The 140,802-nt window shown below is 49.2% G+C and overlaps 5 protein-coding genes and 1 pseudogene across 13 annotated transcripts in view; 2 read left to right on the top strand and 4 right to left on the bottom strand.

Moving 5' to 3' along the window:
- The window catches only part of TEKT1 (tektin 1), a 16,716-nt gene extending 14,311 nt beyond the window's left edge, over positions 1-2,405 (bottom strand). The window contains exons 1-2 of one of the 2 annotated variants that reach the window (XM_061175678.1): positions 1,901-2,405; positions 458-664 (exon numbers count right to left, since the gene is read on the bottom strand). In XM_061175678.1, the coding sequence (XP_061031661.1) occupies positions 458-647 (190 nt within the window). In that variant the 5' untranslated portion in view covers positions 648-664; positions 1,901-2,405. The remainder of the gene's footprint in view (positions 1-457; positions 665-1,900) is intronic. The other variant, XM_061175679.1, reaches the window with a different exon arrangement.
- Positions 2,406-26,654: 24,249 nt separating this feature from the next.
- Positions 26,655-46,151, bottom strand: SMTNL2 (smoothelin like 2). 2 transcript variants are annotated; one of them, XM_061175119.1, is made up of 8 exons: positions 46,073-46,151; positions 38,175-38,265; positions 37,419-37,655; positions 36,677-36,752; positions 35,617-35,796; positions 34,445-34,562; positions 33,983-34,134; positions 26,655-27,610 (listed from the first exon to the last, which is right to left on the bottom strand). In XM_061175119.1, the coding sequence occupies exons 2-8, from the start codon at positions 38,227-38,229 to the stop codon at positions 27,484-27,486; spliced, it is 945 nt and encodes a 314-aa protein (XP_061031102.1). In that variant the 5' UTR covers positions 38,230-38,265; positions 46,073-46,151; the 3' UTR covers positions 26,655-27,483. The 2 variants fall into 2 exon arrangements, with proteins under 2 accessions (XP_061031102.1, XP_061031101.1); XM_061175118.1 differs by having other exon boundaries at positions 45,664-46,144.
- Positions 46,152-46,312: 161 nt separating this feature from the next.
- On the bottom strand, positions 46,313-87,385 carry FBXO39 (F-box protein 39). Of its 3 annotated transcripts, XR_009698223.1 has the most exons (6): positions 87,301-87,385; positions 82,032-83,099; positions 80,939-81,115; positions 48,109-48,299; positions 46,711-46,753; positions 46,313-46,574 (listed from the first exon to the last, which is right to left on the bottom strand). XR_009698223.1 is itself a non-coding variant. In XM_061175027.1 (4 exons), the coding sequence occupies exons 2-4, from the start codon at positions 83,055-83,057 to the stop codon at positions 79,025-79,027; spliced, it is 1,245 nt and encodes a 414-aa protein (XP_061031010.1). In that variant the 5' UTR covers positions 83,058-83,099; positions 87,301-87,385; the 3' UTR covers positions 79,002-79,024. The 3 variants fall into 3 exon arrangements, 2 of the variants coding, with proteins under 2 accessions (XP_061031010.1, XP_061031009.1); XM_061175027.1 differs by lacking the exons at positions 46,313-46,574; positions 46,711-46,753; positions 48,109-48,299 and adding an exon at positions 79,002-79,066; XM_061175026.1 differs by lacking the exons at positions 46,313-46,574; positions 46,711-46,753; positions 48,109-48,299 and adding an exon at positions 80,259-80,594.
- Positions 68,057-68,552, top strand: LOC133080369 (proteasome maturation protein-like; annotated as a pseudogene).
- XAF1 (XIAP associated factor 1) lies at positions 83,038-97,641 on the bottom strand. Of its 5 annotated transcripts, none has more exons than XM_061175031.1 (8): positions 97,572-97,641; positions 94,986-95,121; positions 94,391-94,447; positions 93,835-94,030; positions 92,586-92,671; positions 89,592-89,933; positions 87,763-87,835; positions 83,038-83,099 (listed from the first exon to the last, which is right to left on the bottom strand). In XM_061175031.1, the coding sequence occupies exons 1-7, from the start codon at positions 97,601-97,603 to the stop codon at positions 87,779-87,781; spliced, it is 906 nt and encodes a 301-aa protein (XP_061031014.1). In that variant the 5' UTR covers positions 97,604-97,641; the 3' UTR covers positions 83,038-83,099; positions 87,763-87,778. The 5 variants fall into 5 exon arrangements, with proteins under 5 accessions (XP_061031014.1, XP_061031012.1, XP_061031011.1 ...); XM_061175029.1 differs by lacking the exon at positions 83,038-83,099 and adding an exon at positions 87,309-87,405; XM_061175028.1 differs by lacking the exon at positions 83,038-83,099 and adding an exon at positions 87,448-87,649.
- Positions 97,642-113,213: 15,572 nt separating this feature from the next.
- On the top strand, positions 113,214-136,454 carry SLC13A5 (solute carrier family 13 member 5). The gene is made up of 12 exons (XM_061175025.1): positions 113,214-113,330; positions 118,586-118,714; positions 119,007-119,143; positions 121,460-121,647; positions 122,641-122,806; positions 124,291-124,413; positions 127,671-127,886; positions 128,731-128,831; positions 129,888-130,006; positions 131,811-131,972; positions 135,015-135,152; positions 136,329-136,454. Exons 1-12 carry the CDS (start codon positions 113,229-113,231, stop codon positions 136,452-136,454), a joined length of 1,707 nt encoding a protein of 568 aa, XP_061031008.1. The 5' UTR covers positions 113,214-113,228.
- Positions 136,455-140,802: the final 4,348 nt, after the last annotated feature.

The following is a 140,802-nucleotide window of genomic DNA, read 5'->3' as shown; positions in this document are numbered from 1 at the left end:
CTCAAATGTTCCTCTTTAGGAGGTCTTTCCCAATTCTCCAGGGCAGACTCCACCCTCACTTCTGTACCCCTTCCCCCAGCTCCTATCTAGTTATATGTTGATTATTCATTTTTCTATCTTTCTCCTCCTCAATCCAGGAGCCCCTCAAAAACTGAGGCTCTGATCATCCTCTGTGATATTCCCAGGGCTTTGTCCATAGATGCTCTTAGATGCTCAACAGATATGTATCGAATCAGTAAAAGAATGTCTGATGAATGGCTGAAAATCAGACTGGGTTACCATGTCTCTACCTTAGGGCAGTGAACTTAAAGACTGAGCCCAGAGAATACACGTTTCTCCCTAATATTTCAAGATAATACATTGCCATTCCTGAACATGAAATGCAAATGACAGTATCGCCATACCTCAACAGTATCATCCAAACATGTTCACAAATATACCAAATGTGTTATCTTACCTAGTTTCTTGTTCACATCGCTTTGAGATTTTCTTGTGGTCTTTTCAATTTCATTCACAAGCCTCTGGCTTTCTGCCACCAGGCGTTCGGACCGGGACCTTTGGGCCTCTGCTCTGTGGTATTGGTTCTTGTTAGCAATGTGCCACTCTGAGGGCAAGAACTTGGGTGGATGTTGTAGTAGTTTGGCCATTTGAGGTTTCTAAAGTCCTGATCAAAAGGAGAATTTTTTTTTTAGATTCACTGAAAGCAAGTTGTCCTTTTTTTAATGTCAGTTTTTATTCAAGTGTGACATTCATACCAAAAGGTACATAAATCATAATCTGTACACAAAATGAAAACCTCTGTACAGCCAGCACCCAGATCAAGAAATAAGCATTACCAGCACCTCACGCCTCTTTCTGACCACTATTCTTCACCCACACAGTAACCACTATTCCAACTTTTAACACTATAAATTAGTTTTGGTATTTTTGAACTTAATATAAATGGAATCACTATGTACTCTTTTATATCTGACTTTTTTTTGCTCACATTATGCTTGTAAGATTTATCAGTATTGTTCATATACTTGTAGTTTGTTCATTTTCATTCCTGTGTAGTATACCATTGTATGATTATACCAAAATTTGTCTCTCTTTTCTACTGTTTATGGGTATTTGGGCTTCCAGTTTGGCACTATTATGAGAATGCTATGAATATTCTCATTTAGAGACAATGTGTTTTTTGGTGAACATATGCATGCATTTTTATAACGCATTAGAATTGCTGGGTCATAAGGCAGTGTTCAGTTTTAGTAGGTATTGCCAAACAGATGAACCCAGACATGTTTTCTTAAAAAGAACAACTGTGACATCTGTAAACTGACAACTGGGTATTGAGCCTGTTCAGCAGATGAAAGAAACAAAACCTTCCCAGGACAAAGAAAAGGAGAGAACAAGAAGAGGAACACATGAGGAGGCAGCAGGCAGAGACCAGCAGTAGCAGAAAGACCAACATTTCACCACCTCATCTGCACACAGCTCTGACTGTGAGAACTGCCGTCCTCAGACAAGGCTAAAAACTGCCCCCACCCACATCCTCACCCAAAATATATATCTGAGCGCCTGCTCTTAAAGGCTTCTGGATCTCTGAAGTCCTTCAAACATACAAGGAGGGACCCGGAGTCAGATCTTGACCAGGCTGAGCCCCAGGCCACCCGGCTCCCTCTGACAACATGGGGTCTCCTAATCCAGTCCCTCCTATGGCTTCGGCCAAGTGTGAGTGTGGGGCTCAAAAATTAACCCAAGATTTCTAGATAAGTCTGAGTAGCTCCCAGAGAAATCGAAATTAGGGCTGAGGTCGAAACTAAACCTAAATTCGGGCTGATACCAATGGGCACAAGGCATTGGGTAGGTCTGTGTGCTGCAGTTAAGGGTTGGTAGTGTAGGGCAGGGGCTTACTTACCCTCAGCGCCACAAAGAACTACTACACAACTTCGGGATGGGAGCCTTCTTACCCCAACCGGAGCTCCGGGTTCTTGCAGAACTGGGCTGTAAACAGCGCAGTCTCCACGGCAACCGGAGACGCGTCACCAGGGCAAAAGGGGCGGGGTCTGCCGCGAAGCTGCTTTTTCCCCAGAAGGCTCTGCGCAGGCGCGAGTTCTGTGTTTTCCCCCAGCGCCGGGGACACAGGGATGTGGCTTGGGAGCGCTCAGGCCAGATGCTCGGCCATCTCAACCTACCACGAAGACGCGGGACACCAAGCTGGGGGTCAGGAGACCTGCGACTGGCGTTGGTCCTGCTGCGGGCTGGGCCACCTCGGGCCGCACTGCTCTCACTGGGTCTCGGACTCTCCAGGTGTACAGCGATGTTGGGCTGGACCTTCAGGCCCTCGCAGCCGCAGGCCGTCCCGGGACCACTAAGCCACAAGCCCGGCCCTGCATGGAGTTAGCCGCAAGAGATTCCTGGGGTTGCCCCGGCCGCGAGTAATTAATAGGAGGAGGTAGGAGGAGGGGCCGGGTCTCGCACCCTGGGCCCGCCCCTCAGCTTCCGGCCGGGGCGGTGGCCGAACCCAGGGCTAGGAGTAAGGAGTAGTTTCTCCATCTAGGAAATGAGTGGATTGGAGCTCCCAAACTAAGAGTACAGTGCTCGGAATATGTTCTTTATGGCTGTAGTGCTGGTAAAAAAAAAAAGCACTTCCGCACAGCCTGGAACACAGAAAATGGGTATTCAAATCTCCCGCCCTATGTCAAACTTGCAGCTCCACCTTTCACACCCCCCAATCGAAGGCAACCTCCCTCTAAGAACAACCAATCAGAGGAGGCTTTGCCTCGTGGAGCCCGACCCCCTAACATCTCGCGATTCCTTTGTTAGCGTCCTGAGGGCCCACGAGGCGTCATGAATATGAAACAGGCCGCATGTCCAGTGGCGTCTGGAGGAGCTCGTGTTGCATATTCATATTCCCCGTCCCTCAGAGAAGGGGCTATTTAAGGATCGAAGTGGCCTCGCCTGCCACCCGCACACCAGCGGGAGAGTCGCCAGTCTTGGCTACCAATGGGTATTCAGGGCGTGGAGCCTGGGTTTCCCACTCAGGGAAGGCGAGCCGGCGGGAATGGACCGGAGTCCCTGCCCCAGCACTGCATTCCAAGGACACCTGAAGAAGGTGGTCTGGCTCCTGAGCGTGCGGGGCAGCTGGGCCTCAGGGGAGGTGCTCGCTGGTGGGCGTCCTCTCCTACTTAGGCGAGAAGAAGGGGCGGCGTCCTGATGGAGCGAGCCAACCCTGAATGACCCCTGTGGTTTCCTTTGGAGGCCCCGACCCTGGCGTCCCCGCACCTCAGGTTACAGAAGGGGAAATTTCTTGGACCTGTTGGGAACATGATACAATTGGCCAAAGTACATGAAATTAGCTATATGAATTATGATCATAGGTCACCATTGTATTTTGCATCTGTATACAAATTTAATCCTCTCCCCCTTCCCCACGGCATGGAGAGGGATAGAAAAACCTTGAGACCCTCACCGAAGAACTAATGCTTGTAGTTGAGTCCAGCCAGCTGGACTCTCTTCTGCTGGTTCTGCCCTCTGAAAGGCCTAAACTTGGATGCTGTTGCATCTCTTGATATACTTAAAAAAAAAAAAAAGCACCCTGCAACTATTTATTCTGGAGTTTAAGTGTAATTGCAAGTATTTGAAAATATTTTCAAAAGTAAAACCTTATTTTGCACCCACACAGGCCAGCAAAGGAATGAATCCAATAGAGGAAGTATCGAACAGCTTATTATCAATAATAACTCAGTGTGTATCTGGCATCAGTATATGGGTAGAGAATAATATTAGAATGTAAAGCAGATATGCAGCTCAAAGCTTAGAATTTGCTAAATTAAGAAGTGTACAACCAAAGCTTATATTCAAAGTAGGAATACTCAGGCAAAGTGCATTGAAGTTTTAAGTGGTTTTGAGATTTTTGTTGGTTGGAATAAAACTACGTTTCCCAAACTGCGTTGTTTCCTGCAGAGGTGGTGTAGGTCTGTTTCCCCAACCCACCTCTTACTGGGTGAGAGGCCTGAGTGGGCAACTCTGAGTGCAGGTGTGCGGAGGAGGCCTTCAGCAAAACACCCCAGGTCACTGTGTCCACTGGGAGATGGAAAATACAGGAGAAAAATTAAGCCCGAGAGGACAGACTCAGGAGATTTAATATTTGTCAAGTGGAACTTCCAGAGGGGGAAAAATAGAGAATAGATGATGAAGGAAAGAGAGAGAGAGAAAATGTCCTTGAGTTAAAGACTCAAGTCTTTATTTATTTATCTTAATCAATTAAAAATTTACACAATTTTGAAAGGTTACCTTCCATCTACATTTTGTTGTTACAAAATATTGGCTATATTCCCTGTGTTATGCAATATATCCTTGAGCCCATTTTACACCGAATAGTTTGTGCCTTCCACTCCTCCACCCCTATATTGCACCCCCACCCCACTGGTAACCACTAGTTAGTTCTCTGTGAGTCTGTTTCCTTTTTGCTATATTCACTAGTTTGTTGTATTTTTTTAGATTCTACATGTAAGTGATGTCATACAGAATTTAAGACTCAAGTCTTTAGATTGAAAGACCCACCTGAAATAATTATTTCTCTCACACACACACATACATACACATTATATGTGCATCTATTCTGTATCTATATACATTCTATTCTGGTGAAATTTCTTTATTCAAAGAGTAAGGAAGAAAGGAATGAATAGGTATACAGCTTTTTGTCTATAACAAGGGTTGCTAGAAATGATGCTAGAATAACGTCTTCAAAATTCTAGAGGAAATGATTTCAAATCTGAAATTCTATAACCAGTCAAAACACCTCATGTATGAGAGCAAAATAAAGATATATTTGGACAGCTCTAAAAGTTGAATTTACACTCTTTTGGGAAAAAAAAAAATGATGAGAGCAAAAGTGAAAAATCCAGAAAGAGGAAGATACTGACCATAACAAATAGAGGAACCATAAAGAAAAGAAACCTCAGTATAATAGCTGTGTAACTGGAAAGCGATCAGTTCAAACTATACCTGAAAGTCAGAAGAGTGCTTGAAGAACGTAAGATGAATCACACAAACCATGTGATTCATAATCCAGAAGTATAACTGGGTGCTCTTGCTGAGTTGAAATTATATGTCTCTTCTAATCGAGAAAGACAAATAGAAATTCTGAGAAAACTGAAAAGTTGTACGAGAAAGTTGTAACTATGAAGAAACAAAATTTGATGTGCTTTTTGTCTGAGTAATATATGAAATGTAAGAGATGGTGGCAAGTGTCATTACCCCCTTCATGAAGGCATGACTGATCCCCCCAGCTGAACTCATTCACTTTCTGATCCAATAGAGATTTATTGATCATTCTCTGATCTCATTCCTGAATTCACTAACTCATTCACTGATTTGTTCAAATATTTACTGAACATCTACTAAGTATTGGGCCTGTGCTAGGCACTGAGGATAAAAGATGACGAGAGACACAGCCCCTGACTTTTTATGGAGTTTACAATCTAGCTCTTTTTTATTCTGACTCAAATGACACCATATACCTTGTAAATTAGTTATTTTTACATCTTATCTTTTCCTGGATCGAAGAGTTGAGGCCTTACTTATCTTTGCAAAGTAACCTGCAGAAAACTTTGCCACAGTGAGAGTTCCATAGTTTATTAATATAATATCATAACGTATTATGATATATTATTAATAACTATTATATCTATCAAAGTTACAAATGCATATGCTAGTTGACATGGGAATTCAATTGCACATCTAGGGATGTATCCTACACATGCATCTGCGCCTGTACAAAATGTGGAAAATATGTAAAAATTTATTCATTGCAACATTACTTTTAATAGAAAAAAATTGTTTTAATAACCTAAATCTCCATTGAGACTGATGAAATAAACTCTGAAAGAGTCATAGAGTGGGATACTTTGCAGCTGTAAAATATACAATTAAGAATATTTAGGGAATTCCCTGGTGGTCCAGTGGTTAGAACTCGATGTTTTCACTTCGGTGGCCCGGGTTCAGTCCCTGGTTGGGGAACTAAGATCCTGCAAGCTGCACACGGTGCAGCCAAAAAAAAGAAAAAAGAATATTTGTATATATCTTTTTATGGAATAACCGCCAAGCTAAAAAAAGCTAAGAGGGACTTCCCTGGTGGCACAGTGGCTGAGAATCCGCCTGCCAATGCAGGGGACATGGGTTCAAGCCCTGGTCTGGGAAGATCCCACATGCCGAGGAGCAGCTACACCCGTGCGCCACAACTACTGAGCCCGCGCGCCTAGAGCCTGTGCTCCGCGACAAGAGAAGCCACTGCAGTGAGAAGCTGGTGCACCGCAACGAAGAGTAGCCCCCGCTCACCACAACTAGAGAAAGCCCACGCGCAGTAACAAAGACCCAACGCAGCCAAACATAAATAAATAAAATAAATAAAATTCTATTTTAAAAAAAGCTATGAAAAAAAAGTAAGGTTTACAACAGTGTATTCTGCCATTGTTATGACAGAAAAAGATAAAATGTAACTGTTTTTGTACACATAGAATTTCTCTAGAAAGATACATAAGAAACTGGTGGCCTCTGGGAAGGAATCTACATGGCTGGGGGTTTGGAGGGGAAAGGAGATTTCACTGAGTACTTTTCAACCATTTGAAACGTGTACCACTTGAGAGATATAGTATCTCTTTAAAAAAAATACAACTTGAAAAATGCAACAGTTCTTTGTAATAATAAATTACATAAGTAAATGCATGACACAAATAGCGCAGCCAAGAGAAGAGCAGGTGTAGAAGAAGTGGGGGCAGCATTAAATTGTCATCTTGAAACCGAAAGAATTCTGGAGGAAGCTCATGGAAGCAGCATGGTGTAGCGGAAAACACAGGTAGCCACGAGCCTGAAGACTGGCTTCCAGCCTGGTTCCTACCTACCACTTACCAGCGTCAGTGTTCTTATCCACATTAATAATACCTGTCCTGGAAAACCGTATGGAGGTTTCTCAAAAATTAGAACTACCATGAGATCCAGCAATCCCATTCCTGGGCATATATCTGAAAAAAACAAAAACACTAATTCAAAAAGATACATGCACCCCGATGTCCATAGCAGCATTATTTACAATGGTCAAGATATGGAAGCCACCTAAGAGTCCATCAACAGATGAATGGATAAAGGAGATGTGGTACATATATACAATGCCATACTACTCAGTCATAAAAAAGAATGAAATTTTGCCATTTGCAGCAACGTGGATGGATGTGGAGGGCATTATGCTAAGCGAAATAAGTCAGACAGAGAAAGACAAATACTGTATGATATCACTTATGTGTGGAATCTAAAAAATACAACCAACTAGTGAATATAACAAAACAGCAGCAGACTCACAGATACAGAGAAGAAACTAGTGATTACCCATGGGGAGAGGGAAGGGGGGAGGGGAAATATAGGGGTGGAGGAGTGGGAGGTACAAACTACTAGGTATAAAATAAGCTACAAGGATATACTGAACAACACGAGGAATATAGCCAATACTTTACAACAACTGTAAATGGAGTATAACCTTTAAAAATTGTGAACCACTATATTGTAATATATAACATTGTATAGCAACTATATTTCAATTAAAAAAATACCTGTTTCGTTTGGCTTACGACAGTCATAGGAGAGTATTTTATGTACGTAAAAATGCTACCAAAACATCAGCTATTATTAACTTCTTGTTTAACTTTCCTACAGTGCTACCATGACCCTTGAACTGACCTATGACCCTAGCTGGAGGACTAGGTCTAAATCTTACTCTGCCCAGAGTGCCTAGCCTCACTGTACATATAGTGTGTGCCCAGTAAATGTATAGTGAATGAATGTGCTCTAGTCAGTTGAGCTGTCCAGCCATTATAAGAGTGAGCAGCATTGACATAAGAATGCAGTTCTCGGGCTTCCCTGGTGGCGCAGTGGTTGAGAATCTGCCTGCCAATGCAGGGGACACGGGTTCGAGCCCTGGTCTGGCAGGATCCCACATGCCCCGGAGCAACTAAGCCCGTGAGCCACAACTACTGAGCCTGCGCGTCTGGAGCCTGTGCTCCGCAACGGGAGAGGCCGCGACAGTGAGAGGCCCGCGCACGGCGATGAAGAGTGGCCCCCGCTGGCCGCAACTGGAGAAAGCCCTCGCACAGAAACGAAGACTCAACACAGCCAAAAATAAATAAATAAATTTATTAAAGAATGCAGTTCTCTTAAGTGGAAGGGAGATGTCTGAGAACACCCTGTTGCCTAAATTAATATCAGGAAACAAGCTACTCAGTAAAAGAAATCAATGTGCTAGCTCCGATTTATGTTATCCGATCACTGCTTGCTTACCTCTTGTTAAGTACCATTTTATTCTATATAGGAAAAGCTATGGAAAACAGATTCTCTTTTTATGCTTGCTTTTGTTCTCCTACCAAGAGTCAATTTAATTATAAAGATTTGAAAAAGATTATTATACATTTATGGATCCCAATAATCAAAAAGCTAAAATACTTCAAGACCTTAGAAAGCATACAATTTGAGTGTAATTTAAAGAAATTGCCCCTCATGATTACCTATTTGGGGCTTATGAAAATCAGCAAAGGATGCTATTGCATTGTTCTTTGTCCCATACTCCTCTTATTTTGATGTACGTTTCAGACAGCTTAGATACATCTTAAGAGTTCTATTCCTTCAAACTTTTAAAGTATTCAGTGTATACAGTACTAGAGTTTCTACTCACCTTGATTCCATTTTGCATGAAAGAACTTTGGGAAGCAATTTTGGTAGTTTTTAAGCCTATAGGTTTACTTTTGAATTTTTGAGTTATCCTTTAAGAGAATCTGATTCTTGGAATTGCAAGGAACTTGAACGATTATCTGGTCCAATCTGATGCTGAAATATCCTCTATAGCAGATATAGAGGATGCCAAATCGTTGTCCAGTGCTTGAACTCTCCCAGTGATGGGGAACTCATCACCTTTCAAGGCAGTCCTTCTTTGGATGCAGCTGTTCAATTTTCCCAACACCATTTATTGAAGAGACTGCTCTTTCCCCATTGTATATTCTTGGCTCCTTTGTCATATGTGTGAGTTTACTTCTTGGCTCTCTTCTTTCCACTGATCTATGTCTCTGTTTTTATGCCAATACCACATACTGTTTAATTACTATAGCTTTGTAATATAGTTTGAAATCAGGGAATGTGATACCTCCAGCTTTATTCTTCTTTCTCAAGATTGCTTTAGCTATTTGGGAGCTTTTATGGTTCCATAAAAGTTTTTGGATTGTTTGTTGTATTTCTGTGAAAAAATGCCTTTGGAATTTTGATAGGGATTGCACTGAATCTGTATATTGCTTTGGGTAGCATGGACATTTTAACAATATTAATTCTTCCAACCCATGAGCATGGAATATCTTTTCATTTATTTGTGTCTTCTTCAATTTCTTTCATTAATGTCTTGTAGTTTTCAATATACACATCCTTCACCTCCTTGGTTAAATTTATTTCTAGGTATTTTATTCTTTTTGATGCAATTGTAAATGGGACTATTTTCTTAATTTCTCTTTCTGATAGTTCATTATTAGTGTATAATAATATAAGGAATACAACAAGTTTTTGTGTATTGATTTTGTATACAACTTAATAATGTTCTGTAATGACTATTTCTTTTTTCAGTTTTAATATCTTTTATCGAAGTATAGTTGATTTATAGTGTTAATTTCTGCTGTACAGCAAAGTGACTCAGTTATACATATATATATACATTCTTTTCTAATATTCTTTTCCATTATGGTTTGTCATAGGATATTGAATATAGTTCTCTGTGCTATACAGTAGGACCTTGTTGTTCATTCTATATATAAAAGCTTCCATCTGCTAACCCCAAACTCCCCCTCCATCCCTCCCTCAAACCCTTCCTCCTTGGCAACCACCAGTCTGTTCTCTATGTATAATGACTATTTCCTAATGTTCTATTTAAAAGTACAGTTCAGAACGTGAAACATATGTTTATTGTTTATAAATACCTATCTACTAGCATTTATGTGGGCCAAGCAAAATCTGATTGAGCCAAACCCTGGAAAATGTAATTATACTTATTCTTTTACTATATTGTGATGGCTTTGTGCTCCAGATAATTTTAATGGTATCTGCTATTGAATCTTGGCAGACACCATTGAGTATTTCTCAGAATGTGGGCAACTCTCCAATAATCTGCATCAGAACCCCTCAGGAATGCTTGTTAAAGTATGGATTCTCAGTCCCCAGCACAAACCTGCTGGATCAGAACTTAAGTTTAAGAAATGCTGCACCTTTGTGGGGCCTGCTGTGTCCTACCAGTGGTCTTCCCTTGGGTTTCACTTTTCCACAGGAAACAGAACATAAACCTCAAATTGTCTTTGCACTTGGACCAGTTCCCTTTGTTGATCTGATACAAGAATAGCTTTTTGTGCTGTAACAGTGAGCTTGTTGAATAGACCCCTTGTATTTTAGGGAAGGAAATTTAGTGCTTCATTGCTCACCATCCCTACTGGCCCTGGTAACTCTAAGGATAAACTAGCTTGGGTTTCACCCTGGAGGATTAACATTTCATAGAGCACACAAAGCCCCATGAAAGTCAAGATGAGGCAGAGCAAAGTGTGCACTGGCTTCTTTGTGTGGTTGGTTTCTTGTCTTTAGCCATTTGTCAGGCACAGCAGCTGAAGGTGCTGAATCGGATGAGGTAGTAAATTCAAGAGTCAAACCAGCTGCCAGATGCTTCCTGGAGGCTCCCTGGAGGGTGCAGCAAAGGCTGCTAACCCACCTCCTGCCCTTTTCACAATTATCTCCACACCCTGGGATTGTAGGAAAGAAAAAAATGTTTCCTCTACTCTCTTATATTCAGTATCTGGGTACGTGCAAATCAAACTGACAAAGTTTAGCAGAAGAAAAGGCATACGATTTTTATTGATGTTAATATTGTTGTGTGCACAGGAGCGTCACAATAAAAGAAGTGAGAACTCAAAGAAGCAGCTAGACTTGAGGATTATATGCCATTTTAACAAAGGGCAATAAATTGTGAAGAAGTGACTAGACAAAAGTAAGGAAATTTGGGCTTCTAAGGGTGATAAATTCTGGGAAAGTGACTAGGGAACATATGGGGAAACTAATGGAAAATAAGGGTTATTTAAGTAAGGTCTGTTTATGCAGCTTCATCTCAATGTGACCCCAGTCTCTGGTGATAAGAGTTAGTTTCTTCTTCCTGGTACAGAGGGACACCTTCCTCCAAGGAAAATTTATGCCCTACTCTTAGGCAGATAAAGGGAGGGCAGAGAACTTTTCCTGCATCTGTTGTTTCTCAATTACCTTCAGCTCCAAATAATCCTTATGCCAATGTGGCATATTTGAGGGTGGCATATTCTGATCCCCTTCAGGATCATCAGCACATCCAGCTGGGGAGAAGTCGGACAGAAACTGGCACAAAAGGATGATTTCAGGCAGTTTCTTTGAGTTCTAACTGCGTCCCCTGTGCAGAACAATTGGCCTGGGCCCTGTGAGGCCTGCTGTCCCTGCTCCACCAGAATTACTGTGGACTAATTTGAGAGCAGCCCTCTGAACTCAGAGGAACCATAAGAGTGAAATTGATGTGCCCACCAGGCAGAACAGCTCTGCAGGAAGGTAGATTCTTAGATGGAGAAAACCAAGCCTCATAGTTCAAAGGATTGAAAATTAAATCATAAGTAATTTTTTTTAAAGTTTTGTAAAATATGTGGATAAGCCATATCTTCAAATGAGCCTAATACTATTAATAATAAATAATAAATGGGATATACACTACTGTATATAAAATAAACAACAGGACCTACTGTATAGCACAGGGAACTATATTCAATATCTTATAATAACCTATAGTGGAAAAAATCTGAAAAAGAATACATATATATGTATATATATATATAAAACTGAATCACTTTGCTGTGCACCTGAAACATTGTAAATCAACTATATTTCAACAAAAAAAAAGAAAAAAGAAAAAAATCTTTGCAACCTAAGACAAGGAAATCATTATGTTCCACTAGAGGGCAGTGTGGCAACAATCTAGAAACTAGTTTATAAAATAGGCTCGTGAGAACAGAGGGAGCTTGTTATTCGTTTATAAATTTATCATGGGAACTGCTTTGAAAAGAAACAAAAATCAAATACCACTTTCAGCACAGGGGGTTCGTCTAGATGACACGAAACCTACTCAAGTAGTTTTTTTTTTTAAGTCAGAATGACATTAAAAACAAAATGCAAGTTGACTGACTTGAGCAAAACGGAATTGCTTTCATTAGTTGCTATGTTGTTCTGTTGCTATGTTGTTTAGTAGAAGCTATAAACATAATCAAGGAGATCACATTTCCTCTGCCTCAGCCATTTGAAAACCTTCAAACCCCCAAGAGTCCTCATCTCCAGTTGTGCTCGAAGCAACAAAGTTTGCCCGAGGGTTTAAATTGGGCATGATAATAAGAGTTATATCTAGCTTTTTTTGAACGCTGAGTTCAGGCTGGGAGATTCGCATGGGTTATCTCTTTAATCCCCACAGCAGTGCTATGAGTTAGGTCCTATTATTACCATCTCCACTGGAGAGATGAGGAGACTAAGCCCATGGAAGATTGAGTGCTTGCCCATGGGACACTGCTAATCAGTGGCAGAGCTGGGCTTCAAACTTAGGCAGGTTGAATCTAGATGCCTTGTTTGAGCTACTTCTAGGCCATTAATGGCAAAGACAGAACTAGAACCCAGGTCTCTTTGTTACAAATTAAAGGCTGACTTTCATGTTGAAAAAGATGTATATGAGCAGGAATAGGAAGAAGAAAACTTTAAAAGGGGACTGAGGAGAAACACAAAGTGTCTGTGTTTGCAAAGAGATGGGTTCATGCCAAAAAACAAGAACATTTTGGGCTGAGCTGGGATGCCCCATATATGCCGATTACTCACAGCCAGAGTGGCCAAGACCAGAGGGATTTCCCCACTGCCTCCTCAAAATCCAGAGCCCCGAGACCCATGGGCTGGTGGACCTCCCAGGAGAAGCTCACAGAAGACATGGCCAAGACCAGAGGCATTTCCCCACTGCCTCCTCAAAATCCAGAGCCCTGAGACCCATGGGCTGGTGGATCTCCCAGGAGAAGCTCACAGAAGACCACTCTTGCTTCAGGGCACAGAAGAGGAGAATTGGAAGTTCACCTAAATCCTCAGAGCCCTTAGTCAAGTACATTCCAAATTATAAGAATAATTATACTTTAGTACTCAAATGCCAGGCACTGTACATTTTACTTGTCTTAGTTCACTGACTCTTCATAACAGCTCTAGGAGGTGAGTCCACCACCTGGGAATTTGATGGGTTGGCCCCTCATGGAAGGCACGTGTGGATTATGAGCGAGAATGCACATCCTGCACACAAATTGAGTATTTAAACCGCCCTCTCTTATCTTTGAGCAATACAGCCAATTCTGTTATTAGAATGCAACCCGCTTCTTAGGAAGCATGGCAGATGGCTTACTTCCCACTTCCCAAACCTCCCTAAAATGGCAGCAAAGGAATAAAAATATATACACATAAGCCTATAAGGGAGAAAATGGGAGAAGAGACAACATGGATAAGAGAGTTCCACAAACAGTTGGAAAGATGGGGAGGATGGTAGCTGATTTGGTGGAACTGGGGATCACTACCTGGGCCTCTGCAGACAAGGAGACCAACAAGCAGAAGGGGTTGGCCTTGTGGAACTCTATGTTCTGGGGACTTGGAGGCACAGGATCTACAGAAGGTGGGAACGAGGCATGGCACTAAAATCAGGGGGGCTAAAGGGCCTGTATAGGGGGTGGTTAGACCTCCTTCCCCCTTCTGCTTTTGAAAATAAGCAGGCATCACAGGCAGGCTTACCCCAGCCCTCTCCACACCCGCATCGTGCCGCTCTCACCCTCACTGCTAGAAGATTTGATAAAAGTTCTCTCTGGATAACTCAATGGCTCCAGAGAAAAGAACTCTCTTGTCTGACATTTTAGACTCCCGCCCCCATTAAAAAGCTGGTTTGCTGCCCAATCACCTTGTAGTAAGTCCTTCCCATTGACAAGCCCACCCACTCCCTCACAGCCTCTGTTCATCTTTTTAGCGAATCAGGCTTGGACAGAATGAGCAGTCCAGGACCACCCAATATTTAAGGAAAGCTTCCAACTTGAAAGATAGAGACCCAAACAAACAGGAAGAAGGAATCTGGAGGAAAGAAAGCTGATGGGAGCAGGAAAAAAATGCGAAAATAAAAGTCCTTTCATTAATTCTTTCAGAGAAGTAAAATAAGATGTTATAGACATTAAATGAGTTGGATGTTATTTTTAAAAGGATTAATGAGAAAACAAGAATGAGATTTTGGGGAATTCCCTGGCAGTCCAGTGGTTAGGACTCCGTGCTCTCACTGCTGAGGGCCCAGGTTCAATCCCTGGTCACGGAACTAAGATACCATAAGCTGTGCAACAAGGCCAAAAAAAAAAAAAAAGAGAGAGATTTTGGAAATATTTTAAAAGGAGAGTAAGAATAAAATACTTAAAAGAGGGACTTCCCTGGTGGCGCAGTGGTTAAGAATCCGCCTGCCAATGCAGAGGACACAGGTTCGAGCCCTTGCCTGGGAAGATCCCACATGCCCCGGGGCAACTAAGCCCATGCACCACAACTACTGAGCCTGCGTGCCACAACTGCTGAAGCCCGCGTGCCTAGAGCCCGTGCTCCGCACTAAGAGAAGCCACCGCAATGAGAAACCCATGCACCACAACGAAGAGTAGCCCCCGCTCGCCACAACTAGAGAAAGCCCGCACACAGCAACGAAGGCCCAATGCAGCCAAAAATAAATAATAAATAAATAAATAAATTTATTAAAAAAAAATACTTAAAAGAAAGTTCAGGAGATAAAGTAGAACAAAAAGACAAAGAGATTTAAAAATAATAATAATAATTGAGGAAAGATAAGAATGAGGACCATTCTAGGAAGTCCAGTTTCCAACTAATAGGAAGGAATTCAAGAGAGAACAGGGGAAAAGAGAAATGGAAGGAAGGAAATTCTAGCAAAAGCAATACAATTTCCCAGAACTGAAGGACATGAGTCTCCAGATTGAAAGGCCCCACTAAGTGTCTGACACAATGAATACAGATGCATCAAGATTCATCAGCACAAATTTCAGAAGACCCTGAATAGAGAAAAGATTTTCAAAGCTTCCAGAAAGGAAAAAGAAAAACATACAGAAGATCCAGAAGGGCATTAGACTTCTAAATAGCCACAGAGAAGTTAGAAAATAATGGAGCAAAGCCTTCAAACTTCTGCGTGAGAATGATTTTCAGCCTCAAATACTTGTAACCAGATGATCAGTGACATATGAAAGTGGAATAAAACATTTCAAACATGAAAGGACTTAAATTTTACCTCACACGTGTATCTTCTCTGAAACAGCTACTGCAGGATATACACCAACCAAATGAGAAAGGAAACTAAGAAAGAAGATGTGGAACTAGGATTCTTGGGATTCAATACAGGAGGACAGTGAAAGGAGATGCCAGGATGACAGTGGCTAGAGAGCAACCAGTCCAGAGGGGACCAGCAGGGAGGCACTCAAGGAATAAAAGAAAATGACATGTTTGAGGACATAGAAAATAATATCCAGAAATACTGAAGCACTTGGGGGAAAAATAAGCAATTGGTGTATAGAATGCTAAGCAAATAGAAAACAAAAAGTAATTACTAGTTCCAGGAAATAAATGAAAAGAATGACTTGTGTAAAGGGCCTAAGGTAGAAGTGAGCATTTGAAGACTAGCAAAAAGAATGGGGCCGGAGCAGAATTAGGGAGGGGAGAAGACTAGGGGATGATGTCAGAGAGATAATAAGGACCAGGATGTGAAAGGTCTATAGACCATCATGGGGACTCTGGCTTTTACTCTGAGTGAGATGGGAGGGTTTTGTGCTGAGGAATAATATGATCTGACTCACATGTTAGCAGATAATTCTGCCTGATGTGTTAAGAATAAACTGTAGCAGGCAGAAAGGTAGAAGCAAGATGCTACTGCAGTTAGAAGGCTATTGCCATGATCCAGGTAAAAGACAACCATGATGACCCAAGAGGATGATGGTGGCTTGGACCAGGGTGTCAGCATTGGAGGTGGTAAGAAGTGAGGGGACTCTGGGTTGACTTTGAAGGCAGAGCCAGAATATTTCTTGACATAATAGATGTGAGGTGTGAAAGAAAGAGAGAAGTCAAAAGTGGCTCCAAGATTTTTGGTCTGAGCAACTGGAAAGATGAAGTTACAGTCAAATGAGACGGGGAGACTGAAGTTGGAGCAATGATCCTGTTATCCATTGCTGAACCAACCCAGACTTAGTGGCATAAAACAACAACCATCATTTATTATCATTAGCTGGGCTCAGCTGGGCATGTCTCACTTGCTGGTTGGGGCTAGGGTTACTAGAAGATCAGAGTAGCTGGAGGATGGACCAATTGGGGCTCCTCAGACATCCATCTCTCTCTCTCTGTCTCTCTCTCCATGGTCTCTCCACATAATCTCTCCAGCATGGTGGCTTCAGAAGAGCTAGACTTCTTACATGGTCGCCCAGAGCTCCACAGGGTATGTCCCAAGACAGAGAGGGAAGCCACATCACCTTTAATGACCCAGCATCAGAGGCAACACAGCACCCCTTCAGCCACCTGCTATTCCTTAGAATCAAGTCACATATCAAGTAGGCAGGGGATCCGTTTCCCCTCTTGGTAGAAGGAAAGTCAAAGGGTTTGTGAACATGTTTTAAAACCACCACAGCAGGTTTGGGGAAGAAGATAATTCAGTTAGGGAACATTCTGAGTTGAACACTATTTGCATAGTCGTGACAAAATAAACACCGACCATTGCTTTAGCCAAAAATTGTGATGTGACCACATTGGGGGGGACTGATGGGGAGAAAGTGATGGGGTCACAGTGTGGGAGGGGCACCTTATCATCCCCCGTTGTGGGAAGTCAATGGATGTATACAAAGGGAAAATCGAGAGAGAGGAGTGAAACAATGTCCATTAGAAATACAGGGATAGGGGAGTTCCCTGGTGGCCTTGTGGTTAGGATTCTGGACTTTCACTGCCATGGCCTGGATTTGATCCCTGGTCAGGGAACTTAGATCCTGCAAGCTGCGTGGCATGGCAAAAAAAACAAAAACAAAAACAAAAAAACAGGGATAAATACAAAGGGAAATATATAGAAGAAGGAACCCCAAGATGGGGTGAGGCTGTGGGAACGGAAGGGGGCTAGTGTTTTTCAGTATGTCTTTTAGTACCATTTGACTTTTTAACCTATGAACATGTACTACTTTGATAAAACAGTTTTTTAAAGGATGTAAATTTTGTTTCACTAAAATTGATTTTTTTTTTTTTTTGGCCGCTCTGCGAGGCATGCAGAACTTCCCCGACCAGGGATCGAACCCATGCCCGCTTCAGTGGGAGCACAGAGTCTTAACCACTGGACCACCAGGGAAGTCCTAAAATTGAGTTTTTATTTTATTTTATTTTATTTTTTTGATTTTTTTAAATGTATAGGAAAAATACCCAATCCATAATGCAAGGGCAGTTTTAGAAAATATCCCAACCCAGCCACCTTTCCACTCTGCCTTCTCCTTCATGTCTCTGGCCTGAAAGAGCGCTGAGACCAACCCGGGGCTCCATTCCTGTCCTCACTGTCCCAACAAGGACCACCGCAGCTTCCCAGATCCTGGATCATCTCACTAATCCCCCTTCCCACCCCTTCCACGCCAGTAGGGCAGGGCTGATGCCCATTTGACAGAAGAGAAAAGTAATGGCTTGGTGAGTTCACCTAGTCATTAAAAGACAGAGTAGAGACTTGAAGCCAGGTCTTCTGGTGTTATGGTCCTTCAGGTGTTATGGTCTCTCCACGCTAAACATGGTGGTTGCCATCACCGAGGGTTCTCCTGGCAGCATGAGATGGGGGTTAGAGAGAGAGAGAGGGAACGTTCTTGGAAGGAAAGTGCATTATTTTTCCTGAATAAAAACACACCTGTCATGAAATCCACCTCCCCAAAAGATATTTGATACAGTGACTGTGATGGCCCCTGGCTGAAAATACTCCATTTCCCCTTAGTCACCTTCCTTGGGTCAGCGTAAGCCTGCCGGATAAAGTAACAGAAAGAAACAAACAGATCTCCTTTGGGATGAAATTCCTATGCCCAGAGGAAGACTGTGGCGAGGGTGCAGGGGACACAGTTCAGGGCAGAACCTTGGGTTTTCCTCTGTGGAATTGGTCCCTCTGGGGGGGTGGGGGGGTGGGCCTGGTGTGCTGGAGCCCAGCCCTGCCCTGGGGAGCAGAGGGAAAGTCACCAGAGGGAGGCAAGACCGTTGTAAATCAGTTACTCCTTCAAAGACTGAGGACTGCCAGCAGGGCTGACTAACTAACCCCTGATCTGTGTTTAGCTATGCACAGAACCTGCTCTAGTTACATCAAAGCCTTTATTAGCAGGATAAAGTGGCCTGGTGTCCCCCAAACTTGCCAATGTGCAATGCGATGGTAACCATGACAGTGGAGTGGTGTCAATAGGTGGGCAGGTGACCCGTCCCAGTCAGGTCAACAGAGCCCGCTGAGCACCTAGTATGTGCAAACTCTGTCGGAGGCCAGGATGGCAGTGGGAACGGATGGGCACACAGCTCTGCCTCTGTCCCCAGGGGCTCAGGGGACAAACTGAGTGGCTCAGGATACTTCAGTGTCATCGGTAGGAGTTTGCTCTGTGATTCTGCCATGTGCCATGTGGTTAATGCCATTTGCTTAACTATGCTAGGACTGATCTGATTCTGTACTCTGTTGCGGGCAGCGTTTTAGTCATTGGAAGGTGCCACCCTGTGGGTCCTTCTGGGGGTCCCAGAGCCAGGGGAGGGGCTGTGGTATGCTTTCCCCTCCCCGGCTTTGCTTTCTAACCGAGCACAGCAGATGGCCCGAAGTGTTCTCAACCCTTCTCTGTTCTAACCGAACTGGATTTTCTTTCTTTCCAGTCTCGTGATAATGACTGAAGGGAAGGTGGTCCTCGTGGTGGAAAACCCGGAACGCTAATCACCATCCCTCATCCAAGGCAGTGACGCTGAACTCTGGGGGCCGAAATCTGAACCTCTGAACCGATGGTGGTTCCAGTCAAGCTTGGAGAAGCTCAGTTACAGCTTGTTACCTTCAGCTTCATGTATCAGTATCAGCTCAATAAACAAATGCCTAACTCTGCTCCTCCCATGGGCGTTTGAGAGTCTCTGGCGATTGGAATTGAAGCAACATTGGATTAGAATGTCCGACTGGAAGGAGAGGTAGCGGCACCTGATTAATTCTGAAAGGAGGCACTTAACCTTCAGAAACTTGGGCGTGGTCCCTGGGGCCCAGAACAACTGATTCATTTGGCCTGTTCCTCCTGTGCTCGCCCAGCTCAGAGTAACCTGCCCACCTGGCAGCACTGCCCATCCGTTCAGAAAGTACTCGTGGAGCACCTCCTGTGTGTCAGGCTCTCGTTAGACCATGGGCACCCAGTAGGGAGCCGGGCCCACTCTCAGCCCTCCTGGCACTTGCGATCTAGTGATAAAACAAGAGTGGTGGGTGATAGGACAAAGTGAGTTTATGGTGCTCTGGGGACAGAGGTGGTGGAGGGCTGTCAATGAAGGCCTCCCGGAGGAAGTGATATTTAGACTGAGCTCTGAGCATGAAGTAGGAGAGATTCAGGTGAACAGGGCAGAGGGAACAGTGAGGGACAAAGATAAAGGTGAGAGTTGGAGCCAGGTTGGTGGTCTTCAATGCCCTGTTAAGGAATTGCTTATCCTAGGGTTGACGGGAATCCATCCAATGGAGGTGGTGATGCAATCAGATTTGCATTGGAAGATCACTCTGGTGGCTGAGGGTAGAGAATGGGTTAGAGAAGGCCAAGAATGGAGGCCTGGAAGCCAGTTCTAGGAGGTAATTGTTCTAATCCAAGTGAGAAGTGGTATGCGTTACATAAGGTTACCAGGCAGAGTGGATGGAGGAAACTGGGATCAAGAGATAAGAACCCCAACGTTCACAGCAGCACTATTTACAATAGCCAAGATATGGAAGCAACTCCATCGACAGATGAATGGATCAAGCAGATGTGGTATCGGGTTTCCCTGGTGGCGCAGTGGTTAAGAATATGCCTGCCAATGCAGGGGACACAGGTTCGAGCCCTGGTCCGGGAAGATCCCGCACATCCTGGAGCAACTAAGCCCGTGTGCCACAACTACTGAGCCTGCGCTCTAGAGCCCACGAGCCACAACTACTGAAGCCTGTGCGCCTAGAGCCCGTGCTCCGCAACAAGATAAGCCACCGCAATGAGAAGCCGTGCACCGCAACCGAGAGTAGCTGCCACTCGCTGCAACTAGAGAAAGCCTGCGCGCAGCAACGAAGACTCAACGCAGCCATAAATAAATAAATAAATAAATTTTAAAAAATGAAAAGAAGATGTGGTATCTATATACAAGGGAATACTGCTCAGCTGTAAAAAGAACGAAATTTTGCCATCTGCTGTAACAGGGATGGACTTGGAGGGTGTTATGTTAAGTGAAATAAGTCAGAGAAAGACAAATACTGTTCACTATCACTTATATGTGGAATCTAAAAAATACAACAAACTAGTGAATATAACAAAAAAGAAGCAGACTCACAGACGTAGAGAACAAACTAGTGGTTACCAGTGGGGAGAGGGAAGGGGGAGGGGCAATTTAGGGGTAGGGGATTAAGAGGTACAAACTATTAGATGTAAAATAAGCTGCAAGGGCATATTACATAATACGGGGAATATAGCCAATATTTTGTAATTAACTGTAAATGGAAAGTAACCTTTCAAAATTGTATTAAAAACATAACATTTTAAAACATTTTTTAAAAAACATTTTTAATAAAATAAAAATTTAAAGAAAGAGATACAGAAATCTTCCTCATATAAAGAGTTCTTAAAAAATCAAGGGGGGAAAAGAAAAGGGACAAAAGACACGAACAGAGAGTTCATAGAAAAAGATATACAAATAGCCCATAAGTATAAAAATATTCTCATCTTCACTCTTAAGTGAAATACAAATTGAAATTATACTGATACCATCTGTCACCCGTGAGACTGACAAAAGTTCCAAAGTCTGACAGCACTCACTTGGGGAAAAAGTGAGCTGGGGAAGAAACAGGTACTCATGGTGGGAGTGTAAAATCCACCCGTAGGGAGGGGAATTTGATAATATCTAACAAAGTAGGTATTTACCTGTTAACCCAGCAACCTCATTTCTGGGATTTAACCCTGAAGACACACCGCCACAAATATAAAGCAGCACATACACAAGGCTGCTCACTGCTTGTAACAGCAAAACATCAGAAGGACCTAGATGCCCTTACACAGGAGACTGGCTGAAGAAAATGCCAACTACCCACACAATGGAGGACCATGCAGCCATCTTTTAAAGATAAGGACGATCTCTATGAAACGATTTCACTTGCTAATGAAAATAAAAAAAGGAAGGTACATAGCAAGTATTGGCTACGCTATCTTTTATGTAAGAAAGAAAGGAAAATAAAAACATAGCTATGTATTTGCTTATCATTGTGGATGGAAGGGAGGGAGGCAAGGGGAAAAAAAGAAGGAAAGAAAGACACAAAGGGAGGATGAATCAGAGAGTAAAGGAGTGAGTAGGAATGGATGGGGGAACGTGAATGGGAGGATACCTTTTCATACAGTTTTGATTTTTAAACTAGGGAAAGAATTTGCACATTCAAAAAATAAACTAAACTCATGGAAACAAACCCTCAATCGAATGCAAACAGAAACAGATGAACCTAACTATATATCAAATTCATAACATGACTTCAAAGAGAAAACAAATATTGCAAGCAGCTTTTGAGGGCAGTATCTGTGCACCCTAAGAGGATTTATTCGGGGGGTGAGGGGGGGACGGCTGCCAAGAAATCCTGAACTTTACTTAGTGGATTCATTATTGGCCTTGGCATCAGTTTTTAAATTATGGAATTCTTGTCTGTGTATTACAGTACAGAAGACAGTTGTAATACATCGAAATTGTCGGGAATCAGGATTGTTGGAGAAAAAGAAATATAAGCATGGAATAGAGGAGGGTACAGATGAATCCTGTGGTCTCGGATTTGCTGGTATGCTTGGAGGCATTTATACATAAAATTTCTTAGCTCTGTTCATTGAAAGGGCCTAGAAGCAAGACACCCAGTAGCAATGAACATACCTAGTTCCCGGATCTTGACTGATAAATACGACTCCCCACTAAAAGAGACCAGGATGCCTTGCTGCTGATTCCAGGATTACGGCAAAGAAAATAAAAGGTCAGCTTGGAACACCTTGTGCCACAAGGCAAGGAAGTGCTCAGAGGCTGATGGGGACACGTCAAAAGGACACAAGAGCTGTCTTCTCCCCCTGTACAAACTGGACAGTTTGAGTATCAAAAATAATAATGACAGGGATTTCAACACATTGCATTTTTTAAAAAAGAATCATAAGTCCATAGTAATACTCAAAAAAAATGAGATATGAAGAGGGAATGGCCTTCTTTACAGAGGAGTGTCAGCTATTAAATATAGAAGAAATGATGGAACTTAAAAATCACCCCTTTCAAGAAACTTATGGTTACCAAAGGGGAAAGCAGGGTGGCAGGGCTGGGCAGGATAAATTAGGAGTTTGTGATTAACAGAGACACACTACTATATATAAAATAGACAACCAACAAGGACCTACTGTACAGCACAGGGAACTATATTTAATATCTTATAATAACCTATAATGGAAAAGAATCTGAAAAAGAATATGTATGCATAACTGAATCACTTTGGTGTACACCTGAAACTAACACAACATTGTAAATCAACTATACTTCAATTAAAAAAAAAATCACCCATTTCAACTCCCAGTCTAATCACAGATTCAGGCAAAGATCCTGTTGATAATTCTAAAGGTGTTGGGGAGAAGGATACTTACATGGTCTCAAGAGCGTCACCCACAGATTTCTAACTAGTTACACGGGGAGAGAGTGCAATGGAGAGGTCTGCTGGACACCCTTCCCCACACCATCAACCCTCCCATGGCCAACAGGGGGCTAACGCGCACCATGTGCTCCTGATGTGATGCTATGGAAACATCCATCACCTGGGCTGTATTCGTGCCAAACATGTTTCACGTGAATCTACTCAGGAGGAAGCAAACGACAGCAGAGTGGGGAACAGTCTACAAGGCAACCAGCCTGGGCTCTTCAAAAGAGTTAAGTGAAAAACAGGCAGTAAACAAAAAGTGGAGGGAGGGTTCTAGATTAAAAGCAATTAAAGAGACACAACCACCAAATGCAGTGTGTGAACTCTGATTGGATCCTGGATTGTTGACAATATTTAACAGCCTAACAGGCATGTGGAAACAATTAGGGAAATTTGAATGTACACTGTATACAAGTAAATGTTCCATTTCTTAGGTGTGCTAGTATAGCGTGCTCATGTAGGAGAACTTATTCTCGGGAGACATCTGCTAAAAAAGTATTCAGGGCCGAGTGTCATGATGTCTGCACCTTACTTCCAAATGGCTCAGAAAAATGGAGACAGGACACAAACATGGCAGCATGTTATCAAGACAAAAGAATACACGATGTTCATTGAACTCTTCTTTCAATTTTTCTGTAAATTTGAGGATTATCAGAATAAAACCTTGGGGAAAACTAGTAGCTCTGATGCTTCAGGACACTCAATAGAAATCATGAGGCTCTGCTAGCAAGCGTTTTGCAAATGCCTGGTGTACAACACACAAAAGGAAACAGGTGAATTGCTTTGGCAGTCGGTCCGTGATGCCCAGGGACAAGGTGGCTTTCAGGTCCCTGGCATAGACATTGGGTAGCGATCATGCTGCCGTTTGCTGACGCAGTAAACACCGGAGAAGGAGCCAGTTGTGGAGGGAAAAGGAAGGAAAAAACATTCCATCTGGACATTCAGGCTCCCAAAGCCCACGCCAGTCCTGGGTTATGAACCCCTGATGTAGAAGACAGGGCACAGAGCATGACACAGCACAGGGGAGCGATGGATGGAGGGAAAGGAGGCCATGGTGGAGACTGGGAAGAAACAGCCTGACAGGTGGGGGGAACCTGAGAGTGTGGGTGAGGTCACGGATGCCAGGAAGAGGGGTCTAATAACGCACATACCACCGAGATATCAAACACGCTAAGGACACTTGTAACTGTGAGTGATGAAAAATTTGGTTTGTAAAAAGTATAGATTTTTGCCCCTTGCCTATGTGACAGCACTGGATCAACTCAAGGGACCAGGGTGGAGAGTCAAGATGCACCGAAACACTGGCATGTCTCGGGTGTCACCACCCATACTGTCTTGCCCTACTGATTCGGGGCCTCCATCAGCTCTTTATCACACCCAGTTGGACAGTCTCCCTCCTGTACAGGCTGCCTGGATACCCCAGAGAGCACAGCATTCTTGCTCCATCCTTCCCAGGTGTTTTTCGGTTTGTTTGGTGCTTTCTAGGGAAGAGGCAGGCCTAGGCATTTTTAAGGTGCTCTTTCAAAGTCCGATGAGGGCTGTTTGATGTCAAATCAAGTCCAAGAACCAAGAGATAAGAGATCAAAGGCTTTAAAAGCAAGCCCAAACCAAATCTCAAAAGCGAGACAGATAAGACGGAAAATAATCCTACCGAGAACATTCATCATTCAGCAGAAGGGGATGATGGGTGGATGTGAAAGCGTAGCTCAGAGAGGGAAACAAAGGGGAATCAAGTTGGCCGTCTCAACAGGCATAATCGAGTCATCAGAACGAGTTGGTGACCTGTCACTAAGTTCGAGAAACCCAATTCAGAGTTGCTTCCGCTGGGTTGCACAAATGTCCCACCTAAAACTGACCAACTTACTCAGCATTTTTAGTGCGCCATCCAATCGCCTGGAGTCACATAGACCTGGGATGGTAGAAAAGAAAATATCCTCTCATACATGTCTCCTCCAGTTACAGAGCACTGACCGCTGCAGCAGGGAAAGCTGAGAACTTTTCATCATTGAACACGTTTGCGAAATTCGTTGGCCTTCACAGACTGTTCCCCGAACACCTGGCCTGAACGTTCTCCTCTAACCAGCATGTACAAGATCATATTCAGAAAGTGCTTATGAGCTCTCGCTTGGCTAGAAAAATCTCCATCAGCTGTCAGAGAAGCTAAAACCCATCTTGGCTCTGGCGAAACATTCCCTTCAGGGAAACGCACAAGCCAATTTGGTCACTTAACAAGTTTTAACAAAATCCAGGTGAAGGGATCTATCTGGGAAAGCAGGAGAATCTTATTGAATACAAGCAGCTCTGAGAAATAATTCCTCTCGGGAGGTGTTGTGGGGATGGGGAATAAACACGTGAGACCATCTGTACCATGGTAGAAGGCGACTCTACGTCCAATTTCACAAATGGGAACTTTCCGTGCAACCCTGATCTAAAACGATGGTTTCCAAATGTCTTGAGATTGGACCCCCCCTACTTGCCCCACACCTTGGAACCCTCAGGCTTTGTCTTGGAGATAATCAAGTTTAAAACCCCTTAAAGCTTATGAGCCCTCATTTGCCCCTCCCCCCAAACCACAGACGAGAACATTACAGAACCTACTTTAAAGATATCTAGCCTGTATTACTCTGAATGTGAGACATGAGGGACACCATGCCTCAATTTAAGAGAAATTGTTCATTACGCCGGCAGGATCTGCTCTATTTTATGTGCAGAGGTGCAAGACCACGTCTGCAATTCAGGAGAGTTCCGCTTAACATGTGCAAGGACTCAGTAATGTATAGGCATGCTTTTTATAGAGCCCCTGTGTTCTTGGATTGGCTTTAGGTTTGAAACCCTAAACTTCAGTAAGAAAAAAAACCAGGTGCAGTGTCTTTGCTAGTAATAGGGCTCACCTTCCCGAGCCTCCATGAGACAAGAGCTGGGAAGGGAGTGGTTCCCACCGTGGAAGAATCCAAAGGATGGGACAAGACTGCAGCCTGAACAAACAAATCTGCTGAGACTACCAATCACCCACCTGGCAAGCTCTGCCGTGTTCCTCCTGACACCCCCGAAGAGCTCTATCCCAACACAAGGGACCACAGGTGACTCTGAGAAGGCACAGATGCTGGTTGTTAGAACCCACTGCATGAGCTAAAGACATATATTAACTCCTTAAAGGGAAGTTCTCCAAGTTCATGGCTAAAACCCAACCTGATTAGAAAATGCTTCTTGAATAAGAATAAGCTAATGGCTGCGGCTTTATAGAATCTAAAGATGTTCTACTAAAACCCTAACAGCTTTTTTTGTACCACCAAACAGCTGTGAAAATAAACCAGTGCCCCTCGATGGGCTCCCCCACGTGCGGGACCACCCCACTGCTGATCACAGATCTGTCAGTCAACTTCCAGGGGACAGAACTGCAAGGGGGGACTTTCTGTCCATGCTCCTTCCATGACACGGAGACGGGTGACTGACAGGCAAATGCAAAAAGAGCAAATGTGATTTTCAACTTTCTGGGTGGTGATTCTGGTACAGAAACAGTTAAGGGGGGAGGGCGGGATGTAAGCAGATTTTCATTTGGAATGGATGAGAAATCTCTTATTCCCAGGCACCCCATCTCCCAAACAGAAATAACAAATCCCAAGCGAAGTGCGACACATCTTTTTATGTACAAACGGTCAGCGGTACAGATGGAGTTACTTTTTATAAATATCTGCAGCAAATCCCTTAAAAAAAGCTGTGAATAAAAACCACCTCGCAACACCAAAGGCCTGTCCTTCCCTAAAAGTGTTAACTTCCCGAGGGCCTATTCTTAGCCAAACACGTGTGGAGCCCTCCTGGGAAGGACAGGACCACTTTGGGACCAGGCGAGAGCCCTCCCATTTCCCCAGAGAGCCGAGGTGACTTGCAGGTCATCTGCTGCCCAGGACCTGGGAGTGATTAAACAGTTTCTTCCCAAGACTTCAGTCTTCTTTGTCAAGCTGCTGATTAAGCGTCTCTATATTTCCTGGCAGTGGCCCAGAGCGAGGGAGGAAAGGAAGCTACAATAGTGTGAGGAAGTAGAAAACTCTGGGTATTTTGATTAAAAAACACTTGGTAGTCAATGCAACCCTGTAAAGCCAATGGATCCAGTTCAGCAGAGGGAACACTGTGATTCAGCCTTCCAGAATCTACAGACAAGCATTATTATTATTATTATTATTTTAAGGAAGGTAATTACTTAGCACCAATTTCTCTCTCTCTGGTAAGCCTTCCTTTTCCTTGGAGCCCTTGGCTGTGATCAGTGCGGTCAGAACGCAGCTCAGCGGTACTTTCCCATCAGTAACGCAGCCGGGCAGGTTGGGGAGCGCGGTTACGCGGCACAGAACAAACAGCTCTCTCACAGCAGAATGCAACTCTGCTCGGGGGGCATCCTGACTCCGGGACACAGGCGGCCCCACCGACTCCTTCGGGGGTTGGCTCTCCAGCCCCGAGGGGCTTCACTCAAAGCGACGCAGGTGGTTGTACAGAGACTGGACGTAAGTGAAGACGCACATGGGGTCCGGCTTGCGGCCCATCACCATCATGTCCTCCACCTCAATGAGGCGCTCACAGTTGGCCAGATTCCTGAAACACAGAAGCCCCATCAGAACGCCGGCCCCAGCCATCAGCCATCGTCGCTGCCCCAGAACAGAGCTTGGCCCGGAGCTGGAGGCTCCCAAGTGCTCCCCAACTGGGAATTCACAACACCCCAGAAGAGCCTTTGCGGTTACTTTCTCTAAGGCAGTGTTTCCCAGACTCCCACATCCAGGAACTGCCCTTACGACTCGTGTTTTTACATAACTGGACTTACTTTAAATTTTCAGTGAAATTCAACTTCACTTTAAGGTTTCACTAAATTAAGTTCTGTTAAAAAATTCAATTTTATTAATTCAGTCAAACTTATATTAATCGAAAAGGTTAGTTTTATTAATAAAAATTTAGCTCCAAAATTAAATTTCACTAAAAAAATGATCAATGTGTTATCAGCAGTATATGGAGAATCAGCACGGACTATAAAAATAAATGTAAACTGAATAAAGTAAATAAATAAATTCACCCATATGCTTCCTAAAAGTGTCTTTAACTCTTTTTTTTTAACCATAACCCACAGTTAGAGGTGTTTCATCGTGATTCATTCAGCAAGCACATACATTTATGTGGAAATAAAGTTTCACAAAGATATTGACCTTTTCTACTACTCATATTTTCTCTAGATTTCATCTTTATTTCTCTCACCACCTTTTTTTTTGTTTGTTTTTTGGTTTTGTTTGTTTTAATGCTGGTCGTGAGCCACTAAAAATTGATTTTATTATCTACTCAAGGGTCACAACAACTCAAAGTTTTAAAAGTTGCTTCAGATCATCTTGTGAGCCTCCCCTCAACCTCGCCCTGGGCCCGCCTCATGCTCTGGGAAATACTGGTTTAACTTCTGGCCCACTGGTGTAGATGCGTGTGGAAACTGGGGCCTTTCACTGGGCTGCAAAAAAAGCTGTTCCCTCTGCCATTCCCAGCTGGGAGGGGGACTGAAGGTCCCGGCTTCAAGGTCTCATGGAGGTGGGAAGATGAGCATCCACCTGGGAGGTAACAGCAGGAACCCTCTGCCAAGCCCAGCAAAGCCCCGCCCTGTGCCGTGTCATCAGGCCGAACCCAAAAGGCCCAAAGCAACTGCACTCGGTCCAATCAGCTTCAACAGCTGTGTACACTCTTGTAGTTCCAGGGTCTCCGGTCTTTTTGCCCCCATATCCATAAGTCCGTGAGTGACATTGTTCACATCCCAGCTGTATCCTTGCTAGCTATATGATTTGAGCAAGACACTTAACTTCTCAGGGCCTCAGTTTCCCCGACTGGATAATAGCCACTTCACAGGGAGGTGGGAGGATTAATGAGCTAATCACACAACCAGCAGGAACGGTGTCTGGCACATCGGAAGAGCTCAGTAAACGTTAGGAATGCTCACTGTTGCTGTCTGTATTATCATGGTTTGCTCCAAGCAGCAGAGTGGGTCATCAGGGAAAAGAGGCCTGAATGGGAACTCTAAAGAGCTGGGTTCAGATCCTGGCTCTGCCCAGAGCTTCACCCTTCCGTGCCATTTCCTCGGTGGAAAATCAGCCCCCGACCTCCGCTCCCCCTCCCGGTGGGCTTGTTCTTGTTGGGAGGTGGTGCCTTGTACCCCAAGCACTTTCTACCAGTCCCTGCCGGCTCCTGGGCCTGCGTGCTCCAAAGACAAGCACTGTAACGTCAGCACGGGGCCCATCCTGTGGTGCTGGCCTGACGCCGGGCCTCCTATCAGAAACCGAAAGTCAGGGCGAAACGGAGACACCGGTCCTGGATCCTGTCGGCGGCTCCCCCTCAGTCTGGAGCGGGCAGCTTGCAAGGGAAGCCGAGGGCTTCGCAGGGTGGCGAGTGGTTCTGGCCCGATGAACGGGCACCCTGGCTGCCCAGGATGGGCCGGGGCGGGGCTCGGTGTCAGGGGAGTGGACGCTGTGACGAGGATATGCACGCAGAGGTGCTTCGTTGATAGTCAAGGACTGAAAATCTGAGTTCCTGGGGAGGCTGTGGACCTGAGTTCACCTCCTTGAGCTATCAGGTGGCCTCTGATGCCCTTCTCCCTACCTGCAGCGCAGGGAGAGCTCCTCCTGCCCTCCCAGAGCTGCAGACAGAGAATGCCAGGTGTGTGCCCAGGTATCACCACTGATAGCAGTGGCCTCAGTAGTCAGTCCCCCAGGAGACGTGGGCACCATTAGAACCCTAAACCTCAGCCTTGGAAGAGAACTGAAATCCCACCCTCCAAACACCCCCCTCAGAGGCACCAACCACCTGGTGAAGGCCCTGCCTCGGCCATGCTCCCCTCCAGGTGCAGGGAAGGGGCCCTAATTTCCTCTAAGCACCGTTCCAATCCCTCTGCAGGCGGCCCTGGCCAGGAGGAAGTTTTCCCTCACGTTTCTTACGCTATTTTGCCTCTTGGTACTTTCTACCTATTGGCCTCACAAGGCTATTCTCAGTCTAATTGTTTTTTCCCCACAAAAGAGCCCTTCACATGTTGGAAAAGAATCTTAATATCCATGTCTTTCCCTGAAACTAAACATGTCTGGTTCCTTCACTGTGCCCCCAGTGGGTACCTGGGGGCTCTCCTCTGAGCGGGTTCTGGTTTCTCTCTAGAATTGCTGGCATGTTCCAAGTGTTGTCCAACTTGGGCTGACCCCCTTCTTCATTCTAGAGGCTGCACTGACCCTCCCACTAATGACACCCCTGCCCCTGCCCAGGGTGGCATTCAGGATGGGCGCTAAGGTCTGACCCTGGTATCGCCCTCTACCCCGCAGACAGGAAGCTATGGGCAAGGTGCTGGCTTCCCCAGAAACCAGGGACTGAGCCACATCCATCTGGTCCCCACCCCACCCCAACCAGCCGTGACAGTAATGATAAGATTTCTAGAAGCTATGGACACAGCTCCTGAGACAGGCAGTGAGTAAAGGAAAATGATGATGAACATTGACTTTTATAAAAACATTTCAGCCTCAAAATATTAGAGGCCCCAATTGCCTTTTAAATGAAAACAAAACTGTTTTTGTGAAAACACAAACTTGTTTTAAATAGTTCAAACAGCATGGAATAATAATCCAAAGGAGAAAGTACAGGTCATTTCAAATGTCACTGCGCAGCAAGAACCAGAGCTATCATTTGCCTACTACCAATTTTAGATGAATCAGCCCCACCTTGTTTGGGGTTAAAAAAGGGTTAGAGGATTTTCTCCTACTACTATCCTATTGTGATCTTCTGTCACTACAGGGCTAGCCTGTCAGGCAGGTGGAGGAGGTGCCTGAGGGGTTATTTTTATTTGTTTAAGCCTTCTCTAAATGCAGCCTGGGATGCCAGGGCTCGGACTACAGCCTCCTATCTGGTTTTAGAGACACATGGGCACTACAAATAGCCTGGAAGCTCCTTCAGCTGGGCTGTAACCTGAGAGTAGGACACATTCCCGGAAGGGCAAGCGGGATCCTCAGCTACACGGCCGGCCCCGGGCCTACACCGCACTCTCCATCTCAGCAGAGACGGGTGCAGAGGGTCAAGCACCCACGACAGGAGCTGGTCCTCCCGCTTTCCAAGCCCCGAACACCTGTCGGACAAGGGGAGCTCACTGCGTTGTCAACACCGCATCACTCACACAGATTAGGCCCCGGGGAATCTTTGGGGAGGAAAATTATCAGGGGGAGGGGCATCACAAACCCCTCTTGCTCCCCAGGTTCTGGATGCGTCTCTGTGCTTTTAAGGCCCCTTGCTCGCCGAAGGGTCTGGAAACTTCTCCTTCCTGACGTGCAGGGACCCTGTCCATGGCTGCTTTTCCTTTCCGAAGGTTGTGCCTTCATCAGAGCCCAGGCTCCCGTCACCCTACACCGCCCACCGCAAACTGCCTTTCTCAGCAATGTCCTGCTTGCCTGCGTGGCCCCTGATGGCTTTCCCCCGGCCCCGCGTGTCTGCTTGGCTTTTGCTGGCAAAACTAAGGAGTGTCTGTTAAGACACTGGTAGCCAGTATCCTCAAGTAGGTGTCCTTGTGCTTTCTTTCCAGCTTTTCTAACCAGCTTATTGTCCAAGAAACTAGGTGAGCCCAGCTGCCATCCTCCCAGGAGGCCTCGGGCAGGCAGGCCCCCCACGTACCTGTGAGCTGAGTTCCCGGACGACTCAGGAGGGGAGGCACCTTCCTCCCCCTCAGGCCGGCTGTGGGCGCCCCTCCCGGCCCTCTCTCGAGTCAGCAGAAAAGCCAGAACTCATCTCAGGGGCCCGAAGGCCACCCTCCCCTCCCCTCCCCAGCCAGCTGGGAGCAGGCTCAGGTGGCCAGAAGGCGGGGCCCAGTTTTCACCGCGTTGTTTGCTCTGGGTGGGAGGGAGGCACAGCCTGGAGCAGGCTCCCACACCCCAACCCCAATGTGGGAACAGAACATCTGGTTGGAGTCTGGAGGCTCTCTGAGCTCACACCTCGTGCTGGGAAAGCACAGCCACGAATGGCTCTGGCTCTGGCCGCCAAGGGAAGTTACGCTCCCTGCGAGCTGGGGTGCAGGACCACCATCCTGGGGCCCGGGGCACCCCTCTCCCTGCCACAGCCCAGCCTGGTCCAGGGCTGAGGGTGACCAAGGCAGCCGGGGCTTGAGCGGGCACCGCCAGGCCCACTGGACTCGATGGAGAAAAACTGTCAGACAAGCGTGGCCTCACCCAGCGGGGGTGGGTCTTGGGTACCCACATCAGAGCCCGGGCCCTGTACACTCTGACCATCTGCTTTTCGACAGTCACCCTTTCTGGGCTTCCAAGCAGCTGGGCCTCCTCCTGGGGAGGCGCCCCCTCCTCAACATTGAGCCGTTAAACTTGGCGCTACTTCAGCATCGTCTGGATTCGGTTGTGTAACACACTCTGTCCAAAGCTGTTTCTGCAATTAGGATGACAGCTAATCCTAAGCAGCCAGGAAAGAGACGGCTTCCAAAGTATACAAGGAGTTCTTATGACCCCACGGGGGCGAGAGGCCACGCAGGTCATCCGAGACAACACAACAGGGGCAACACCGGCACGCCAACAAGTCAGGGTCTCCCTTCTGCCCCTAGAGCGAGACCCGCAGTACCGGGCACGGGGCTGTAACCTGTGAGATCCAACTCCTTCCCCGGCCGGGCTTGGGGCCAGGCGTGGGGCGGAACAGACCGGGGGGAGGGCAGGCCAGGCTTCAGGGAGGGCTCTTCCAACTCCACCAGCACGTGAGAGCACCTCCCGGACGTGGGCACCGGGGTCGCAGACAAGACACAAGGGGGGCCAGGCACACACGGGTGGCCAGAGGCTCACTCCACCAGGCACAAAGGCGGGCGGGCAGGAGAGAGCGATAAATGTTCCCTCCAGGAAACTCAGCCCTGGGGAGGTCTTCCTGCCCTCTGACCTTCCTCCCCCTAATTCCATGAAGCCCAGCATCAGGCAGCCCTCAGCACCCTCATCTCTGCCCTGTGCCCGCCCTGGAGTGGGGGCGCGGACTCGATGGACCGCAGCAATAGCTCCCCTGCCCTCCGCCTTCCGTGTTCAGCCCACAGGAGGCCCTGGCGTGAGGGCAGGAGGTGGGGGAGGGCAGAGGGTTTACTCCCTCAGCTCACTTCCTGCCGGGTCACTGTGAGCTGGTCGCACCCACTGCCCCAAAGTACAGCTCCTATCAGCCAGCCCTCTCCACAGAGCTGTTCTCCCAGGCCCAAGGATACCCCACGGCGCCTGGCTCCTCACTCACTCCTGCCCACATGTTTGCAAGGAATCCCTTTGTTAAACCCTCCTGCCTACTCGGTTTGAAGGCACCCTCACCAGAGCCCTCTTTGCCACTCTCCTGAGGCACTGCGGGTAGCCCTCAGCCTATAACCAAATGCCAAGCTCCCTGAGCACCTCCTGAACCCAGAATCACCCCTCACCCAATCTTCTCCCTATGAGCAGGTCTTAAGAAGGTAGGCAATTTCATATCAAACGCTTTTACGACAGTTAGGGAAGCAAAATGTACCTACTGGAGAAGCCTAAAATGTCCCCCAGGCAGATATTATTCAGTTTCCTGCTGATCAGCCGCTGGGCTCTCCCAAGCAACTGTATCTCTCACCAGCCTGGAGAGGACAGGCTCAGTGCTCCGGGGGACCCTGTCCCACTGCCCCTTGCACCTTGTCTGTGGCTGGTCTGGCAGACCGCACACCAGAGGCCGGGTACCAGCCAAGAGGGCAGGTGCACGAGAAGAGGAGAGAGCCTGGCTCTACCACTGAGTGCCGGGTGGCCCGGGGAAAATCCCCCCTTCCTGGCCATAGTCTCTCCATCCGTACGGGAGGCGACAGACTGGGTGGCCTCAAGGCTCTCAGCTCTGCGGACAGCTGCCCCCGTCCTGCCGGCCCCTGTGCCGGACGCAGGGCAGAACTGGGCTTGGGGACTGGGAGGGGCCGGCAGCCAGGGGACCCGCCATACTCACTCGGCCATGGTGAAGGCCAGTTGGAAGTTCTGCCGCCGCTGCGCGGGGCTCAGGGCGCTATAGTCGAAGGCATCGGGGAAGAAGGAGTGCACCAGGGCGCAGAAGGCCATCCCGTCACTCCAGCTGGAGGAGAAGTTCTGCAGGTCCACGTGCTGCGAGGCCAACGCAGGGAGGTAAGGGGGAGTACAGCGCCGGCCTCAGCTCCTCCACCTGATTCGACCCCCCAAGCAGGTCCTCCCAGCCCCTCCCCAGGCCCACCATCCACCCAGCTCAGCAACAAGCCGTGCCTGCTGGGCTCCACCTGCAGCGGCTGGGGACCAATCGGGAGTGTACAGTTTCTCCAGCTCCTACCCCTCCGCCCCAGACTGGGGCTCCTGTCCCGGGCAGGGGAACAAGAGTGGGAGGGGGGGCGGTGCCCACTCCCACCTCTGGCCGGGGTCCCAGCGGTCGGGCCGGGCTCACCTGGTAGCCGAGCGTCTTGTTGCGGCACCACTCGAGCAGAATCTGCTTGATGCTGCTGGCGCTGGCCACGCCGAAGCTCTGCGAGCGCTTCAGCTTCGCCCGGGTCTCGCCCTTCCCCCTGCAGAGAGAGGGCAGGCCTGCTGGGGGGCTGGGGGGCTGCCCCCCGGCTGCCATCTACTCCGAGAACGTGCCCCACCTGCTCACCCAGGCAGCATGCAACCCTCCAACCCCACACCCATGTCCAGGCATGAGCCCCCCATCCCAGGGCACAGCCTCCCTTGATGGAGTTTGGCACGACCAGACCCCCTTCCAGCCTCCAGGTCCCCTGTTTACCTCCCACGTGGGCAATCCTGGGGCAGAGGACCTGAGGCCGCACGGCCCGTGCCCCTGCCGTCTGTCTGGAGCACACTCCCTGCTTCCCTTCATCCCACCCCTCCTCTGGGCCTCCCTCTGGGGCCGCCCTCTTTCCTACCCTGGAGCGATGGTTTCTTCCTCTGGGCCCCAAGGACACTCCTTAATGGCCAAGATCAGGTTGTCTGGATCAGCGGGACACTTCCTGGGTGTCCCTTCTGACTCACTAGAGTCAGAGCCTTGGGAGCGGGACTGGGGGTGGTCATCATCAAATACGCCTGGGCCGCACCCCACAAGCAACAGGCATCAATACCACCAGCGGACAGGAGGGCTGGATAAATGTGTGCAGAGGTGGATCCCATCTCTAATGGGAGCGGGGGTTGGGGCGTGATAGGGGGCTGGTCTCGCTGTGTCACCTCCAGCTCCTGCTGGGCATCGCAGTGACCGCCCTCTGGCCTCTCCAGTCACGCACTGAAACCAACTTCTACAGTTGGGTGAGGAATGTGGGTGTGAGGGCAGCCGGGGCCCCTCCAGGACTGGGGGAAGGGGGCCTAGGCTCTCCCCAGGCCTTGCCTGGCTCCCTGCCCCCTCCTCTCCTCCCCACAGCTGGGGCCACCTATCCCTCAGCCCACTCCGTAGCCGGCCCTGACCTTGTGTCTTGCCCAAGAGGTCACATCTTGGTCACATCTTGGGGAACTGCCCCCAGGGGAACAGGACAGGGCCAGCTTTGCCGTGCTGTGCCTGCCTGACCCTAGTCTGGGCCCAGGCCTACTCTGGGGGCCCCGACTGGTCTGGGGGGCGGGGGGTGAGAGCATCCGTACTTGCCAGCTGTATCCTGCTCCCATTTCTCAAATAACGCCTTCCGGGCCTGCGCCCCCGAGGTGCGGGGCAGCGTCTGCGACCTCACCAGCTCCCGGCGATGCTCCCCCTGCCGATGGGCCTGAGTCGTGGCTGGTGGCTGCGGGGATGGGAGAGACTGGGGTGGCGTCACCAGAGGTGGGCTGAGGAGAGAACCACGGAGTCAGGAACAAAGACCCGCCCATCACTAGCTCACCTGAGCCCCGGGCCCCCCACCCCACTGAGTGTAGAATGAGGCAGCAACCGGGGTACAGGCAGGGAGGAAGCACCACTTGCTCTAGTCCCCAACCGGTTCTGCAGCTTTTCCAAACTGAGCTGCTGTCCGAGGCAGGCCTGGCCGGCAGTGGGCCCCTCGGCAGGTGTCCGTGCCTGGGCTGAGCGGGGGGCACCCTCCTCGCAGGAGGTGTACGCAGAACCGGCCCCACCAGGACCAGGCCCCCTCCTCACCACCACGAAAAAAGATCCCCTTTGTTTCTCCGCTGCAACAGTTTGCCAGAAAGTCACAATTCTCCTTTTATTACTAAAAGGGGGGACAAAAGCCAAGCCAGCCTCTTTCCCCAGCTCCGATCACAATCCAGTGGGCCTGGGGGAGCATGGGGACAACCACAGGCCAGGAGGCAGCAGACCTGCCCCAGCCTAGAGACCTCCTCAGCCGCGGGCGGAAAGCAGGATGCGTGGAGAGGAAAGTGGGAGATCGTCCCACGCTCCATCCTCCTGTGGGGACTGAGACACCCCCTCCAATCTTTGCACAGACTTGCTTTCAAGGGTGCTAAGAGAAACCAGCCCGAGGCCCTATTTCTCCAAACAAAACCCTCCACCTAGCCCCGCAGCCTCATGTCCTCTGCTCAAACCCCACCCAGTGACGCTGCTCTCCCTTGGAACCAAGCCCAGGAGGGTGCCTGGTCCTGGGTCAGCACGGGGAGCTCCCTTCAGGGGCCCGGGCAGCCTGGGTTCAAGGCAAAGTCCAGATGCTGCCTGGGGAGGGCTGACCTCCCCCCACTGGGGACTGGGGCCCCGACTCACCTGTCGTTGCTCCTGCTGGCCGTCACTGCCCTGTGGCCAGAGCTGGACAAAGACCGTGGGAGAGAAGAATTCTTCTCTTCGGGACAAAGCAAGGGAGAGAAATAACAAAGCCTGGCCTCGGGGAGGGTCACCACTGCCAGCCTCCCTTCCTCTGACCTGGCCCTGTGCCGTTTACCCAGTGTCACTCAGGGCAGGGGCGGGACCCCTGGGCTAAGCTGGCCCTGCCTCGGCCAACAGTTGAGGAGAAAGGATGCTGGGAACATAGAGCAATGACATAAAAGAGGTCTTTTAAAGTGTCCCCCGCCCCCAGCCCCGCTTTTGAGAGCACAGAGCCCAGGGCCTCTTGTGCTGCGTATCCAGCAAACACTTTGTTCCCGAGCCCTCATTCTGGAAACCCACACAGTCCAACCCCAGGACACACCACTGAGGCCTGACCCCAGGCCCAAGACAGGCCCCGGGGACCACGCCAAAGTGTGCAGGGTAAGAGGCCACCTTCTAACCACAGCCTCGACCTGCAGTAAAAGCCACAGTCATCTCCCGTGGGGGACGATGCTACTCAGCATCTCTGGGGGGAGGAGTCGGGAAAGATGAGCCCCATTTGACGGAGCAGATGAGCTAGGGAAGGGGGTCGCAGTGACAGCAGAGGGGGGCTGGGGCTTGCCCAGGTTTTCTGAGTCTCTTGCCAACCGCCCCCAGTCCCTGCCCTCCTTCCCAGTTTGAGGCCATGCCCTCCTGCTCCTACCACTGGGACTGGGAGTCCAGGGTGTGGTGGCCTCACTGGGGCTGAGGCCCCCCAGGACGGCGGCAGACGTGGGCGAGAGCGCTGCAGCTGACGTCTCCCCAGAGAACCTCTCGGAGACTCGCGTGACAGCCGTGACTGGCTGGTGAGGCAGCCGCAAGGAGAGGCTCGCAGGGCGAGGCTTGGGGGGCTCTGGTGCCGGGATGGTTTGGGTGGTCTCAGGGGGTCCATCACCTGGACCTGGAACATGGGACCAGCAGGGTTGGGGGTGTCAGCCGTGGCATCCACAGGGGTCTCAGACCCTCCCAGAAGGACTCCAGTCTCTGCGAACCCTCCTCCCACCTCCTCCAGGAAGGCCTCCCTGACCACTCCAGCCTCCCTGACCTCCCCCTGCTGGGGACATCTCGCTGCTCCAACCAGAGCTGGCGTCTGCTCCAACTTTCCCTCATAGACAGTTCAATAAATAGTCGCCTATCAGTCCACTTTCTACCCTGTTCAGTGCTTGGACGATTCCTCAGCCCCTGCTTGCATTCCTCCAGGAACACGGAAGCTCACCACCTTCCGAGATCTCTCATTTTCTTCTGTGTTTACAAAGTTCTACTTCACACTGAATGAGGCTGCTCTCCTGGCAGCCTCTCCACCCACTGGGGTTTAGGCTCAAGTCCTCCATCCCTGACAAGGGGTGGCCTGGCACAGAGGCGTGGCTGAGGCCCTGACCCCAAAGCTACCCAGCCCGCTCTCCTCTGCCGTCAGCCCTACCTGCCCCAGGCTGGTGCCCGTTCTCGACGATGCACGAGTTTGAGGTCCTTCTCATCTCCGACTCGCCGGCCTCGTCATGGTGATCCACGCTCTACAGAAAGACAAACACCACCGAGGCCTAGTCAGCCGGGGCCAGCTGCCCGCACCCCCAACGACCCCCCTGGTTCTGACAGGGCAAACAACACTCAATTTTGAGAGAGACAGCCTCAGGAAGGTACAGTGATGGGCCAAGGTCACACAGGACTCAGTCTCACCAGCTGAGCCCCTAGGATCCTGGAGGCAAACACCTCCACGGGGCTCATCCCAGACCCCCAAAATGCTAGGGACAAATGTCAAGACTGGGAGTTCTGAAAGTGTGTGCAAGGCGCCCTACCCCTTCCCCCAGGCTGGACCAGATGCCTGGGGTCCGGAGAGCCTGGACCTTGCTCATCCCGGTGGCTGCCTGTGTGGGAGCAGCCCAAACCCAGCGACATAAGGTCCTTCCGGGCCAACAATGGGCCCAGGAGCCCTCACGCTGCAGGGTCACAAGATTTGCCTGGATGTCCAGAGTACAGAGGCCTGATTGGCTCCATGGGGCCCCTCCATCCCCTATGGGCTACAGCAGTGGGGGGTGTCATGCAGAGAGAGAGCCAAAACCAAGAGCCAGCAGGGAACCTGGCATCTTGGCTGTGTCGCCAGCCACCAGGTGACCCAGGTCAGGTTGTGCCCCCTCTGGGTCGGTTTCCCTGTTGGAGATGAGGGAGTAGGTTATGCAAAGCCTCTGCCATTTCAGCGTCTGCCAAGCGTCAGGTCCTTTTTCTGGGCATGCCACTTAAACCAACTTGCTTCTGTCCCCCCAGGAAGGTGCCACCACACCCATTTTACAGATGGGACCTGAGGGCTGAGAGAGGGGATGTGTGCAGTCCAAGGTTACACAGTGAGAAACAGCTGAGATTTGTGGCCAGGAGGGATGTTCTCCTCAACCTTGGCTCTGCCCTTCTCACAGTGAGGAAGGTTGGAGGGCTCGGAGCATCTGTGAGGCTGGTAGGGTCTGCCCTGCAAGAGGAGAACACAGGCAGACCCCGATCCGGGGCTCTACTAAGAGCCCATGATGAGTGGCTTGAGAGGTGGCCGTACCTCTCCTTAGACGCCTCCAGACTACCTAGCCCCCTTGTCTACCAGGTTCCCAGAATGACAAAGGCCCATCCTTGGCCCCCGACGGCTCAGCTATCACTGCAACCAGTGCAAGAGGTGTCCACCCCGCCAAGGGGGTGATCAGTCTGGTGGGGGAGCCAGGACTGTGAGATGAGATCAAGCCAGCATGAGGGTGTGTACCTGAGACAGACTTCATCCAGCCCAGTGGGTCAGCAAGAGCCTCCCAGAGGCAGGGGTAGCTGAGAGCCAGTCTAGAGTAAGCTAGGTGGACCAGGAGTGGAAGCGACTAGTATCTGCCAAAGCAGATAGACAGCAAGGCACAAAGCATTCTGATCTGGTGGCTGGAGAAGCACCATGCAGCCCAAGGTGCCAGCCTGGAGCACTTGGACTTGACTCCTTGGACAAGAAGAAACTGAAGGTCGTCAGCTGTGTTTTAGGAACATCCTTCAGAAGCCAGTGACATAGTGCCATGGAAGGGGGCGACCAGATGGCCAGTCACCTCACTAGTCCCACATGGGGACCTGGGGAGGAGAGATGGGGCAGTGAAAAAGGACTCAAAGGTTTGGGGAGAGTACGTGGATGTGGAGGGACGGGGCAGTCACACCTCTTCCAAGTCTGGGCTTTGGGCCCAGCTGACTTGACTATGGCGGTGGGGGGGATCGGTGGGAAAATAAGAACTTCAGTTTGGGACATGGTGAGTGTAAGGTGTCCTTGGGGCATCAGGGGGTTGAGGTCAGGAGGTAGCTGGATATTTGAGTCTGATGTTTAAGAGGAAGGACGGACAAACGATGGACAAACAGGGGTCTCACATCTGGAGCACAGCAGAGGAAGAGCAGGCTCAGGGCCGATGGGGCCTGCGATGGGCACCACATCTGGGGGCAGAAGAGGCACCTGCAGAAGAGAATAAGAAGCAGCAGCCAGAGGGGGGAGGAAGAAAACCAGAAGAACGTGGAGAAAGGCAGGTGGAAGTGTGTCAAGAAGGCTGGCGTGTCAGTGGCTCCAAAGGTGGCCTCAGGTCAAGGAGAAGAAGGTCAAGACAAGATCTAAAAAGGTCCTTTGGGTTTAGCAAAAAAAGAGGTTCTTATTGACAGTTTAGGAGCTGCATCAGAGGTGGGGGTGGGTGCAGGAGACAGCCTCGGGGAGAGATGGAGACACGGTACCTGCAGCCATGAGGGGCGGGGGAAGGGGCTCCTCCAGGTGGATGAGGTAGGACAATGTTTATAGGCTGCGAGAAAGGCTCCAGCCGGGTGATGGGACCCTCTGTGGCGTGGGGACCCTGGGGAGGTGGAAGAGGACAGGACTCGAGCCTGGGGAGAGCCTGGGCTTGGAGAGGAGGTGACTCCTCCAACTTCTGATTCAGGAGGATGGAGCGGGACGGGCCGGCCCCACTCGCAGGAACACTGGAGAAGAGGGGGCAACTCCTGACACCCCAGAGTGGGGAGGGCACCCCTAGCGCCTAACCTGAAGCCAGCTCGGCAGAGGGAGGAGAAGCAGCCAGTCCATCCTGAACCCAGCCCCCACCCATCACCAGGGCGCTCAGCTCTGGGGGCTTCACGTCCCGCCCACTCACTCTACTCTGGTCCAACAGGTTCCGCAGGTCTAGGCGGAGGTCTGGAGGGCCCGGCCACTGGTGAAACCATTTTCCCAGGAATGTGGGTCTCTCTGGGGGGCCCCCCACAGACACCTGCCCCCCCCCGCCCCCCGCACACTGCAGGCCCCGTACCCACCCCATGATGCCCCAGGGGGACCAGACGCCACAATCGGGCAGGAAGTAGGTCCTGGACCAGCTGGATTCCTGCCAAGGGGTCTCCGGCAAAGCAGGAGGGAAAGGGGATGGGGCTGACTCACACTGGCAGGCCGGACTCCCCTCACTACCCCATCCCCGAGACTGGGACCCACTGCTCGTTCAACTCATCCAGAGACCACCCTCCAACCCCTCATACGAGCCTGGCGGGTGGGGGTCATCCCTAACCTCACCCCGTGACCAAAGGCAGCAGCAAAGTCAAGGTTTGGGTCTCCTACCCCAACCCAGGGCTCTATCCACAAAGCGTTCATGCTTTCCAGGAGCAGGAAGGACAACTCAAGACAAATTTGTGAGGCCGGGCCCTAGCCATCTTAGCCAGGTGAGGGGGAGAGCGGGGTAACTGCTCCAGCAGGATCTGAGTCCCTGAGCCCACCCACAGGGCCCCCAGCATGCATGCTCCCCCAGTGGTCTTCCTTCGGTGGGGGCAGCCTGATTCAGCCACAGGGAAGGGAAGGGGGGCGGTTCTGTGTGCTGGGGTCAGAGTAGAAGTCACTGGAGAGCCCTGGGGATGAGACAGGTCCTGGGGAGCTGGCTCTCACACTCCCAAGATCTGGGCTTTGTTTGAAGAAGGGGGAGGCTCCCTGTGAGAAAGCCCAGGCCTGGGAATGTTAGGGGGGAGAGGCAGGGGGTGAGTCTGATTTCAGGGACCCTCTCCCTGGGGAAGTGTTTAAACACTGTTGTGAGGCCAGGAATAATAGTTCAGGCATTCTTGGGGCTGCCTGACCCCACGTGGGCTCATGCGCCTGGGCAGGGGAGCACGTCTGCGTGCCTAGCACAGCCCACATGCGGCCAGAGCCCCCATTCTGAGCCCCTAACACGGCTGCTCCGTCCTCCTCCTCCTCCTCCCTCACACCACAGTTTTAAAGACTCAATTCAAACTTCTCCCCAAAGCATTTAGCTCTCTTATCACACAGTGTGTCTGGGAAAGGAAGGCAGATAAGGCAAGTCTGGTTTCTTTCACATCGGACCTCGATGCTGCTCCTGGCTGTCGCTCCCGAGGGGCTCCACTGCCTCTGACGTGGGGACCTGGTGGCTCCAGCTCAGCTGAGGACATTTCCAGGGACCAACTCTGGCACAGCCTCCTGGGCCAAACCTGGCCTCAGGCTACCCTCCACTAGCCAGACCACAGCTGCGGCTCCGTGGACACTCTTACGAACCGATCGGGTTGATGTCACTGTTATAACTACGCAGCCCACTCGGCACAGGGGCCAAACAGGGATGGGCCAATCCCCCTTGGATGCAAGGAAACTGAGGTCCAGCTGGGAGATGTCCCCAAGGCCTCATAACAAATGTGCCCAAAGCAGCTCCTATTTGCTGCAGGGTCTCAGGCTTCCTACAGGGAGTACTCCTGATTATTCCCACCCTACTGCCCTGCCCTCTCCCTCCTCCCAGAGCCTCCCTGGCTACTCACTACCTAGCAAGGTCAAGGTTTGTGCACTCAGAACTGGATTACTAGATCAACCCTGCATTGAGTTCAGGGCATAAGTATATGCTGAATATGACCCACCTCCAACCCCTGCAGTCCCTGGTTTGAAATAGCAGGAAGCAAAAGGGTCTCAACCAAGGGTCTCTAAATTTCATTGCCTGTTACAGAGGGGCAGTGGAACACCAGCCTCTGCACTGCCTGACGACTGCCACCACTGGCTCTCGTGCGCGGGTGAGACCCTCCTACCCAGACCACCCTGCCCACCCCCCGGTCCCCAGCAACACACACATGGGAATATGGGAGTCTGAGAGGCCAGACAGCCCCGGCGCCCAGCTGAGACTCTTTCCAGTCTCACCCCGGAGCCCCGATTCCTTGTTCACGACCAAGTGTCCGCTCACAAGCTGCCGGTAACAGCCCATGAGCAAGAACGTGTGGATGGGGCTTCCCTGGTGGCGCAGTGGTTGAGAATCTGCCTGCCAATGCAGGGGACGCGGGTTTGAGCCCTGGTCTGGGAAGATCCCACATGCCGCGGAGCAACTAGGCCCGTGAGCCACAATTACTGAGCCTGCACGTCTGGAGCCTGTGCTCCGCAACAAGAGAGGCCGCGACAATGAGAGGCTCGCGCACCGCGATTAAGAATGGGCCCCCACTTGCCACAACTAGAGAAAGCCCTCGCACAGAAACGAAGACCCAACACAGCCAAAAATTTAAAAATAAATAAAATAAAAATTAAAAAAAAAAAAAAAAGAACGTGTGGATGACTCTGCACAGCACCCCTCCCCGCCAGAAACTGGCTCGGAGCCCGGGTGGGCGAGAGAGAGGTGGGTTGCAAGAGAAGTGGGGACCAGCGCCTCTGGTCGGGCAGGGAGAAGCCGCCTCAGGCCCAGGGAGCCTCTGATCCCACTGGAGACCTCGACCATCCTCTACCCACAGTGCTCAACTCTGCTGGCTGTTCCACCTCCCTTCAGGCTCTTTTGAAGTCCAGAACCTACTCCTCAACGGTGTCTCCATCCCTCAACGAGGGGCAGCATCCCTGCTGACCCCCAACCTCTTCTTCCAGAAGGACTTCCCTCTCTCCATGTCTAAGAATGGGCTTTCCAGGGCCTCCCAGCTCCCTGGCCTCTGCCCAGGGCTCTGGCCTCACCCTCTCCTTCTGCACGGCTGCCCTGAAGACCTCACCCATTCTAGGGCTTCAACCACCAGTTCTGTCCTGATGTCCCCCTGACCTCTGGCGTCGACCAGATCTGTGACTCCGCCTGCTCTGGGACACCTTCTCCTGGATGTCCCACAGCCTCACACCCTCAGCACAACCCAAATGGAACCCAGCATCTCCACCAGACGTGTGACTCAGGAGTTCCCCAGCAGGGCTCCCCAAGCTCTGGCCGCCCTCTCCTTGGACCACCACATTTAAGTTATCCTGTCTCCAGCCACCCTCCAACCTGCCATCCATCCATGAGGGACCTTGTTGGATACAAGGAGGACCCTGTCCCTCCCCTGCCCGGTGCCCCTCGCCCACCAGCCCCATAGCCAAGAGGACTAGCCCACCCCACGTGACTAACGGCCATTCCCCACTGAGAAAACTTAGATGACTGGAGAGATTCCTCTCACATATTTGCGTGAATTCATGTACCTATTTACATGACTCTGAAAGCATTTTTCGAAAACTTGGACAGCTGCTTCCACGAGCAGACAAGGAGCAAATGTGTGTTAAAATAAAATCTCAGAAACAGCCGATGACACAGTTTATTAGGTACGTGTGAGCTCACAATGGTGATCTTATACCATGGTCAAACAGTGGTCACGCTTACAGGACAGAATTAAGTGTATCCATTTCTAGGCACTTCACACGGAGCACCGGGAGACCCAGGAGCTCTGCCACCAGCATGTTTAAGAACCTCTCACCCCACCCCCCAAGGCAAAGCCCAACTCCCCGGGCCAGCATCCAGGGGCCTTCACAATTCCTCCCTCTACTCTCATACCCACCAGGCTCGCCTCCGGCCGGTGAGTCCTTTCAGCCTCTCTGAGGCGGCAGGCACAGCCCCACACACCGCCCCCTCCACGAGCAGCAGCAGGTCCTTGGCCTCCAGCACAAAGCCAGCCTGAGACACCCACCAGGACGGGACAATCGTGTTTGGGGCAGAACATCTGCTCTGGCTGCCCGCAATGTTGGTACTGCTCGGTCTGGGGCCATCGCCCACCCTGGCTGGGACCTCCAGGGGCAGGGGCTAATCTGATCCCCCTCCTCCTGGCCCCTGGAGGTGCAGCCCAGCCCACACAAGAGATCTGAAGGCGTGATGGACTGAACCAAGGAGGGACTGCAGGTGCACATTACCCAGACCCTGGCACCCCAACCCCGGAGCACACGCCTGGCAGGGTGGAAAATCCCACCTATGGGCCACTGCACACACCATGGGAACCTTCTCACCCGCCGCTCCAGGCGGCCCCAGGCTCAGGGGAGTGACTGGTCCACACCGGCCTCCGCCCCACACCCAGCCGTGTGGGCCTCTGGCCCGTCACTGACCCCGGAAATCTAGACTGCTCACGACTGGTTCCCCCTGGCCCCCACCGCCACCCCTTCTCTCCCTTCAAGGTAAGGATTTACCCCCTGCGAGTTCCCAAACGCCGCTGCCCGGCTGCGCCCCAACAGACGGCGTCCTCCTGCCCCAACACACACCCGGGCTTGAGTTCTCAGTCTGGGTTAATCAATAACCTGGACCGTCAGGCCTCAGTGAAGCGGCATCGCAGGGGGCGCGTCAGTGGAGGTGTGGGAGTGGGGGTGGGGTGGGTTGCTGACCACCCCAACACGCCGGCCGGGCCCCGGGCGGTGTTAAACAGCGCCCAAGCCCTTAGTGCCACAGGACAGCGGAGAGAGGGGGACAGAACTCGGGGCGAACAGGGCCCGGATGCAACGAAGGGAGGGGGGCCAAGACAGGTGCAGCGAGCAGGCTAAGCCGGTGCTTCGCCGGATGGTGGCCGGACCCCCACGACGGAGTCGCAGCGGCGGGTGGCAGAGCAGCGCCCAGTCCCGCAGGCGCACGCACTCGGAACCTATAGGCGCGGCGGGGGTCGCGGAGCCCTCCTCCCCCGGCGCACGCGCACAGGCGCCGGCGCTCCCCGAGGCTCACCTGGCCTCGGCCGGACAGCGAGAAGGTGGCGTGGCTGGCAAAGCGCGCGGTGCCCAGACGGGGCGCGCGGTCCGGGACGCCAGGCGCGGGCGGAGGGCTGGGCGTGCCGGGCGCGGGGGCCAGCCCGGTCTTCAAGCCCAGCGCCTCCACCTGGCGCGTCAAGCGCTCGAGCTGCGCCTGCAGCCGCTGGTTGTCGCGCTGCAGCTCGGTCACCGTGCGCGCCAGCGGCCCGGCCAGGTGCAGCGCCTCGGCCACGCGCTGCTCCACGCCGCGCTGCAGCCCCTGCATGTCCTCGTGCAGCGCGCGCACCGCGCCCTCCAGCGCCGCCTCGTAGCGGCCCAGCGCCTCGCGCACCGTGCGCGCCTCCTCGGCGTCGGGGGCCGGCTCCATGGCGGGGCAGAGCGCTTACGTGTGAGGGAGATCAGGCCTGTCCGGGCGAGCAGTCGACCTCCGCAGCTCCGGGCAGCAACTGGACGCCCGCGGCCGGGTTCGCCCGAGGGTTGGTGGGAGGGGCGGGCAGGGGGCGGGGCGGGCAGGGGGCGGGGCGGGCCCCGCGAGCCGGGGGACTGGGCGCCGCGAGGGGGCGGGGCCGAGGGGGCGGGGCCAGGCGGCTCGGGGGGACAGCCCCTGTCCCGTCGACCCGAGGGATGCAGTGAAGTGGGGGAGGGGGGTTTCCCCGGTGGCGCCGGAGGAGAAGAGCTCACTCCGCCTCTCCTCTTCCGCGGTGCGGAGCTGCACAGGGAGTGCGGAGGCCGAGCCCCCCTTGACCCTGGAGGAGCGGCGTGTGGCCTGGGGGAGGGGCTGCGGGCCACCTGAAGAAGGCCTCGATCCCCAAGTGGACTTTACCTCGGAGACCGCGGACGTGGGTTATGCGTTCCCTCGGGGCTCTCACTCGCAGGGCCCAGGTCCTACTGGGGGTAGGGACCCCCTCACTGCTCAGGGAGACCTGAGAGCCGCAGCAGTAATTCCCAGAACCCCGACCCTCACCCTGTGCCCGTCACTGCCCACTCTACGCCGTGCACACGGCCCTCACAAACACATACTCACCTGTGGGATCTTTGCCTGGAATTTCTTGCACCTGTTATAAGACCTAAGGGAGAAGGAGACAGGTGGTGAGGTCCCTCCCTGACTCTGCAATTATGTGCTCTCCCCTCCCAGACCCACTCTGTGTAGCAAGATCTTTGCATCCTTATTGCCGGTGGTCATAGGGTCTCGGGGCTCACTGAGGGGCCCCTGCTAGGGGATCCATGAGTGACTGAGGTTAGAGACAGAGGAGAGCGTGCTTAGGGCCCAATCTCCAAATCCTAGGATCGGCGACCTTGGGATTAATCACCCCCCTCCCTCCATCAGAGCCTTGGTCCCTGGCCTCTATCCACAGGCCGGGGCTCCCACCTCGACTCCCTCTCAACACTCCTTTCATGCCTGAACCCAGATATTCCTCCCTTCCATACCCCCCACCCCTCAACCGTCCCAAGAAAGGGAGGAGTGAAAACAGCTGTTGCTTCAGAATTGTAGGATGATGGACAAAGATGCTGTACGTTCCCACATATATTGTAAAATTGATTTAAAATAAAAATGGGAACACCCCATCCTTCTTTGTGCAAAAAAAATCTTTCCTGATTAGCCTTCTCCTTCCCAGGCATGGCCCACCTGGAGGAGGCCCGGTGGCTGGGCAGGCACAGCCAGATGACTGGGGAACGAGAGGTCTGAAAGGCTTGTTCCCATCACATTAGGCTTCCAAAGATGTTTGCAGCCACAGACCTCCTGGGCTGGCCTGCTCTGCCGCAAAGGAACTGGATCAGCCTAACAGATGCTGAACGCTGGTCCCCCCTTTCCCCCCTCCACCGTGGGGACAGGAAGGAACGCTGGGTTACCTAATCCAAGGAGCCTTCCAGCAATTATTTCATGAGAAAGTCAAGTGCCAAAAGGCGTTCATGGTGTGTGTGTGTGTGTGTGTGTGTGTGTGTGTGTGTGTGTGTGTGTGTGTGTGTTCCAAGTAGCTGTGTGGACAGGGTGAGCCAAATTGCTCCCTGCATTCTTTCTCGGGGTAGAATCTTTGATAGAGACTAGGAGAGAGGCGGCTGCTGCAGCTTCTGCCCCAGGTAACACTCAGAGCCCCTCCAGGTCTGAGCCCGGGAGCCTGGAGTTCAGAGACCCAGCTCTCAGCCAGAAAAGCCCAGCCTCTTCGTTTGCAGGACCTGAGGAAGGACCAGGTGGGGAGGTCTGGGAGGGGCTGGACAGCTTGGTCCCTGGCCCTACAGTGGATGTGCATTTGGGCCTGTGCCTGGACCGGCAGCATAGGTGAGGGTGGTTGGGGGGGCAGGGGTCCAGCCTTCTCTCCCAGCCTCCAGGAGAAGGAAGGCTGGCCAGGTCTCTAGAGTGGGAACCCTAATGGGTGATAGAATCTAGAGACTGGCTGCCCAGGATCCATCCACACTCTCCCACCTCAGCCGGGTTATCTCCTGATCCACTGTGACAACATCTGGGTGGGGCTGCTTGGGGGCTGGGCAGGTCTCCATCTGCGGCTGCAGTAGGAACTCTGTCAAGGGCAGAGATGGGGCTCACGGTGGGTTCTGGGCAGACAGTACGAGAAGCAAACCATCTCCCTTGGCTCCTCTCCCTCGGCAGTAAGACCACTGAGTCAGTCAGAAAGAGAAAAACAAAAACAAATATCGTATATTAACGCATGTATGTGGAACCTAGAAAAATGGTACAGATGAACCGGTTTGCAGGGCAGAAGTTGAGACACAGATGTAGAGAACAAACGTATGGACACCAAGGGGGGAAAACCACGGTGGGGTGGGGATGGTGGTGTGCTGAATTGGGCGATTGGGATTGACATGTATACACTGATGTGTATAAAATTGATGACTGATTAAAAAAAAAAAAAAAAAAAGACCACTGAGTCAGTAGCTGGAGGTGAGCCTAGGAGAGGAGAGATGAACCAGGAGTGGGAGGAAGAGGGGCAGAGGGTCAGGGCGAGAAGAAGGGAGGGAGGAGAGGGTGATTCTGGGGTGGGGAGGGGGGCACTGAAGACCAGCACCACCCAAGAGCTGGCTCCTTGCCAGTTCGGCTCGGAGGCTGATGCTCACCCCAGGCCCCAGGGGCTCCTCTCCGCTGCCCCCTCAAGGCCCCTCCTCTCACCCTCCCCGGTTCAGCTCCTGCCCAGTACCAGACTCCCTCCACATTCACCAGCCCTGATGTCAGCAGGCTAGCAAGGACGACCCCCTGCCAAGTCCTGGGGTCTCTGGCACCTGCCCTTCCAGCTCCCCCTCCCCTGGTTCCAACCCGTCCACTGTCTGCTGGTCCCTTGATCTGCTCTGGTGCTGGGCTGGGGGCAGGATTCAGGACAAGCCTTCCTGTGTCCCCTGCCAGTCACCTCCTGAAATCAAATCCCAGCCAAGCCAAAACCATGAAGTCAGGGACCTAAGATGGGGAAATTGAGGCCCCAGGAGGGACAGGGACAGGCCCCAGGTCACACAGCAAGGTATGCAAAGACAGGACTGGAACCCAGGGCCCTGGCTCTGCTCCCAGCACCCTTGGGGGCAAGAGTCAAATCCGGCCAAGTCTGGGCAGCTCCTTCAGCTCCCAGGTCACCCAGAGGCTCCAATCCCCTGGAATTGCTCCTCGGAGCTCTCCAGAACCACCCTCATGGCCCTCTGGCAGGAGCCCCTGAGGACCATCCCTCCTCCCATCCCTCCTGCCTCCCCTCCTGCCTCCTCCGCTTCTCCTCCCCAGTGACCTTCCTGAGTGACTGTGCTTTCACTCATCCCTTAACTGTGGTCCCCAGGGCTCTGAGCTGGGCCTGTCCCCCTTTCACCCGCAGACCCTTTCTGGGTGGTGTCACCGCCCACACACACCCATACTGATGACTCCCACTCCTCCACCTCCAATCCAGCCCCTCTCCATATACCCACCCGCCTCCAGCCCTCAGCCCTGAAGGTCCCAGCCGCTCCTCAGACTCCTGAGGTTCTGAGAACACACATAGGGCTTACGGGGAGGGGAAAGGACTTAAGAAGTGGGCTGGTGCAGTCCTCTGCAGTCCTGGGCCCACCTACCTGGGACCGCCCCTTACCCTCTGCACCCTGGTCCCCGTGCATGGGCGAGGTACGTACACACGCTTGCGTGCACGTGTTGGAGCCCATCCTCAGAGAGCAGGGGCTGTCTCTGCTGTGCATCCATTCCCACAGCTGGAGAGGCAACTGGCTTTAGAAAGTACTCCATAAACACTGTGTGATTGAATGCCTGGGAAAGGGGACTCATTGGAGGGCCAGTGGAACCAACAGGACTAACGGAGATGGATGGACTCAGTAAGATGGGTCACAGAGAGGATGCATTAGAGGGGGCTCACAGGTACTACACAGGGCCTGTCTCCAAGGTCACATCAGCCTTTGCACTGTGTCAAAGGCAGCTGCCGACCTCACTGGTCACCTCACCCCCCCAAGCCCCTCTGCCAGGAAGGGCTCAGGTTGGAAAGTCATGGGGCATTCCAGACCCATCATCTGTCAGACCCCGATTGGCCCTGCCATGGCCTCCATGTAGCCCTCAGCCTGCTGGGACGGGCTAATGGGCCTGGCAGTCTGGCTTTGTAACTGGGAAGGTGTGTGAAGGCAGCCACACCACACTCCTCAGGGTGCCCAGCTGCAGGCACCCTCAGGGTCCCCAGCTGCAGGCACCCACAGGGAGGAGGCTAACAAGGACTCAACGGAGAAATACACTCCAGGACTGGACCCCTCCCTCCTGGCAAACATACCATCCCCGGCTCCTCCTCCCAAATCCTGAAATCCAGCCTCTGCCCTGGAAACCATTGCCTTGTTATGAGATCCATAGGGGTGTGGACACAGGGCTTGCGTTTATCTTTTCCTGACGGGTTGCTGGGTTCAGGAGCCAAGTGGAGTGCTAAGCAGGGAAGCAGGAGCGTGGTAGAGGCTGTGCAGGAGCCCAGGGTGGGCCAGTCTTGGGGCCCCCGGGCCTCATCTCCAGCCAGGACCCAGGAGAGGGGCACAGAGGCTCTGCCCCCTGCCCCACAGCTCTGCCTGCCTGAATCGGAGCCACTGGGGCTGATCCTGGAAACTGAGGCCCCTGGGAGGGAGGACAGAAGAGACCTCTCCCCCCTGGGTCACTCCAACTCCCCTCTTTCGAACCCTCCTTTAAACCCCATCCCAGGGACACGCTGCCGGACACACGTGTAAATTTGTAATGTTCCTCTTTCTCCCATGTATCTGAGGATGCGTCTGTGCACGTATCAGGCTTGCGTGTACAATACCTGTGTGGGTGTGCTGGTGTAGAGGGAAGATGTGGAAGGTACAGAGTCTACAGTACCTGCACACTCGCCTGCACATGTATGTGGCGTGGGCACATTTTCAAGCACCCGTGGTTCTAGGAGGGATTTGTACGCGTTTGCTCATAAGTGGTGAATGTGTTTCTAGACACACATGTATGCATGCCTGCGGTACATGTGTCAACACAGGATGCGCGCATGCCTGTATGTGTAGGTCGAGTGTCTACATATGCTCACGTATATCAGATGTTTGTGTGTATATCGTGTGAGTTTGATCACCCATGTCACGTGCCCCATTTCTGGCCGCTTCTTTAACCAGACCTGGAAGTCTGTCTCTAGAAGGTATGGATCCTGGGTGCTCTGCAGAGACTTGCATATAAGATTCTAAGGGTGGTCTTGATGGGGGAAGGGGGTAAAAGGGTGGAGCTTCCCGCCCTCCTGGACCAACACGGGGCCCTCTTGGTCCCAGCGGAGGAGCATCTCCCACGGGTCTCTGTTGAGATCCAGGCTACACAGAGAGAAAAGAAACAACAGCACACAAGCCTGGGTGGAGGCGCCTGCCTCTTCCGGGCAAAAGCAGGGGCTGCAGAGGGTGTGGGGTGGAGACAGCTGCTTCCAGCCCAGATAAGGCTGTGGGCTCACATTTTCCATTTCCAGGAGCCTCCCCCTCAGGGCCCGGAAAGGTCTCCGCTGACTCACCCCAGCTCCCTGCCCCCACCCTGGGATCTGCAGCGCCAAGAGGGGAAACCGAGGTCCTGGAAGAGCTGGCACTGCACCATAGCTTGTCCTGCGCCACCAGGGACTGGGGAAGTGGTCCGTGGGGCAGGACAGGCCCAGCCTGGGGCCCGTCACAGCTAATATCCTGCCCCTTGAGCCTCTGAAAAGCCACCCAGGAAGGAGGAGGGGTCTCTCCTGTCCCCTTAGAACAACAGTCCCTGCCTGTGCGCACTCTGTGCTCGGCCAGCCTGGCTGCCCCGGCCCAGAGGACCCTGAGACCCAGAGGGGCGAGCAGTCGTTGTCAGGGACAGGACTGGGCCTCGAACTCTGGGCTTTTTCTCCCTTCTCCCCGCGTCTCCACAACCGCCCACCCAAAGCCTGCCCCCTCCCCCCCTGCCTGGCCCGCTCCCCCTCCCCCTCCCCCTCCCCGGGCTATTTATAGGGCCTGGCTCAGTGGCCTCCAGGAGAAGGGGAGCCAGAGCTCCACGGCTAGAGCTCACTGGGCCTTCCCCAGGCGGGGCAGGGTCCGCTTTCAGCCCAGCAAAAGGCCATGTCACTCAGAGTGAACAGGGGCGCTGGGGAGGCCAGGCCACGGCAGGAGGTGGGGCTAGGACCCGGGCCAGGGCCCCTCTGGAGTCCTTTGCAGTCCACAGACAAGCTGGGCTTCTTCAGAAGTGTCCTGGAGACTCCTTGGGGCTGGGGCGGATAAGGGAGGTGTACAAGGGCACGAGCCCATCCTTGGGAAGGCCTGGAGTGCGGAGGCCAACACGAGGGCCCACCAGGCTGCCACCTCCCTTGGAAGCCCCCAGAGTCTCCTTTCTCTAACAAAACTGTCCCTCTGACCCATGGATCTGCTCCACCAACAAGTGAATGGCTTAGGGTGCCATTCAAGGCCCTTCCAGCAAAATGCACAAACTCTCACATTTCTGCCATTGTGGCTGCACTGGTCCCGCTGCCTGAAGCATCCTTTCCACTTGTCATCCTGTCTGACAACCTCCCCGCTCCTTCTTTAGACCTTCAGAGCCCAGTTTAAACGCCACCTCCTCTGGGAAGCCATCCCTGATGAAGCCTGCAGCACTCCCCGTCTCCCCTCCCCGCCCCACCCTGCCCACTGGAATACATCCCTCCTCTCCCGCCCTGGCTCCCTCCTCCAATGTGTGGCTTGTGTCTCTCTTGAGCAGTGATCTCAGTTTGGGGCTCCTGAAAGGGCAGCGCCCCACCTCACTCAGCCCTCTGCCCCATCGCCCAGCCCGCAGCTCCACAGCCAAGGCCTGTTGAATGAGTGAGTGACAGGGAGGGCCACTGGATGCATGAGCGCAGGAACTAGTGATTGAACAGCAAATGGAGATGGAGAGAACCAGCGGGGAAGGAAAGCAGGAAAGATCCCTTCTGTGTCTCCTGAGCCCTGGAGGGACTGCCTGGTGTCCCAGTGGGCAGGAAGGTGACAGGGACAGCCCAGGCCAGGTCTCAGTGACACTGCTCGGCCCTGGGCAGCAGCCAGCTCGGTCACTCTCATTCTTTCCAGATCAAAGTTCCCCCAGGGAACAGCCTGGAACCTGACACTGGCCCGGGGCGGGGGGTTGCGCCAGCTGGCGCTGTTCAGGAGGAGGACACTGAGAGGCAGGGCATTTGTCCCCAGCTCCACAGACGCCAGGTCAGCAGCCCAGGGAGGAGGCTGGAAACGCTTCCGCACACCTACTCCAGCCCCAGCCCCACTCTCGGATGAAGGGCCACACCAGTAGGTCGGGAACCCCTGGCTCTAGGCCCTTCTGTTCCAGAATCCCCAAGGACCCCAAGCCCCTCAGGGCCTCAGGGGCTCGGCTCCCTGTACTGCCACCCTTCCACACACATCAGTTCTGACTCATCCCCACCCCATCTCCCAGCAGCTCCCATCTCAGACACCCTCCAGGTGTATGTTTCTCTGTCTCCCAGCATCTGCGTCTGTTTCTGTCTTTGCACCTTTCTGTCTAGACTCTCCGTATTTCTGTGTTTCTCTGTATTTTTTGTTCTTCCCTCAGTCCTTACTCCTGTGTTTTTTTCCATCTCTCTGTTCCTTGGACATGAAGTGGAACTATGGAGTGGTGTGTTAGCCCTTCGGTCTGCAGTGAACAGATTTTTCCTGCTGCTGGGACTGGGCTGGGGGAGGATGGGAGAGAACAGAACCCAGTGCCCCTGCTGCAGCTAGGCCTCCCTGGTACCCTCAGCTGCTGTGTCTGAGCCAGACCTAGGTCAGCCCCATGGCCACATGAGCAGACAGAGAAGAAGTGGGCAGAGCTGGTCTGGGGCGGGAGGCCCGTGTCAGTGGGCCAGATCCCTGAGTCTGCCACTCCTCTGTCCTTCTTCCTCATTCCACGCCTAGCTGTGGAAAGTCATACCACAGCCAGAGTTTGACTTCATAGTCCCCACTCCCATGTGCAAGCTGGTGTTACACACACACACACAGCATAGGGGAGTGGCTCAGAGCACAGGACTCTGCATCTCAGTCATGGCTCACTCATCTTTGGACCTCAGTTTTCTTATCTGTAAAATGGGGATTATAATAATAGTATCTGTGTCCTGGGATTGTTAATAAGCATTAAATTAATTCATGTCTGTAAGGCCCTTACAAACAAACGCCCTATGTCTGGCACATAGTAAGCACCCTATCTATCTGTCTGTCTACCTATCTGTTACATAAAATTAATAAAATTAATAAATATGCATGCATGCTTCAAACTTGACTCTCAATAAAAATTACATGTTGCTTTCACCTTTATCCTGTTGCCCCAGGCTGAGCCAGACCCTGGTCACCAGCAGGTCCAAACAATCTTGATGTGAGTAGTTGTTAATTCAAGTACAGGAAAAACATACAGCTCTGGGTGTGTGCATTTCTACAGATCTGCTTGTGGAACCACATGTCATTAACAGCAGCTGTATGACACGTGGAGAAGTCGCACTGCTTCTGGTTGAAGATGGTTGAAACCATCTCCTTCTGCTCCAGACGCGTAGACGTGAGATTGTTAAAAATTAATGAGGGGGACGTGTCTGTAGACAAGAAACGGAGACTACTCGGTAAAAGAAAGAAGACAGGAGGCCGCAGGGAGAGAAGGGGCTGAAGCTGGCAGTGCCCAGGGGCTGGGAAGAGAGCAGGGCTGAACTTGTAGGGTGTGGGCCATGGTGTAAACGCTAAGCCAGGCTGGGACCTGAGCCTGGCTGGTGTCAGGATCTGTGGTGACAGTTGTGATGATAAACCAGAGCAGCTCTGTCCACCCTTCAAGGTCGTGGCAAAAACCAAAGCCACATACCTGTGGTTGGGCCCTCAGCAGAGCCACTAGGCTTAAAGGGACTGTCCCAGAAATGTGTCATCCACATGAGGTTGGAGGCCCACAGCGGACACTTCTGAGAAAACCCTGGTCTGGAGCACAGCCAGATACAGACCAAGCTGAGGCCACTAGCAGATGGCCTTGGGTTTTGCAGAATCTCCAGATAACCTCACAACCAAGAATCACAGAGCACTGAGGAAGCCAACAAACTTGGCAAATGGAAGAACTGATAGCTGAGAAAACAAAGTTTTAGAGCAATTTGAAAAGCCTTTAAAGTAGGTATCTTTAAGGTCCTCAAAGAAACCAAAGGAACAGCAACCACAAAACAACAAAAGGAGGTCGTGAAATAAGAGTAGGACAGATGACAGAATCCATTACAAACATGGGAAATTAAAATTACAGATAATAAAAAACTGAAAAGGTGAGCTGAATATCTTAACTGAATAGAGCTGGAGAGAGACATAATGAATTAGAAGTTCGAGTTGAGGAAATCTCCAAGAACATATGACTAAGAGATCGAGAGATGGAAAATATGAAAGAAAAAAATTAGACATGAGGAGAATAGAAACAGATGTATCTAGAACAGATATATAGAAAGAGTGATGGAGAGAATTGCTAAAGAGGTCATGGCTGAGGATTTTCCAGAAATGAAAAAAAAAATCCATAAATCCTTAGACTGGGAAAAATCTTAGCACATCCTAAGCACGGTGAACAAAAAACAAAAAATCTATACTAGTTTCACATTTTAGTAAAACTTCAGAACATCAAGGATCAAGACAAAAAAATCCTAGTACCAGAGAACAAGGAATAAGAATACGACATCAGAGTCTTCATCAACTAGAAGCCAGAAGACGATAAAATATTTTCAAAGGAGTAAAGGATAACAAAGCTGAACCTAGAGTTGTGAACACGGCAATACTATCATTTAAGAGTAATGGCAGATTAAGTACATTTTCAGACATCACTTAAAAGGAAAAATGAACTTGGAAAGAAGCAGTGGGTTGGAATAAGAAAGAGTGAGCAAATAAATCAGCTAAATATATTGGCAAATCTAAATAACTATCATTAATGTTATTATGTTTAGTTCCTGGTCCTAAAATTTCAGATCACAAGAACATGGGAGTTGGAAGGGAAGAGTATGGAGAGCAGTCGTGAGTATCATGTATCCCAAATGAACTTATTTACAAAACAGAAATAGACCCACAGACACAGAAAACAAACTTATGGTTACCAAAGGGGAAAGGTGGGGGAGGGATAAATTAGGAGGTTGGGATTAACATATACATGCTACTATACATAAAATAGATAACCAACAAGGACCTACTATATAGCACAGGGAACCATACTCAATATTTTGTAATAAGCTATAAGGGAAAATAATCTGAAAATTTATATATATACACAACTGAATCACTTTGCCGTGCACCTGAAACTAACACAACATTGTAAATAAACAATACTTCAATTAAAAAAAAAAAAGATTTCCATGTATCAGATGCTGCTGGTGTCCTAACTCACATCCTCCCTGCCTCTCCTCTGATTTCAGCTAAAGCTGCAACCAACTCTTCCTGGGGGGCTCTGGATGACAGGCTCAGTTTTTGCTCCAGGACTTCTGGAGTTAACGCCTCCAGAGGCGGCCCTCAACCAGGGGGCATGGGAGCTGACGGATAAATGCCTCTCCCACTAGCTCTTCACGTGGACAATTTTGAGAGGCTTTCTAAAGCCTCCTCAGAAGGTCCCGACTGGAACTGAGCCCAAATTGCCCACAGCAGAGACCTCAGTATCACACTCATAGTGGTTTTTTCTCCATCCCTTACTCTCCCGGTCTCTCTCTCCAGCTTCCTGCCATGAGTTCCAGATCAACCTTCTAATGCAAGAGTCCTTATCACAAGTTTTGCTTTCAATAGGACTCTGAGCTAAGACACTAAGGTTCTTGTCTTCTTCAGAAGGATCATAGAGATGCAGATTGCTTTTTTACTGAGATAGTTTACATCCATTAAGTAAATTTTGCAGATGTAAAGTCAGTGGTTTTTCATATATCCACAAAGGTGTGCAACCATCACTGCTATCTAATTCCAAAACATTTTCACCACTCCAAGCAGAAATCCTGTACCCACTAGCAGCCATTCCCCAATTCCACCACTAACCTACTTTCTGTCTCTATGGATTTGCCCATTCTGTACATTTCATATACATGGAATCATATAACACGTGGTCTTATGTGACTGGCTTCTTCCATTTGGCATGTTTCCAAGGTTCAACCATGAAACATGCATTGTGGTCCTTCATTCCTTTTCACGGCTGAATGATATTCCATTGCATGGCAGAGCAAAATATGGAGGACAGGATGAAGCTGCAAGATAGTTTAATAATCAGGAAGAAGTAACACAAACATGTCATTTAGAAATACAGGAGTAAATATTTTACTTTATTTTTTACACCAAATTCACTCAAATTCATTAACAGACATTTAAAATGCGAAACTATCAAAATTATAGAGATAAACATAGAAAATCTACATGACCTTGGGTTTGGTCTGTAGATCATGAGCTTTGAGTTTTAACACACAACACAAAAAGCCAATCCACAAAAGAAAAAAGTAATACTGTGGACTTTATAAAATGAAAGATTTCTACTGTGTAGGAGTAAATATTTTAAAAATCAACTCCAGAAGAAATAAGAAAGTGATTGCCAAAAAAAAACACCCCGTAACCCTACAAACATCTTTTTCTAAACAAACATTGAAGGAAATGACCTCATTCTTTATGTGCATGTATAACTAATGGAAATAAAAACTAAAATTAGGGCTTCCCTAGTGGCGCAGTGGTTGAGAGTCTGCCTGCCAATGCAGGGGACACGGGTTCGAGCCCTGGTCTGGGAAGATCCCGCATGCCGCGGAGCAGCTGGGCCCGTGAGCCACGGTTGCTGAGCCTGCGCATCTGGAGCCTGTGCTCCGCAGTGGGAGAGGCCGCGATGGTGAGAGGCCCGCGCAGCGCGATGAAGAGTGGTCCCCGCTTGCCACACTAGAGAAAGCCCTCGCACAGAAACTAAGACCCAACACAGCAATCAATCAATCAATAAATAAGAACGTGAATTTCTTTAAAAAAAAAAAAAAAAACAACAAAAAAAACAAAACTAAAATTAGAAAAAAAAAAGGAAAACAACATGATAAATAGAAGATACAAAATAAGATGTCAAAATAAGTCCAAATATACCCATCACAATGCATTTAAGTGACTTAAATTTACCTATTAAGAAAACGAAGCCTTTCAGAATGGATAAAATCCAATCATATTCTACTAACAAGAGACACACCTAAAAAGCAACTATAATATGGAAATACTGACATAGGAAGGATGGACAAAAATATCCTTCTCAGGCAAGAACAAAAGAAAGAGGAAAGCTGTTGTGGCAATAGTGAGGTCAGGCAACATAGAATTCAGAACAAAAGGCATTAAGATTAAGGTGGGGCTTCCCTGGTGGCGCAGTGGTTGAGAATCTGCCTGCCAATGCAGGGGACACGGGTTCGAGCCCTGGTCTGGGTGGATCCCACATGCCGCGGAGCAACTGGGCCCGTGAGCCACAACTACTGAGCCTGCGTGTCTGGAGCCTGTGCTCCGCAACAAGAGAGGCCGCGACAGTAAGAGGCCCGCACACCGCGATGAAGAGTGGCTCCCGCTCGCCACAACTAGAGAAAGCCCTCGCACAGAAACGAAGACCCAACACAGCCAAAAATAAATAAATAAATAAATAAATTAAAAAAAAAAGATTAAGGTGGTATTTCATACTAATAAAATGAACAATCCGCTAACAGGATTCAGCAGTCATGAGTGCATCAATCATGTTCTTGTTTTATTGCGGTACAAAACACATAACATAAAATTTACCACCTTAGCCATTTCTAAGTGTACAGTTCAGTGGTGTTAAGGACATTCACATTGTTGTGCAGTCACCACCGCCATCCATCTTCAAACTCTTTCCTCTTGCAAAACCGAAACTCTGTACCCATTAAACAATAAATCCCCATGTCCCCCTCCCTCTAGCCTCTGGAAACCACCATTCTATTTTCTGTCTCAGAATCTGATTGCTCTAAGTACCTTATAAAAGTGGAATCATACAGTATTTGTCTTTTTGTGACTGGCATATTTCACTTAGCATAATGTCCTCAAGGTTCATCCAAATTCTGACAGTGTATGTCAGAATCTCCTTCCTTTTTAAGGCCAAATAATATTCCATTGTGTGTACGTACCGCATTTCGTTTATCCCTTCTCCATCCATGGACACTTGGGCTGCTTCTGCCCCATGGCTATTGTGAATAACGCTGCTATGGACATGAGTATGAACGCATGTGTCCATCAATGGTCAACCAACGGTCACTTGTTGAAACCTCACCGTCTTCTAGGTATGGCTCCAGGCGTGGGGAATACAGCAGTGAACAAGACAGCAGTCTGCCCTCCAGAGGCTTATATTCTAGTGGAGGCACGCAATACGCACACAAACGGCGCAGTCACGTGACAGCGGGTGCTGGTCAGTGCCATGAGGAAGATGAACCCTGTGGTCCATGAGTGACTGTAGTGAGCTGGGGGCTGTTTTATCCAGGAGGGTCTGAAAAGGCCTGTCCAAAGAAGGTGAAATTTGTGTTGAGACCTGAAAAGTAAGATGGTAGCTAAGACCTGTATAGGAATGAACATTCCAGGCGGAAGCAGCAGCAGGAGAAAAGAAGCCCGAGCCTGCATCCAGTTTGGAGCGTTAAAATGCTTTGAGGACGGTGAGGCTGGTGGGCAGCAGAAAGATGGGCAGAGGCTTGAGGACAGAAAGGGAGGCAGCGGTGAGGGGGCGGGGCCGTGTGAGGGGAGGGTCCATACGAGGGGCGGCCTTGAGGGCAGTGGTGCAGGGGTGGGAGCTCTGGAAGGTGTCAAGTAAGGGGAGGACCTGGTCTCCTTTACTGCCACGTGGAAGGTGGATTTCAACAGGGCCAGCGTGAAGGTGGGGATTGCAGTTGGGCGTGTACCCAACTCAGCCCTGAAGTGGGGAATGCCAAAACTGGTAGCTCTACAAGGAGAAGTTGAGAAATCTATTAATCACAGCGGGCAGTTTTAACCTCTGGGTGAAGGAGAGTCTCTCAGCCCCGCCCGTGTTGCCCTGTAGCTCCCACTTTCTCCCCGGCCCCCTGTGGCCATCCCTCCCACGCCTCACCCCACGTCTTCATATCACCTCTCTCTTCTTCCCAGAGCCTCTAGCGCCTCCCAGCCCCTGAACGCCACTGACGGTTCTTCCAGGCCCTAACATCCTTCCAGTGACACCCCCCCAGCCTTCCTGGCCTCTCCCAGGCTCTCCCAATTCACCTCTTCCCTCCTACGTCCCCCACCCCTTTTGGAATCTCAGCTCCTCTCACCTCCTTAGTTCCTTCCATTCCCAGTCTCTCCCTAGCAACTCAAATCCCCAAATCATCCCCAGTTCTATTTCATAGCTCCCCTAGTCCCTGCCTAACCCTCCCAGACACTCAGTCTTTTTATACCCCCAGCCCTGAACTCCACCAACTTCCTCCCATTTCCCAGAGTCCCTCCAGGTCCCCCCACTCCCCGTTTGGTCCATCTGCTTAGAGACTCATTTTCTAGTTCCCCATGTGGGACCAGAGCATCTTTATTTATTTTCCATTATTTCCCACTTGCCAGAAGGGCCCTTGCACTGAGACCCTTGGTTGGCCAGATATGAGTAAAACACAAATGTGGTTTAATGCCACCTCCAGCCACCCCCGGACCCAGGGAGGAGGAAAGGCAGGGTCCCCCAGGCTCCCTTTCATTTCCAAGCAGGATGAGAGCATGCTGACCCCAGGGTGGGGGCAGGGCCCATCCTGGCAGCCAGGGAGCTCCAGGTCCAGCCAGTGGAGGGTCCTAGCAGCTGCCACCACACAGACCCAGCCAGAGCATGGGGCCTGCTGCAGCAGGTGGTCACGGAGTGGGGACCAGAGGGGTCTGTTTTAGGAAGGGCTGTGATTTATCAAGATGGCCAGCCCTGGTTACCTCCCTTCCCATCTGTCCTATCACCACGCAATTCCTCCAAACTCCTGCCAGCTCCTCCATCCCTTCCCAGACCCCCAGTCCCTCAACCCCACCCATCCCCCAGTCCCTCCAACCCTCCACAGGGCTGCCTAGCGTCTGTCCCACCCCCCCATTTCCCCTCCGGTCCCTGCCATTTCCCCAGGGCCCCAGACCTCCACCTGGGTTAAGGCTAGGGGACTGGGATCCCCAGAGGATTGGGCTAAGAACTGATGTGCTTGTGTGTGAGAGGAAACTACCCAAGGCAAGGGAAAGAACCATCATAGAGGAGTAGACCAAACATTTCTGGGGCTCACATAGGAGTAGGAATAGTCCCTGTTTCCACCAGTCAGAATGGAGAGGCCTCGTAATATACCAAGCATTGGGTAGAGTCTTCAGATGGGTCATGCATTTCAACAAAATGAAAAGGCAACTCATGGAATGGGAGAAAATATTTGCAAACCACATATCCGATAAGGGGTTGATATCCAAAGGAGATAAGGAATGCATACAACGCAATAGCAAAAAAACCCAATTATAAAATGGGCAAAGGACCTGAATAGATATTTTTCCAAAGAAGATATACAAATGGCCGATATGAAAAGATGCTTGACATCACTAATTATCAGAGAAATGCAAGTCAAAATCACAATAAGATATCATTTCACACCTGTTAGGATGTCTATTATCAAAAAGACATGAGGGACTTCCCTGGTGGCGCAGTGGTTAAGAATCCGCCTGCCAATGCAGGGGACACGGGTTCGAGCCCTGGTCCGGGAGGATCCCACATGCCACGGAGCAACTAAGCCCATGCGCCACAACTACTGAGCCTGCGCTCTAGAGCCCACAAGCCACAACTACTGAAGCCCGCACGCCTAAAGCCCATGTTCCACAACAAGAGAAGCCACCGCAATGAGAAGCCCATGCACTGCAACAAAGAGTAGCCCCTGCTCACTGCAATTAGAGAAAAGCCCAGGCACAGCAACAAAGACCCAATGCAGCCATTAAAAAAAAAAAAAAAAGACATGAGATAACCAATGTTTTTTTTTTTTTAATTAATTAATTAATTTATTTATTTTTGGCTGTGTTGGGTCTTCGTTTCTGTGCGAGGGCTTTCTCCAGTTGCGGCGAGCGGGGGCCACTCTTCATCGCGGTGCGCGGGCCTCTCACTATCGCGGCCTCTTTTGTTGCGGAGCACAGGCTCCAGACGCGCAGGCTCAGTAGTTGTGGCTCACGGGCCCAGTTGCTCCGCGGCATGTGGGATCTTCCCAGACCAGGGCTCGAACCCGTGTCCCCTGCATTGGCAGGCGGATTCTCAACCACTGCACCACCAGGGAAGCCCAGAGATAACCAATGTTGATGAGGATGTTGAGAAAAGTGAATTCTAGCACTCTGTTGGTGGGAATGTAAACTGGTACAGTCACTATGGAAAACAGTACAGGGGTTCCTCAAAAAATTAAAAATAGAACTACTATATGATCCAGCAATCTCACTTGTGGGAGATTCATATCCAAAGGAAATGAAATCACTGCCTCTAAGAGATAACTGTACTCCCATGTTCGTTGCAGCATTATTCACGACAGCAAACATATAGAAAGAACCTAGGTGTCTGCTGACAGATGAATGGATAAAGAAAATTACACACACACACACATATGTGCGTACACACACACATATGTGCGTGCACACACACGCACATGATGGAATATTATTCAGTACCTAGAGGGGTGGGATAGGGAGGATGGGAGGGAGGCTCAGGAGGGAGGGGATATGGGGACATGTGTGTGCATATGGCTGATTCGCTTTGTTGTGCAACAGAAACTAACACAGTATTGTGAAGCAATTATACTCCAATAAAGATCTATTTAAAAAAAAGAAAAGAAGGAAATCCTGCCATTTGCAGATTCATGGATGAACCCGGAGGGCATTAAGCTAAGTGAAATAAGCCAGACAGAGAGAAAGTACTGCATGATATCACTTACACGTTAAAAAAAAAGTCAAACTCATAGAAACAGAATACAGTGGTGGTTGCCAGGGGCTGGAGAGAGGGGGGAATGGGGAGAGGTTGGTAAAAGGATACAGACTTTCAGTTGTAAGATGGATGAGTTCTGAGGATCTAATGCACAGCATGGTGACTATAGCTGATAACACACTATTGTATAGTTACTCTCTCAGCAGATCTTAAGCTTCTCCCACACATCCAACAAAGGTAACTATGTGCGGTGATGGATGTGTTAATTAACTTGACTGTGGGAATCCTGTCACAATGTCTATGTATATCAAATAATGTTGTACACTTTAAATATATTACAATTTAATTTGTCAATTATACCTCAGTAAAGCTGGTGGGGAGGGGAATAAGGATCATGCATTAGCAGGGCTAATTAGTCCCAAAATAAAGGCTTCCTGCCATAACAAAGTACAAAAAGAAGCCTGAAAGGACAAACTGAGTCACAAGTGAGTTAACCGTATGCCAGAACAACATCCAGTACTCTTTAAAGGAATACAATAAAACACAGTACATAAGATTCAACAAGATAAAACTCACAATATTCAGCACCCATTAGAAAATTACAAGACATATGTAACGAAACAGAAAAATCTGACCCATACCTAGGAGAAAAACGAATAATAAGAAACAGACCCAGAAATGACAGAGATGATGGAATTAGTAGATAAAGACTTTAAAACAGCTATTTTATTTTATTTATTTTTATTTTTTTAAACATCTTTATTAGAGTATAATTGCCTTACAATGGTGTGTTAGTTTCTGCTAAAACAGCTATTTTAAATCTTAAAATATAATCAAGGAAAATCTGGCCATGATAAGGACAGAAGTAAAAGGTATACAAAAGAGACCAAAATGGAACTTCTAAAGCTTAAATACACAATATCCGAAATGAAATATACACTGGATGGGCTTAAGAGCAGATGAGATATTACAGAAGAGAAGATCAGTTTCCTTGAAGAAATTGCAATATAAGCTACCCAAGATAAAGCACTACGAGAAAAGACACTGAAAAAGAAGTAAGCAGAGTCGTGGCGGGCTGTAGGACAATATCAAGCAATCTAACATATTCCAATTACAAATTGAAATCCCAGAAGAAGAGGAGAAAATGGGGGAACAGAACAAAGTATTTGCTTGTTTATTTATTTGGCTGCGCCAGGTCTTAGTTGCGGCATGGGGGATCTTTTAGTTGTGGCAGGTGGGATCTTTAGTTGTGGTATGTGAATTCTTAGTTGCGGCATGTGGGATCTAGTTCCCTGACCAGGGATTGAACCCAGGCCCCCTGCATTGGGAGTGTGGAGTCTTAGCCACTGGACCACCAGGGAAGTCCCCAGAACAAATATTTGAATAAATCGTGGCTTAAAATTTTCCAAATTAGATGAAGACTATAAACCCATAGATCCAAGAATCTCAACGAAACCCAAGCAAAGAAACAAAGAAAACCACACCAAGGCACATCGCGATCAGATTGCTAATACCAATGATAAAAAGAAAATCTTAAAAGTTGCCGAAAAGATTCGACTTCTAACCAAGATGGAATAATGAGGATTGGATTTACCCTCTTACTGAAACAATCTAAGAACAGACAAAATATATGAAATAACAGTTTTCAAGACACTTGATTTCAGGCAACAAAGGACAGTGATCTCTGAAAGATGGGGAAAAATTAGGTGAACTCTACAATTGCTCCAGTTCACTGTTTTGGGTGTACTATTGTAAGGTTCTTATGCTATACATGAGATGGTATAACATCACTGTAACCTATAAACCTGAAACCAACCAGTAACAACAATAAGCTATAGCCAATAAACTAACAAAGGGGATAAAATGGAATCATAAGTAATATTTGATTGATCCAAAGAAGTCACAAAAGGATGATAAATGGGAACAAATAAAGTGTGAAATAAGCAGAAGAAAATAATATAACAAGCATAATTTAATTAAGTAGAAAACAGAACAACAATAAAGTCAGTTATGCCAGAAATGAATTCAAAGCTGATTCTTTGAAATTATCTATAAAATGGGGTGGGGGATTATAGGCAGATTGATCAGGAAAAAGGAAAAGGAGGGAAGACACAAATTATCAGGAATGAAAAGAGGACATTTCTACAGATCCTACAGACATCAAAAGGATAATAAGGGAATATTATGAACTACTTCATGCCAATAAACTTGTATAAATTGTATAAATTCCTTGAAAGACACATGCTATCAAAGTTCACTCAAAAAGAATAGCTAACCTTTCCTAAAAAAAAACAAAAACAAGAAACTCAAGGCACAAATGCCTTCACAGATGAATTCTACCAAACAGTTAAGAAAGAAATACTAAAAATTGTGCAGAGACTCTTCCAGAAATCTGTAGAGAAGGAAATACTTCCCAACTCATTCTATGAGGCCAGCTCCTGGCCTGGTTTTTCCTGATACCAAAACCAGCTAAGAACATTACAACAAAACTACAGAACAATATCCCTTATGCACAGAGATACAAAATCCTTAACAGAATTTTAGCAAATCAAATTCAGTAATATATAACAAAATAAGGCATCATGACCATAAGGGGTTTATCCCAGGAATGCAAGCTTGGTATAACATTTGAAAATTAATCAATATAATCCAAATTAACAGTGCAAATAAGAAGAACTACAGGATCCTCTCAATAGACGCAGAAAGAGCATTTGACAAAATGCAACATCCACTAATGATTTAGGGGAAAAAAAAATACCTCAGCAAACTAGGAACGGAAAGGAACTTCCTCAACCTTACAGAGGACAGTCAAGATAAGCCTACAGGGCTTCCCTGGTGGCGCAGTGGTTGAGAATCTGCCTGCCAATGCAGGGGACACGGGTTCAAGCCCTGGTCTGGGAAGATCCCACATGCCGCGGAGCAACTAGGCCCGTGAGCCACAATTGCTGAGCCTGCGCATCTGGAGCTTGTGCTCCGTAACAAGAGAGGCCGCGATAGTGAGAGGCCCGCGCACCGCGATGAAGAGTGGTCCCCGCTTGCCGCAACTGGAGAAAGCCCTTGCACAGAAATGAAGACCCAACACAGCCAAAAATAAATTTAAAAAAAAAAAAAAAGGTAAGCCTACAACTAACATTGTACTTTAATATAAAAGGCTGAATGCTTTTCCCCTAAGATTAGGGGAGAAAAAAATCAGGATATCTGATTTTTTCCCCCCTAATATCAGATATCTGATATCTGTCTCACCTCTTCTATTCAAAATTGCACTGGAAGTCTTAGCCAGTGCAATAAGGCAAGGGGAAGAAAAGGCATACAGATTGGATAAGAAGAAGTAAAAGTCTTTATTCACAAAACATGATTGTCCAGGTAGAAAATCTTAAGCAATCTACCAAAATACTACTATAACAACTAAATGAATTTAGCAAGGTCTCAGGATGAAAGGATCAAGGTTAATATACAAAACTCAACTGTATTTCTTTATATTAGTGAGACATTAGTGAGACATTGAATTTTTAAAATATCATCTACATAGTATTTACAATAGCAGAAAATGCAATACCATACACAACAGAGGAAAACTCAAAACACTTAAGAATATATTTAACAAAATATATACCAAACATAGAAAATTACAAAATATTGCTGAGGTAAATTAAAGAAGTTCTAAATAAACAGACAGATATACCAAGTTGATGAATCATAAGACAGTATTATTGTCGATTCACCCCAAATGGATCTGTAGAGTATAACTATCCCAGTCAAAATTCCTGCAGGCTTTCTTTCTTGAAAATTGCTAAGATAATTCTAAAATTTAGCCAAAAAATGTTTTAAAAAGAAGAAATATATTAGAGGACTCAAACCACCCAATTTTGAGAGCTACTGTAATCAAAATAGCTCAGTATAAGGATACAGAGACATCAACGGCACAGAATAGAAAGTCCATAAATAGGCTCACACACACAGAGTCAATTTGAGATAGGCTGGGACGTGGGACCTGGGACCCTTTACTGGAGTGCTTGCACTTGCAGCTGGACAAATCTCTCCTCCTCTCCTAGAGCAACCAAATACAAAGAAACTATAAGGGACTAAAAATAAGTTCATGCATGTGCAGTTGGGGCGAATTATGAACAATAAGATACAGAAAGGCCACAAACCAACTGCCACTTCTGAGGTGCTGGGAGAAAAGCAGGGTACTACGCATGATCCCTGCATACAGCACCACAAAGGGGGTTGGTGGACCACCTAAGCTACACCTCCTGCCCAACCCATGGACCCACCCCTATTGTTACCCAATTTAAGGAGCCAGCTCGCGGCTCCTCCAGGAGTGAGCAAGGGCACCTGTTACTTGTTTGCGCTCCCTCCTGATGAAGCCTGAATTTCTCATCTGGCCTCTTTTCAATTTCTATTGATTAAAGAGTCCAAGGACCCGAGTCCGAGTCCGTAGCAAACTGATTTTCAACAAAGGCTGGAAAGTGTGAAAGGGATTGTCTTTGCTACAAATGGTGCTGGAATAACTGGATACCTATATGCAAAAATAAAATGAACCTTGATCTGTACCTCACACCATGCCCCCAAATTAATTCAAAATTAATCATAGACCTAACTATAAGAGCTAAAACTATAACACTTCTAGAAAAAAACATAGGACAAAAATCTTTGTGATCCTTTTTTTTTTGGCCGTGCCGCATGGCTTGCAGGATCTCAGTTCCCCAACCAGGGATTGAACCTGGGCCACAGCAGTGAAAGCCTGGAATCCTAACCACCAGGCCACTGGGGAACTCCCTTGGCAAGTACTACTTAGATAGGAAACAAAAGCAAAATGATAAATAGAACTTTATCAAAAATAAAAAAATCTGATCTTCAAAAGATATCATTAAGAAAAATGAAAAGGCAAGCCATATTTGCAAAATACATTTATCCAGTAAAGGACTTGTATCTAGAATGTACAAGGAATTCTTAAAACTCAATAACAACAGCTTACTTTTTTTAATGGGCAAAAGATGTGAACAGACACTTCACCAAAGAAGATATATGAATGGAAAATAAGCAAATAAAATGATGTTCAACATTATTAGACCTTAGGGCAATGCAAATTAAAACCACACGAAATGGAAGTGAGCAGCGGGGCAGTAATGACAGTAATGGTGCTGAGAGGCTGTGTGCAGGGCGACTTGGGCTTGGATCTCAGCTAAAGTACAGTATTCCAGCTGAACTTTCAGCAAGTGGACATTTTGAAAGCCATGATCTTCTTTGAAAAGGTTTTTTTCTTGTGTGAAAAATGAACTTTTTCCCAGTCATCCTCTTAAACTGTCAGAAATAAAATTTCCAGCTCAACCAAGACAAAATGAATTTTTCTACACTGAGAAACTCTGGGGTCTATTTGCTCCGCTAAAATTACAAATGGAATTCAAAGCAATGCAGCATGTTCTGCACCTTCCATTTCTTCCAAGCTCAAACCTTTCACTGGATATTTGAGGAATAATGACTAGCCTATTGAATTTGAAGATATTTTTAATGACACATCACAAAGTGAACTAATGGGAGAACCACACTTGGTAGAATATAAACTCAATTTCCTGTAACGCAGTGTGCTACTCATGAAAATAGAAGGACTGCTTCTTGTTTATAGTCATCTATTTACTATAATTTCGTGTACACAACATTAAAAGTACTGACACATTAGAAAAAAAAACCCCAACAAACCCACATACACATACCCAAGAGTGGCTAAAATTTTTTAAAACTGACAATGCTAAGTGTTGTCAAGAATATAGAGCAACTGGAGCTTTCATCCATTGCTGGTGGGATTGCAAAATGGTGCAGTCACTCTGGAAAGTAATTTGGTAGTTTTTTTTTTTTAAATCAAGTTAACCATACACTTACCATATGAACCAGAAATCCCACTCTTAGATATTAACTTAAGAGGAATAAAAACATGTATTCACACAAAGACTTGTACACAAATGTTTATAGCAGCTATATTCGTAATGATAAAAATTTGGAAACGACTCAACTCCGTCAATGGGTGAATAAATAAACTGTAGTGTATAGATACAATGAACAGTACTCAGCAATACAAAGAAAAATCTAGTAATACATGCAACAATATGAATGTTTCTTAACATTAATGCTAAGTGAAAGAAACCAAATCTGAGTGATTATTTGTTGTATGATTCCATTTATAATCTGTAAATCCTCAAAACATGATTCCTTTGGTGAAAGCAAACGTATAAGGATAGAAATCAGATTGGTGGTTGCTAAAGGCCAGAGATAAGAGGTGAGGCAAAGGGCACAATGAACCTTTTTAGTCGAGGGAAATGTTCTTTATGCTGATTGTGGTATTGGTCAATGGTGGTATATAGTTAAAATTGGTGAATTTTACTTTAAGTAAATTATACCTCAATTTATCCGATTTTTAAAATAGAATGCATGACAGACTTGCTGGCTACCACTGTTTTTTTTTTTTTTTTTTTTTTAACATCTTTATTGGAGTATAATTGCTTTACAATGTTGTGTTAGTTCTACCACTGGTTTTGATAGTAAAGTGAAGACAGTTTGCTGCACTGGAAACTGGTTCCCCTAAAATCTGTTGGAAGGAAAGAATGTGTGACTGTTTCCCGTGGGCCAGATGTGAGCCATAGGAGAGCGAAGACCTGCATAGAGCGGTAATAAAACCTGTCCAAGAGCGCCACCAGGAGGGCAGCTGAGACTTAGCAGCAAGAAGCTGAAGCCTAGGCCTGCCCGTGGGCCTAGGAGAGGTCAGCTGCCAGACCAGACCAAGGATGAGACTTGTGGGTGACAGACCCGGGTAATGGTGTGGGCTAGAGGGTTGGGAAGAACTTACAAAAGAGCCCCGCTAGATGAAGAGTCAGCTTTATACACATGCCAGGCCCGGGGAGATTGTGTGGCAGCTCACACAGTACTAGTCAGAATAAGACCTTTCTTGCCCCTTTCCTTCTCCTTCTCCCTCCCTCATTTCAACTCCAGAGAAAGCAAAAGCAGCCTAGTGAGTGAGTGAGGAAGAGGATCTCAGGGTGTAAGAGAAGTGGGGGAATGGAAACAGGCGTTTGTCAGACGCACACATTTCCCCTGCCCCCGCCACCACTCACGCACACTTTTTCCAGCTGCATGCTGTCTACCCAAAACAGATCGGGAAGGTGCAAGGGAGACATTTTTAACCTTAAACTTTTAATTTTTTTGACTTGTACTTTTTTGCATTTTTTATTGTGGTAAAATATATATAACATAAAATTTACCATTTTAACCATTTTAAAATGTATAATTCAGTGGAACCGAGTACACTTACATTGTTATGTATCCATCTCCAGAAGCTTTTCTTCACCCCCAACTGAAACTAAAGAACTAAAAATAGAACTACCATATGATCCAGCAATTCCACTTCTGGGTATTTACCAGAAGAAAACAAAAGCACTAATTCAAAAAGATACATGCACCCCTACATTCATTGCAGCATTATTTACAATAGCCAAGACACAGAAAAAACCCAAGTGCCCATTAACAGACAACTGGTTTAAGAAGATGTGGTATAAGTATATACAATGGAATATTATTCAGCCATAAAAAAGAATGAAATCTTGCCACTTGTGACAACATGGATGGACCTAGAGGGTATTATGCTAAGTGAAATAAGTCAGACAGAGAAAACAAATACTACATGATTCCACTTATATGTGGAATCTAAAAAAAAAACCAGACAAACAAGACAGAAACAGACTCATAAATACAGAGAATAAATGGGTGATTGCCAGAGAGGAGGAGAGTGGGGGAATGGACAAAATAGGTGAAGGGGATTAAGAGGTACAAATTTCCAGCTATAAATAAATAATTCAGGGGTTTCCCTGGTGGCGCAGTGGTTAAGAATCTGCCTGCCAATGCAGGGGACAAGGGTTCGAGCCCTGGTCTGGGAAGATCCCACATGCCAGGGAGCAACTAAGCCCGTGCGCCACAACTACTGAGCCTGCGCTCTAGAGCCCGCGAGCCACAACTACTGAAGCCTGCAAGCCACAACTACTGAAGCCTGTGCGCCTAGAGCCTGTGCTCCGCAACAAGAGAAGCCACTGCAATGAGAAGCCCGCGCACTGCAACGAAAAGTAGCCCCCACTAGCCGCAACTAGAGAAAGCCCACATGTGGCAACGAAGACCCAACGCAGCCAAAAAAATAAATAAATAAATAATTCACTGGGATGTAATGCACAGCATAGGGAATATAGTCAATAATACTGTAACAACTCTGTATGTTGACATATGGTAACCAGACTTATGGTGATCATTTCATAAAACATAAAAATATTGAATCACTATGTTGTACACCTGAAACAAATATTGTATGTAAATTATAATTCCATTTAAAAAATAAAGATATACAGTCTGGGGCTAATACAACAGGTTGAAAAGTCCTCAAAGCACAGGCTCCTTACCATACTATCCTAGTGTAGCTCCACCATTCCCATGGTCTAGGTCTAGAGTCTGGGTCCAGGCAGGAAGAAAGAGAAAAGGCAAAGGCTTTTGGAAAGATGCGGGAAATTGTCACTCAATCATTTTCTGTGTTCTGTGGTTCGGAAGAGTGTCCTGGTTGACAAAACCTGTTCTAAAAGACCAAGAAGCCAGAAGCATGGCAATGTCTCTTGGAAGGGCCAAACTGGTCCATGATCCTCATCTCCAAATACTGAAGTCACTCACACAAATGAAAAGACCTGAGATCAATTATCTAACTGGCTGAGCTTAGGCCACATGTGTGCTTTGTCAAACACAATCTTATGGGATAATTGTGGTTAAGCAAAAATTGGAGGGAGAGCTCCTTTGCCCAAAGCAGGATGTCTGGGAACAGAGTTTCACCAACAGTTTCTCTCTGTAGCGTTCCCCAGGGGACCCCAGGGAGCACAGTTTGAAAACCACTTATCCATCGTCCTCATTGTACAGATGGGAAAACTGAGGCCTGGGAAGAGGCAGGGGTGTGCACCAGGTGATTTGGGGCAGAGGTGGCAAGGGATCACAGGCTCCAACTCTTACGAAGAGCTCTCCCATCCAGCAAAACAGCTTTACAATTTGTAACGCATTTTCACTGACAGGATCTCAGATGATGAAACGAGGGCACAGAAGCAGGAACTGACTCGCCAGAGGGCACATGGCTAATGAGTGACCGAGGTTTAACTGGATCTCAGGCTTTCAGATCCTGAAACCAGGATCTGTTGCCTAAAAGTATTTTTACTTCAAATTCATCTATGAATTTTGGCAAGCCTTTAAAAAATGTAAAAATTAGGAAGAATCTCACCTACTCCCTTGAAGCAGGAGGATTCGCTTGTTCATCTAACTGTAGCTGGGTTGTCACGTTCTCCATAGAGAAGCTACTATAGATCTCGATGCCTCCAGCAATGCCCCCTGCACAGGGAAACCCACTGAATCTTCGGCCAGTCAGCAAAGGTATACTCATATCTATTGCACATCATTGGTGTGTGTGTGTTGGGTGGGGTGGGGTTATTTGTTTGTTCAGTAACATCAAACACTTGCTGGGCTCCAATTTACAGTGTCAGGGACTGTGTTAGGCTGAGATTAGAGATGAATTAGACAGAGCTTCCTGTCCTCGTGGAGCTCAATCCAGAGGCAGACGGTACACTTAAACCACAAAGTCATTTTAGATAGTGGAAAGTGTGGTGATGGAAATACGATGATGAGATACCAGCGACAGGACGGGCTGCCACTTTAGATTGAGTGATGGGAGAAGGCCTTTCGGATGAGCTGAGATAAAGGTGAACAACAAGAAGGTGGCAGTCATGTGAGTATCTGGGGAAAACAATCTCATTTGGCCTTTTTAGTGAACTGAGAAAAGGCCAATGTGGCTGGAGAAAAGGGGAAGGTGGTACAAGAAGAGCCCAGGGAGGTGGACTGGGGTCACATCATGTAAGACGCTGTAGACCACGGTCAAGTTCAAGTTCTGGAGAAAGGCAGGTAATTAGGCAGGGGCGACCTAGGTGGGGGTTCCCAGGAGGCAGCTGAAGAGCGGTCCAGGTCCATTCATTGAAATGCTCCCGAGAGTGAGCGGCGCGGCCCGAAGCTTTGGCTTTAGCCAATCAGAGCCTGGGGGCGGGGCCAGAGCCAGCAGCTAGTCGGCGACCCCTGTGGCCCACCTGTTCCTTGTCGCTTCTAACTCCCACCTCCTCAAATGAGACTGGCTGTTCTCCGGTTTCCTCGACCACCACGAAAGGAAACCCTGGTCTTCAGCGTCCGGACCCCTGAAGGAAGCAGGCGGACACTGGCTCCCACCCGCCGGGATCGCTTTCCCCGGTGTCTGGTCTTGTCTGCGGTGGGGGGTCGAGGCGGCGGCCAGGAGGCCGGCTGGGGGCGTAGCAGGGAGCTTGATGAGCCCCAGAGCCAGAGGGGCCGCAGGAGCCCGAGGTGGGAGGCCACGGGACAGCCCTGTGGCCTGACCCTCGCAGGAGAGACCTGCAGCTTGCTTTTTTTTCGCTTAGTACGTCTTGAAGGGTGTCCACGTGGAGACATGAAGACCCACCTCCGTCTTTAAATTGCTGCATGATGCAGAATTACCAGTGCTTAGGTCACCCACTCCCAAGCTAACGGACTCTTTAGTTGATTTTACTTTTCTGCTATAACTAATGGTCCTTCAGGAAACATCTTTGTCATTCTTCTTGTACCTGTATTTCTCTAAAGTTGTCTAATTCCTCAGTCACAGGCAGGCCATCAGTTACATAGGTGAGTGGCAAAGTTAGGTTGTGACTTAGAAGGTTTCCCCTGGGGCGGAGGGGAAGGGGATTGGATAAATTCCCTAGGAATGGTTGTGGCCGACAAAGCACAAAGGCCTTGGGCTTAGACATGCTTTTGCTTCCAGTTTTGCTACTTATTGAAGACTGGTAGGCGAGACCCCCAACCCCCCGGGGCCTTATTTTCCATATCTGTGAAGAGGGGACACTGGGGGGGTGGTGAGAAGGGCTGGTAAAGTGATTTGTAAGGTTTGTTGTGCTGAGAAGGCCTTATATTACCAGCCTGTGGTCTAAAAGTACACAAGAGAGTTGACTAAAATAATTGCACAGTTGTATTGGTGCCATAAACGTGTGTTCTTACTGATGGCTTAAAAGAAAAAGACATATTTGCCTTATTACTCAGTAAGGTGGGCAAAACAAAACATTTTACTTTGGAGTTCGGGCAGAGAGTGTGGTGAGAAGTGGATCATGGCCTTCTCCCGTGGGGCCCTCCATCCAGGTCCTCGGGCCTTCGGCCAGCAGGTAACCTGGGGGCCGGGGACAGGCTGCCCATTGGCTGGGCCCAGACCTCTCCCCTGCCCCCATCTCCTAGCCAGACCCTGCTGACTGCCTGATCTCTCGGCCCAAAGCTGGGGGCTCAGGCGAAGCCCCCGCCCAGCGGCGGCACTTCTGGGAGTTGGGTGGGGCAGGGCGAGAACAGCGGCCACTCGAACCCCACGGAGGCTGTAAGAACTCTGAGGGCCCGAGAAGGTGGGTCTACCTGGACAACAGTTCGGCCACCCTCAGGCCTTGGAGCTGTGTAGATCCTGGACGTGGGGTGACCGCTCTGTCCCAACTGGACGAGACCTCCCCTCGTCCGGACACCTTAATGGGCCTGGCAGGTGAGTGGAGCCCTGGTCGACAACGGGTGCCTCACCTGGACCAGACAACATCTGACAAAGGCCTTAATGGGTGAGCAGAGCCCCGGGTGAGGAGGGGTTGAAGGGCAGTGGTTGTCGTTTCTACCAGACCTTGATCTCAGGAGATAGAAATGGTGGAATAACAGACCATATTTAGCCAATGGGAAGTACCCACCGCCTTTTGGTTAGATTTACTGGCTGTTTATAGAAGGCCTGTCTATATAATACGAAAAAGCTACTCGCAACTCACCACCCTCCACCCGCACCACTTTTCAAAAGAAAACTTGCCCCATCTAGGCCTTCTAGATGTAAAGAGGTTGCCCACGGATAACAGAGTTAGAAAATCGCACATCTTGTAAATGCCCATTTGTTTTCTTAAAAAGTCATAGGAAAGAAATGTCTTCTGGAAATGACATTTTGAAATGGAACAGTTAAATCACCTCTAGAAGTGACATCAGGGGTGATCCAGGTCCACGTATGTCCAGTGGGTTAGAGGACATGGAGTGGCAGACCTTGAGGAGGAAGGAAAGAAGCTTCTGCGCCAGACTGGTCACACTTGGGAGACATTTCCATGTCATAACCATTGTTCTGTGTGTGCATTTTATTCCTCACTGCTGTATAAATAGTTGACAATGCTAAGTACTTTTTTGAAGTATCTAGTGGATGTTCTGAAGCGCCTGATATATGTTAAAAGTAGAGGTAGTAAAAAGACATTTTGTAAGTATCTTTTTGTTAAGATTCATATGAAATATTGTTATTCTGGGGGGGGGAGGGATTGGCCAAACCACCTTTCTGAACAGTACGCACTGTGTCTGTGTGCTGGTTCGAGAGGGAGGGATGTGTGTGGATGTGTTCATATTTACATTTTGAGGCTGACCACTGATGTGTGTGCATCTCTTTCGGCTGTACTATAGAAATACATTGCTGAGTAATTCAATGGAAACATATCTCCTTGCTAATATTTTAATAGTATACATTGGATAATGAATTCTCTTAGAAGCATTATACTTTGTGTACTCTGTTGCTTTATCTCTCATTTTTTTGTGGGGGGGGGTCGCCAAGCCATGTGGCACGCGGAGATCTTAGTTCCCCAACTAGGGATTGAACCTGTGCCCCTGGCAGGAGAAGCATGGAGTCTTAACCACTGGACCACCAGGGAAGTCCCTATATTTCATTTTTAATTGAACATTAAGGGAATGCAGTATTTTAATCATAACTCTGACAATATCTTTAGCTAGAGGCCTGTTGCCAATTTTGTCTTTTACGATACGTTTGTCGCCAAGAGAGGCAGGATTACATTTTTTTTCTTCCTGATTGAGTTGGTATAGTGTATTCTTGGTTATCAAAATACTCATATATTGAATAGCTTTGGGACTTTGAAACAGTGAATATTCATGATGTGTGAAAAAGCATGATACATAACTATACAATCTTAATTACATAAAAATGGATGTTTAGTTGTGTAGATACATACATGGGACCTAGAAGGACACGTCAAACTGTAAACTGTGATTATGGGTGACTTTTTTTGCTTCTTGTGTTTTTCAGTTTCCTATTATGCACATTAACTTTTAAGAAATATTTTAAAAATCTGTACAAATTTTACTTTGAAACAATTATTTAGGGACTTCCTTGGTGGTGCAGGGGACTCCATGCTCCCAATGCAGGGGGCCGGGGTTCGATCCCTGGTCAGGGAACTAGATCCCACATGCATGCCACAACTAAGAGTTTGCATACCACAACTAAGGAGCTGGCAAGCCGCAACTAAGGAGCTTGCCTGCTGCAACTAAGACCTGGTGCAACCAAATAAATAAATATTTAAAAAAGCAATTATTTACTGTAAACAAAGGTGGACTCACACCTCGACAAGATCTTATTTTAAATCATTCAATGGTGAGTGCCTCTGCTGTGCCTGGCACAGTTCTACGCACACGGGATACACAATGAACAAAGCAAAAATGTATGCTCTCAAGGGGCTTAAACACCACCTGAACATTTGAGATTTTCTGTGTGGCTGTGTCTAGACAGTGTTTTTTAAAATCTGTACTTTTGCAAATGTAGAGGAATAGGAATCAGATCAATTTTCTAAACACCACCCAGGGAAGGCAGGCAAATTTCTCTCCGTGTGTGATATTCATCCAGTGAACTAATACAATTCTGTGGCCTCCAACTGCAAATCAAATTTTCTGTAGGTCTCCTCTCTGGAATAGCTGTTTGGGTCACTTGTATAAAGGGGTAAGTATCCATCAAAGAAGCAGACTAGGGCTTCCCTGGTGGCGCAGTGGTTGAGAATCTGCCTGCCAATGCAGGGGACACGGGTTCGAGCCCTGGTCTGGGAAGATCCCACATGCCGCGGAGCAACTGGGCCCGTGAGCCACAATTACTGAGCCTGCGCATCTGGAGCCTGTGCTCCGCAACAAGAGAGGCCGCGACAGTGAGAGGCCCGCGCACCGCGATGAGGAGTGGCCCCCGCTTGCCACGACTGGAGAAAGCCCTCGCACAGAAACGAAGGCCCAACACAGCCATAAATAAATAAATAAATAAATAAAAATTAAAAAAAAAAAACAAAAAACTAAGAAAATCTGAATAAACTATAAAAAAAAAGAAGCGGACTATTTTGTGTTAATAAAAGATTGTTTCTATCAAGTTACCGCTGGTGACTTTTTTTCTGAAACAATGACATCATCCTAAAAACATCATAACGATGAATTCATATTGTTCTGTTTTACTCATATACTTGGTTCTTAAGAGATCTGTTGGACCCGGCAGCATTTCTAAGCTAAACACAGTAAAACAAAAGTTTTCATTGATCCTCTCCTCCACACGCTCTTGTGCTAAATGGAATTACAGGATAATTGACTCCAAATCTTTTTGCTGTGGGAGGCGATACGTGGTAAGTAAGAGAATGGCTTTGGAGTTGGGTTGGGTTTGAGGCTCACTTCCAAAGCTTCCGAAGTGTGTGACCTTGGGCAGGTTCATCTTGCTAAGCCTCAGTTTTCTTCTCTCTCTCAAAGGGGGATAACAGTCTCTACCTTCAAGAGCTGTAGTGAGGATTAAATGAAACTGTGAATTAATACCTACCACATAGTAAATACTCAACCAATGATCACTTTAATTATCTGTCTGGCATGGGCTGAGTAGGGACAGGGAGAACTGGATTCTTCCCGTTTTATCCTTAGGGTTGGGAGAAAGAGTTCTGGGTTCTGAATCAGAAAACCATAGTATTGGTTCTGCCACGAACTGGCTGTATGACTTTGGGCAAGTGACCTTCCTTTTCTGAGTCTGTTTCCTCATTTATTAAACAAGATAAAAGCCAACATTTGTTGAACGTCCAAGGGATAGGCTTATGTGTGGTATTACATGTATTAAATCGTTGATCCCTCACAGCAGACCCAGGTGGGAGGCGCTATTATTTTTCCATGCACAAACAGAGCTGTTAACACTTGGGGGGACGGGAAATACTTGCCGAAGGGCACACACACAGCAAGTGAGGGGCAGCTCAGGACTCAAACCCAGGCAGCCTGGTTTGGAAGCCCAGGCGCTTTGGGGCTGAGGAATGTGGCCATTCACACCAGGTTCAGTGTCACACACCCCATCCCAGCATTATTAGTCTTTCAGGGACCTCAGTGATACACTGTTCAGCTTTTCCCATTTGACAAATAGCAGAAACTAAGACCTGAGCAGGATAAAGAACTTATTTAGGGTCACACAAATTAGTGGCCTAAGTGGACCAAGAACCCAAGTCTCAGAACCCTTCCAGCCCAGAGAGTCAGAGGTCCGCCCCTGAGAGTCTTTTCAAAAACGAAAAACTGCACTTTCATTGTCAATTTGCCTGGGGTAACTGTTTACACCTTAGTCTGATCACAGCCCTACTTTCCTCCTATCTTCGTAAATTCTTAGGCGCTGACCCCAGTCACTTGGTGGCCGGGGCTTCATCAGCTCCACCAACAGCTGAGAGGAGGCACCGGGAAGTCAGAATGTGTTTCCTGCTCATAAATACAAGACAGGACGTGCCAGTTTCTTCTGCGCGTTTCTGCAAAGAACCGCGTGCTCTCTGCCGACCCTCAGCAGGGGGAGGCGTGTGGGAGCAGCCCTCCGGCCTCTTGCCCTGCACTGGAGGACAGGCGTGGATAAGCTGTCACCCAGTGAGGCCACAAGTCTGTGTCTCCACCTACCACTGCGCCTCTGAATGCGGTAAATAAAAAAGTGGATACCTGTTAAAAATCCGTGGGTTCGGAAACCTCGTGTGCTCTGCACTTTCCCACTAGGACTCTCCCGGGCTTCATGCTGTTTCGATTCCTCGGGGAACAGGAAGGTCTGTGCGGTAGCTCTCTGTGTGGTCAGGGGAATCTTTGAGGGTCCTTGAGACCTTTTTTCAAGAGATCCACTAATAGCAAGACGTTACGTGCCTTTTTCACTCTAATTCTCTCCGGAGTTTTGCGGAGGCTCCACGCACGGCGTCTGATGTTATGACAGACCACAGAAACCCGGATGAGAACCCAGCTGTCTGCTATTAAGCGGGATGTGCAAGAGATTTGCAAAACTGGAAAACGAATTCACTCTTTTATGGAAAACATGTTCATAAAAATGTTACTTCTGTTAACATATTTTCCATAAAAGAGTCCTCTATGCTTAGATTCTGTGTTTGGGGATGAAAGGAAACTAACCAGAACTGGTCCACAGCATGAATAAGTCATTATACCAATCAATCAATCAGTCAGTCTCCCAGGCGGTCTGCACTCCAGCTGAGCCTTCCCTCTCCGCCAAAGCAAGCTGCCTCATTTCTGGTCCACAGGCACTAGATGGCTCCCAAGGGCCCTTCTGGTTTCAGCAACTAAGACCTGGGAGCTCTCCCTTAGATTATAACCAAGCAGGACCCTATGGGGCCTTCCTGGGACAGATACCCCTTACCCTCTGCCACCTCTTGTCTGTAGAAAAACTTTAGCCAAAGAATAAATTTAGTCAGAGAAGCAAGAAAATGCAGAAAGAAATGCAAACAGTCAAAGAAGACAAAATAATCATAGTTTAACCATTAAGGAAAGTCAAGGACCTTTAGTTCCTCCTCAAGGGCTACAGTTTCACTTAACATCGCATTAGGAATAGTCCTCCAGGACATTACAGATTCTTCGTGAATATGAGTGTAAAGGCCACTTCTGGTTCAGCCCCACATGAGAACTGAACGTTTGTAGCAGGCTGGGCGCCATGCTGCCTGGATGGGGAATAAAGGAGACACCAGAAAAGCAGATGCGGGAGACCCGAGTCCACAACACTGATAAATTAGGGGCTGATCTCTTGTGGGAGGGAGTTCCGGCTCTGAGCAGGCGCCTTCTAAACGAGGGAATTTCCCTGCTTCACTCTAGGATGTGCTGGTGAATTTCATTCATCTGAGATCAGGCCTGGCCAGCATCAGTGGCAGGAGGCTCTGATGTGAAGGTCAGCCACGATAGAAAGTGTTTCTGAACTGACACTGACAGTCAGTGGAAAATGCAGCTGCTCTATTTGCTCTCTGGCTACTTACACCTTTTCCGGAGGGAGATTAGTCAGGGTCCCCGAGTAAGACACTGCTCCAAGCGGCTTTGGGCTTTCAGCTCTGTGGCTGAGTGAGGGTCAAAAAGCAGAACCAAATGACAAAAAAAGAAATCACCCCCGGATAGTTGGTAAAGATAGCACTTTAAAGTCACCTGGGGTATTCACATAGAAGTCCCAGCCGTTGCTGGGGTGACATGTTGGTGTGAAACTAGCAAAGAGGAGAGAGAGGAGAAAAAGGGGTGGGGGTAAGGGATGCCCCAAGTGTCATTCTGTGAGGCTCGGATTGTCAAGTTCAAAGTGCTCTTGGCTTTCTTCCTCTGGAGAGCGCTCGTTACCTCATGGAGTAAGCGATGACAACATAGTTAAGCTCTGAATCGATCAGCTTTCTGTACTTCCTGTAAATTTCCCGCAGTGTCCTGTCCTCTTCATTCGTCTCATATCTGTTTGTATAAATTCTCACCTGTGCCGATAGACAAACACCTCCGTGCGCACACACACACACACACACACACACACAGTGGCTACATCACCCGGACCCCGAAGACAATCTGAATGATGTACACGTACAATTGTTGGCAGAATCAGGAAAAGCCGAAACCCAACTAAGGATGAAAGCTCCAGATTACCTTCCGTGAAACTGTTAATTTCCAATGGACGGACTTGTGAGACGTCCACCCCCCCGTGCCCTGCCTCACTCCTGACCTTCATCCCAGAGCAGGAACACTGGGGCTGGACGCCTGCCCGCCTAGGGGCCTGGGTGCCCTTGCCCGATCCCCATGGAACCCACCCCGGGGGGGCTCTTACCTTGAGTGTGCGCAGGGCACACCGCCCTTCTTCCTGACTCTGCAGGATCTGCTCCACAAACTTAACATCAAGGAAAGCCCAGATTTTGAAGTAAAACAACTTCCTGCAGGATAAGATGAGGCGGTGCAGCTCCTCGTCCAGAGACTCATGTTTGTTGTTGAACTCAAAAGTTAGTTTCTGGAAAAGCACCAAAGGGGAAGACGGATGTGGACAGAGATGCTGGGATTGGCTGGATCATTTCATAACACCTTCGTGCCCTGGCTTTGGCCTGGCAGCCCACGGTGGTTCAAGCGCTTTAGATAAGGGGCACTGGACACGCAGGTGTCGGAAGAAGGGATTTGGGAATGAAAGTGATCTCATCCAAATTTACGAAACTTGGAGTTTCGAGGCAATGTATCTGGAGTCTGGAGACCAAAGTGGTGGTCCTGGCTCTGCGATGGACTAGCCAGGTGACCATGGGCAGCACCGAATGGTTATGATGTCTGCCTGCCCACTTCAGGGCTGTGTGAGCGTAAATGAGCTCTTAGCACTTTGTCATCCCTCACTGTTAGTAGTGGTATTTATACGCTTCAGTATCAATCCCCACAGCCTTCTGAGAGGTCTTTGCGGGGCGGGGGAGGGGGGGGTGGACAAAATGATCCCAATTTTATAGATCGGGAGCTGCCAGATTAGAGAACAGCCCACACCTCTGAGCTCTTCTGTAACTTGGGTCAAATTTGGCTTTTTGTCTGGTTTGGAGTCACACTGGGTCCTGTGTGCTGCTGTGACTGGGTGGAGAAGTAGAAGAAGCTGCTGACCTGCTTCTCACCTGTAGAGGCTCCTTCATGCTCAGGCCTCACAGCTCTGAGCCAGGGATGTAGGAGCTTTCCTTGGTTGACAGCCAATCAGGAATTGGTTCCACGTATAGGAAGTGAGCAGTAGCTTTTGTCCTCTGCTGCGGTCTTGGGGACCGGGGGAGGCTTAGTTGGGTGACGTTTCCCAGAACCTCAATTTGACCTTGAGTGAGTGTGTGCAAGCCCAGCCAAGAGCAGATAGCAGGAACCTGAGGGGCAGCCACTCCTCACAAGCCTCCCAGCCCTCAGCTCATACCTACCTGCAGAGTGTGCCGGAAGGTGGGCAGGAGATCCGTCAGGGTGGGCCTCATGGACCAGTCGGGGTCGCTGAAAGAGCAGTTTCTCAGACTGATGCTCCTGATGGGGATCTCCTGCAGGAGGATCCGGGCCAAGCGCTCATACTTCATGACTTGCTCAAAGAAGAAGTTGACTCTCAGGTTGGTGGCGCACCTGGCCAGCTTGGCCCAGGACATGCCCCAGATGACCTGCCCGTGGGGGTCATGACTGTGGCACTTGATGTTCATGGTCCAGAGGGTGCCGGCATTGTTCTCACACAAGTTCTCCAGCAGCTCGTCGGAGATGCAGTTGTAGTTGAGGCTCAGGGACACCAGGTTGCGGAACGTGGCCATGGTCTTGTTGAACTGGGGGCTGCTGTAGACAGCGAGGTGGTGGCTGAAGTAGTCCTCGAGGTTGAGCTCTGACACCACACTCTCTTTCCTTAAGTAGCTCAGGGAGTTGAGGATGTGGCAGCCTTGCCCCACGGTGAGCCTAGCCCCTTTTAGGCTGAGATAATCCAGGTGTTTGCCCATTTTCTTCAAGAATGAGCTCAAGCTTTTCATGAGCAAGCTCCTGATGCTGTTCCTCCAGACCAGGCGGTCCAGTTCCAGGTGCTGGACGGACAGAGATTTCAGACGGTTGTTTCTCTTGCCCAGACACGAGAGAAGGCCTTGCATGGTGACCTGGAACTTCTTGGTCAGGACAGCGTTGTAAGGATGCAGGAATTTGATCTCCAGGTGCTCCAGATAACGACCAAATTTCTTAACATACCAAAGAGCCGACACAAATTCGGACGCGTGTACCCTGGAAGGTCTCCCAGTAAACGTGATGGTCCTGTATCGCCAGAGGTCAGCCGAATACATCATCTGGTTCCACTTTCTGCAGACAAGGGCCGCTCTGGACCTGTCTTTGTCTCCCAGCCACCAGAAAATACGATGTAGGCACACATCGGGAAGGGTGGCCCAGCAGCTCTGGTCTTGAGGCTGGATCGGTTGGCCTTCTTCATCCATCAGGGAACCGGGATGTCCACTGCAGCTGTGTGGTAGGCAGGGCTTCCAAAAATGAGGAAAGAAAAGCAATCACTTGTTTTCTGTGGGGAGTAAAAAGGAAGAACCATCACCTGCCAAACACATATTAAACCCAATGGAACAAACTTGCACTATGGCCCCATGTGTAGGTACTGGGCTGGTGCAGGGGGTGCAATGATAAATCCACCATACTGTGCACACCTGCAAGGAGTCACAGCCCATCAGGGGTCTATCAGGGACATAGACCGGGACTCAATGACAACACTGTGGGAGACATGAAAATCCTCAGGCATATTCATGGTGCAGGGTAGCACAAACGGGGGTATTAGTTCTGTCTGTGTAAGAAGAAGTAGAGAGGGCTGCTCAGAGGAGGTGGCATCTGAGCTGGGTTTTGCAGGGTGAGTAGGATTTGCAAGGCAGACAGGTTGGTGGTGGAGGAACTGGTATATTCCAGGCAGAGGGAACAAGATGGGCAAAGCCACAGAACTGTGAGTATACGTGATGTGTTCACATTCAAGGAACTAAAAATTGCTTGGAGCTTAACTTGTGAGGGTCAGGGAGTGATGGAACTGGAGCTGGAGCAGTGGGAGGTGCTGGTTCAAGGTCATCATTCAAGATGCTCTGAATGATGTGATAAAGGCTGTGTCCTACAGCCAGGGATTCTCACTGTCCCCTCTCCTTAAGACTTTGGAATTCTGACATCTTCTCTGGATGAGAATCAGTGTCTGTGTTCAGCGACATTGCTGATGGCTGTGTTTATATTCAAAAGGTGCAGCAGCAGCACAAAGGTGGAGAACCTCAGCTGAGGTCAGGGCAGGTCGAAGGATCACACGCCCAGAAGTGACGTGGTCAGTCTTGAGGTAAAGAAAGAATACTCTGGGGGAGTGGAGGAAGGATGGTCCATAGTAGAGGCCAGGCTTGAAGCCTGGGACTAGGGTGGCATTATAGTGGGAATCGGGGTGGGTAGTGAGTTCTTTGGCAGACATGATTTGGTAACTGGTGAACACCTGTACTGGGAGGACTGAAAGGTCTCTGACTTGGCTGTTGGATTGCAGGTGGTATCCCCAGCCAGGCTAGGGAGTCCCAGGGAAGAACTGGGCTAAGGCCCCGCCAGATACACTGAGCCCTCGGTCAGACTTTTCATAGCCATCTGCTGTAATCTTCATGGCTTTGCTTTCAATGTTTCCCCTGCCTGAGAACTACCCTCCTTTGCTTTACCTCTCCCAAACCCCCCATTTTTAAAGTTCAAGCCCTACCACTTCATAAAGCTTTTATTGGCTTCTTTACCAGGTAACCCAAGATCATTCATTGTGGTTCACAAGAACTCAGAGCTGGAAGAGATCTGAGAATTGATTTTTTTTTTTTTTAACAGATGGAAACTAGGCACAGAGAGGTAAAGGGGCTTGCCTATGGTCACACAGCAAGTTAGTAACAGGACTCAGGCTAGACCTGGGCTTTCTTACTCTTTCTCTTATACTTTTTTCCTACCTCCACTTTTCAGGCCTCGGGTTCGGAGGGACAAGTTAATCGTAATTTTCAGTTCGGGACAGACACTTGTCTGTGCAAGACCTCTCTTTTTTTTTTTTTAATTATTTATTTATTTATTTATGGCTGTGTTGGGTCTTTGTTTCTGTGCGAGGGCTTTCTCTAGTTGTGGCAAGTGGGGGCCACTCTTCATCACGGTGCGCGGGCCTCTCACTGTCGTGGCCTCTCTTGTTGCGGAGCACAGGCTCCAGACGTGCAGGCTCAGTAATTGTGGCTCACGGGCCCAGTTGCAACGCGGCATGTGGGATCTTCCCGGACCAGGGCTCGAACCCGTGTCCCCTGCATTGGCAGGCGGATTCTCAACCACTGCGCCACCAGGGAAGCCCCCAAGACCTCTCTTTGATTCTATTTATTCATTTATTCCCTTTTAATTCTATGTCCCACTCCATTGCTCCCCACCACAGGCAACTATTCCAGTGTGTTTGATGTGCTGCTTTCTGTTTGTGTGCGTGCTTGCCAAATGTGTGTTCAGTGTCTGTAAGCATCACTCATGTTGCCCTGCGTACGTCTCACACGGCATCTGTCATCTGAATAGACCCGGTGGTGGGTATCCCCTTCTTTCTCTTACCCACTCTCCCTGTGATGGACCCCCAGGCCTCTTCCAGCTCCCCCCAACAGCACAGTGGCGATGAGCATCGTCAAGCAAGCTCCCGTAGGGGACCTATTTTGGGGTCTTCCCCTGTGCCTTTGTCCTCCCTACCCCATGATCACCTACAGAACTTTTTGGCCCTTGCCTCCAGCCGGCCCTCCCATCTCCCACCCAGACAGACTTCCACACGGGAACTGGTAGCAGCCTGCCCCCACCCAGGACACAGGGCTCCAGTGGGGTCAGCCGGCTCCCCTTCTCTTTCTCCTCTCTCCCTGTGTCCATCCTTAGTATAATCTTAGTATAATCTAAGCCTTTCTCTCCCAGAAACCCACACACTCCTTGAGACTAGGGACAGCCTCATTCTTCTTTTGAGGAAGTACTTAAACATTTAACTAATGAAGAAATAAGGTTGTGTCCTCCATCACATATAAACTGCCCGGGGCTAGGGGACTCCACGGCACTTAGTAAGGAGCAAGGGACCTAAGAGGTGCTCAAGAAAAGCTAAACCAGGGAATTCCCTGGTGGTGCAGTGGTTAGGACTCCTCACTTCCACTGCAGGGGGCACCAGTTAGATCCCTGTTCAGGGAACTAAGATCCCACAAGCCTCGCAGAGCGGCCAAGGGAAAAGAAAAGAAAAGAAAAGAAAAAAGCTAAACCAGTTCGAAAGCTAATCGAAGCCCTTTGACCCAGCAAGGTCACAGAGTCTGAAGAATTATCAGACACTTTAAGCCATGGGGGGCGGGGGGGTTGGAAGAACATCTTTGGTGGGCTGGGAAAGGTGTTGCAAGTGGTCCAAAAGTCATGTTACCGCCTGGAACCTCCCCTCTTGTAGCTTAGTGGGTTGGATCCTGGTTCTGTCAACTGCGGTATGTGACCTTAGGCAAGTTGGTTAATTTATTTATGCCTCAGTCTCCACATCTGTAAATATGGGTAATATAGTACCTTTCTCCTAGCGTTGGGGGGATTAAACGGGCTGATATACGGAAAGCACCGGAACAGTGCCTGGCACACAGTAAATGTTATAAAAGTGTTTGCTGCCATCAGAAAGTGGGTGGCAAGGTGCTTCCAAAACATCCCTGTACGGAAGGTATTTACAAATGGGAGGTTAGGAAAGTGTCCCGGCGAGATGGCCTGCTAGGTGGGGAGCGGGATTCCAACCCAGCCTAAGGACGCTGGAACCTAGGCTGGGTTTACCACGTCACACAGCCGCCAAGCCTGGGAGGAAACCTGGGTGTACGATCACCCGGGGAGGGGAGGTGGCCCAGGAGCCTCGCGGGGGCGGCAGGTGAGGAGGGCAGCCCCGCACCCCCGCGCTGGCCTCGGGGGGCGTCCCCGGCCTGCGCCCGCTCGCGCCGCCTTACCCGCTGCTCGCCAAGACCCGCCGCTCTCTGCTCGGGCTGCTGGGACCGCGAGCGCCGGCCTGCTGCGCCCGCGCCGCCTCCGCTCCGACGCCACCGGCGCCACCGCCGACTCCGCGCCAGGCCCCGCAGAGGCTAGAGGCCGAGCGCCCGGCCGCCTTTGTGACGCGCCGCCACTTGCGGGGCTCTGCTCATGCCCGCGGCCGCGGGGCCCAAACCTGGGGTTGCCAGCTCAACCGATCGTGCGCGTGCGGGGCAAGACGGGTCCCCGCGCAGATGGCCCGGGAAGGCGCCCTGGCCGGGGGGCCAGAGGCGGGAGGCTGGGCCCCGCGCCCCCTACCCGTCCCTCCTCATGCGAGGAAGAGGTTCTGCCCCCGGACTTGGGGCGCAGGCCCGCGCAGTCGCCACCTTTCCTGTCCTGACCCATCCCCGGGGTCCTGTCCAGTCCCAGGGACCCAGCGTGCGGGGCCTCTCTTTGGGAAACCACTGTCGCCGCCGACCCAAGGAAAGTCTTAAGCAAACCTGACTTCGCCAACTTGACAAAGCTTGAGAAATGCCCCACTTTTCCAGTTTCGGGAGGGTGGGGTGTCCTGGGCCCTTCCTTCCCTGGTGGGGTCTGGGGTCTCCCCACGGGCCAGGCAGAAAGGTAGGGTGTGCTGTTTGCTGGGAGGTGGGCTGTATCTCTAGGTGTCTCCCTGCCAACAGCCCTCACTAGCACCTCTTTGTGCTTTACCTGGCTCTCCCCTGTCACCCAGCCTCATTTTTCTCTTCCTTTCTCCATTTCTTCTTTGCTGCCACTCCCCTTTCCTTGCCGTGCTAGCCGCTGCCATCCATGGCCCTGGAAAACCAGTGAAAAATCTACAGAAAGGTGGAGGACAAGTTTTCAGGGAAGGCTTTTTTATTCTTCGGGGACAAAGCTGGGTTCCCTAAGGTGTCCAGGCTGTGTGGAGCCTAGATGCTTGATCAGAATTCTCAGGCAGAAGAGACAGAGCCCTTTTTTCTTCTGGTTTATCTGTAGCTCTTGGGGAAACCAACATCTCGGCTCAAAAGGAGGAAAACAGTTAGAATCCAAACCTTTTCTTCTACAAGAAAGAAACCCAGTGAATAAAACCCATCTCTTTTCGCAAGTAAAGACTAGCACAGAAAGCAAGCAGAAAAACCAGTGTAAAAACAAAATCTTCTAAATCTGTTGTACCTTTTCTTTTCCAAAGCTAGCTGGAACTTCTCACTTGTTTTCCTTTTGATGAAGCTAACCACCAGCATTTCTCCTAAAGAAATGGATATTAAAAAAGTTCAATGTGTTTAAAGTGGGGAGTGTTAGTTCCTAGGATATCTCTGGGTAATCCTATCCCCAGTTCCCGGAGCAGGAACCCTGAGCTACAGATGCCATAGAAAATGTATGGAGCCCAGTGAGCCATGAGGGGTCTATGGGAGGCTTGGGACAATGTTTAATAGAGGCCTATCATCATGAGAGGGGTGGACGAACAGATTAGAGGATACCCACACCATGGACTCTTATGCCATTAAAAAAGGGGGGGGGAACATCATTTGACTTGGAGGGATGTCCTTGGGTATTGATGAATCATAACATTAAGATGCAAAGAAATGTGTATAATTGGACTCCAAATGTGTATGTGTGTGTGTGGTTATATAACAGAGCTGCCAGATAAAATACAAGATGTCCAGTTAAATTGTAATTTCAGAGAAACAAATAATTTTTTTTTGTATAAGTATGTCTCATGCAATTATTTTGTAGTTATTTTTGTCCCAAGTAATGAATTTTTATTTGCTAAATTCGGCAACCCTATTATGTAAGGATGGAGGGAAGTATGGAAGGAAATTTCAAATTGTGGGAGGCAAGGAAATATGGCAATAATAACACCCCCAGCAAGTGTGAAATTCACTCAGCTTTGTAAAATTATGTGCTGTGTGCATATAGAGAAGAAGTTAGAAAAAACAAGATCTAGGTCTACTTTTTTGTAAGGAGTGTGCATCATATATTCAGTGAAAAAGGCAAATGGCAGAGTAATGAATATAGGAAGATGATACATAGGGGAAAAGAAAAAACAATTCAAACCCCACAGAGGCTTGTTCATGTTTGTGTGAACAGAGGTAAAGCTTTGGAAGGATACCCACCAGGATTCTGAAACTAGTATCTCAGGGCGTGGGACTGGGGAAGTGGGGTGGGTGTCGGGGAGGATGAGCTTTATCTTTATATTTGTTTGTATGGTATCATGTCAACTGGTTACAACAAAACCTAGTATTTAGTAGTATCTAGTACTTTTGTATTTTGAAAAACATCAAATAATGAAAGCTTTTTTTTTTTTTTTTTGAGTGAGGCATCCTGTTTGGGGCTTAAAAGCATAAGCTTTGGAACTATATACACATGTATTTTAGGCTGGATTCTGCCACTCTCTAGTTGTATAATCCTGGGGAAGCTACTCACCTTTCTGTCTAGTTTCCTTATCTGTAAGATAGGGATAAAATACCTGCATGTTTTTTATAATGATTAACCATTTGTAAAGAGCTTTGCATTGTAACTGGTACATAATGGTTAACTACCTCTAATACTAATTCTTATTATTATTGGAAAATAATCTAGGATGTAACAAATCAGGCTATTGAGGCTGCAAATCCTGATCTGCTGGAGGCAAGATACCAACTGACTTAGTATCTTGACCAAGGCTCTGATCTCTGGGCCTGGATTGCCTTATCTACACCATGAGCTACAGAGCTAGATTGGGTGTGCTCTGTTCATTTGTTTGCTCCACCGTTTTGGGGCATTTGCTGTGGTCATTCCCTGGGCTGGGAACTGGAGATACAGAGATGAAAGATCTGGCTCTGCCTTCTGAGGTGGGAGATGATGCACATATATTACCAGGTGATAGGTGCTATGAGAATGGATTTGGACACACAGAGAAAGGGGAGATAAAGATGTCTGAGAATATCCTGCAGGTCTTGGGTTTCTCTAAACACTGTCCAGATGGCTCCCAGCCAGATAAGGAGAGAATGGAGGCTGGGTACCTGATGTTGGGTTAGGGTTGGCAGGGGAAGTAGGATGCCACACTGAGAACACCTCCTCAGAATGTCATAGGCTGTCTCGTCTTCTACAGGAGAGGAGGCCCTGAGCTTGCCATCAGACTTCAAAGGCAGATCCGTGGTTTTGTTTGTGCCTCTTGGTGCTTGCCGTGTTGACTTTTCAGAAAGAAGGGGAAATCTGCTTGTATTTTTCATCTTTGGACGGACGTCTTTCTCTGCTGTGGAAGTTTGATCTTCAGCAGCCTGACTTGAAAGGGATGAAGGAGGAATATCTGGTTTCCCAACTGGAGAATATGTCACAGAATCTGAGATTGGACGGCATCTGTCCTGCAATTATGAGTCATACTTCAAATTTTAAAATGACCTCAGCTTTAATGGTGGACAATACAATAGGCAAGATAACCTGAAATTTTCCCACTCTGAAATGCTGGATAAAATATGACAAACATTCACTGAGCTGACTTTGCAAGAAAGCAAGCAAGCTCCATGTTCCAGGAATGAAGACCTGACCTGTTAAGCACATGAGCTGACACTTTAGGAGGAGATGTGGGGTCAATCTCGTATCTAAGAGCTTGGATAAGAGAAGAGTCCCATCCACACAAGAAGTGAAATTGGCAGTTAAGATTCCCCTTTCCCTGAGTAAAGCTGGGAACCTTGAAGGCTAACCTGTGGTGGCTAAGAGAAAAGAATCGGCTAATTGGAAAAGGAAAGTGGCAAGAAAGCTTGTCTACCTTGGACTAGAAATTGAGGGTGGGGAAGCAAAACCGACACTCCTGAAAACTCAAAATCCGAGGCTCATGCCATTCTTGTATTTGGGGTTCAGATTTACAAAATCCTCATGCTCTGGGAATACCCAAGCAGAAGAATTAATGTAAAATTTGGGAGGTATGGCAGAAGCAATCACAAAATCCCTCTGGAGGTTACATCATCCCAAACTAGGTCATACAGGATTCTCACAGATAGAGTCTCACCAAATAGAAACTCACGATTCAAATTTACACACAAGGAAACACTCTACCTTGGGTAAGAGTCATAGACACAACCATTAGGATTAGTCTCCAAGGAGTTCAGATAACAGAACTATAGGAGAGAGACTGTAAAATAAATTAATCAAAAATGATTCAAACAAGAGAAAAGAATACGACCCTATGAAAAAAAGAGTAGGTGAATTTGAAAGAGAGATAAACAGAACTTCTTAAAATGAAAAATACAGACACTGAACCTCAATGGATAGGCTTAAAAATAGCAGGTTAGATTTGGCCAAGAAAGAATGAACTTGAAAATAGATTTGAGGAAATTACTCAGAATATAGGAGAGAGAAATAGAAAATGTGAAAGGTTAAGGGACACGAGGATAGAACGAGAAGGCCTGATGTACATCCAATATGTTCCACAGAAAGAGTTGGGAGAACATGGAGGGGTTAGGGAATATTGGGGATTCCAAGATTCTCAGATTATAGCTGAGACTTTTCAGAACTGATTAAGGCAGAACTAAATCTTTAGATTTGGGCAGGAGAAATTGTGAAGAAGAGAGGAAAAAAATAAACACACTTGAGCATATTGTTTTAAGCAGGATGAATAAAAATAAATCTTCTCTTGGATGCATTGCAGTGAAACCAGGAAGATCAGAGGCAAAGAGGATCTTGAAATCAACCAAAGAAAAAGGGTTATCCACAAAGGAATGGCAGTTACACTGAGAGCAGACTTATCAACAGCAATCACAGAGGTGGGAAGTCGGTGGACTAAACTTCAAAATGCTAAGAGAAAATAACGGTTAACGTAGAATTGGATGCACAGTTAAACTACCATTCAATAATGCAGGAAGAAAGTACCTGTGCAGGCAACTAAAAATTTATTCCTCACAGCTTCTTGCCGAGGGAACTACCTAGACGTGTATTTCAGGAAGAGAGAAATCCTACCGAGACGGAAAGCTTGGGATTTAAGAAAGAACGTGAGCGAAGAGAAAGGTAAATATGAGAGTATATCCAAGCAGGCATGAATTGCACAAAATGACAGCAATAATAATGACTAAAGAGGGATAGTATGAAAACAAGGTGAAACTAAATTCCATAGCATTTACATATCAGGTGGGAATAGAGAATTGGAGTCAACATGTTCTCAAATCCATATATTGTTTGTAAGGAGGGTAGGGAATATGATTAATTTAGACTTTATTAAGTCAGGTATTCCTATTAAAATGCACTAAATGTCACTAATGGTAAATTTTATATGTATTGTCCCACAATAAACAAAAAGGTCTAGATCATCCCTAGGGTCTCTTTAGTTCTGATATTCATATTTCTCTGAATTGAAGGGTAAAGAAAGGACAAACAGCGCTCCATCCAAGCAGAAGGAAATGAGTTCTTTGGAGAGAAGACTTAGGAAGTTTCCCCAGAAAGAAAATGCTCCCTCCTGCAAAAGAAGGGAGCAGCTTGGCCCGGGCTAATGCACTAAAACGTGCTCAGAGCGATGGAGGGAGGAGTTTGTGAATGTTCCCAGGCAAAAGCAATCAATCAATCAATCACATCGTGACATCTTTACAGAGTCCCCCTTTTGGTACCTAGCCCTGATATCCGTTTCACTGTGGGAAGATGGAGAAAGTTGTTAACTTTTTCGAGGGAGCTCACAGTCTAATTGAGAAGACCCCCGCATGGGACAGAAAATAATAAGGCAGGTCCTATTAAGGACCAAATTACCATGTCCAGGCCCTGAAGGCTGAAGATGTTTGGAGGTGATCAATGATAGCTGGACTGGTCAGGGAGGCTCCTTGAAGGGCTGGCACGACTGGAGACCAATTATGTGTGCTAAATTAGCCTAAACCAATTCACAACATCCCTTTTTGAACAAAGCAAAACTAAATATGGGAACCTCTGTTATCCATGCTGTGTAAAATTGGACCCAGAATCTACCTTTCACATCACACTTTTTGGAATATGGACTAGCTATTGGCACCATTAGAAAATAACTAATTTCTACTCACCACATGGTGGAAATACTTATTTCCTGGGATCATTTGGTTGCAATAATGACAGCAGATGTTGCTTTCAGGAGCTGGAATTCTCTTCCCTGAAAAAGCATGGAAACAACAGCACAAATGATTGCCCTTGAAAATGGCTAGCCCGACTGTCCCACAACTGCGTACATGGCCTGCAGTCCTGATGATGAACTGTCCCCGGCCTGCTGTGAGTGTCCTGCACTGCCAGGGTCCTTGGCCACACAGGCCACCCACAGCAGGAATCACCCACATCATTTCCTTTAAGCTGCAAAAGTGCACTCGGGGCAGCACACAGCCCTGATGAAGACACATTTTCCTGGAGCAGGACTGGTTTCTAAGGAGACGGAGGGAGCCGTTACCACAGACGCCAGCCCCGTCCAGTCTGACTGCTCTTTCATTTCACCAGTTTCTGAGCTCTGTGATCAAACGAGGAGTTATTGCACACATCTTTGTTGACTGTGTTGAAGCTGTGTTGTGTTGTCTTGAAGTTGTGTTGTGTTGATGAAGTTGTGCTGAAGAGTTGTTTGTTGGCTGTGTTGAAGCCCAGCCATGCTGGAAACGTACACGAATCTCAAGCACTCCAGTTTTTCATTTGCCGATTTTAATAAAATTGTTTACCAGGAGAGACTTACCATCCAAAGGATTTTAGGCTCTCTCCACGTGTTACTGTGTTACTAAAACAACCAGTGAACACAAGATCTGTCACATTGCTGTCCTCCGTAAACACACCTCATGAAGAGGTAACCAGGTCAAGAGAACACACAGTGGTACCAGGCGGCCAACACATAGGCCCCAAGGTCAGGAGTTACAACTAGATCCCTTCTGTCCGCTGCTGATGATGGAAAAAGCTCCTGATTTGGTGTCAGGGAACTTGGGTGTCCTGTCTGGTTTCTGCCTCTAGCAAGCCCCTGTTTCATTCTATGCATAGGTTTCTCATCTGTAAAAGGATGCAGGTGGGTCTCTGCTAGGCTGGAATCGTGCTTGAGGGGTTCCAAGGAAGCCTCCCATTTTGTTGGGCCCCCATTGCCTCTGCACTCATCTGTGTAGCTCCCAGGCCCGCAGCTCCTGGCGTCTTGGTCTCCCTGGACCAGTCATTTAGAGATCACAGCAGACACACGAGAAGGCCACTCTAGTACGTGGTCCAGAATAGCCAGATGAAATTGAGACGTGTATCTGTCATCACACATGTCACCTGTCCTGCTGAGAGCTTACATTCCTTGCCATCCCTGCTCACCTTTCTGGCGCCGGGTCTGCTCACCCCAGCACTCATCTCTGTGCCGGGCCAGCATGTGGAGCACGAAGCGCTGGCCGCAGCCTGGGCAGACCTCCGTCCGCCTGCCGCAGTGGTGCTTGTGGATGTCCACCTTGTTGAGGCGCACGGCCAGCTCACAGAACTGACACTCGACGGGGCGCTCCTGGCATTCCTTGGCCTGCGGGGAGGCAGGCGGGACGGGCATGGTCACTGGCCTGCAGTGACTGCAGTTGCATTGGGGATATGAGCTTATTTCCCTGGGGGATTGAAGCCAGTAAGAGAAAGCAAGTGGGAAAGGCCAGGGGGTGGGAGGATGCTCCTTGGCAAACACGAGCTCTCTTGGGCTTGTGGACCGTGGCAGGCCCTTCTGACGGGCATCTGGGGGCAGGAGGCCCTGTGGTGAGCTAGCTCCTCACCGTGCCCCAGGCCTCCCTGGGCGAGAAGAGAGAGCTGGAGGCGGGGGGTGGGGGGACGTCTTTATTATTGGCCCCCTCCCCTCCTCCTGGGCTTGGGAGAAGAAATCACAGCTGACTCTCACCTCGTGAATCTCCAGCAAGTGCTTCGGCAGGCTCTGCTGACACATGGCACACCCCACCTAAACACGGAGGGAGACGCTGGAGTCCCACCCAGCTCAGCGGCCCTGGCTCTGTGTGTCAGGTGTGGGTCTGTGAGCGCCCGGGGGCAGGAGTCAGGTTCCCTCGTCTCCCTGCAGCACCGGCCCTGTGCTCAAGGAGCATCTGTGGGACCCGCTGAGTTGAAATGGATGCCTGAGCTTGACCATCTCCAGAAACAGCAGGAGAGAAAAGTTAACCTTTGACCAGCCTTGGCCATGAGCGCCTTCTAGAGCTCTCCTTTCCTGTCTCTCCTCTTGCCACATCTCGAAAGAACATTTTACCTTTCCTGAAACAGGGACCCCCTTGCCTTGGCCGAACCCATCGCCTGTAGGGAAAGGATAGGGGATGGGAAAACCAGGGTTGACTCAGGGCAGTACAAGAAAGGCAGATTTAACTACCCTTTCCACTTCACAGGGGGAGCTGGGCGCGGGGCGCCCACTTGAGACGGGCTGCAGTGAGGACCGGGCTCCGACTCGCCGCCTGGTGCCCCCACCTCCATCCCTGCTTCCGCCTCCCCACCTGCTGGTGCCCGCCCTGGCGGTGCTCTTCCATCTTATCCTGCAGGACGGGTTCCTTGCACTCTGGACAGCGGACCAGGAACAGCAGACAGTGGGCCTCATGGAGGGCCAAGTGGCCAGGGGCCACGCTTCTTTTGCTGCAGGATCAAGAGGGAGGAAAAACAGGCTTATTTCATGGTATAAAGCAGGGAGCCGTATTTCATATCCAGGGCTGCTGGATTAAGATCTTTCAAGGCCTCAAGCACTGAAAATATCATGACGATACCACCTGCCCCCCTTCCCCGTGTTGTTACTAAATCAGAACAATGCAAAATCATAAAATAAGTGTAAGGATACTCTGTAAACTCTTCTGTTGCCTGGGGTGAGAGGGAGTGGCCGAGGAGGGGCAGGAGGCAGAGGTTACAAAGGGGCCGGAGGAAACTTTTGGGGGTAATGGAGAGGTTCATTATCTTGACTGTGATTGATGAAATATAATTTATATTTTAAGGCAGGACAAGAAAAAATTAAACATAAAATTCTCTCTGTGTTTGTTTGGGCCTCCTCCCTTCCTAATGTACGGTGTGCATCTGTATTACACATTAACCAGAGCTCCTCAAAGATGGGAGTGCCTGCTCGATTGTAAAGATCAATTTTTTCTTTCGTTCTTCTGAAGCTAGCAATGTAACTTCATAAAAGAATAGGGTTCTTTCCCAGCTCTGTAGGGGGTCCTAGTGACAGTGACTCGCTGTTTGCTTGGTACACTTTGTACGTGCTTACTTGGACTATGTATCCTTGGTGAACTTTTTGTGAAATATCAGTATGTCATTTTGATGTATGATCCTTTGTCTCAAAAATGTATATGACTGTGCCTTCGACTTCTAACTGGTGGGACAGTTCTCAGAGCTTTCTGAGAATCTGCTTCCTGGGTTATCATTCTCATTGTGGCTTGAATAAAATTCCCTTTCGTTCTTCCTAACTTGATAGTTTATTGAATTTTAGTAGACATGGTGATGGTTTCATGGGTATATATCTATGTCAAACATGTCAAACATGTTTGACATAGATATATGATAGATATATTATAGATATAATATATATATATAATATATATATATAGATATATTTGACAAACATGTCAAATGGCACACTTTAAAAATGTACCACAGGGAGTTCCTTGGTGGTGCAGTGGTTAAGACTCCACACTCTCAATGCAGAAGGCCCTGGTTCAACCCCTGGTCAGGGAACTAGATCCCACATGCATGCCACAACTAAGAGTTCACATGCCACAACTAAGGAGCCGGTGAGCCGCAACTAAGGAGGCCACCTGCCTCAACTAAGACCCGGTGCAACCAAATAAATAAATAAAATAAATATTTTTAAAAATGTACCATAAATGCAGTTTATGTCAATTATACCTTGGTAAAGCTGTTTTTAAAATGAAATAACAAATATCAAATTCTTTCAAATATTTTGTCTATTTTCAAGCGCTCCCCTGCTTGGCCCACAGCCAGTTGGAAGTCCAGCCCTGCATGCCCACTCTCCTTGCAAGGGCAATGCCAACTTTCAGAATCCCCATAGGGAGAGCTTCCCAGGTCTCCCAGAGCGAGAAGCCATCTATCTTTCCCTGCCTTAAGGCTCACCTGTGCAACCCACAGAGAGGTTGAGACCCTTCTTGGAGACCCCAAAAAACACAAGCTTCTGACCCTCCCAGGTCCCAGGCAGGGTGTTTCTTAATACTCCTCCTTTCATTTCAACCAGCTCTTGCTCGTGGCAGCTTGGGAGAGAGGACACGTAGTGGCCATAGCTCTAAAGGCCTGAAGGATGATGAGAGTTGCCCGCCCATGTCCTGGGCACTTGGGATGTGGCCAGAGGGGAGTAGCCAGAGCCTCACTCTGCTTGGTCTGAACAAGGTCTTGGCTTCTGCACAGCCCAAGCAGGTGGCACAAAGGCTGCTTCCCACTCCCTTCCTCTATTCTTGCCCCTCTGCCCGGCCTGGCCCCTTTCTCCTTCTGCCCAGCCTGGCCCTTCAGCTCTTCTTCCTGAGCTGGTTCAGCCAGGAGGGTCTGCCTGGAGAAAGCTCTCTGGGAGGGATCCCCCTGGTTCCCACCACAGGTAGGGAGCTTCGAGAGTGAGGTACTTCAAGGGGCCGGGTCTCCCTGAGTTAGAGGTGTGGTCTGGATCCCTGCTCTATCCCCCTACCCCGTTCCACAGCGCCCTCTCAAGGTGAGGGTGGGTGTGGTCCCGGACAATCTCCGTGGGCCCCTTTCTGTCTAAGACTGGTGTGCGGAGCATATGATCCAAACTCCAAGTTAGGACCCAAGTTCTGAAAAGTGTGAGTAGCCCAGCAGGGACAGCTAGCCTGGCTGTTTGGCTTTAGAACTGTCCCAGAAAGTCTGAAATATCTGGGGTGGGAGTGGGATGGCATTCAGGGATGTTCGCCAACCCTGACCATCTCTCATCATCTTCCTACATCTCCTGAGTTTAAATCTTCCACCCTGGCCCTCCTGGGTACAAGGATCCTTTTCTCTTAACTTCAGAAAGAGCCTTATCCTGTCTGCCCCTCTCACTAGCCAGCCTCAGGTCGGCCACCGGGAAAGCAACTTCTTACCAGTTCCTGCACACCTGGAAGTTTCCCTCCATGTTCTGGTCTGCGGAGTCCTTCTGTTTCGAGGAGTTTCGGTTCTTGCAGGCAGAGAAACTAAACTGAAAGTGTTCCAACCACCCCGCCCACAGCCCAGGAAGGGAGGGGTTTTCAGATTTCTCAGCCCAGGGCTGCTCCAAGGTTCCTGTGGCTGGACACTCCAGGAAGCCTCTCTGTAGCTCGGCCAGCCCAGCCGGCCCCTGCCGCCTCCCTCGGCCTGTGCTGCTGCCACCAGCTGTTTCTACGACCCCCTGGGTGGGAGCCAGAGGCCAGGCCTCCCCCTGGGCAGCAGCCCCTCCCCTCACCCAGGCTGGCCTCACTGCATCCATGTCTCTCCATCCCCTTCCATAAAACACTGACCTCCCTCTCTCTCCTGGTCCTCTTGCTGGTCCTTCCTCTGCCGGGGAGAGAGCCGGCATGCCGTTTTGAACTTGAAGGTTGCTCCCTGAGAGTGGCTCCTGGACCTCCTGCATCCTCCTCCGGTCCTGGTCAGGGCGGGAGAAACTGGGGATGCAGCGTGGTGGGTGCCAAGGCTGCAGTCTTTGGAGCCACATCGCTTAACAGCTTGGTGACCTGGGGCAACTGCCTATCCCCCGAGCGCCTCTTTCCTCGCTTGTAAATCATTACAGCAAGCACAACTGTAATGCTAACAAGCGGGCAGGCAAATGAGGAAGTCTTCAGACACAGAAACCACTGCACTGAGGGGTGATGTAACTTGCATGAGCTTCACTCAAGATTCCAGAAGTGTGGGACCCACCTTTGGTGCTCATGGAAGAAAGACGGGGCTGGGTTTCTGCAGGAGGAGAGCTGGGATCTGTGGGTAGAAGTCCCAGGAGGCCCCGAACTTCCTCCTGGTTACAACCCAGTCCCTGGATGAACCTGTCAGGGATGGAGGGGACCTGGCCCCACGAGTGAGGCCGGGAGGGTCTAGGATTCAGTGAGCATGCAGCTCTCATGTTCCCCTGTGGGTGAGCTTGCAAGAAAGCCCATCTAAGCCAAGATGCAGACAAGCTCTTCGTCTGGACCAGCCCAGGGTAGCACACAGGAAGAGAAGGGGTGCCGGCCTGCCAGACGGAGTGCTCTTCTGGGATGTGGGAACAGGATGGGAGGCTGCTTACATACCCCCCACCTCCACTTGCTCGATAGACCCTCTCTCATGTGCATCTCCCACCCCCAGGGTCCTCAGAGCTTTCCCAGACCCCAGACACAGCTGTGCTAACAGAAGGATTCCAAAGCACCATATTGAGTGATGGCACAAGCAGGCTGAGAGAATTCTTGTGAAGTCTGCAAATGGAGTGAGAGCAGCTTTCCTGAGGAGGATAGTGGGATTAAGGAAAAGGTTCAGACGTGGTCTCCAGCCAACTACCAGACTCTAAAATTCAGGTTCTGAATGAGAGACAGTGGGTGCGAACAATAAATATCAGTGATAGGAGATAACAGCGGCGAATGAATGCTTAAACATTTCCTGTGTTCCAGGCATTATACTAAGCATTTTACAAGCAGGATCCTTTTTAATCTGCCCGATGGCTCTGGTGTAAGGATTATTACCCCGTTTTGTACCTATGGAAATGGAGGCACAGAGAGGTTAAGTACTTTGCTCAAGGTCACACAGTGATGTCAGAACTGGGATTGAAAGCAGGGTGATCTCACTTAGGGGGTCTATAAACCCAAGCCAGACACCATCTACCTTATTTGACAGCTGGTGGGGATGGGGGTGAGCCGGGTTAGCTTCCTGATTCCCTTCTTCATCAGCTGGGCAAATTCTTTAATCCCCCTGACCTTTGCTTCCCACTCCTGTCTATCTCCAGGCAGTTTTATGAATAGCAACAACAGTGAAAAAAACTGAGCTTTCACACACACTGTCTCCTGCTGAGATCCCCCAGAATGGAGGGGGTGGTAGAGATGTCAAAGAGGGCTGCACAGGTGAGATGTTCCAGGGGACCAGGACCAGTGATGGGGGCTATGGCGGTGGAATTGGAAATGACCGTGAGTTTTTTCATCTACATCCTAATTGTCTTCCAAGATGTTTCCTCTTCCCGGGCTGGCCCACCCCTGCACCATTCCTTCCTTACATCTCAAAATTCCACAAGTTCTTCAAGGCCAACTCTGACATTATCACTGATAAGGGACCTACCTCCTCTGTCTCTGGTTATGGTTGGCTGCTTGTCTGTCCGTTGCCCCAACTTGCCCTCGGCCAACCACGGGCGTAGGTGATTTGAGATTCATCACCTCTTTCATCAGGCTCTTTTTGATTCATCACCTTCTTCCAGAGGGTCCCATGTGCTTGTGCCCGGTAGGCCGTGAAGCCCTGGGCTGTGCAGTAGTGGGCAGGTAAACGCTGGCTGAGCTGAACGGGTGTGAACGATGCGGGTCTGAGATAATCAGAGCAGAAGTCAGAAATCTCCCTGCACCCTCACCTCCACCCCCCCCCACCCCAGAACCCGAGGGCTCTCCAAACAGCAGCGGAGGCCATTTCCTTCTGAATTTTAAAGATAACTTATATTCTATAACTAATGCAGAAATATGTTTGCTTTGAAAGCAATTAGAATATTACAGACGAAGGAAAATTTCTTTTGGACCACCATGGCCGATCCTGAGCCATCACTATTTTTAACTGGAGTGTGTAACCAAGGCACATTCTGGTTGGCACAAAAGCCTGTCCCCATTCCCACCGTGACATGAATCAGTGTTGCAGGCTTGCCTGATTTCATCATTCTGCCACCCGTCTTTGGCTGGTCACCAACCCCTCCCCAACCCCAAACCCATAAAAAAACTAGATGAGAAATGCTCTGTTGTGAGCTGAGAATTCCTCTCCAGGGCACTGCGGCTACCGGCTTGGCAGTGGTCAGGAGTTTCCGGCAGCCTCTTTTGTGTCCGGCCTGTGGGTCAGGGGAGTGGGGGAAGGGGTGTCACAGGGAACTAATCCCTCCGACGTGACTTGGCTGGGCTGCCCAGCGTGACCTTTCAACGGGAGGACGGAAAGGGGGAAGCAGAAATTCTAGGCTGGCCCAGGAAGCAGGAATAATAGTACATACCTCGATGCGTTGTTTTGAGGATAAAATGAGAAATTGTGTGTGAAAGCTGTACAAGGTCACGGAAGACAGGAGAGAATATTAAAAGGTTATTTCCATGGTTGACTTTGAGAAGGGATCTTGGTCAGGCTTTCTTCTCTTAAGGGATCGCTACGCTAAGGAAAATGATGTAACGACAGAGGTATTTTACCTCCCAGACAAAAATTACATGGTGGAATTGTGCACACGTCTGTTGGTCATGCCTTTAGAAAGATCCTGTGGTCAGAGTGGGCCTGAGTCCTGGGAGACATGATCATTGAGATTGCAGTCTCCCCAGGTACAATATGTTTGGGTGGGAGTTTGTTTTTCAGACCACAGGCAATTGCATCAAGTGACTAGTCTCTGGATGGACTTCAAGCCTTGGGAATATCTGTGATTGTGTTTGGGGAAGATTCCAGGCCTGGCTGGGCTGCAAAGTCAGGGGATGCCCTGCCGGCTCCTGCTTAGTTGGCATCCAAAGGGAAGGAACCTTGTCATTAAACTCATGGGCAAGAAACGCAACTCCATCGCATTCCGTCTGCAATTGTGGTCCCAAGAATTTTTCCCTTCCATTCCTTCGGAGGTCTGTTTCCACACATTCTCAGCTCTTTTCCTGGTCAAAGCACCTCCTCACCTTCTCCCCCCACCCATCCCCATCCAATCGGCAATCCCAGCTCTCCTATTTGTCTCCAGATGGTCATTGCTTCAGTGCCCCAAAGGCACATCTCAGGGTCAGTGTTCTGGGGTTTTCTCCCTCTTGCTGGTGATTTTCTAAATCTCAATCATGGAATGGCCACCTTAGTTGCTGCCAAATCTCATGTGACCTAGGACAAATGACCATGTACATTAAATCTTTTATTGTCACTTTTTGGGGGGGGCGGGCGGGGAAATGAAAGAGAAAAAATTTAGATCCTGAGCATCTTTCTGCTATCAGAAAAGCTTACTTTGTATAAGTCATGCTGATGAACAGCCACTCATTTTAGAGAATAATTAGTGTCTTTTAGTTTTTAAAAATGGACCCCACTCTTACGACCTCATTTAACATTAATTATCTCCTAAGAATCTTATCTCCAAATACAGACACTTTGGGGGTTAGAGCTTCAAAATATGAATTTGAGAGGATACAATTCAGTCCTGACACCATCAGACAATGTTGTAAATTGTGCATTAAAAAGCCATAGGAATTCTAAAGAAATCAAGAGGGAAAAGAATGGTCTTTTGTATTTATCCACGCACAATACAATTCTAAGCCTAACTACCAGAGTTAGATCAAATTTCACCGGATAAAGGCACATTCCCCTTGAGCCCGACCTCACTTCAGTCACTAGTTGCAAGTTCAGGGACGCCAAACCCTCCCACACTCCTGACTGGCTACAAATCCTGGGGTTCCCACTAGCTACTAAGGACACCAGCCACAAGCTTGGGGGTCCCCAGGTTACCCTCACTTCTGATCAGTCTGGGAGTTCCCACGGCTCCTTGAGGTATAAGAATCCACTAGAATGACTCATGGAACTCAGGAAAGTGCTATACTTATGATTACAGTGTATCATAAAGGACACAAACCAGGCCCAGCCAAATGAAGAGACGCACAGGATGAGGTCTGGAGGCTCCCAGACGAACAGCTTTCATGTCCTCAGGGATGAGCCACCCTCCCAGCAGGTCGATGTATGATCACCAGTTAGAATGCTGACATACAAAATGTTGAGAAGACATGGGGAGGGAAAGGAGAAATGGCTGGTAGTGATGTGGTAGGATTTGTGTAAGAGGGTTGCATGCTCATCTTTTATGATAGGAAGTCAAGAAATATTTTATAAACTTGGGAAGTCGCAAAATCGCAGTTTATTTTACTTAGAAATATGGGGAACTCCCTGGTGGTTCAGTGTTTAGGACTCCACGCTTCCACTGCAGGGGGCACGGGTTCCACCCCTGGTCGGGGAACTAAGATCCCGTGTGCTGCATGGCGCAGGCCAAAGAAAAGAAAAGAAAAGAAAAGAAATACAGAGGTAAATACTGGAAGAAAGTGCTAGAAGTACTGTTGCAAGTGTGTACCTCTGGGGGATGGGAAGAGGTGCGGTAGGTAGGGTGATTAATTGGTTGTTGTTGAAATAATCTGTTTAGTGCTATTGAACATCTTGCTTTAGTTCCTTCTTTTTATTTTATTTTATTTATTTTTGGCTGTGTTGGGTCTTTGTTGCTGCGCGCGAGCTTTCTCTAGTTGCGGCGAGAGGGGGCTACTCTTTGTTGTGGTGCGCGGGCTTCTCATTGCAGTGGCTTCCCTTGTTGCAGAGCATGGGCTCTAGGCACGCAGGCTTCAGTAGTTGTGGCACGCGGGCTCAGTAGTTGTGGCTCACGGGCTCTAGAGAGCAGGCTTAGTAGTTGTGGCGCACAGGCCTAGCTGCTCCGCATCATGTGGGATCTTCCCGGACCAGGCAACGAACTCGCATCCCCTGCATTGGCAGGCGGATTCCCAACCACTGCGCCACCAGGGAAGTCCCTTTAGTTCCTTCTTGTCGCCATCTCGGCCCTTTCTAGTGGTACAAGGGCGCCGGGAGAGCCAAAGAGATAACAATGATGCGGCAATGGTTGCCGCAATGATGACCATCAACAGCCAGATGGGAAATGTCATTAGGAGAATGAACTCTGTTATCTTTCATTCCAGGGCCACTTCCATGTATGGCTGCTGATGGGAGGAGCAAGTAAGGCAATGCAGATCAGACCACACTGGCTTATTTTACCTCAACAGTAGCCTGCTTGGCAGGAAGAAACACCAGATACTCAGGGTAATCAAGAAATTCTAGGGCACACAGTTGGAAGAACACTCACATTTATATACAATCCAAAGCTCCACCTCTGTCTCCTTCCTCCTCCGCCCATACTTGGAGGGCCGTCTGTACCATCCTCAGGGCAGATGAAAAGAACCACACATACAGACTTCCAGATTAGGTCCATATAACCACCTTTTGGAATTATAGTAAGGGAAGTCATTTAGGCATACTGGGAAACCTTCCCTTCTGCTTGCACAATTTCCCTTCTGTTGCATTCCTCTTGATTTTTTTTTTTATTTAACAGTTATATTCCGGTCTCTCTCCATTTTTGGTTGAAGTTAAGCAAAACTAGATTATTTACTTACATATTGTAAATAACAGCTGGGGTTCTGTTGATATCTTCTCTGCTATCCCTCTAGTTTTTTCTTTTTTTCTGAAATTTCTAAGCAAAGACTTGACTTTCCAGTTTCCTATTTCTACTTTAAATAAAATTGGATCTTTCTATAAATTTTGTTTATTTTTTGAAATAATCCCCTCACTTATTTTATATAAGTAAAAGCATTATTATTAATATTTTAAAATGTCAAAATAAAAAAAAAATCTGTTCACCCACTCCTCAGCTTAAGAAAATATTAGAAATCATAGTTTAAGTTCCCTGTGTCCTCCAGTTCTGTTTTCCTGCCTTCCCATATATAACTACTCTCCTAAATTTGGAGCTTATTATTCCTTTGCATGGCTTTTAAACATTTACTACGTATGTTTGGACCCATAAACAACATATAATATTGTTTTTGCATACTGTTAAACCTTGTATAAATGAAGTTAAAATGTATATAATACTACAAATAAACAAATTAAAAACTCCTTTGACCCTCTAGCCCTTTCAAGTAAATCTCACTTTTTTTGTTTTTTTACAACTGAACTTCTGTAAAGAGAGGTCTCATCTCGCTTGTTTCCACGCGTCATCTCCCGTCCTTTCTTTACCCTACTGCAGTCTGGCTTCTGTCTCTGCTGAACTCCATTCCATCTACAGTGACCTTACTGTCCAGTCCTCATCCGCTTGCCAATCTGCACTGTGGGGATGCTGAACAACTTTATATAAAAAGAATTATATAACTTAATTCAGAGGTATAGAACTCTATACTGCATCTTAACAACGAAATGCAATGTGCTATAAAAGGTACGCATTTTACTAAAGGGAAGACCCTCCCAACAAATATTTTTATCTTTTCTACTGATGGATGTATCTGAAAGAGAGAGAGAGGGGGCAAAAAAAGGACTTGCCATTCAGCAAGAAGGGAACTGAATAATTAGAGCAAAGGGGAAATTCTGAATCCTCACTCGGCGAATCTGTGTTTTCAGATTTGCCAATCAAGGCCACCATTACTATTTCACAGCACAAAACTTTGGACCCAGCATCAATTTGGAAAAGGGATCAAAGTTCACATGTTCATTCAGACCTCATTTGTATACACAGTGATAAAAAGATCCCTAACTTAAAAACACCCAGTCCTTTTTCGTCCCTATGCTGCTCTAACTATCCCTCTATCCCCCCCGCGCCCAAAGATGACCTTTGGAGACTAAATATTCAATAAGTGGGACATTAGCTATTCTTCTTTGTCTGAAATATTTTTTTCCCTTTATCTTATACCTGGAGCCTTACGAATGTTTTTCTAGTGTTAAATATATGCAGGTCCCTTTAAAAATATTATGAGCATTTATTTTGCAATATTTAAAATACGTTAAAAACTATAAAAGAAAATATGATAAACATCTCTGTATTCACACCCAGTTAAAATGATAAAACACTTCAGATATAGTTGGAGCTCTCCTCTCTAATCACAGGCCTCCTCCCTACCAGGTTAAAACCAGACTGAATATGGTGTTTATTTATCCCTCTAGTCTTTATACTTTTACTATTTCTATTTGTATCCTTAAGCAAAATATAGTATTATATTGCATATTTAAAATTTTATAAGCATTATCACTCTGTAAGTCTCATTCTGTAACTTACTTCTTTCACCAAATATTATAAAGCTTTCACCAAATACTTATAAGCTTCATTTATATTTATGTGTATACCTCTAATTCCTTCATTTTTCCTGCTATATAAAAATCTGGCATGAAAATATCCCAATTTATTTATTTATTCTCTTGTTATTGGATTTTTCATATATTTTGTTCTTGCAAACACTATTACCATAACTTTCTTTTATATGTCTCCTGTACATATGTGCAGATTTTTTCTTCTAGGACAATGATCTTTGAACTTTTTGTGCACTCATGTGCTCCCTAAGGTAATTTTGAAAAAATTATGTATCTCCACATTTTAAGTTGTCATCTAAATTTTTTATCATAAGTTTATTTAAAAAAACTTTTATGTATATATATGTTTTAATTATTTAAAAAATTTTTATTTTATATTGGAGTATAGTTGATTAACAATGTTTTGTTAGTTTCAGGTGTACAGCAAAGTGAATCAGTTATACATATACATGTATCTATTCTTTTTCAAGTTCTTTTCTTGTTTAGGTTATTATAGCATAAGTTTAAATACTAGTTTGAGCCATATGAATCTGCCATATTTGTAGGTTGAAAATGGTTGAATATTAACAATTTCATATAGTTCAAACTGATAGTTGCAAAGAATGTCATGTCTGGTTATTATAAATATCATTTAAAAATAAAATTGTTACTTCACTTTTCAACATGCATCCAATGGACTCTAAATATCATAGTAATTTGATACATGCTATTATCCACTTTTTTTTTTTTTTAATTTATTTTTGGCTGTGTTGGGTCTTCGTTGCTGCGCACGGGCTTTCTCTAGTTGCAGCGAGCGGGGGCTGCTCTTTGTTGCGGTGCACGCGGGGTTCTCACTGCGGTGGCTTCTCTTATTGTGGACCCCAGGCTCTAGGCGCACGGGCTTCGGTAGTTGTGGCGCACGGGCTTAGTTGCTCCGCGGCATGTGGGATCTTCGCGGACCAGGGCTTGAACCCGTGTCCCCTGCATTGGCAGGCGGATTCTTAACCACTGAGCCACCAGGGAAGCCCTCCACTTTAAAAATACTCAAATAAACTCTTCCTTGGCAGACCAAAATTTTATGTAGTTATTTTTCTCATTTATCTTATATTTCCATTCCATTTAGTTAATAAAATCTGTTAACATATTTTTTATTTGAAGTCTTCTACTGCTCTCCCAACCATATTTTTCCACAATAAAAATATGTGTATAAATTGAAATACTCATGTTTTAAAATTTTTATGAAAGTAAGGCTCTAAGAGTTAAAATTTTCTTCTGCTTTAAGTTATGATAGCAATTATTAGTATACACTTAACCAAAGCAACATAAGTATAAGAGATTTTTATAAATAATTATTATATATAAAAAGTGAAATTTGATTGCAAAGGCAGCTCAATAAGGTCGATGGGGCTTAATTTGTTATCAGTTAGCCATGGATGCATGTTACTTATTACTTGGTGGAGGCAAGATTCAGCATCAATTCTATCCTTATTTTCTGTTATAGATGTAGGCTCTGAGCAACTTTGCTGATGTAAGTAGATAGGAATAGAAGATTTTTAAGAGCAGAGTTTCTTACTTCTATGAACTTTCCCAAGTTGCACCAAATTCACCAAAAATCGCATAATGATCTATCATAGAAAATTGTTTTGGATGTTGTATCATTTGGCAGCCTGATTTGGTTCTCACTCAATTTCACTGACAGCAAAGAACTGGAAAGCACCTGGCTCAGAAAAGCATTTGCTGCTCAGACTTTTAGGGTCATTTTCCTGTTCAACTTTCAAGAATTCCACCAAAAAGTCTGTATTAGGATTTTCAAATGATAATTAAATACCTCTTTCACCATAGAAGCATCTCTTAAGACTCATCTGTTACAATGGAAAGTTATTTTCTGTTATCATGAGATTCAACTATACATGTGTCAAAATATTGAAGCTACAAATTTAGCTCAGTTGGCTTATGGGAAGCATCCTCTATATAACCTAATTGGCAAAGTCAGTATTTATTGTCAAAGTAATCATCCAAATAAGACTTATTTTGTGTGAAAAAAAGTCTGATTTCACTTTCCAGTTTGAAGAGCTATGTTAATTTATATCCCTGTAACAACCATCTCACTTCTGAATTCTTGTAACTCAAGTAACCAAGCTCATATAACTCATACAAGTTGATCCCATTTCCACACACATCACTTCTAAAAGATGTAAGTGTAATGCTCTGGACTTAATATTTATCACGTGTGTTAGGTCAGATTATTTGTGCACAATTATTAATTCCCTTCCCATCTTTGCAATCCTTCCCTGCAGACAGAGTACAATTCCCACCCTGTTGACTTTGGACTTGGCCATGGGACTTGCTTTGGCTAGTGGAAGGGGAGAGATGAGGTATGCTGTACCTGAGCAAAAGCTCTAGAGGTGCTGCGAGGTCCCACCAGCCCTCTTGCTCCTGCTCTCCGCCTTGGGAACAGCGTGTCCTGAGAGCGTCCGCTTCCTCAGTCTGGGTCTCGGAATGAGAAAGCAAGTGAAGCAGACCCACAGTTCAGAAATGAGAAGAGTATGGAGCTGCCCACAATCTACCCACAGCCGGGAGCAGAGTTGGAAAACCGCAGACTCCCAGCCGACTTGCAGCTCTGGAGTAAATATTTGCTGTTGCAAGCTGAACCTAGCGAAAGCTGACCAACACTCTCTTCCAACGGCAACATCCTATACTCTGAGCGAATCAAGCTGAATTTTGGTTGCTGAATTTTTAGCAACCAAAACTTGTTTACAAATAAAACAGTGTTCCCAAGTTAAAGCCTGGAAACAAGCGATGCCTGCTTTTAGTAGCAGTGACCAGTCCTTGTAGCTGCTCTATCCACAGAAATACTTACACACCCTGCCCAAATAGACACAAATAGACTCAAATAAAAGTATCTAAAGTTTAAGAAGAACTATTCACCAACTGCATTCTTAGGCATGTTTTATGCATGTCACCCTCTCAGCAGTAATACCATTCTCTTTGCTACAATATCAGCCATAAAAATATGAATTGGGAGGGATTGGATTCATTAGTCTAAAGTTTATTTTTTACTTACTGCAATTTTAAAAGGGTTTTAAAATTTTAACATAGTTTGATTTATAAGGAGTTGCAAAAAGAGTACAGAGAGTTCCCATATACCATTCTCCAGACTGCCCCAACACAGCATTCCATATAGACATAGTATGCTATTAAAAGCAGGAAATTGACATTGGTACGATCCTAACAACTCAACTACAGACTTTATTTGGTTTTAATGATTTTTACATGCAGTGTGTGTGTGTGTGTGTGTATGTGGGTGTGGGTGTAGTTCTATGAAACGTTATCACGTGGATAGATTAGTACGTCCATCACTACAGTTAGGATATAAAACTGCTGTCACCTTTTTATAGTCACATTTTCCCCCAACCCTGACCCCTGGCATCTACTGGTCTGTTCCACCTCCCTCTAGTTTTTTTCACTTGCACAATGTTATATAAATGGAATGCCGTACGTAACATTTTGTGATTGGCTTTTTACTCTCAGCATAATGCCCTTAAGATCCATCCAAGTACGTTCTTTTTCTTTCTTTCTTTTTTCTTGTTTTATACTGCCGAGTAGTATTCCAACTGCGTGGATAAAGCGCAGCCTCTTTACCACTCACCCGCTGAAGGGCATGTGGATTGTTTCTAGCTTGGGGCTATTGTAAATAAAATTTCTCTGAACATTCACATATAGGTTTTTGTGTGAACATGAGTTTTCATTTCTCTAGCATAAATACCCAGGTGTGTGATGCTGGGTTTTATGGTAAATGTATGTTTAACTCTATAAGAAACTGCCAAACTATTTTTCAGAGTGTTTGCACAATTTTATATTCCCACCAGCAATGAATGAGAGACCCGGTTGCTACATGTCCTCATCAGTACTTTGTCAGTATTTTTTGGTAAATAAATTTGCACGTATCAATTGAATTCCCATTTCAATTGATGAGAATTGGGGATAAGTGAATGACTCGTGGATTAAAAAATCAGAAATAACTTTATTAATTTGTTACATATTATGATCAAACTTTTGTTATGTGTTTAACATATTTAGTGAAAGAAAAATGCCTCTACTGCTAAAAACTAATTAGTTTAGCAGCTGCCAGTAGGCATTGGTTAGTCCATGTAATCTCTCTTGCATAGCAAGTTTCCATGTAAGCCTGGGTCTACTTCTAGGCTCTTCATTTTATGCTACTCCTCTATTTTTCTATCTTCATGCCAATAGCTAATGGTTACATCAGTTACTATCACTTAGTGAGTCTTATTCTGAAAAGACTAATCTCCCCCCTCTCCTCAGAAGTGTCTTATCTATTCTTGGCTCCTTGCAAAAGTTTGAACTTTAGATTTAGCTTGTCAAATAAAAATTGTTGGGATTTTCATTGGAATTGATATGAATTTATAGATTAATTTGAGAGGAATGCATATCTTTACAATGTTTGGTCTTCCTATCCATGAACTTGGTATAATCTTTCCATTTATTAGCTTATTTTTGTTGTAGCTGCACTTTAGTCTCCAGTATTCCTGAAATATCTCAGGATTTTTCTCAACGATTTGAACACTTTATCATTCACTGGTGATTTTGACTACCTTCCACTGCTGCCTGGCAAATTTTTACTCAGACTTGAAGTCTCAGCTTAAATGCCACCTCCTGGGTGAAGCCTTCTCCATTGTTCCTGACACTAAGAGTATTTTGCATATAATTGCAAGAGCAAATATTTACTGATTGTTGATTATATGCCAGGGCACTGGTAAGCATTTTCTGAGCATTAACTCATATAATCTTTAAAGCAACCTTCTCAAATCAAAGTTGGTGTTATTTGTGAAAAAATAAGCTCAGAGAGGGCAACTTGATAAGGCACACAGCCAGGATGGGATTAGGGGCAGGATATGCATTCAGGCAGTCCAGCTCTAGGGTCCATGCTCTAACCACGTATATCCCCTTTAAAGTGAAATCGAGTCCCCCTAAAACCGAGTTCCCCTGCTGAGTTTATGGTTAACCTCTCTATCCAAAACTTTATTCTCTTTCTTGTCCTGCCCCTGTTCCCCTTAGGATTGAGGAGGATCAAAGAAAAGGGGGATTGAAATCGAGCAGGACCCTGTGGGGCCCTCCCAGGTAAAAAAGCCCCTCCGTGTCCATTTCTTTTTTTGTAGAAAAAGGCTTTGGTCTCCTAGGTCTTCCCTGAATTCCAAAGAGCAGACTCAAGCAGTTATTAATAAGGGAAGTGAGGGAACGCAGAAACAGAGGAAAAGCAGTCAAGAAACAATAGGTCAGCAATAAAACAGGGTACTAGTTCCTCCTCGAGGGATATATATACAATCTGACACACATCTTTGAATTGTTCTGCAAGAACTAAGACACCCCGCCCCCACCCAGGTGGAGGATGGGGTACTTGTTGACCACAAGCACATAGACCCCAGACTAGTTGGAACCAGAAGGTTGACGATTAAGAGTCGCAAGACACCACCTTGTTATCCCACCACCAACAACCAATCAGAAGAAAGTCATGTCCCCGGCAACCCTCACCCCAAATGTTGCCTTTAAAAACTCTTCCCTGAAAGCCATTGGGGAGTCTGGGTCTTTTTGAGCATGAGCTGCCTATTCTCCTTGCTTGGCACCTGCAATAAACACCATACTTCACCACAACCCAGTGTCAGTAGACTGGCTTTGCTGAGTGTTGGGCAAATGGACCCAAGTGCGGTTGGGTAATAAAAGCAGTTGTATTACTGTAAGGAAATGGTTTACTTAGAGGAAATAAAATTATTTTTAAGGCAGGACAAGAAAAATTTTAAACATAAAATTATCTCTCTGCCTGTTTGAGCCACTACTTTCATCCCTTTAATGTGCATTGTGCATCTGCATTATACATTAACTAGACCCCCTTAGAAGACACAGGAATGCCTACTCGCAAAAAAAAAAAAAAAGGTTGGGGGGAACTTTCTCCTGGCGCCAGCAAGGTAACTCCTCAGGAGATAACATTCCTCTTTCAATCCTGTAAGGGGTCACAGTAACCCACTACTTGCCTTGTTGGACTATGTAAACCGTCAACATGCTACTTTGATGTATAACCCTTTGTCTCAAAAACTCAAGTGCCTGGACCTCTAACAGACAAAGCAGTCCTCAGAGCTTTCTGAAAGACTATTTCCTGGGTTTTAATCCTCAGGTTGGCTGTAATAAAAATTTCCATTTCTTTCTTAGATTGACTATTGATTGATTTTTTTCATTGACAACTTGCATTCACTCACACATCCCAGAGAAAAAGTTTTGAGTGCACATATCAGATCAGGCACTGTAAAAGGTGCTCGTTGGACATATGGTGATGAATAAAACAAACGTTAAGTAAAAATCACACCAATAATTATATAGGTACAAACAGTGCTAAGTGCCCTGGGATGGGGGGATGGAGGGAAACCCAGGTTTAGATGAATGAGAATTACAAAGGGGGAGGACAGAAGAAAGATACAGGAAGGGTTTGGGGGAATACCTGTCCTTAGGTGGAGGTCACAGGAGGAGACTTGTGAACTTGATTTAGGATGTGTTGAGTTTTAGGGCCTGAGGCACATCCAGGCTGGAAAAAGTTGGAAATATGGAGAATCTGGGACTCTGGCACCAGGGCTGGGTTGAAGACAGAGGATACTAATCACTAAGGAACAGGCTGTGGTTAAACCACAAACAGGGGTAGGCCTCCCCCAAAGAAAGCTACAGAATGAGAAGCCCAGCAGGCAGAGGAGGAGAAGGGAGGAAAGAAGAAAGTGATAGATAGGGGTGGTGGTGTCTGGGCTTAGCACAGAATAGGTGCTCAGTACTTGTCCGCAGGAGGCGGGCCGAGTGAATGAACGACCCTCTCAGGGCAGCCTTGGTTAAGTCCCTTCCTCTCTGGACCCTCGTTTCCCCTGTAGAATGGCAGTAGTTGCCGCTGTCAGGCGGGCTCAGTCCGCCTTTCGCGCACGCAGTGCCAGCAGGACGTCGGCGTGCTGCGCCAGTGTCCGCTGGAGGGCGAAAGCACCCCGGGCTGCGGAGGGCGGTGGCCTCACCTCCTCCGCGATCGCTGGAGAGTGCCCGGGATGCGCTGGGTGGGAGAGGGCGCGCTGGGGACGAGTCCTGTGCCCAGAGCAGCGCGGACACTGCAGGGAAGCTGAGGGTGACGGGGAGGGGGGGGCGGGGGGGGGGCGGGGGGGCGGGGAGGCCCGCGGAGCCGACGGCGCTGGGCGCGCGGTGGGTCGCTGCGGGAAACCCCTCCGGGATGGGAGTGGGAGGAACAGGAGTAACCAGGTGAAGAGGAGGGAGAGGTTGGGGAGATGGATCCGAAAGACTCAGAAACCGCTAGGGACTTTCACCTGGGACCCCGGCAGGGCCCAAGAAGGGCAGGTGCGGATGCAGAGGGGGCGCCGCACGCCTAAGCCCGCAGACTGAATGACCGATCACTCCCGCTTCGCCGTCCGCGGGCGCGCCTGTCTAGGGCACCGCAGGAAAGTCTCGGAGAGCCAGGAGGTGCCAGGGCCCAGACCACTCCTGGAGGGCCCGCCCGAAGCGCTGGAGTCCGTGGGCGCCGCCCGCCTCTGCCCGCAGGCAGAGTTGGGGGCAGGCTTGTCCCACCGACCCCGCGGGATTGGCCCCGCCCCGGGGCCGCGGGGAGGCCCCACCATGGGAGGCGGAGTTGCCGCCGCCCCCTCCAACCCCCTGGACTGCGGCCCCTTCTTAAGCCCGTGAAGCTACAGGCTGCCCCTTTCTCGCCTCTCCCGCCAGGCTCCCTCTCCGCGATGGCCTCCGCACTGAGCTATGTCTCCAAGTTCAAGTCCTTCGTGATCTTGTTCGTCACCCCGATTCTGCTGCTGCCACTCATCATTCTGATGCCCGCCAAGGTCAGTTGCGTCTCTGGGCAGCCCCTTGGATTCTGGCCGCCGGGTGCCCAGCAGCGGGCACCGAACCCGGGAGCATTAGGTGGAGCGCACGGATTCCCGGGGGCGGGCACGGCTCCCCTGGGGCACGGACGCTCAGGAGCTCCGGGTGCTATGGGAGGTGCCCTGCAAAGAATTCTGACAGGCATGGATCTTGGGGTTCACAGATCCCAGGGCGCAAGAACTGTTTTGGCAAGCACAGAAACCCAGAAGTTAGCACCGATCTTGGCCACACAGCCCCTCTATAGGCTCAGATCTCCCAGAGTGCATAACCCGGTCCCCAGGCCCCCCAAATGCCACCTGTACCAAGAGGGAGCCTGGGGGCTTGTCTTTCCCTTCTTTCTCCTGTCTCTTCCCTTGGGGAATGGGGACTTCCCAGCTGTAGGTGGCTTCCGAGGCCAGTCGGGGACCTACACGAAAAGATCATCACCTAAGTGAACCCTGAGTGCCATCTTTGTCCCTCTCTGGCCCTCCTTTGAGCCTCGGTTTCCGTCTGTGATCCACATTTCTTTCCAGCTCTGAAACCTGGGCAGCCACAGCTGAGTCAGAAACCTGCTCCCAGCTGAAAGGCAGGTCAGGTTGGCCTGCTTTTGCTCACTGCCCGCTGTGGCGGCGGCAGGAGGCGGGACACAGTCCCAGAGCTCACGCCTTGGGTGGCACGACGTAGGGTCTCGGGGAAGCTGTGTCCCAAGCCCTGGCCTCCTGCTGCTCCCAGGAGGGAAGCGGAGAATGAATGGCCTTGGCCACAGGGTGGGGGCGGTGCGGGGAGCCCTGGCCCAGGCCCTGCTGGGCAGTGAGAGGCCTGTTTGGCAGAGGCCCGAGCCCTTTGAAGGCTTTTGTGGCTGCTGGCTGCTCCTTCCTCATTCCCTCTTTCCACCTTTCACTCTCAGCCCCGACAGGAAACCTCAGCTCCCCCCAGCCCAAGCAGGTTTGGGAAACAGAGGGGCTCTTTAGGGGATGTTCTGAGGGCAGTCCTAGAGGAATGGGGTTGTACTGGGGGATCGGGAAGCCAATCTTTGAGAGAACCGGACTTCCACCTTTCACCCATCCTTGTGATTTTAGCCAAGCCCCTGTGTTTTCTGGGCCTTGGTGTTCTCGTCTGTACGATGGGGCAAGGTGGTTTGGTTGTTGACATTTTATGGCTTTAGGTGCCAAAAGGGATTATGCTGGTTCCTAGGATGGGGGAGGGGGAGGCTGGGAGGAGCCCTTGGGTGGGCTGAACACAGACCCTGGATGGGCCAAGGACAGCAGATCCAACTAGAGCGGTTCTTTAGTTTCCACACCAACTGTGATCGGCCATATTTCCTCTGTAGAAAAAGATTTGGGCCTGTTATCATCTGTGGGAGGGAGCCAGGCAGGAGAGCTGTGATTTTAGTTCTGCTGGTGGGGAGTGATGTTCCCTGGACTAATTATGGTAGCTTTGCTGACCTTCCTGCTCCGGAAGAGTGTGACCGAGACCCCACCCCCACCCCTGCCCATCCCATCCCCCGACACACAGGTGGCCCTGAGCTGGGACCCCCAACTCAGGCTGTGTATGCATGTCATTAACCTGCCCCGGGAGTGAGGATCAGGCGAGGGAAGAGGAGATATCAGTAAAAGTCATTCCAGGGGCTGACTTCATGTGCTTTCTCTCCCGGTGGTGCAGGTGACTGGGAGCCAGAACCCTGTCTGCTTGTTTTCTCCCTGTGTGCTTCTGTTTTGGTCACCACTGAAGAGCTCCCCGTCCCCACCCACGGCCACAAAGTTTGCAAGGAAACCCAGGGCAGGGGGCAGAGCAGCGGGGAAGCTGGCGAGAAGTTGGCAGCCTGGGCAGCCCTGTCCAAGCGGGGTGGCGACTCCCAGGGCATGTCACCCTCTGCCAGTGCCCGGGCCCCTCTCCTGCAGCCTTTCTTCTTTTACTCATCTCCTGCACCTTGCTTCCTTCCTGTCTTCATCTCTGCTCCACTTTTCTGCCTGTTCTCTGGGTTCTTTCTTTAAAAAAAATAGCTTTTTATTAAATAAAAAAATATATTCATTGTGTTATTAAAGTTATGTGAAAATTCTTATGTTTAAAGTCTGTGAAGTATAAAGTAAAAATGAAAAGACTTTCAAATCCCATAAGACACACACACAATATGTTCTCTTAGCTACAATTTTCCATTAAGCACTATGTCATGGACACCCTTATTTGTTAATAATTAGGTAAATAATGAGCCATGGTTTTCTTCAGTTGTGCACTTAACGTATTTTTTGAGCCCCACTATGTGCTCTCCACTGTGCTGGGTGTGGACTTTTAAGTCCCACTGTCCACTGTGAGCTCAGCTTGAAGTGCTCCTCCGGCCACATTCTCAGCTGCAGGGAAGGCTCCGAACTGACCAGGAACTGGGCTCCCACCTGCAGGTAGAATCCATCTCATTCTGCACGGTGACCAACCCCTCCTCAGGCTTCTCTAAGGTCGTCTGTCCTATTCTGCTCTCTCCACAACACTCTGGGAGCATTCTAGACGAGGGAGGGTCAAGTTTGCTGACTGGAATTATTCAGGGATGGGGCACCTCCTGGGCCTCCTGATAGGAGCATGGAGGTGAGGGGGCAGTTAGCCTGTGTCTTTTCTGTTGGTTACTTCTGGCGCCTCTAGGAACTGTCCCGGGAAAACTGGTTACACGTGTCACCTGCCGCTTCTAAGTTCAGATAATAAAAAAATCACTTTCTGTGTGCCATATGTTAAGAATGGGTACTTTTAAATCCTCGATTTACAGGTGAGGACATGAAACAAGCAGGGGGAGGGGCCAGGGTTGGGAGTGGGAGGAGTATTTTATCAAAGGCATCGTTGGGAATTGTTCTCACATGATGATAAGAAGAGGGAGACTGAGTTTTAGACAGTATTACCATTTTAAAATTCTCTACAGTACACCGTCTTATTGCCCCCCCTGCAGCAGACCATTCCTACCTCTCTCTCCCTTGACACCAAGGCCCAGAGAAGGCGTAACTGAAGGCCACACAATGGCAGACAGCGGACATTGATCAGGCCTGCCCGGTGTCAAAGCCTGGTCTTCTAACCACGTTGCTATCCTGCCTTGGGCCCAGAGGCTTCAACCAACATTGATTCTCCCCTCCTTCCCAACAAAGGGACATCTGACAAAGTTTGGAGACATTTTTTGTTGTCACAACTGGAGAGAGTGCCACTGGCATGTAGCAGGGTGGAGGCCAGAGATACTGCCAAACATCCTACCATGCACAAGACAGGCCCCCGCCGCCCCCAACACAGAACCATCCAACCCAAAATGTCAGTAGTGCCGAGGCTGAGAAACCCTGCATTAGACAGTAGGGAGGTGTCCTGGGGTTCTCATGGGCTGCCGAAGAAAGATTTATTTTTATCACCGATAACACAGTCCAGACAAAGAATGTCTCAGCCTTTGTGTTATGTTCCATGCGTATAATATGTGTTATCTCGGGTGGTGATAAACAGTGATTGTGTGCAGGTACGTTTTCCCAGCAGTGTTGTCACAGCCCATGCTGTGCTGGTCCGTTTCTCTAATCAGCATTTGCAGTGTCCCCGGGGTTTCAGGCCTGTGCTGGATGCCGAGTGACACGGATTCTCCCCTCCACTGCTCACTCCACTGTTCAGTGTTCAATGGTGGGTGAAATATAATGCCAACCCAGTGTGCTAATTGCTGCGGGTGGGGGCGTGCATAGAGGAAGGACACAGACCCAGACTAGGGGCAGCAGTGAACTGAGCCCCGAGCACTAACTCCAGGCCAAAGGAACGGTGTCATGTGTGAGAGCAGCTGTGGGAGGCGGAGCATCTGCCTCAGTTCCCACCAGTGCCCTGGAGTCGCAGGAGCTCGGGGTGGGAATGGGCATGGGAGATGTGGCTGGAGGGCCCTGCAGGGCCTGCTCCATCACAGAGGGTCTCCCAGGACATGCTCAGGCATTTGGCTTTTGTCCTGAAGGCAAAGGAAGGCTTTTAAACAAGGGAGTGATATGATCCGGTTTGTAAAAAGAGAAAGAGGGAGCAGCAGCGTGGAGTGATGCAAGTAGAAAGATCGTATTAGAAGACAGCTGTGCTGTACACCTGAAATTAACACGATATTGTAAATCAACTATACTTCAATTACAAAAAAAAAAAAAACTACAGCGAATAAAACAGCAAAAAAAAAAAGATAGCAGCAGTGATGCAGGCAGAAGATGTGGCCTGAGCAAAGGCAGGGCCACAGGGTGAAGGAAGAAGGGAAAGAGGAAGATTTTGGCGTAGAAGCTATAGGTTTTGGAGGCTGATTAAACTGGAGGGGGCTGGAATGAGGGAGAGGCAGAGCCTGGGTGGTTAATAATGATTATAGTAAAAATGCTGATGAAACAAAAAACAACCCAGGGAGGTGGGCATTATTATCCCTATTTTATTAGGCGATGAGACGGAGAATTAAAGTCCTACAGTGAGTAAGGGGCCAGGGCTGCGAGCGCTTGAACCAAACCTAGGACTGTCTCACTCCAAAGCCAAGATCCCAGTGGCTAAGTAGCTAAAGGGTATGAACAGGCAGTTCACACAAGATTAAATACGAACAGTAAAGTTTGAGACCCTCGTAACTAGAGAGGCAAATAGACACCAAGACCATCTTCTCAATTATAATAAAAAACAACCCTGAAAATACTCAGTGCTGGCCATTGTCTGAATGAGCTGGTTTACAACACACATTTCTGGGAGCCGAGAAAGTTGGAGCAGCCTTTTGAGAAGGAAATTAGATACAGATACCAGGAGTTTGAGGATGTGCTTTGGGGAGCCTTTCCTAAGAATTGCACTTACTTTGTAAAATGATTTCATTTTTAGAGCGGGTCATCAAAAACAGTATTTTCTTTTTTTTTTCTCTTCTTCCTCTTCCTTCTTCCTCCTCCTCCCCTTCCCCCCACTCCCACTCCTCCTCCTTTTCCTCCCGTTCCTCCTCCTCCTCCTCCTCCTTTCCCCCCTCTTCTTCCCTGTGAAGACGTGAGGATGCAAGGCTTGGAGAGGTGAGAGACCTGCCCAGGACCGCACAGCTGGGGGGCAGGGGGCAGGAGTCTCTTGATGACGGGTCCTGTGCCCTCCTCACTGTCCTGACCCTGGAAGGCTGTGCTGACGGGGGCAGGGAAGCAGGGGTTCCCACTGACATGCCATCCTGTTTTGGCAGTCCATGCCCTGCTGTCCCGAGCGTTCTGGGGTGGGGAGCGGGGCGGCAGCAGCTCGCCAGGCCTCAGTGCCGTCTCTTCAGTTTGTCAGGTGTGCCTATGTCATCATCCTCATGGCGATTTACTGGTGCACAGAAGTCATCCCTCTGGCTGTCACTGCCCTCATGCCTGCCTTGTTTTTCCCGCTCTTCAAGATTCTGGACTCCAAACAGGTGAGCAGTCCCAGAGCATCCGGGCGGCTTCCTGCTTCTCTCCCAGTGGCTCCTTCTCCCGAGCCCTTCTCTGAGCTGCCTAGGACCCGGGGGACCAGATAATACCCTGTTTGTGGGCTCTCTCTGGTATAGAGACATACCCTTGACCCTCCATCCCCATTCCAAGCTGCCCTGAAGTCAGCATCTGCTCTGCTTGCTCTGCTCGCCTATCTCTGGGGACTTGGGTGACCCTGAGCCCAAGCAGTGTGTGGTCAGGGGGCAGGCCTGATGGGGCCTCCATGCCATCCTGCAGGTGTGCGTCCAGTACATGAAGGACACCAACATGCTGTTTCTGGGCGGCCTCATCGTGGCTGTGGCCGTGGAGCACTGGAACCTGCATAAGAGGATCGCCCTGCGCACGCTCCTCTGGGTGGGGGCCAAGCCTGCCCAGTAATTACCCCTTCTCTCTCTCACCACAGGGCTCTGCAGTAGGCCCCAGGGCCAGGGAGGGGCATGTGGCACAGGCCAGATCACCCACAGGCAAGGACTGGCCATGGCCTTACCTGGGCTTGGCAGCCAGGCAGACCCCTGGGTGGGTGGAGGCCGGATCAAGCCATGCCTGATACCCCTAGGGGCTTTGTGGGGAAAGCAGGAAAGAGATGGCTCAACTACCCAGCTCAGGGGGAAGCGGAAAGGTCATCCCTCCAAAGCTGGCACATCTGTTCCCTCTGCAAAGCTGCTGCTTACCCCACCTTCCCCCCATTACTCAGTCGTCTCACCCCTCTCCAAGATCTCCCCTGCCAGTCACAGGCCATTCCGACCAAGCCGTGGAGTTGATATAGCAGAATCACCTGGGTGTACTGAGTACCCGCAGGGCCCCGGGCATGATACCGGGGGCTTATTTACCACCTCATCTGACTCTCACCACACCTCTGAGGGTTGGGGATTATTCCCATCACCCACGTTCTGTTCTGAGGCAGAGAGGGGTTAAATGGTTTGCTGACGTCACATGGGGATTGGACCGGGCCTGTCTGATGGGGCCTTGCCCCCCTCTAATTGGGAACTCAGCATGCACCTTTTTTTTGAGGCAACGTGCTCCCTAAATGATGGCGTGACCCAGCCCAGCCCTGGGAAGGCAGGTTGGTTAGTTCACAGTAAATCCCTCCTGCTATGTCCTCATGTCAAGGACCATGCTGGGCTCTGAGCACACAGAGACCCTGGCCCGCCTGAGCACCCTTGGCGCCTCAGCTCCCTTGAGTGAGGGCTTTGTGACTCTCTGACCTGTTACCCGAGCCCCTCCAGTGATTGGTTTACAGGGTCAAATCAAAAGCCATTGCATTTTCTAGAAATGTGAGGCCTCAGAATTCCTGTTTGTAGGATCCTTTGAGTGGTTGGCTTCTCTCCATCAGCGGGTGGGCCTCACTCTGGAGTGTGCTGGAGCACTTTTGCTCCCAAATCCAGGACGTTCACACACGCGTCTCTGCTCCTTCCTGCCACCTGGCTCCTCCTCCGAGCCTGGCTTCCAGCTGCCCAGGGCACTGCCTGTGCTGGGGGCGACCTGTATGTCGAGGCTCCCTTGGTGCCTTGGAGCATCATGTTGAAGCCTCATTCATGTAAACTCTGACCCTCATCCTAGCCTGGATCCCAGCCTTTGTACTTATGGGTCCATGAGGTCTACTGCACGGATACCAGCTAAAGCCCGGTGCAGTGCAGCCCCGAGACCCTTCTTCAGGCAAATAAATTAGTGGCCCTGGGGAGAAGCCTGACTGCAGAGGGGCATGGGGACCAAGAGGTTGAGTTCCATTTAGCCAACCGCCCCTCCCACGCTCCTCTGCTCCTGGCCTTGTGCCAGGTGTGCGGGACCCATGGAGAAGAATCAGACCTTCCCTGCTCACGTTCTAAGGAGACAGCAGACATGGAAACAGTTTCAAATCCAGCCAGCGAGAAGTGTCCTAGAGAAGACTGAGGAGGGTGTGGTCAGCCCTACCTGGTGTGCACTGGGAAGGAGGTGACAGAGAAGGGATGCTGCCTGAAGGCTTTGAGAGACTGTGAGGAGTTTTCTAGGCAGATGACACAGGTGGCACAGAGGTGGAAGGTGGGGTGTTATACGGAAAGGGAACGTTTTCTGAATACTGTTTGGGGATCTGGTCCACTGCAGAGCGGAGGGCGGCAGAGAGTGTGAATGGAGGGAGGTGGGGCAGGGGATCAGCCATGAAGGAGGTCCCACTTCCCCAGGGCCCTCCCCGGCTCATCCTAACCCTGAAGGCTGACTCCACGCAGCCTTTCTGAACTCATGAGGGGAGAAGTGGGGTCAGGGTGGGTGGGAATCTTCTAGATAGACGTGGGAAGTTTGGTCTGCCTGCACATAGGGCTGCTCCAGCGCACCCCTAAGTCATATTAGGGCCAACTCTCCACACTGGGTCCGCACAAACTGGATGCTGGTGCTTCCCTTGCTAGATGGTGAGCGCCTTAGAACCACGACTGAGGCTGAGGCCGCCTGGTGACCCGGTAGCCAGCAGAGTAGATGTCAGTAATGTTTGTGGGAGAGAGGCAGAGGAAGGGAGGGGAGGGAAGGGAGGGAGGGAGGGAGGGAGGCACTAAAACTGCAATCCCCTCCTGGACGCCCAATCTTGAACTGGCCTCAGCACCTTGGCCCTGACCCCTGGCATCCCTGCAGGGGGCACCTAGCCCCCCGCTGCTCCCTAGGGGTTGTGAGAGGTGGGGATGGGGGATTCTCCGGCTTTCCTCCCTGCCCCTCCTCTGCAGGCTGATGCTGGGCTTCATGGGCGTCACGGCCTTTCTCTCCATGTGGATCAGCAACACGGCCACCACGGCCATGATGGTGCCCCTTGTGGAGGCCGTGCTGCGGCAGATGGAGGCCATGAGCGCAGCCACCGAGGCCAGCCTCGGGGCTCTGGAGCTGGCAGACAAGGGCAAGGCCGGCGAGCTGCCAGGTGAGCCCCTGGCCAGGGCAGCCTTCCCCTCTGTTGCCAACAGCTTTAGCCACCTCCCTGCTTCCTGGAGCCCTCCTTTTAGCAGGCACATAGAGAAATACTTAGAAGACGCTGTTTTCCTAAGTTTTAGGAATGTGATTAGTGCATAAAAGTTAGATCCTTAAGTAGAGCTTATAGCAAGTTCCTGCCCTCCATTCCCGCCATCACAGAAATGAATACGTGTTGATTTGATCATTCATTTGGGTATCTTTTGAGCACCTACTGGATGCCCCTCAATCCCTTCTACCCCTACTCATCCTCAGGGAGGCCTCCTCTGAACAGGCCAAATCCCTCACACTCTGTTCCCGCAGGTACTGGGGCTGGTCATCCCACCTTTGCTTCCCCGCTAGGCACCGAGCTCAGGCGAGTCAGAGAGTGCCTGTGTTTTTCTCTGTCTTGTTCGCTACCCCATCCCCAGGGCCCAGCGTGGGGCCACTCAGGGCCTGTGCTGATAGCCTGATTGCCAGACCCTGGGCCAGCAGAGATGAAGCAGACACACTCATATTGTGGAGCCCGGTGGGATGGAGTCAAGAGGCCCCTCGGTTAGTTCATCTGACTTGGGGGAGGCCACGGGTTGCCATTAGCCAGACTCTGAGGGAGCGCAGAAAAGGGAGAGGCCTTGCTAGGAGGAGAGGACATCTGAGATGGATTTGGACCCCTCCCTCCAGATGAAGGGAAGAGCTTGAGCAAGAGCAAGGAGGCAGGAAAGAAAGGAGTGTGTCTGAAGTTGCTGACTTTGCTCGGAGCACTGAGGAGCCTGGGCCTTGCCGAGGGACGTAGCTGGGGGGGGCACGTGGGGCCGGATAAGAGCACTGGGCTGGAGGTGGGGGAGAGAGAACCTGGGCAGAGAGCCGGCAGAGCTGGCACGCCTGGGTCCTCAGGTCAGCGGCAGGGTCAGGAGCTGGGGCGGGGCAGGTGGTCCCCAGTGTGCCCACGGCAGTGTGCCCACCACAGGGAGCCAAGCGAATTTTGAAGGTCCCTCCATGAGGCAGCGGGAGGTCGACAGGAAGAACGTATGCAAGGCCCTGACCCTGTGCGTGTGCTACGCAGCCAGCATCGGAGGCACTGCCACCCTGACCGGCACGGGACCCAACGTGGTGCTCCTGGGCCAGATGCAAGAGTGAGTCGCTGGCCATGCCTTTTGGGGACAGTAGTGGGGGGGGATGGGGCTGGAGGGGCCCACCCACCTCTTCCTCCTCTTCAGCTGGGCCCTGGAGCCGGGATGGGGGTGGGGGCCGCCTGCCTGGGGTGAGAGGATGGGCCGCCATCAGCCTCTGTGGCCCAACCTCCCTGCACATGCTCAGGACCCCACAGCGTAGGAGCTGATGTCCACAGACCGGGTTGCTTTCTGCTCAGGACAAGTCCTGCCTTTCTTTCCTGGGCTCAGGATTCTCGCTCAGACAGGGAATGTGGATTGAACGCGGAGCTGGTCATGGGAATTGACAGTGTAATCCGAGAAGCGGGGTCCTTGGTTAAAACTTGTAGAAAATAGATGCCCCTAAAGATGCTTCCCTCAAAGCTGGCTCGCGACCTCGGTTGTTAATGGCGATGGTCCTATGACACCCGGAAAGGTTAGAGGTTAGGTCACCAGGTGCCTCACCGGCTCTTTCACTATGGCCCCTCTAATTGCCCTTGAGGGGGACGTGTGCCCCTGTGAGGCTCCAGGTGGACCATGGGGTGGTTTAGAACTTTCCAGCCTTGGCCACAAAGGGACCCAGGCTTTGAGGACCCAGTTCTGTTCTTGGCCTTGTGCCGGGTGGGGCTTGGGTCACAGAAGTGAGAGGCAGCTGAGGGTAGCAGACACCCAGAGAGTTCTGGCGGGTTGTGTAAATGTGTCAATGAAGATAAGTACAAATTGCAGTGGGCACAGAGGGAAGGAACAGAAGTATGGCGGTGCCCGTCCTGTGCAGATAAACACCCTGGACAGGGGCGGGGAGGGCAGCTGGAGGGCGGGAAGGGCAGGCCCGCAGACACTTGAGGTCGAACAAGCAGACTGCTCTGCTCCTGCGAGTGTTTTCTGTAATGATAGCCTCGTGGTTCTCCCTGAAATTCCTCTGGCTGAATGGGAAAAGCTCTGTGGCTAGTTTGACACCCCTGGGCTAAAGGGAGCAGTGCCTGGGGCTGGGGGCGGAAGTGACCCTCCTCTAGCCCCCAGGAAACATCTTCTGGTCCCACCCTGGGAAGCTTTTGAGATTTGATTTCCTGGGGGGGGCCTTCCCTTGCAGAAGCCCACGGGGTGAGGTTCTGAGGCATCTGTGGACCCCCTGGAGCTGTTGGCCAAATTATGTGTGTACAAAGGTGTATTTTTCTGGCCTGAAGGGCCATGCCTTTCATGAGCTTCTCAGCGGGGTGTGGACCTCCAGGAGGGTCAGTTGGTCGCGCCTCAGGCTTGTCTTGTGCGCGGCCATGTTCTGGGGCCCCTGCTTGACTGGGGTAATGCTGAGTGATGGGTGTGGGTGGCTGGACTTCAGGAGGGGGAGGCCCCCGCTCCAGACCACCTCTCGGGGCCCGGCTGCCGCTCAGCCTCCGCCCGCAGGGTCCGGCCCGCCCGCTCTCCGCAGCTCAGTGTCTGGTAGAGATGTGGACCGGTATGTTTCCCTTCAGATTGTTTCCTGACAGCAAAGACGTCGTGAACTTCGCCTCTTGGTTTGGATTTGCCTTCCCTAATATGCTGATCATGCTGCTGCTCTCCTGGCTGTGGCTCCGGTTTATTTACATGAGATTCAAGTAAGTTTAAGATGCTTATGGAATAGGGGATCTAACCATGCCGCGGCTCAGCAGGGGAGTCTAGACCTCCTCCTGTCTGGCCCGGACCATTTCTCCGGCCCCGTCTCCTGCTAGTTTGCCCTCCAGTTCCCGCTACCCCTGCTGCTCACCGTGCCTTTGCACGTGCTGTTCCCTCTTCCTGGCATGCCACTCCCTGCCTTCCTACCTTCCAACCTCCTCAGTCCTCAAGGCCAGTTCAAATGCTCCTTCCTCAGCGACACCTTTCCCAACTCCCCCCACCCCCATTCCGATTCTGACGGATTGCCTGCTCGCTGTTCCGGGCTTCCCTGGGCACACCACGCCCTGCCCCTTGGCACCTGCAGTCATGCTCCAGTGCCATCCCTCCCCCGACCTGAGCTCCTCTGTGGCCTGTGGTAAGTCCTCTCTGACCGCTACACCCGGCCCAGCTCCCAGCCCAGGGAGAAAGGGCAGGTGTACCGTTGTCAAAGCAATTAACAAGAAGCTTTGTTCTTGGTGCTCGTCAACACTGCTGGACAGACTTCCACTTGGCTGCCAGTGTCCGTCAGGCCAGGTCACAGCAGACCTCCTGATAATATCCACATCAGTCCAAACACAGGTTTACTGAATGCTTACAATGTTCCCAGCAGCGCACAGCTTCTGCAAAGTTTACCTTCCAGTTCCCAGCACACAGCTGACCAAGAGTCAACCTTGAGAGCAGCCAGACTTTGGACAGAAACCATGATGTGTGGCTGACAAATACCTCAAAATGTTGTTATTTTTAAATGCACAAACTTATCTGTGGCGTGAAGGTGACCCTCTCACACTGGAGTATAAAGTACCTAGCTGTGAGACATGTGCTCTGTGCCTTAGTTCACATGGCGCTTGAGCCCAACAAAAAACAGAGGCCTATGTGGCCAACAGATCTCAGAGCTGAAAGGTAAAGCGCCCACGAAGACCTGCGAATTAATGGGAAAAAGGGGCACTTTGGTTAAGTTTTCTTCTGAAGGAGGAACTGTTTTGAAAACTGCCGTTAAAAAAAATCTCTGTCCATAATCAAAGCAGCCATAATGATGACAAAATGGTAGCTGTAGGCATTCGTCGCGCACCCCACCCTGCCTGGTGTCCGGGCCCCCATGTGAAAGGGAAGCTGGTCCTACGGGTGCTTGGCTGCACAGTTTGAATCCCTCATCTGGTTGGTCGTGGAGAGCAATGTCAGGGTCATTCCCTCCAGCCTAATTCAGAAAAACTGTATCTTCCTGAGTTTATGGGCAGCTTCCTAGGCCACATCCAGCCAAGGGGGCCACAGACCCTCCCAAGACCACCCAGGACTCTTGGGATATTCCTGCTGGCTTACACCCAACTTTCCTCACCAGGCTAAGCCCTGAGTTAGGGATGACAGTTCTTCTGGACCCCTGCCACGGGGCTCGGGGTCCCTTCGCCTCTCCTGCAGCGCATTGACCCAGTTCATCATGCACCCACCCAGCTCCTGGGGCCCCCACAGGAAAGCTGGATCCATTTGCCTGCATCTCGTGCCAGCCCAGCGGTCACCAGACGGCTTAACCCAAAGATGAATGTGAAACCACTTAGTATAAGAGGTACCTGAAGGCCTGGGGGCACCACTGCAGGGGGCCAGCACTGGACAACTGCATATATGATGCAGCCCCCAGAGTCTGCAGCCAGTGTGGTGTCGGGATGTGTCTCCAGCATCAGACATGGGCTGGGCAGCTACCAAAGTCACCCCTTATCCTGGAAGCCTGAAGCCTCTGGTCCAGCCCCAGAGTCTCGAGAACGACAGGTGGCAGCAGATCGGTAGTGGGTGGAACACAGACTCTCTCATGCCAAGGGGGCGAAGACAGAGAGGCCAGCTCCCACGCCAGCAGAGCCATCCCCATGCTGGATGATCTGGAGGATGTCCCTGGCGGGTGACCCTGAGGACAAATGTCCTTGCCCCTTATCCAGAACGGAGATCTTGGCAGGCTGTGCAGACCCGAGTCCCCATCACTGCCACTTCCTTTCCTAAGCCCTGAGCACCGCAGGAAGCTGTGTCCCAACCTCCTTGAGTCCCTGCTCTAGGCCGTGCCCCACGCCCTGCATGGCCCTCACCCTCTCAAGGGTGGTTCCCGTCCAGCCCTGGCTTCAGCATTTGGCACCTCAGCACGTATTCCATTAACCCCTGTGCTCCTAGGAAGTCTGTTTTAGGGTCCCAGGAAGGACTCCCACAAGGGAAGCCTCTCTAGGGATAATCCTCTTGGCCTTGCCCCCTACCTTCAGGCTGACGGGGGCTGGAACGTGTGACTGGAATCCTCAGTGGATCCCTCGGGGTTGGCATCCTGTGTGCCAGTGGCCCCAGTCAGCCCTTACCCAAGGCTAGGTACCCTCTATAACTCCTCCGAGATCCATCCTCCTTCCTGCCCCCTCCTGCCAACACTCCCCAGGGAAGTCCTGCAGGGTGCCCTGGGCAGGCGTGTTGGCCAATGGGCACTGGTTCCTAGGGAGCCCGTCCAAGAGCAGGACCTGGCTGGCTTCCCTCCTGCCTTAGCCACAGCTACTACGAGCCCCCGAGTCTTCTGCGTCCTTAATCCTACGTGTCAGCTCCTTGCAATGCAAGTACCCACCCTGCTCCTGCCTGACCCAGTCTGCTGGGACCTGTCCTTGTTCCTTGTGTCCTCTTGAGCCACCTGCTGATGGGGACTGGCATCCTGGCACCATCGAAGGCAGCTCCAGGCCGCAGTGGGAGGAGGAAGACGGAGCATGTGAAGGAGCCTCGGCCCCACCTTGAGCCGGTTCCAGATTTCTCACGGCCACCCCCAGATGTCGGCAGCCACCGGTCTCTAGGCGACTGGCACCTGCCAGGACCCCCGTGCCAGCAGTGGCCTCGGTTCTGCTTCTTTCTGCTTCCTATGCTCCTGTCCATCCCCTGCTCCGTTTTGCTCAGCCTCCCACCCTCCTGCATCCTCTCTTCCTACCTCCACTGTCCCTGACACCCCACCTGGGCCATCTCAGGCTTCTTCTGGGGGCACCCTGGGGGCATATGCTGGGTCCATAAAACAGAGACTTTGCCCCACTATGTCCTGTGAGGTAGGGTAGGCAGATGACAGAAATGGGGAGTGGGAAGGGACTTGCTCAAGGCCCTCCGGGGGACAGGCAGCCCTGTGTGGCTTTCTATCAGGTTCTGCTGCCCAGTGTCCACGCTTCCATTCTACCAGCCCTGAGTCAACCAACACGCCCCGCCGTCCTCTTGTCTTTGCATTCTCTAGTATTAAAGAGTCCTGGGGCTGCGGGCTGGAGAAGAAGAGTGAGGAGAAGGCTGCCCACGAGGTGCTGTGGGCGGAGTACAGGAAGCTGGGGCCCCTCTCCTTCGCTGAGGTCAACGTCCTTCTCTGCTTCTTCCTGCTGGTCGGCCTGTGGTTCTCCCGGGACCCCGGCTTCATGCCCGGCTGGCTGTCAATCGCCTGGGTGGAGGGCAAGACAAAGTAAGTGGTTCCTCCCACAGCGCCCCCCCATGGCTCTCCTCCTTCTCTGCCGTCCAGTTCTGGAGCACTCTGTTGGTTTCTGGACTCAGTTTTGTCTCACCAGTCTTCCTGACAAGCTCACAGATGTGTTCTTGTGGCCCCTCTTGCCCCAACAGGCTGGCAGGGTAGCCAGGCTGTGATAGAGAGAGGTCGGTTGGGCTAGGACTGGGGCTCTCAGTGCTCTGGTTTCCAAGTCTCTGTTCTGCCATCTTTCCTTTCTCATCTTTCTTCAGATCCGGGCGAGTCCCTCTGAAGACACACATCCTGGGGTCCAGAAGCTTCTTTAGATAAGAGACTTGGCAAAAGGGGGGATATGAAGTTTCTCTCCTGGCTAAGATGTTATGTGGTCAGAAAAGAAGAAAGGTTGAGAAACATGCATACCCTAGAAAGGGCAGAAGATGTGCACAGGGAGATTGCTGCCTGTTACTGCTTATTCCATTTTGAAGGTCTGCTTGGAGTAGCCCCAAAGTCCTTGTGGTCACCCTGGTGAACCCAGAATCCCAGAGAATCTGGTTGAGGAGAGCTCATGAAGCTCACCTATGGAGCAACACAGACAGAGAGGGAAGTGAGCCCCTCAGAGTCACTCAGAGTTGGTGGCAGAGCTAGGCCGAGAACATGGGAGTCTTGGTTTCCAGCCAGGATTCAGTCTACCTCATCCCTCCCGATCTTGGCCTTTGGGGTTCCAGTTTTCTTACTCAGACGAGCCCATCTCCTCACGTGGGAGCATTCAGACACAGAGCAGGCTTGTTGCATGACTGTCAGTGCAGCCAAGATGGGCTAATCCCATGTGCTCTTCCCTGCCCAGGTATGCCTCCGATGCCACAGTGGCCATCTTTGTGGCCATCTTGCTATTCATTGTGCCTTCGCAGAAGCCCAAGTTCAACTTCTGCAGCCAGACTGAGGAAGGTAAGGCTCCTGTCCTGGCCTCCCATTCATCAGGGTTGGGGCCCCGGCAGCAAAGGATCTCCATGGTGTTCCCTGGGCCTGGGAGGGAGAACATCTCACCCTGTTGAAAAGGACTGGCTAGATTACAAAGTCTGGGCACAGCGTATTTTCCAAGCCTTCTCTGCATATTGTTTAGTGCAGAATCTCCTCTTTTGCTTTTTAAACATTTGAAATCTTATTTATTTTACAACAGGAACAGAAAGAGATTTCACATTTCCAATAATGCCATCAGTATTTTGGGGGTTTCTCTCTCCCTCCCAGTCTTTGTTAATATGCATATATATTATATGGCTATAATCAAAACACACATAATTTCAATCCTGTTTCTTTATTGGTTTTTGTTTTCATGTTTTTGCTTGTGGTTATGCTAGAAACATTTCCTGCTATTGCCACAGTCTTCAAATTTATTTTCTCTAATAACGGCATTATATTGTATCGGGGGCTGTAACCATTCCCCTGTCATGGAGCATTCTGGCTGTTTTGAATTCTTCATTATTATAAATTAATGTTTTCGTGAATATAGCTTTTTCTTTGAGGGTGTTTCTTCTTTCGGATAAATTTCTAGCAGTGATTGCAGCTTGGGTAAAAGAGTATATATGTCTTAAAGGCTTTTAAAATGTATTGGTAAATTGCTTTGCAAAAAGACTGCACCAATTTATAACACTAACAGGAGTGTATAATAGCTTTACCATATCATGTCTTTACCAGCAGTGGGTGTTGTAGTGATTACCGTAAATTTTAGCTAATTTACAGATATGAGACGGCACTCATTGTCCTTGCAGGCTTTTATCCCCCTGCATTAGATCTCTTTTACCTCTTTTGCTTGCTAATGCTGCTCTGGGTTATGTATGGGTTGTTTTTTTTTTCTTTTCCTGGCCGCGCTACATGGCTTGTGGGATCTTAGTTCCCCAACCAGGGATTGAACCTGGGCCCTCAGCAGTGAAAGCACGGAGTCCTAACCACTGGACTGCCAGGGAATTCCCAACGTACGTCTGTGTTTTTATCATCTCTTCTCAGAAAGGAAAACACCATTTTATCCGCCTCCGCTGCTGAATTGGAAGGTGGCCCAGGAGAAAGTACCCTGGGGCATCGTGCTGCTCCTGGGGGGTGGCTTTGCTCTGGCTAAAGGATGCGAGGTAACTTCTCCACTGTGGGCTGCCTAGGGCCCCTTCCTTCACCAAGAGGGCAGCTGAGAACTGCTGCACCCCTCCTCCTCGGCATCCCAGGCCTGTGCCTGTGTGTTTCTGTGTCTGTCTTCTCCATGTAACTGTTCATTTCTTGAAGACGGGGCCTCTGCCTTGTCATCTAGGTACCCTGCACCATGAATAGTGCTTGGAATAGAGAAAGTACTCGCTGAGTGATTTCAGAAATGAGTGAATGAGTGACCCTGGTTAGCCAAAAGAGATGGGGGATGCTGGGAGGTCTCCTGTGGGGTTTGGTAATAACAATCTCTGCTTTGATTTATTCTAGGCAGATCTTTCTTTCAAGTCTTTGTGAATATTTTCACCATTACCTTTGGTTCTTCTTCCTGATGAACTTTGTTGATATGGTTGCCATTAAAATGGCAGGGAGGGATGCTTGGTGCTGCTTTCCTCTGTCCATCCGTTCATCCATCTGTCCAGGAATAGAACGTAATAGATAGACTTGGTCTATCTTATTATTGCGGTTTCCTCAGCATCTAGGATGGAGCCTGGCACATAGTGGGTACACAACTATTATTTTGATGAACAGATCCATCCATTTAGTCACCTCTCCATCCATCTCTCATTCACTCATTCATTTGTCATCAAACCTTCCTATTATGTCTGTGTTAGGTCAGGCACAGGAATTACAGAGGAGATTGATATATGGTCCCTGTTCTTGAGGATTTCACAGCCTAGAGAGGGGGACATGTTTGGAAGAGCATTTCAGAAAGAAGTGACACAGGAGTAAAGAAATCAGCGTGTTGTATCCAGCTGAGGAACAGCAGACGATAAGGCTGGTGAGGCTCACAGAAGCCACTTCACTGAGGGTCAAGATAGGGAGTGCGGACTTTATTCTGAAGGTGGTGGGCAGCTACTAAAGGGTTGAGGCCAGAGAGTAACTTGGTCAGATCTGCACTTGGGAAAAATCTCTTGGATGTCTGAAGTGGAGGCCTAGGCCAGACAGGGGTTGGGGGAGACCCAGTAGATGCTCCATAGCCTTCATCTAACACAGGCTCAGAACACTGGACTTCATGGACCACTGTCTCCTTCTTGAAACTCCTTCCTCCTTTGGTCCCCAAGACATCATTTTCTCCTGTCTACTTCTAACTCTGACTATTCCTGCCCTGCCTCCTTGGTTGACTTTTCCTCTGTTCTCCCTTAAATATGAGTGTTCCTGAAGGTTCTGTCCTTGGCTTCTTTGTTCACGTTTCATTCTCTCCCTGGACAATCTATTCTTAGCCTAAAGCCCCAAATCTAAATTCCCAATTTCTGGCTCAAATCACTCTCCTGAGCTTTAAGAACTGTGGGAGACAGAGAGGAGATGATGGACATGAGATGTTTTGGGTGTCATGGTGACTGGGCATAAGAAATAAGGGGGACAGAGACCCCAGGATGACCCCCTAGCCTTCTAGGTTGGACACTAGGTGAGCCTAGTCACTGGGCTGGGGAGCCCACGGGGAGCAGAAGATGAATTCAGGTTGGGGCATGTTGGGTCTGACCCGCTCATGGGATATCTGCGTGGAAATCCAGACAGCAGACCAGCTGGGCTGGAAACGAGGATTTAGGAGACAGCAGAGTGAGGATGGAGACGGAAATTGTGGGTATGGATTAGATCACCTATGGTACGTATGCAGAGAGAGAGAATCAGAAGTGAAGGAGGGGCTGAGCTCTTTGGAGACAGATGAAGGTCCCTCCAGGCTCCGGAGGAACTGTGAGCCAGGAGCCCTGTGGTGACTGCCCTCCCTGTATTTCCCAGGCCTCGGGGCTGTCAGAATGGATGGGGAAGCAGATGGAGCCCTTGCATGCCATGTCCCCAGCAGCCATCACCTTGATCTTGTCCACACTCATTGCTGTGCTCACTGAATGCACAAGCAACGTGGCTACCACCACCCTGTTCCTGCCCATCTTTGCCTCCATGGTAAGTAACCCTGCTGGGGGTGATGACCCTTAGTCATCATTTCATAGGAAGCTGACCATATCCTGGGTCCCTAGAGAGACAGTGACATCAGGGGCCCAAGCCTGGCCAGGCTCTGGAGACCTGCGTCCTGAGCCCTGCTCTAACACAGACTTGTGTGCCCTTGATGGCCCTGGGCCTGCGCTCAATGCTTCGCTGGTTCTTCGTTGTATCCTCCACGCTGACCAAAAGTGCTAAGCAACAATCAGGTGCCCTAAATTTATTTATGAATGTAATCGATTATTTCTCAAGCTGGGGAGACAGAGCTTACACCAAGGATGCCATGGGGGAATGATAGAGGGTCTCTCAGAATGTAGCACAGGTGAGCGGGAGGCCTGCAGGACAGGGGGACACCATTGGCTGGAACCCGCCAGGAAGAGATCTTGGGGGAAATGGAGCCTGGGAATGGTGGGAGGGGAGAGGACGTTCCGGGAAGATGGAGTAGCCCACATAGAGGAAATGGGAGCATGACTGAAAACTCCCAGAAGCCTTGCTTGGCAAGCTCAGGGACTGGGGATCAGTGGGCACTGAGCCCAGAGAGGCTGTGGGTGGTGGTGGATGGGGATGCTGAGTGCCAGGCTAAAGGGTTGTGTTCCGTGGGCAAGCATGTTTTTGAATTGGGACTGAGAAGAAAGCAGAGCTTATAGGAAGCTCGACTGTGACCTTCTCTTGCATTTCCTTTTGTCACTCATCACTTGGCAGTACCAACCTCAAGGTGGTACAGAAAAAGCCCTAGGTTCGGAGTCAGAAGACCTGAGTTCAAGTTGTGGGATCCTCAAACCCGTCACTCAAGTTCTTTCCCCTACTCTTGTGCTGAGGGTCAAGTAGGATAAGGGCTATGAAAACCCTCTGTAGATGCAAAACGAGCCAGGGAGAGGCTGGGGCTGTCATTCTGGAGTTGGGAGGACAGACTTACAAAGGCCTCAACACAGGATTGAAGTTGGTAAATTTTCATTCAGTTGCCAGGGTGTCCACGTGTATAAAAAGCAAACCCAAGTGATTTTCTCCTTTTATTCCAAGTGAAGATGGAAGTGTTAGAAAGAGCAAGGTGGCCCATCTCCCCCTCCCCTAAGCAGGCTGCCCAGGGCGAAAAGATGCCGAGGAGTGTCTTCTGATGCTGGTCGTGCCGTAGTGAGGACTCCTTCCCCTAGCAGAGGCCTGGCTTTGTCACCTGCAGACACTAGTCAAATGGGGGTCTTCACCTGAGTGGGTGGCCAGGCCCTTCGAAAACAAGCTTTTCTAGAATCCGAAGCCCCGAGTTAGATTCCACACAGACCTCACCCTCCTGCCTCAGCACCCACCTGCAGGCAAGGGGAAGGTGGTGACCCCCCAGCTGGGTCACAGAGGCACATGGGGTGCATACACCATGGGGAAACCAGGAAGCAGACTGGTTCCTCTCAGTTACTCCTAGAGGGAGTGCAACTGGCGCAGCCTTTTCAGAGACCTGTTTACCCATGGGAACCATAACCTGAAACCCGCTCATACCCTTTGACTCTGGGAATTTTTTTTTTTCCAATAAAAAAAATATTTATTTTTTCCTATGGTTTAGAATATATCAATACAGTGATACATGTATATATGTTATAATAAAAACCCCTATATTAAAAGTATATGCTAAAATACTTTCCTGATAGTGGTGAAAATAAAGAAAATTGGAGGCCACTGGTAAAAAAAATATTATGTACATTTTTATATTTTGTGCATAGAAAGGTTTAAAATATAAGGTTTGTGAAAATAAAACGACAAGGATTTAAAAAAACCCAACTGCTAAGAGATTACACCGGACTCTGGGAATTTTATGTCTAGGAATCTGTCTTAGGAAAATCATCAGAGATGCCTACAAGCTTATATTATAAAGACGCACATCAAAGAATTATTTGTTATAAAAATACTTCCATAACAGGAGGGGATTGGTGAAATAAGTTATCATATATTCATACAATGTAATACTATCAAGCCATTAAAAAAAAAAATCACAGTCCTGAAGGGTATTTCATAAAATGGGAACACATAATTTTTCAAAGCTGAAAATGTGATACATACACATAGCCAGAAAATGTCTAATAATACCAAAGAGTATACAGACCCTTACGCTCTAGCTTCCTCCCTAGAGACAACTCCTGTTATTAATTCCTTAGGTATCTTTCTGGACGTATTACACATGAACACACAGACACACACACTCTCCTTTTAAACAAATGGCATTATTCCGTGGTCCTGTTCTGCACCTTATTAAATCTAATCATATATCTTGGAGATCCTTCCATTGTTAGCACATAAAACCTACTCAATTCTTCTTTTCAGCTGCAAACTATTCCATTGTTTGTATATATGTATTTTATTTGACCGTCCTGCTATTGATGGCCATTGAGTCTGTTTCCTGTGTGTTTTGCTGTTAAAATATTGCACTGAACATCTCTGCATATGTGTCTGCTCTCATGTGCAAGTAGATCTGCATGATAGATTATTAATTTTGATATTGACAGACATTACAAATTATTATATCATTCATTCATTCAACAAATATTTATGAGCATCTGTCTACTCTGTGCTAGACGTGGCTGAATTTTAAGCTTTAAACAGATGGATACCAAATTCCATACACAAAATGATCCCAAATGTGTATAAAAACACATACATACAGAGGCACACACACAGGTGAGAGATGTGGTCCCTGCCCTCTAGGCTCTCTCTGTGTCAGGACAGACAGACATGTGCACACATGGGCTGCAGGAGTGCCCAGCATGGTCTCTGGCACATAGTAGGTGCCCAAGAAGTATATGTTGAGTGAATTGAGGGGGTTCAGAAAGGCTTCCCGGTCAGTTCAGCCTTCAGGGTCCAGCAGAGTTATCATCCAGATGCGGCAAAGGGTAGAGGAGCCAGCAGGACAAAGGCACAGAGGTGGGAATGTACACAGTACATCAGGGAAAAGCTTTTCAGAGTGATGGTCCCCAGGAGCTTTTGTTTTCTGCATCTGTGACGTTGTAGTGCTGTGTTTTTCCCCAGTCACGTTCCATTGGCCTCAACCCGCTGTACATCATGATCCCCTGTACCCTGACTTCATCCTTTGCCTTCATGTTGCCCGTGGCCACCCCACCTAATGCCATCGTGTTTTCCTATGGACACCTCAAGGTTTCCGACATGGTAACGCAGCCGCTTTTATTCACTCCTATCAGCTATGATGCTTTTGTCATGAGGGATGCCCCATTTATTAATGACCTGTGGTGTCAAACAGTTTGGGACCAAATGTCCAGACCTAGCTCATTATTTGCATTTATATGCAGCTTTTTTCTTCTTTTTTGACATGATCTCTTATTTCATAGACTGTTCTGTCTCCCAAAGCTGAGAGGTGGGTTACCGAATCTCCCACCTGGAAGTGCCCGAGCAGCCACCAGGGGAGCCTTCACTGAGCACTTGGAAGGGGTGAGGGTGGGAGTCCCACAGGGACAAGAGGGACTTCACAATCTAGTAAGAACCCGTGAGGACAGTCAGGAGGGGCAAGGCTGAGATGAGGGGAAATGTTAATGACAGCCAAAGAGATTGACAGAGGTGTCTACAGACATGGAAGCAGGCAGCGGGAGAGACACCACTGCCTGGGAGCAGATGCTGCCTTAGAAACAAATGCCACCAAAGGAGGAACTCTTCAGTTCTGCTTTGGCTTTATCCCAGCCTCCGGCGGGAGGAGGGCAGCTCTGCAGCTCCGGAATGGGGAGAGGCAAGTGGGCAAACAGGGGAGGCCAGGAAAGCGGGTCCCTCCCTCGGCCCAATCAGGTGTTAGTTAACTCAGAGCCTCCGCTGGGTATCTCTGGGACTCCATGGAGCATTCTCACACAGAGGGTGGGTCCCAGAAACCAGGAATTGCAAACTCAATTCCAATCCCCAGTGAAAATTCTGCCACAGGGTTTGAAAGCAATGGTTAGTGAGCACCCAAAGAACGCAGAGCAGGCCCTAGAAAGGCCAGCACGTGCCTGTGGGACGGTGAAGGCGCTGGGGTGAGCGCTGGACCTGGAGTCAGACCTGGGCCCCTCCAGTAACTCCCTCGCCTCCCTGAGGCCCAGTTTTCCAAATGTCCCAATGGGCCTGAAGAGCCCACCTGTGCTGCCTGTTTCCCAGGCTGCTTTAGCAGTGGTGATTCTTACTGGACACGAAGTTGCTCTGCCTGGGGGGTGGGGTGAGCACAGGGCCTGGCCTGGGGACAGGAGGCCCAGCAAACAGCCTTTGTTCCCTTCTCCCAGAGTGCTGGTTCCCAAGGCCCGTTCACCTTTGTTCTGACAGCCTGGCAGACCCGAGGGTGCTGACTCTGACCCTGTTTTTTTCCAGATGAAAACAGGACTAATAATGAACGTCATTGGAATCACCTGTGTATTTTTGGCCATCAACACCTGGGGACGGGTCATATTTGACTTGGACAGTTTCCCTGACTGGGCTAATGTGACAGCACATTGAGACTTAGGAAGAGCCGCAAGACCACGCCCAAGGCCCCTGCCCTCCTGAGGACACCCAAACCTTCCAGTACAACTTGTAGCAGAGCTTTGGGGTTCATGCCCCAAGGTGACCCCATGATGCCCACACCCCACGGAGACCCAGCCAACGGGCCACCTCTTCCTCCACGCCTGGGGTCTCAGCTGGGAACGGGTGTCTGGAGGGCAGGCTCGGAAGTGAAGGGAGCCTCCCATAAGGCTGCTGGCGTCCATCTTTCCTGGGGGCCTGCCATCATCTCTGGGACGGGCAGGGTCCCACCCCCACTAAGCCTCGAGCTGGCCCCATGGCTGGGCTCTGGTGTTCTCTCGTCATCTAAATGGCAATCAGATCCCAGCTCTGGAGGTGAGAAAACAACCTTCCAGAGCCTGTGTCTCTCCCAGCTTACCTTGGGCTGCCTCAGATCCCTCCTGTCACTCGGAAGGGACAATCCAGCCCGGGGACAAAATGTCTGGTCCTGGGCAGCTTTCCACTGCTGGAGCGAGTGGGAATCAGAGCCTCCTGGGACCACCAGGAGTATGGTGCCACCGCCAAAGGATGAGGAATTTGAGTCGATAACTTCCGGACGACACCACCCCACTGTCAGCCCACTGACGGTTCACTGCTCCATCTGAGCTGACAGTTTGGACCCCCTTCCCAGCTCTGTGGGGCACCTCCTTCAGCTCCTAGGCCCCTCTGTTGTCTGGCCGACATTTGCTGGAATCCGCCCCTTTTCTCCCAGGCAGGTCAGTTTGGCTCTTCCGGGAGATGCTTTTCCTGCCCCACGACAGCTGGGATCACACTCCAAGTATGGGCAGTGATGGCCTCCTTTGGGGCCACAGGCGGAGGTCTAGGTCCTCCCTCACCTGCAGACCCAGAGGAAATACCTGTTAACCGCCAAAAGCAGGGTTCCTTCAGGGTTTGTCTGTCATGCCAGAGTTTGGGCACCTCTGGGGAAAGCCTCCCTCTGCTGACTGGTCTTGGCAGTCTAGCCTGCTGCTGACAGAGCATCGCTGAGGACAAGCAGTGCCCAGCGGTCTCTGAGCAGACAGCCCCTGCCCATGGGTGAATCTACCTGAAGTTGCTGACAAGGACTCCAGAGTGGCCTGGGAGCCCTCAGAACAACCTGTGAGAGACACACGAGAGGATCCTGTCCTCCGACCCACCAACCCAATTTTCTTTCCTTCTTGTGCTGCTCCACTGATGGTATTTTTCAGAGCAGGAGAAAGTCTGGGAACCCAAGGAACCCCCATGCCCCACCCGAGGACCAAGCATCCCACCTGGTTCCTTGGGTGGGATGATGTCTGAGCGCCCGGTCTGTCTCCCATGGAAGGTGCACGGTGCTGTCTCTGGCTTTCTGCTGTGTGTGGGGTGGGGGTGGGCAGGCAGGTGGATGAATGAACACTTACCGCCCACCTCCAGTGCGCCAGGCCTCCCCGGCCCTGGTGCATCTGACAGTTATCTCATTCAGTCTTTGCAGCAGCCTGCGAGATAGGCAGACATTATTAACCTCCTCTGTCTTTCATTAATACTGGGGCTCAGAGGGGCCACGTCATGTCCAAAGTCACACATCAAGTTAGTGGTGGCTAAGGTTCCAATTCGGATCTTCCGCTGCCATGTCCACTGCTGCTTCCTCTAGCCATTAAGGGCCTTGGCCTTACAGGGACGGTAGGGAAAGGTGGGTGGCCAAGAGCACGTCTACCCCAAGGCCCTGCCTGCTCAGGGATCATTCACAAGAGCCCTTTCTGCTGCCTCCTCTGAGATGGGCTTAGGTCAGTCCTGGAACAGACAGGGCTGGTCTTTGCCTGGAGAAATAAAGCCTTTGGTTGGAGAGAGCAGTATGGAAATGGCTACCTGCTCCCCTGCCAAGATAAAACCGACCCACCCCTCTGTCACTGCTCCCTGCACTGCTGCTGTTGACGTGTCTGCCCCACCGGTGAGGGCTCCCAAGGACTTGCACTGCCTGCTGGGTCCAGTGCTGGCCCTATGGCTAATCCACAGCAGGCCACCACAAGTGTGATCGGTAAATAAATGATTGATCAGTGTTGTCAATTAGATGTATGCCTGGTGGTAGTGAGCAAGGTCAGTGAAGGTCATCCAACGTGGGCAATGAAGGATGAGTAGGACTGGCCAGGCTGATGGGGGAGGATGTGGTGGGGTGGGTGGAAGGGTGGGGGGATTCCATCTGGTTGAGGAATGACAAGAAAGCTGGGCGGGGGTTCAGGAGAACAGATCCCAAGGTTGAGGAGGCTGACCAAAGGCTGTTTCTAAACAGCATCTCTTGAAGTTGGCTGGAGTTGCACTAACATTTATGGCCAGTGCCAATAAGGATTGCTTTCGGCTGCAAGTAAGAGAAAACCTAGCTAACAGCGGCTTAAATCATAAGGGCATTTAATGTTTACTTAACAAGAAGTCTGGAGGTAGACGGTTGCTGGCACTGGTCCAGCAGCTCACTCAGGCCACCAAAGACTTGGGATTGATCGTCCACTCTGCTATCTTAAGGGTGCTATGCCTTTACTGTCATGCTTGACCCTCATACTATATACACATCTGCATTGAAGGCAGGAAGGAAGGTGTGCGAGATGGGGGCATGATGGCGCCTACTGCATCTTTCCCTTTTATTAGGAAAGCAAAAGCTCTCTCAGAAGGCCCTACAATCTTCCCTTTATGTCCTGTTGGCCAGAACTAGATCATATGCCCACGCTTAGGCCAATCACTGACAAAGGGGAATTGGAATACCATGAGACCAATTAGGACTCATTTCTTGGGCTTGGGAAATTGGCCTATGTTTCCTGAAATCAAGAGGTTTTCACCTACTACAAAATATGGCTTCCGGCAGGGGAAGAAAAGGGGGAGCTGCTGGGTAGGTGATGAACCAGGGTCTGCTATTATGACCCTTTCAGAGGGCTGCCCTCACTCCAGGCTACTTGAGTGGCTCCCTTTCCATGGAATTCAGTAGAAACACATTCCTAGGTAGGAAGAGAGTATGTGTTTAGTCAAGGGCTTCACCTCTGCCTCCACTTCCAGGAGAACCACTGGATTGGGAGGCTAGAGTCTGAGTCATGGACCAAGCTCAGTCCTGATGTCGGATACTGAACAAGTCAGTCCACTCTCTGGGCCTCAGTTTCCATCAGGAAGGGGCTGGACTAGAGCATCTGTAAGGGCCTTTCCCCAGAGTCATGAATACCCTTACCCCACTGACCCTTCATCTGCTTGGGCCAGATGCAGCCCCTGCCGCATCCCCATGATGTCTTGGCTTAAAGTCTATTACATGGCCCACTCCCTGCTCCCATCTGGGTCTTAGCCATTTGCCGAAAGCCCTCTGGGACCTTTTCCCCATTGATATTTTGCCTCTTATATTTTGTAAAGAGGTTCTACCCAAGACCCTTGATTTCTCTCTTAGCATACATCAGACATTTGGGCCCAAGGTTAGCTGAACACATAATCCTGACCAGGATTGCTCTCTGAACTGTTTTGCCAGGGACTTATGACTCCACAAGGATCCCATGCATTCCAGGGCTCCTTATCCTTTGATCCTGGAATTGGGATCCTTCCCTGTCCCCCTGAGCTGAGGACTTCCTTAGGGAAAGACCTGGACCGCCTCCTCTGGCAAAGCCAGTGAGCAGGGCATCTCCCTGGGAAAGGAAAAGTCTTCCCTCCTCCCCACCATCCCTTACACACAAGAATAATGGATAATGAAACTTTTGCTCTGGACTTCAAGCAGGGAGTCAGCTCACTAGCACAGAGTCCAATTCTCAAAATGAATACGGACATTCCCTGGTAGGACCCTTGATGGCATGTTCTTGTTTGTGGAAATAAAGACCAAATGCTGGACCGTCTGGTTAAAAACTACACCTGGAAGTCCTATTCTTAGCTCAGAACTCCTTTTTCTGGGGTACTCTCTCCCCTGGTCCCACATCCTCTTAAAAGCCTTGTCTTCCAACCCACCAAAGAAGCTTCTTTTCACATTAAAAAAAAATTCCATCATGATGAATCCTCCACATCACGGGATGGCTTTGTACGTTCTCCAGCAGAAAGCCGACCACTTCCGGCCCAATCCTTGTGCTCAGACAGACCCTCAGTTTATTTCCTGTGGTGCCCTGAGCCAGGATTCAGGTCCTCACTTCCCTGCCCCAGAGACGCCTTCCAGGCGCTTCCCTGATATGCTTGTGCAAATGCCCACTTCTACTCTCAGAGACACAGGCCGCCCACTGCTGGCAGTGTTAGAGCAGCATTTACGTCCCTGCTTCCAGCGATCAAGGGTAGAGAAATATGACAATTCAACCTCAGAACACCCTGTTATCCAATCAAGAAATTTTAACTAGTTTTTATATCT

Source organism: Eubalaena glacialis, chromosome 19 (genome assembly GCF_028564815.1).
Source record: "Eubalaena glacialis isolate mEubGla1 chromosome 19, mEubGla1.1.hap2.+ XY, whole genome shotgun sequence".
In the NCBI taxonomy this organism is placed as follows: Eukaryota; Metazoa; Chordata; class Mammalia; order Artiodactyla; family Balaenidae; genus Eubalaena; species Eubalaena glacialis.
This window is presented reverse-complemented; position numbering and strand designations above follow the sequence as displayed.

Excerpts from the sequence above, each read along its gene's own strand:
- SMTNL2 (XM_061175118.1), bottom strand. The coding sequence starts at position 46,053 with ATGGAGCCGGCCCCCGACGCCGAGGAGGCGCGCACGGTGCGCGAGGCG. Across the intron at positions 38,266-45,663 it reads CGCTGTCCGGCCGAGGCCAG|AGCGTGGATCACCATGACGA; the intron begins GTGAGCCTCGGG and ends GTCTTTCTGTAG. Across the intron at positions 34,135-34,444 it reads ACAAGACGCTCGGCTACCAG|CACGTGGACCTGCAGAACTT; the intron begins GTGAGCCCGGCC and ends TTGGCCTCGCAG.
- FBXO39 (XM_061175026.1), bottom strand. The coding sequence starts at position 83,057 with ATGGATGAAGAAGGCCAACCGATCCAGCCTCAAGACCAGAGCTGCTGG. Across the intron at positions 81,116-82,031 it reads CCTTCCGGCACACTCTGCAG|AAACTAACTTTTGAGTTCAA; the intron begins GTAGGTATGAGC and ends GTGCTTTTCCAG. Across the intron at positions 80,595-80,938 it reads GTGCCCTGCGCACACTCAAG|GTGAGAATTTATACAAACAG; the intron begins GTAAGAGCCCCC and ends CTATCGGCACAG.
- XAF1 (XM_061175032.1), bottom strand. The coding sequence starts at position 97,603 with ATGGAGGGAAACTTCCAGGTGTGCAGGAACTG. Across the intron at positions 94,448-94,985 it reads GCCAGGGCGGGCACCAGCAG|GTGGGGTGTGCCATGTGTCA; the intron begins GTGGGGAGGCGG and ends CTCCGTGTTTAG. Across the intron at positions 89,934-92,585 it reads ATAAGTATTTCCACCATGTG|GACAGATGCCGTCCAATCTC; the intron begins GTGAGTAGAAAT and ends TCATAATTGCAG.
- SLC13A5 (XM_061175025.1), top strand. The coding sequence starts at position 113,229 with ATGGCCTCCGCACTGAGCTATGTCTCCAAGTTCAAGTCCTTCGTGATC. Across the intron at positions 113,331-118,585 it reads TCATTCTGATGCCCGCCAAG|TTTGTCAGGTGTGCCTATGT; the intron begins GTCAGTTGCGTC and ends CCGTCTCTTCAG. Across the intron at positions 121,648-122,640 it reads CAAGGCCGGCGAGCTGCCAG|GGAGCCAAGCGAATTTTGAA; the intron begins GTGAGCCCCTGG and ends TGCCCACCACAG.